We start from the raw sequence: 144,179 nt of genomic DNA on the forward strand, positions 1-144,179 counted from the left end.
TCCTACGTGATCAATAAAACCAAAACTATATTTGTGCATTCCCAGTAGGTACCTGTCACAATCAGCCAAGACTTTTCAGGAAGCAAGACTTTTCAAAAAAATTGTTGTGCAGTGGAATCAATCAGGCGGTCAGAGTCTCGTGAAAAGTCAATTAAAATAAAGGGAAATAGTTAATTAGCAGTAAAAACTGGTCACTAATTAAGAAAAGAGTTAGATTGAAAACCTGCAGCCACAGTAGCTCTCCAGGACTGGAGTTGGAGACCCCTGGTTTAACTGCTGGGATTGCGTAGCACACACCAATCTTCAAGTCTTGGCATCCACACATCGGGAATCTCAACCATGGTGTCACTCCTCACTTTTGGTTCGCAAGTTGCCACCAGTGGGTCATGGGTTGACATTGCTGGTTATGAGTGGGTTGTATTGGGTCACCTAAGCCAGTGCTTCTTAACCATAGTGAGCGACAGGTTGCCATTATTGGTCCGCAAGTGGGTTACCAAAGCCTGTGTTTCTTAACCACAGCGTGTGTCGTGGTTTGCTTTCATTGGTTTACGAGTGAGATGCAGTGGATCACCCAAGCAATTGACTGTGCTGCACGGTGTTTCTATGTGTCTGCTCATATCACTAAGGCAAGATGTAATACAGAAACTGGAGTTCCCAGTATTTATATACACACTAGGACAAATACAGCATTGAAAAACCTTTAAGTGAGACATCTTAGCCTGGAGAGGTCTATTCATTTTTACATCTAAGATTCATTTAGCAAGAGAGGAGAACAATGTATAGTCAAGATCTTCTGATAACTGTCCAACAATGTCTTTTGAAGTTTCTGATGAGTTTTTCAGCACAATGTGGATCTGTAGTCGGGTTGCCTGTGTCAGTCCGAGAGATGCAAACAATCCTCATACCTGGCCATTAAACTCTTGTCTGTATTGTTTCTGTTGTCTCTATTGTCTCATGTTGTAATGAGTTACATTTTAACATGAGTTTAACTTCCCATTATTTTCTCTCTTGCTGTGTTCTAAAGTTGCCCATAAGCCCTGTGACTTTAAAGTCCCTCTCACAGTGTCCATGGCTGTTAAAGGAACATGGGTTATCAATGAACTTAACAAAGCAAACTGGGTTATGGGACCAAAGGTTGAGAAACACTGGTGCAACGAAAAGAAAAGCAGGCTGAATGCTTAAGAATTAGCCAGGTGGAGTAGAGCCGATCGATACAAATCTTAAAGGACCTTCCAAGAGTCAGAAAACATACAAGACCCTGTGAAATAATAATAAAAGATTTATTACTGTGGCTGGTTTTGGCAATTTCTACAACATTATTGTTTTCTTATGGCCCTCGGTTGTAAATATGAATGGCGTCAACTCAGTTAGCAGTAAATTAGCGCATGACTGAACTGTCTAAGTCTCTTTTTCTCATTTGTGCAACACAGGACATAACAAATAAAACTATAAATGTACCTCATTGCTACTGTGCTTTAAATTGTAGGAACTCATAAATTTTATATCAATAATAATTTATGGTTTGTGAGTACAAGCAGCTGAAATAAGGTTCCTGCACAGGGTTGCTGGACTGAGTAGTTCTAAAATGAAGTGCTGCGTCTGTGGACTGAGAGTTGGCAGTCATGGTGCTCTGAGCCTACTCCCTGGGTGACTCCATTATGGAGTAGATGCTGTAAGAGAGAAGAGGCAGGACATGCTTTCTTTCTGTTAGCGAAATTTGGGAGGACTTTAGAAGTCTCCAGGATGAGTTGCAAGCTGTGGCCGTTAGCCCTGTCTGCTCCATTCAGCCAGCAGCCATTGTGACTTTCATTGGGATAAGCTGATGATGAGTTAGGTGTCTTAGTAGAATAAAGATAAGCAATAAATGGTATAATTTTTCAACCAGATAACATTTGACCTTATCATCAATCAATTAGATGACAGTTTAAAGTGTATCTCATGAACATCCCCTACTGCTTACAGATGCATTTCTTCATGTTAGCAGACTTTTGTTAACCCAGAAGTAAAGAGGAAATGATGACGATGACTTATGTAAGGGGACTGTTGAAAAAGTAAGCGCAGAAGTGTGGTGCTGGTCAGTGCAGGATTTACGTATAAGCTACACAAGCTATAGCTTAGGGCCCCCGCCTTCTTGGGGGCCCCCAAAGCAAATTGTCCGAGTGAGCAATTGTCATATATACTTAAATATACTACAGCATTATTTGTCCCAATCAGGCCCGGCCTTAGGCATAGGCGAAGTAGGCAACCGCCTAGGGCCCCAGCGTCCGGGGGGCCCCGGATCGACTCCTTGGTCTAATTTTCACGCATTTCACAGAGCTTCCAGGGGGGCTCCGCCCCCCCTCAGGGGGCCCCTGGACCCCCCTTTCGCCTAGGGTCCCATAATACCTAAGACCGGGCCTGGTGCTTGGGCATCATCGCTTCCAGGATCCTGATTCAGATCTGCCCTGGTGACTACCTGTGTGGTGTTCACACATTCTCCCTGCGTTCAGATGCTCTTAGCATACACAAGAACAGGACGTGCTTCAGGAAAAGAGAAAGACTTGCGTGCTCCTACCACACTGGGAGCACATGCTGTATATAAATGGACACACATACGGGAGGAAGTCTGTTTTTTTTTTTTCAAAATCCATCCATCCATCCATTTTCCAACCTGCTGAATCCGAACACAGGGTCACGGGGGTCTGCTGGATCCAATCCTAGCCAGCACAGGCCGCAAGGCAGAAGACAAACCTTGGGCAGGGCACCAGCCCACCGCAGGGCGCACACACACACACACCCACTAGGGACATTTTAGAATCGTCAATGCATCTAACCTGTATGTCTTTGGACTATGGGAAGAAACTGGAGTACCCAGAGGAAACCCATGCAGACACGAGGAGAACATACAAACTCCACACAGAGAGGACCTGGGAAGCGAACCCGGGTCTCCTAACTGCGAGGCAGCAGCGCTACCACTGCGCCGCCCTCCTGACAAACCTCTACGTATAAAACTCATCGAAGTCACTGCACATTTTTTTTTTTCCTTCGCCTGCTAGTACATTGTTCCAGGTGCCCACGATTGCTCCACCAGCATTGGCAGCTGCTCATGTGAGCAAGCAACAATAAATCCTTTATTTCTGTTGTGGGTACTTTACATGGCAACTGAATTCTTCATGGGAATATTATACCTGTGACGAAAGTTTTGCCACTCCTATGGTGACATGTAGAGGAAGAATTATCAGATTTGCATATAACAGCCTTTGTTAACTCTTCGTGATTACCGAAACAATCCTAAGTAATAAGAACAGGCAGCTCTGGGACAATGTGAAGGCCATTCTGGTTCTGTGCTGCCCCAGCTGCTTTTCAGAGGCATATGTGACCCAGATCAGGCAGGGTCTGACGTCAGTCCCTTATAGTATTCCTCATCAGCAGGGCCGCAGCTCCGCAGAGAGCCTGTTCAACAACACTAGTCTTGCATTTTCAGTTTGAGTGCAGGCTGCATTACCACCAGGAGAGCAACAGCCTACGTGAACAAGCAAACTGATGTTCTGACATTTTACTGTGAGCATATTTGGACCTTTGATCACTCTGAAAAATCTAAGAGAGTTTTAATTAGAGCTCACCCTCTTTTGTCTTCTCTTATCAGGGTATGAGGCAAGAATAAAATAAAAAATATGTATCTAAATGTACTCTTGTGTATTTTTTGGTGTTTAATGTTGATGTTGTCAGGTGTCAGAATGAAGCAGACATGTCATCTTTGTGAAAATGTGTATAATGAACTTTAACTCTTTAGGATTCACAGTGGCACAGTTTTAGTTGTGCTATTTCACATCTTCAGAGAGTTGGGTTCAAATCTCAAGTCGATTTTGTGTTCTCCTTGTGCCTGCTTGGGTTTTTCACTCATCAGTCTACAAACTTTGAGCTGTACTTTCAGTGACATTTTTTTATTATAGTCATAATTCAGCATCAAACTTCAAAGATACTGAAAATAAAATATACAGCTTCATAGCATACAGTATACTTTCAAAAATGAAATTGTGTACCTTTTATTAATTATGCAGGTAATTTTTCAGTGGATAGCAATGTCTAAACCATCTTTATTAAAGTACATCTGGGCCCTTTTATGGCATCACATGTCAATTAATGTGACTCCTGTGTCTTCAGAGGTGGTTGGTAGGGTGGGATGGGAGGACCAGAAACCCCATGAAGACAAGGAGAGAACGTAGACGCTCTCCACAGATGGGACCTGAGCTGTTCCTTTTCCTTAGATGTGCTAACCACTGCACTGGGGCCCAATAAAGGCCAAATGGTGAACTAAGCAGAGCCCAACAGTGAAGCCCCCTTAGCCCTTCCATTGCTCAACTGACACGACATTGAGACTCAATAAAAGCTGAGGGTGAAATAAAAGATTATAATTAAGAGACCATTCCGCAGGCCAGATGCCTCAACAACTACTGTGTATTAAGTATTACGTTTTTTTTTTAAATTTTATTCTATTTATTTAACATTAAACAGAAGTTAGACAAATTAGCACATTGTTTACTATGGCAACAGATAAAATGATAATTTTCAAGATGTTTATATACTTTTTTTATAAACCTGTCATATGGGAAAAAATGCAGGTACAACAATTTACTGAAACGTTTTAATTACACTCCTAAAGGTTATAATATCTGATAATATTAGATTAGATTAGATAAACTTTATTAATCTCAAGGGAAATATAAATGCATACATCCGCAGAAACAGAAAAAAACAAAGATACAGACTCATAGGACAGATAAGACAATCAATGAATAATGTATTTTGTGCAAAAATATCAAAATGAACTTAAAGAGTATCGGCATTTAGTTTGGGGCATTGGGAGGAAGCATTGAATTTCCTGATAGCAGTGGGCAGGAACTGACCCCCAGAAACACTTCTGAGCACACCGTGGTGGAATGAGCCTGTGGCTGAATGTGCGCCGAGAGAGCGCCACCTGGAGGGGATGGAGGGTATTTTTCCCGATGGCATTCAATTTTACCACCATCCTTTTTTCCACAACAGCTTCCCATGTGTCCAGGGTTCACACTGTGTTGGAGCAGGCTGTCCTGATAAGTTTGTTCAAGTATTGTGCTTCATTTGTGCACAGGTTGCTTCCCTAGAAGACCACAGTGTGGGACACCACACTGACTACTATGGACTGGTAGAACATTTCCAGCAGCTTGCTTCATCCATCAACAGACCTGAGACTCCTTAGGAAGTTCAGTCTGATCTGATCCTTCTTGTCCAGCGCCACTGTGTTGTCAGACCAGTCCAGTTTGTTCTTTATTTGAACCCCCAGGTACTTGTAGCTTTGTACCACTTCCATGTCGTCCCCCTGAATGGTAACTGCTCTCAGAGGCTTCTTGGAATGTCTGAAGTCCACCAGCAGTTCTTTGGTCTTGCTGATGTTGAGTTGCAGGTTGTTGTCCCTACACCACAAAACAAAGTCCTTCACAACCTTCCTGTTCTCTGACTCATATCCGTTATCAACACAGCCTATGATGGACGAGTCATCTGTAAGTGGCAAGTGCTGCTATGTGCAAGACGTCTGTCATGTAGAGAGGGTGAACAGGAAATCTCTAATGAAATTATCTGATCTTTAGAGCATGCCTTTCAATTTTGAAAAAAATATGTGTATACTCATAATGGAGAAACATTGTATGACACAAGACATCTTTTATTTCATATCTTGTAACCTAGTATTTCAACATCCAGGAATCCAAAGATACAAAATGATGCTTATTGTTGCCTACTTATAACTTTATTTATACTTTAAAAAGTTTTCTCCTACTTGTTTTTAATCCTTTGGTCAAGCCTTCAAACTAATCTTCATATATCACATAATTGTTCTGTGGAGATTTTTATTATTCTTGAGCAGAGAAAATTAATGCTCATTTGTGCAATTTGTGACCATTAATGTTAAAAGCAAATGCAAAATATTTGACTAAATCAACAAACTGTGTGTGGCAGTAAAAGAGTATTTTTTTCCCCCTAGATTAAAAACAAATGATTAAGAAAATGTGTGAAATTTGAACTGTTTGCTTCTTTTAACAACTCTGAGCATGAAACACAGAACAATCTTATGGAGGACACTCCGGATTTTTGAATCTCTTCCACCAAATGTAAAGTAAAATTTACAATGAGGTTTTGAAATAATACCCAAGTGAAGCTGGATTACACAGCTACTAAATATTTAAGACTGGAAAGAGTAAATGTCAACCACAGGAGTATCATTGGCTGTAACCTTTTTTCATTAGCCGTCCTGTATTACAGCTGTTTAATGAAGTAAGCAGGTGGGCCATCGTCCAGCTTATCATCTTTTCCACCTTCCGCTTTTCACAGGTCAGTTCAGTTTATCTTCATGGAGTGCATCAAACCCATATCAGAAATCTACAGCTGTAAGATACTGAAAGTAAATAACATAACATTTAAAAGTACAACATTTAACCCCTTCTTGATTTCCTTTATTTTTTCAAATGATTGACAGTTTTTTTTGGCCTTTAACACAAGCATAATATTAGATAAAGAGCATCCAAGTGAACAAACAACATATGTCCTTTGAACACATAAACTGTTCAAAGACAGAGGTTATTTTAATAGCTACTCCTTCATCTATACAAGAAGTCAGGAGTGGTCTCCCCTAGACTTTCTCGTATACTCATATATGGGGATGGATATTTGAGAAGTAAACCGCAAGACAATGATTATATTTTTATATTATCTACATTAAAGAACCATCAACAACAAATCAGATCAAATTAATAATATATTGAACAATTATTGTAAAAGTAAGGTTGAATAAATCAGACTGCAGCTGCAGGAATAAAAAAAAGAAAAAATAATCGTATATGTGTTCAGGTACAGTACCACTTCTGGTTAGCAGAAATAGCCCAAAAGTTGATAGAAATCCACGTTTTGTACCTGATACTTGTATGCAAAATTTGTTTGAAGTGAAGTGAAAACGTGCACACTCACACACACAGACACAGGGAGAACTAAATCGTCGAGATTCATCAAAATCTTGAAACAGAAGTTTTAGAGGATTCCAATATTTTCCCTATACAGTGGGACCTTGGTTCACGGCCATAATTCGTTCCAAAACTCTGGTCGTAAACCGATTTGGTCATGAACCGAAGCAATTTCCCCCATAGGATCGTATGTAAATACAATTAATCCGTTCCAGACCATATGAACTGTATGTAAATATATATATATTTTTTACATTTTTAAGCACAAATATAGTTAATTAAACCATAGAAGCATAGCCATAGCACAGCGTAATAGTAAACTAAATGAAAAAACCTTGAACAACAGAGAAAACTAACACTGCAATAGTTCGCGTTATAGCTCTACCAACCGCTGGCTAAAAACACTTTTTTTAATGAGTTTTAAGCACAGGGAAAAAAATTAACATTTGAAAAAATCCATAATTTAATAAACCACCAAGAAAAGTAACACTGCAACAATGCACGCTACGAACCGATCGCTGTAAACAGAAGTGAAAACAAAAACAAGCCCAGTGCATTCTTTAACTGCCTTCCTACCTTATGCGTCCAGCTCTCTCTCTTGCGCTGCCTGTGCGTCTGCTTCTCTCTCTCTCGCGCTGCCTGTGTGTGTGCGTGTCACGTGCTCTCCCTCTGTCTCTCTCACTCGCGCTGCCTGTGTGTGTGCGTGTGTGTGTCGCGCTCTCTCGCTCTCTCTCTCTCTTGCTCGCTGCACAGGAAATGCACAGGGAGAGACTGAACATGTACAAACCGAAAGAGAAATGGCTTGTTCGTATACCGAGTGTGTGGTCGTGAACCGAGGCAAAAGTTTGGTGAACTTTTTGGTCGTAAACCAATTTGTACTTGTACAGAGACGTTTGTGAACCGAGGCTCCACTGTACTTCGTATACGAGAAAGTCAGGGAGGTCTAAAACGTCAAGATTCATCAAAATCTCAATATCAAATTTTTGGACGATTATAATATTTTTCTTGTACTTCATATACTAGAAAGTAAAAATGAATCATTTTAGTCTGTCTGTTGATAGTATTCAGACATCACCTACCACTAATGCCCATGGTCTTGGAGTTTTTTTTGACAGTCAGCTCACATTTCAGACACAGAAAAAAAAAAATACCAAAATTTCCTTCTTTCACCTTTGTAATATTGTAAGACTCTGATCATGTCTGTCACAAGCTGCTGCTGAAAGGCTTGTTCATACCTTTAGTAGCTCTCGTTTAAATTATTGTAATGCACTTCTTTTCGGTCTACCAGCAAATTCCCTTCTGAAGCTCCAGTATGTGCAAAACTGTGCTACTTGGATTCTTAACTCTCACACCATCGACCATCACATCATCCCTGTAATCTCATATTTACACTGTTCATGAGTCAATTCAAAACACTTATTCTTACATACAAAGCAGCCTCTCATTTCATTTGTGACCTTATCAAATCCTACATTCCCTTGCACTCTCTCCATTCTGCTGGCTCTTTCATCCTGCAGCAGTCACACTGTCAACTGAAATCCGCAGAAGGGGGAGCTTTACCGGTAGTGCTCCCTGCTTATGGGATGCCCTGCCAGTAGGAATAAGAAATGTTCCAACTCAAGGTCCTGATGGCTTACCCAGTTGTGTTTTAGAAAAAGACATTTTAACCCAGTTGGCTCCTTTATTTATGACCACATTTATAGAAGTTAATTTACCCCAAACATTCTGCCAAGTGTAACTGTTTTTCCAAAGAAAAATGTGCTTCATATAGACTACAATGTGCTTCATATAGACCAGTTTCATTCCTTAATAACGATGTTAAGATTCTAGCAAAAGTCCTGTCTAGGAGGACTAAGAAAGTGCTTCCCTCAGTAATATCACAAGACCCAGCCAGATTTATTAAAGGCAGACATTTTGCCTCAAACCTAACACAATATTAGCTTATTGAAGTGAAAATACCTGTGTTATTATTATTCCAGCAGCAGTAGGTGTAAGGCAAGTAGCATGCATACCAGGGTCCTTGCAGGGCTCACTTGCATTGCTAAGTTAGACAGGAGTTTGCAATTCAGTAACAGAAACCTATACATAAAAACATTTATAAAACACAATAAAATGATCACAGCCATTGTGCTTATTTTCAAATTCACGGTGGCCAATGATGATGTCTTATTTTGCTCAGTTTAGGGATATTGGAGAGTTTTGACAAAGGAGAACTCCAGAAAATTTCTTGCATGTGTAAACACGGATTATTAAGAAACAAGTTTCTGTCTTAATCTAGTTATTCACCTTAATCCAATTATGTATGTGCATGTGAACGCACCGAGTGTTACAAAAATACTTAATAAACAAAAATGTGGTAACTCACTCTTGGATGAAGTGACTAAAAAAAAAAACATGAAATAACTCATATCAGTTAACTTGGTGGCTAAATGTACCCAAATCTTACACCATGCATACTTTTTCTAACTTGTGCATTTTGTCATTTACTATTTATTTTAAAAAAATGCATTCTATTGTTTTGTTATACCTTATAGTGCTTTGGGTTAAGTGTATTATAAAAAATGTATAATTATTATTAGTTATTATAATGCCATTCATTGAATGAACAAACATATCCGACTGTACATTGAAGATTGACTGAACACTCTTCTTCTGCCACTCATTTGTCAGACTCCTTATGTAGTGTACTTACTCTGAACTACATACTGTGTGTTTGTGTTAAGAAGGCCAATTTTCCTTAATAGCTGGTCAAAGCACACAAGCAAACACATAATGGGGGACTGGAGTTGAGAACAGACCACCACAGAAATGAAGCAGAGACTGTGATGGCTTTTAAAAGTTACCTAGATGATCTATTCGGCCAACTGAGGTATTAGATAACAAACAAGTCTGAAGGACTGAAGGGTTGCCTCTTGACCCAGCATGTGTATGCCCAATTTTAGAGGTGTGTGTCCCCTGCTACTCAAGGCCATTATTCTTATTCATCCAGACCACAACATTGCTGGATGCTTTCCCTGTGAGATCGCATGTGACTGACTTCACTTCTTGTCATTTATCACCCTGGGTAGAGAACCACAATGTCTAGAAATTTTGACACATTGGAAACTTTGTCTTATGGTCTTCAGGGTGCATATAATGCATTTTAGGTCCTTACAGCTTCAAAGGGCAAGGCAGGGCAAACAAGTGGTGCTGAGCTTGGCACAGTTACTCTAAGGTGGGCATGGAAGTTGGGAAACAGGATGAATGTTTGAAGACATTGATGTTTATGCAATAATAGTTTCTGGATGACAAATTAATGAGTGCTGCTAATGACACAGTTATGCTTTGTGCATGTACACCTTCAGCACGAATGCTGCAATACCTGTTTGCCTGAGGGTGCGGCATTTTACAGTGTTACCATTTATCAGCAGTCAGTTCTTGCACAAGCTAAGTAATCGAAATTGTAACTCCTCCCCTGCCAGTCACACACTCCTGGCAGCAATGCCATCTGATTGCCATCTCGAATATCATGTAACTGAACTGGCCTTTGTAAACATGCCCTTCTTTTCCTTGGAATTGTGCTTATCTGGTGCAACGTTGTGCAGGTAACCATAAGAGCGCATATGAAAAATGGTTTTGTGCCAGTTGACCTTATTATGAGGTTGTCTATTTGGCACCAGGAACAGGTGACTGCCAACAGCCAGCCTCTGTCTTATCAAATGTTTTTAGTATCAGTTTATTGAGCTGACCAATTCAAGTGGCCCAGTTGATGACTCAATATATTTTTATGACTACCCCGTGATTTTCTGGACTATAGTACCATTAAATCAAATACAGAGACTGTCACTGGCACATATGTTCATTTCACCGTAATTGCGTCCTGCCTGATCCTGACAGTGCTGGCAGTGTTGAGAAGCTATACACCATCCAGGGTTTAGCCGCCTGGAAAGACCACTGGTACTTGTTCACTTCTAAGCAGTTGTAACTGCTGCCATGGGTGATCATTTTGGGAGACTTATCAAAGATTTAAATTTGCGTAATCAGACCCACTGATGAATGCTAATAATGCCACCATTTTCAAATTTCTGCAACCTGAGTGCAGATGGATTCTGTGATGTACACCGGATTATGTGTTGAGGCAGTGGTGGGGATTGAACAGGCAGCTTCACGCTTTAGCCCTAAACCACTGGGCCTCTTCTGTACACCTTCACGTCAGTACTCTCTTGTCCTCATGCCTCACATTTGTGCAGCCATTCCCCAAAGACGTAAATATGAACATTAATAGAAGGTTGGAGGAACCATAATGGGCACAGGAATGGGAAGTGAAGGGGCAAGGGTTCTACCGCACCACCATAGGCATGAAGGGCTAACCCAGATCATATCGCACTTCATACTGGCCAAGCAGAATTTCTGAGTTTGTGGGAGTCCAGAGGAAGCAGGAAGTTGTTGGCCTTTAGACCTTTTATATGGAAAACATCAGCTCTACTGACATCTCATCCAGGATTGGGCCTAATGTTCCCAGGAAGGGAACCAGGCACTGCATCCCTGAAAGAGATGAAGCAAGTTCACAGATGGGTGCAAAATTACAGTTTCAGTTTTTTATGGCCCTTTGACCACCAACTTGGAACCCATCTAGGGTTGTTTCTGCCGTACCTTTAATGCTGTTGGGAAGTCTTCAGCCCACAGGTTGTCATAAATCGTGGAATTTAAAATTTGTTAAATTTGTTTTTTAACCCCCTCCTTAATTTTGAAGTCTCAATATTTTTTGTGAGTAACAGATTCATAATATTGTATTTATTTAAAATTTGGACTTTTGTGTTCGGCTATTAAGAATTAATTTGTATTGTTTCATTGCCATATTATGGTGGGGTGCCAACATTTTGTGCTGCTGTCATTGAGACAAAGCAACAGTTGTGACAGTCGTCCCGGAGTTTAACACTATAAAGATCATCATGATAGATGTGTCAACATCTGAGTTTTGAGGATAACTAAACAACCATTTGTGCGTTAGGAGTTTATCTTGATTCACCATCTTCCAAGCAATGTGCACAAGTGATTATAAAGGCAAATAAAATGTTAGTTGTCAAAACTGTTCAATGTAAATTAAGGGATGTTATGTTTAGACAATGTAAACTACTGGTGAGAAGTCATCTGGAGTGTTCTGCGTAGTTCTGGTCACCACGTTCCAAGAAAAACATAGCAGCACTTGAAGCTGTGCAGAAATGAACATCCAGGTGCATAAGGACATGTTGTACTGTGACAGACTCGGAGAATTAAACCTGTTTAAACTCGAGCGGAAGACACTGTGTGGGGACCTCATCCATGACTTTAAAATTCTCAAAGGCATCAAAAAGGTAGATCAGGCAGAATTCTATCATCTTAAGGATGAATCCCATACTTGAGGACACCAGTAGAAATGAAGGGGAAGTGAATTTAGGACTGAAGCCAGGAGGCATTTCTTTATGCAAAGAATTATGGGAATCTGAAACAAACTACTGAGACATGGAATACAAGCAGATACCTCGACAATGTTTAAAACATTTCTGATTAAGATATTGAGACAACTTAGCTATTAGCTTAACAAGTGAGATTTACGGACTGAATAGTCTCCTCTCCTTTGTAACATTTCTTATGTGTTTTTGTGTGTATAGCAGTGCTATTTTAATTTCCCAGCTTCTGACTTTTGTTTCTTATTTTGATCTTTGGCTTTCAGTTTTTAATTAGATTAAATATAGGCTGGGCGGCACGGTGGCGCAGTGGGTAGCGCTGCTGCCTCACAGTTGGGGGACCAGGGTTCGCTTCCCGGGTCCTCCCTGCGTGGAGTTTGCATGTTCTCCCCGTGTCTGTGTGGGTTTCCTCCGGGCGCTCCGGTTTCCTCCCACAGTCCAAAGACATGCAGGTTAGGTGGATTGGCGATTCTAAATTGGCCCTAGAGTGTGCTTGGTGTGTGGGTGTGTTTGTGTGTGTCCTGCGGTGGGTTGGCACCCTGCCCAGGATTGGTTCCTGCCTTGTGCCCTGTGTTGGCTGGGATTGGCTCCAGCAGACCCCCGTGACCCTGTGTTCGGATTTCAGCGGGTTGGAAAATGGATGGAAAAAATGGATAAATATTGGCTTGATTCTTTGCTCCAACTCATGGCTTGTTTAACATTTTCTCTCCTGGCTACTTCCATTCATTCCATTTGTCTTTATTAGAGCAAAGCACATTTCTGAACTAGATTGTGGTTTAACTTTACATCATTTACGTATGACATATTGAAGAATGACCCCTAGTTCATCACTCCCTGCAATGAAATCTGCAGTACAACTATGAGAGTAACCCAGAGAGCCACAATTGCTGAGAGGAAATGGGGTACTGATGGTGTGTCTCTGTTTGTCTGTATATGAATAGTCAGTCACCAACCAGCCTGTTTTGAGCACAGATCAGTACGAGAGCAGCTTGAGGCAGCTGTAAACTGCGTAGCATGATGGGGCACTGTCTTCTAGCACCACTATATCCATGTGTCCTTTGTCCTGTAAGTACGATCTGATCTGATCATATCTGATCTGATTGTGAATTTCCCCTTGGAATTAATAAAGTATCCTATCTATCTATCTATCTATCTATCTATCTATCTATCTATCTATCTATCTATCTATCTATCTGATCTTCCTCAGATGTGTATAGTTGTTAGCTAACCAGACATGCTTGATGGACTTAATGAATTTGTCTCATTTCTCTTATGTTTAATTTACAATGCCTCATTAGAGGTCACAGCTTGCGTCTGTATCTAATCACTTTCTTCATTTTTCCTGTTAGCTAACAAACGCCTGCAATTTCATTTTCCTACATTACTGTGTGACTGACTCAGCCCCAGTATTTGTTTGCGTAAGAAGAAGAAAGCATGAAGACAATGGCATCCTGAAATTTCACACTTTAGCTATCTGGCAGGTGTCCCAAAGCCCAGCCCTTCTTCCACTTGACTTACTATGCCTACAGTTTCTTGAGAAAAGTGTCATCAACCTGAGCTCAACACAAATGAGTAATGCATGGAAAATGTACCCACTTGTGGGAGGTAAGAGGACAGACGCAGCATCACCTGGATTCCACACTTAGTGTATCTCTATATTGGAAGTTAATTTTCATTCTGTCATTTACCAACTCTGCCAAATTCAATGCAAGTTTCAGGATGCCAGAAAATGTCAGACACAAGGCAGTAATCAATTACCCTCAACAGGTCATCGGTCAGCACAAGGGCCTACTCACTTGCACATGATGAGCCAATTTAGTGCGTATATTCAATTAATACAAGAAATGGTAATAGTAATATTATAAATAACCTAATGAGAACACAAGCAGTCTGGAGGACTGTATCCAAGTGAACTTCCACCAGCAGGAATTCAACAAAATGTGGTGGAAATTGGACATGCAAATGGGGCATTATTACATAATGATTTTGATTGGCTAATGGATTATGCTGCTGTTGTGGTAAAAACCATTCATCCATTTTCAGACAATTTGTTTGTTGACAATGTGTAGAAACCGTTCTTATTTTACACTATGCTTATCATTAAGGGGTGGTATGGTGGTTCACATATGCAATAGTCTCTCTGAAGCCAGACATATAACATATACATATACATACAGTGGTGTGAAAAACTATTTGCCCCCTTCCTGATTTCTTATTCTTTTGCATGTTTGTCACACAAAATGTTTCTGATCATCAAACACATTTAACCATTAGTCAAATATAACACAAGTAAACACAAAATGCAGTTTGTAAATAGTGGTTTTTATTATTTAGGGAGAAAAAAAAATCCAAACCTACATGGCCCTGTGTGAAAAAGTAATTGCCCCCTGAACCTAATAACTGGTTGGGCCACCCTTAGCAGCAATAACTGCAATCAAGCGTTTGCGATAACTTGCAATGAGTCTTTTACAGCGCTCTGGAGGAATTTTGGCCCACTCATCTTTGCAAAATTGTTGTAATTCAGCTTTATTTGAGGGTTTTCTAGCATGAACCGCCTTTTTAAGGTCATGCCATAGCATCTCAATTGGATTCAGGTCAGGACTTTGACTAGGCCACTCCAAAGTCTTCATTTTGTTTTTCTTCAGCCATTCAGAGGTGGATTTGCTGGTGTGTTTTGGGTCATTGTCCTGTTGCAGCACCCAAGATCGCTTCAGCTTGAGTTGACGAACAGATGGCCGGACATTCTTTTTCAGGATTTTTTGGTAGACAGTAGAATTCATGGTTCCATCTATCACAGCAAGCCTTCCAGGTCCTGAAGCAGCAAAACAACCCCAGACCATCACACTACCACCACCATATTTTACTGTTGGTATGATGTTCTTTTTCTGAAATGCTGTGTTCCTTTTACGCCAGATGTAACGGGACATTTGCCTTCCAAAAAGTTCAACTTTTGACTCATCAGTCCACAAGGTATTTTCCCAAAAGTCTTGGCAATCATTGAGATGTTTCTTAGCAAAATTGAGACAAGCCCTAATGTTCTTTTTGCTTAACAGTGGTTTGCGTCTTGGAAATCTGCCATGCAGGCCGTTTTTTCCCAGTCTCTTTCTTATGGTGGAGTCGTGAACACTGACCTTAATTGAGGCAAGTGAGGCCTGCAGTTCTTTAGACGTTGTCCTGGGGTCTTTTGTGACCTCTCGGATGAGTCATCTCTGCGCTCTTGGGGTAAATTTGGTCGGCCGGCCACTCCTGGGAAGGTTCACCACTGTTCCATGTTTTTGCCATTTGTGGATAATGGCTCTCACTGTGGTTCGCTGGAGTCCCAAAGCTTTAGAAATGGCTTTATAACCTTTACCAGACTGATAGATCTCAATTACTTCTGTTCTCATTTGTTCCTGAATTTCTTTGGATCTTGGCATGATGTCTAGCTTTTGAGGTGCTTTTGGTCTACTTCTCTGTGTCAGGCAGCTCCTATTTAAGTGATTTCTTGATTGAAACAGGTGTGGCAGTAATCAGGCCTGGGGGTGGCTACGGAAATTGAACTCAGGTGTGATACACCACAGTTAGGTTATTTTTTAACAAGGGGGCAATTACTTTTTCACACAGGGCCATGTAGGTTTGGATTTTTTTTTCTCCCTAAATAATAAAAACCACCATTTAAAAACTGCATTTTGTGTTTACTTGTGTTATATTTGACTAATGGTTAAATGTGTTTGATGATCAGAAACATTTTGTGTGACAAACATGCAAAAGAATAAGAAATCAGGAAGGGGGCAAATAGTTTTTCACACCACTGTATACATGGTGAGGAAGGCAGGCTCTATTGTTGGCATAGAGCTGGACGGTCTGACATCCGTAGCAGAGCAACGGGCACTCAGCAGGCTCCTATCAATTATGGAGAATCCACTACATCCATTAAACAGTGTCATCTCCAGACAGAGGAGCAGTTTCAGTGACAGACTGCTGTCACTGTCCTGCTCCACTGACAGACTGAGAAGATCATTCCTCCCCCAAACTATGCGACTCTTCAATTCCACCAGAGGGGGTAAACGTTGAACATTATTCAAGTTATTGTCTGTTTTTTTTTTTTTATCTGCATTTTTTATTACTCTTTAATTTAATATTTTTGCTGCTGGAATATGTGAATTTCCCCCTGGGATTAATAAAGTATCTATCTATCTATCTATCTATCTATCTATCTATCTATCTATCTATCTATCTATCTATCTATCTATCTATCTATCTATCTATACATCTGGAGACAACCATGGGTCTTCTTCTTTCGGCTTCTCCCGTTAGGGGTTGCCACAGCGGATAATCTTCTTCCATATCTTTCTGTCCTCTGTATCTTCTTCTGTTACACCCATCACCTTCATGTCCTCTCTCACCACATCCATAAACCTTCTGTTAGGCCTTCCTCTTTTCCTCTTGCCTGGCAGCTCTATCCTTAGCATCCTTCTCCCAATAAACGCATCATCTCTCCTCTCCACATGTCCAAACCAACGCCATCTCGCCTCTCTGACTTTGTCTCCCAACCGTCCAACTTGAGCTGACCCTTTAATGTACTCATTTCTAATCCTGTCCATCCTCGTCACACCCAATGCAAATCTTAGCATCTTTAACTCTGACACCTCCAGTTTTGTCTCCTGCTTTCTGGTCAGTGCCACCATCTCCAACCCATATAATATAGCTGGTCTCACTACCGTCCTGTAGACCTTCACTTTCATTCTTGATGATATCCGTCTGTCACTAATCACTCCTGACACTCTTCTCCACTCATTCCACGCTGCCTGTACTCTCTTTTCCACCTCTCTTCCACACTCCCTATTACTCTGTACTGTTGATCTCAAGTATTTAAACTCATCCCCCTTCGCCAACTCTACTCCCTCATCCTCACCATTCCACTGACCTCCCTCTCATTTACACACATGTATTCTGTCTTGTTCCTACTGACCTTCATTCCTCTCCTCTCTAATGCATATTTCCACCTCTACAGGGTCTCCTCAACCTGCTCCCTACTATAGCTACAGATCACAATGTCATCAGCAAACATCATAGTCCACGGGGACTCCTGTCTAATCTCGTCTGTCAACCTGTCCTTCACCATTGCAAATAAGAAAGGGCTCAGAGCCGATCCCTGATGTAATCCCATCTCTACCTTGAATGCATCCGTCACTCCTACTGCAGACCTCACCACTGTCACACTTCCCTCGTACACATCCTGTACAACTCTTACGTACTTCTCTACCACTCCCGACTTCCTCATACAATACCACAACTCCTCTTGAGGCACCCTGCCATATGCTTTCTCCAGCTCCTCAAAGACACAATGCAACTCCTTCTGGCCTTCTCTAAACTTCTCCATCAACACACTCAGAGAAACTATTAGACGACTCACTGAGTGTCACATTTCTAAACCAATCAAACACCTCCTGAAGGCAGTATTCAAAGTAGGGGCGAGGATTTTAAACTGCAAAGATCAGAGATGCTCGCATTAACCTGGTCGACAGACAGCAAGCTTCTTATTATGAGGAACCGTCAACAGTTGGAAAGTCTCCTAAAAAAACCCTATTAGACATCTAAATATGTGTCACATGTGCAGGGAGCAAACTACACATTTGAAAGGGGAAACCTTTCTGTAGCTTCAGATTATACATTGGCTTTCCATGGCGTCAATGTGCGAATGTTAAACATGAACAATATAGTGTCACAGGCGCTGTGTGAGCTCTTTGTTGTTCAGCATTACAGCGATAGTGTGGAGTCAATGTAGACTTGAAAGAATTGACAGCTATACTTGTGAAAAATGAACAGGAAAACATTAATTAGAAATACACAGTGTTTCACACTTCATCAAAAGGACATCCGTTAAGAGAGCTGATAATGAAGAGCCACAGGAGAAGTAGATTTCAGTACTTAAAACACGTGAATCAACACATCTGCCTAACGACACCAATAAAATCAGAGAGAAGGCTGCACAGCATCTTCCTTCTCACTGCACATTTAAACAAATCACTAAAGAAATTTAACATTACTGTGTAACTAGAAATACAAACATGACATGACAAAATATCTGGAGCGTTTTAAAATGTTGTATATCCACAGACCACAATGCTTATCTAAACTCTGTTTGCTGTTTTTATGTGATATAGTGATGCAATAGTGAAAATGACAGAAAGACACCAAAGCAGACATAAGCACTTCTCAAACATGTGGAGCCCAGTAGTTTCTATGGTCAGTATATGTGTGCGTGTGTCTGTTTGTCTCCGCTGTTGCAGCGCTCATTACAACATACAAATTATTCATTAAGCTTCATTGAGCTCCTGAATGGATAACAGCAATTTTCATTTTTTATGTTCTAGTAGCTTCAAGTCTTTAGCTCAGTATGTTGGTTTTCGTTCTGAAACCCTGGTGGTGGTTTAAAATGCACAGACTGGAGAAATTGGGGGCAGGTGTTTTAGGAAGAAACCCTGTAGGAATAGCCTTTGCAGCACAGGATGTGTATTCTTGTTTGAGGATCACGTCTGACCCTCATGAGACTACATATGCAGTATCCTGTGCCTAAACCTTTTGCCCAGTTGCTGCTGGCACAGCAATTGCACATTATTCTTGGGACTGGCTGGGTTTATTCTCATGTGTCCCAATGACATGTTTGCGTTAGGTTTGGCCCTATGCAGTGTGTGAGCCCTATGATGGACTGGTGTCTTGTCCTGGTTTGGTTTTTGCCTTATGACCAATGCTGCTGGAGTAGGCACTGGCTGCATTGATAATGAATTTTATTGAGCTTGTTTTAGAGCGTTATGTTTCACAGTGTTGCTTGCCAGAGAGAGCAGCTTCACAAGTAGCAGTACTGAGTACGACGGATAACTCATATGGACATGCTGACAGTTTGAACAGAGTGTGGCAACAAAGGGAACTATGAAACAATAGCCTGAGTGTACACAACTGGTGGGCAAGATCAGAGGCCAGGATCAGTGCAATAGCAGCAAAAGAGAGACTTTTGAATACAGGAATAGCAGACCTAAAATACAGGAAAGAATTCAGGTGAGGTTTAAACATGTCTGATGGAGCCTTATTAATGAGTTTCCCTTTGAATGTTACATAGCAGGTCCCAGGCAGTGAGTAGGATGAAACAACAGAAAAAGAGGACTGCTCTGACTTCAGAGCACATTTAGCTTTCACAGCCTAAAAACCTCATTAACATTAACAAGATAGATAGATAGATAGATAGATAGATAGATAGATAGATAGATAGATAGATAGATAGATAGATAGATAGACACACATATACACACACAATATGGTCTGAACATACATCAGAATGACTAAAAAAACAGAATATTTGAAAAAGAAAACTTCAGACTTGGCAGTGCCAGTGAGATGTCATGCAGACGTATTGCTCTTGGTATAAAGGAGCCTTTGTATTGTTTCTTGACACACTTCTGCTGAATAATTCAGTGTTAGTGTGTTAGAGAGAGCATGTGCAGTATTGTTCATAATGGCACTCAGTATTGTTTTAATTCTAATTCTACTATCTCCAGGCGGCCCAGAGTCTGTTCTATAATTGAGCTTGGCCTTTCAATTAGGTTAGTGATTCAGTGGGCCTCTTTTGAAGTGATGTTACCAGCCCAGCACACCACAGTGTAGAAAATCACACATCACAGAGTTATTGAAGATGTGTCACTGCCCACATTAAAGGTGCAGAGTCTCCAAAGTAATAAGAGTCTGCTCTGTCCTTTCCTATATAGTTCCTCTGTGTTACAAGACCAGTCCAGTGTCTCACCGATGTGGGCCTCTGAGTACTTGTAGTAGTGCGCTACCTCAATATCTATTCCCTGAAGAGTGACTGGACATAAAGGCTTTTTGGTGCAGCAAAAGTCAATAACCAGTTGCTTGGTTTTGCTGATGTTAAGATGCAGACTATTTTTTCTGTACCAAGAAATAAAGTTTTCCACCTGACTTCTCTACTCTGTCTCATCCCCTTTATCAATACACCCCATAAGTACAGAATCATCCGGGAGAGTAAGATAGTAATCGCAGAATTAGTTGTAGTATTGTCACATTTCAAAGTATAATGAAATTCTAACGTGCATATCCAGCCAACATGCAACAAATCACCACTGCCATGTGGCATGATAAACACGTCAGTCAGTCAGTCATTGTCCAACCTGCTATATCCTAACACAGGGTCACGGGGGTCCACTGGAGCCAATCCCAGCCAGCATAGGGCGCAAGGCACACACACACACACACACACACACCAAGCACACACTAGGGACAATTTAGGATCACCAGTGCACCTCACCTGCATGTCTTTGGACTGTGGGAGGAAACCGGAGTGCCTGGAGGAAACCCACACAGACACAGGGAGAACATGCAAACTCCACGCAGGGAGGACCTGGGAAGCGAACCCGAATGCATTAAAATGTGTCATTTTGTTATTTTTTTTTAATTTTATTTGTTAATTTTATTGTAATCATTCCATACAAATAGATCAATTTGTACAAAAAAGAATTGAAGACAAATCAAACCCCACCCTTGAGAAGGAGAGCATGCCCAAAGGAGAATTGCTAAAGGCTTTTTAATAGGGCAAAAATAAACAAAAGAAAGGAAAATATATATATATATATAAATATATATATATAATGGAGAAGGGAAAGAAATGCGGAAATAATTATTTCTTCTTATTCTAAAATATTATTGATTAGATCCTGCCAGGTTTTGAAAAAATTCTGTACAGATCCTCTAACTGAGAATTTGATTTTTTCCAATTTCAAATAATATAAAACATTGGTTTCCCACTGACTTATCAGAGGAGAGTTAGGATTTTTCCAATTGAACAAAATAAGTCTGCGTGCCAAAATTTTAGTGAATGCAATCACAGTTTGCTTGTCCTTCTCCACTTCAAGTCCATCTGGAAGAACACCAAACACAGCTGTTAATGGGTTAGGAGGGATTGTGATATCAAGGCTGTCTGAAAGGCACTTAAAAATTTTGGTCCAAAATGATGTTAATTTGGTGCATGCCCAAAACATGTGACCCAGTGAGGCAGGAACTTGATTGCAGCGTTCGCAGGTTGGATCTTGCCCTGGAAACATTTTGGACAGTTTTAAGCGAGACAGATGAGCTCGATATATAATTTTTAGTTGAATAATTCTATGCTTTGCGCACATGGAGCTCGAGTGAATTGTCTGCAATGCTACCTTCCACTCCTTTTCTGATATATTAATTAAGAGATCTTTTTCCCAATGTCCTCTTGGATCTTTGAAAGGAAGGGACTGTAGTAAAATTTTATATAATGCGGAAATGGTGTCTAATTCCTCGAAATTGAGTAGTATTTTTTCCAGCATGGTGGAGGGCACAAGATGAGGAAAATCAGGCAGTTTCTGTTTAACAAAGTTTCTAATTTGAAGATAGTGAAAGAAATGTGTAGCTGGAAGGTTGAATTTGGAATGTAATTGTTCAAAGGATGCAAAGATATTGTCTATATAAAGATCTCTGAGCAATTTAATCCCAAATCTTTTCCAGGTATTAAAAACTGCATATGTTTGCGAGGGTTGAAAGAGGTGGTTCTCTTTCAATTAAATTGCTTTCTAAATTGGTTCCATGTTCTGAGTGAGTAAAGCACAATTAGGTTATTAGTATATTTGCGATAACTTGCATTTATTGGTGCACAGAGCAGGGAGTATAAAGAAGTACTACAGGATTTTACTTCTATTGCGGACCAGGCTTGTGTATGTTCATTTATTTGTGTCCAGGTTTTTATGGCTTGTATGTTTGTTGCCCAATAATAAAACTGAAAATTAGGTAAAGCCATGCCACCTTCTGCCTGACTTCTGCCTGAGGTCTTTGTAGGGTCACTCTTCGGATACGTTGAGTGTTTTGAGTTCCAAATAAATGAGGTTATAGTTGAATCTAATTGCTTAAAAAATGATTTATTGATATATATTGGAATGTTTTGAAATAAAAAAAGAAGTTTAGGAAGGATATTCATCTTAACGTACTAGGGTGTTGTACCATGTTAGCCATTATGAATGAAGAGAAAAGCCAAGCAAAATGACACCTTTTATTGGCTAACTAAAAAGATTACAATATGCAAGCTTTCGAGGCAACTCAGGCCCCTTCATCTATGCAAGTCTTGCATAATTTTTTCCATACAGACGGCAAAATTTTGTTGATAAAGAGCTTTATGTTTACTTGTGATATTTACCCCTAGGTATTTAAACTGATCTGCTATGGTAAAAGGTAGGGTGTCCAATCTAATATTATATGCTTGTGAATTCACTGGAAAGAGTATACTTTTATTCAGATTAATTCTGAGATCAGATATCTTTTGAAATTCTGTAAGTGCTGTTAAAACTGCAGGCACAGTGTTTTCTGGGTCTGATATATATAAAACCATATCATCTGCATATAGAGAAATTTTCTGTTCCAGTCCTTCTCTGATAATCCCCTTTATCTGATAAGAATTTCGACAGTGAACCGCCAGTGGTTCAATGACGATTGCAAACAGCAGTGGTGACAAGGGGCATCCTTGTCTGGTGCCACGTTCTAGTTTAAAGTAGTCTGAACAAATGTTGTTAAAACAAACTGAAGCTTCTGGATTTGTATACAGTAGTTTGATCCATGCACAAATATTCAGGCCAAACCCAAATTTCTCCAATGCAGTGAAAAGTTAGTTCCATTCAATCTTATCAAATGCCTTTTCTGTGTCTAATGATAATAATATCTCTGGGGTGTTTGACTTTGCTAGTGAATATATTACATTAAACAGGCGTCGGAGATTGGAAGATAAGTGTCGGCCTTTAATAAATCCAGTTTGATCCTGTGATATTACCGAGGGCAGCACTTTCTCCATCCTTCTTGCTATATTTTTTGAGAGTATCTTAACATCATTATTCAGGAGTGAAATTGGTCTGTATGATGCACATTGTAAGAATTCTTTATTTTGTTTAGGGAAGATGGTGATTAATGCTTGACGAAAAGTTTGAGGTAGAATTTGATTGTCTCTAGCTTTTGTAAATGTTGCCAATAAGAGGGGAGCTAGCTGAGTGGAGAATCCTCTTTAATAAAATCCCTGTGTGCGTCCAGGTGTCATTGTGTGTGTGTCTTCTGGTGAAGTGCGCATGCGCGGGGCACGGTGGGATGCGTGATAGTACTGTCAGAGAAAGTTACAGGCGTTTTACGGAAATACAAACCAGTATTACTATAAGTGGAAATTAAAGGTACACAATACAGTGACGCATATTACAGCTACATACAAGCCAGTATTACTGTCAGAGAAAATTAAAGGCATATTACCGACGCGCACGCCTGTATTACCGCCAGAGAAAATTAAAGGTATATTACGGACGTTCAAGCCAGTGTTACTGTCACAGAAAATTAAAGACACACAAAACACGGCGGCAGCCCACGAAGAACGGTCAGCTCAGCAAGTAAACATCAACAAAAGAAAAGCTGAAAGACAAAGAAAAATACGACCAACAAAAAGAATGAGGTCAAAGTCCCATGCCATTTAATATAGACTGTTCATACTAATGTTTATGCGCTACTGTTCTAGCACCCATTATTGTAACGGGCTTAATGACTAGTTTCTTATAAAATTCTACGGGGTAACCATCAGGGCCTGCTGATTTCCCGCTTTGAAGTGACTTTATAGCATCTAGTAATTCTGATAGGGTCAGAGGTTTATCCAGTTCCTCAGCACTTAAAGCATCTATTTGTGGTGTCTGTAATGTACCCGGAAATGCATTAGATTGTGTGTTGTCTTCTTTGAACTCGGTAGAATATAAGGATTTATAATAATCTCTAAATGTGTGCATTATATTTTTATGGTCAATGCTTTCTTCACCTTTCGTGTTGGTGATTACTGGGATTGCATTGCGAACTTCTTGTTTGTTAATGTGTTGAGCTAAAAGCTTAGTAGCTTTCTATCCTTGTTCATAGTAATGATGTCTTGACTTATAAATAAGTTGTTCAGTTTCTTTAGTTGTCAAGATGTTGAGTTCTGTATGCAGAGCCTGCCTCTTCCTGTGAAGAGCTTCACTTGGACGCCTGGCTTGTTCTTCATCTATTCTAGTAATTTCGCTTCTTAGCTCTGATGCCTTCTTGGTTTCTAATTTATTTCTGTGGGAAAGATATGAAATAATCTGTCCTCTTAAGAAGGCCTTTAGAGTTTCCCAGAGTGTTCCTGCAGAAACCTCTGAGGGTGTGTTTGTCTCTAGGAAGAAGCTGATTTGTTTGGATATAAATTCTGTACAGTTCTCGTCTGCTAATAGAATAGGGTTAAGATGCCATCTGCGAGGTGAGTGTGAGGGGTTTAATGATTTTAGCTCCAAGACTAGAGGGGCATGGTCGGAGATAACAATTGTGTCATATTTGCACGATTTAATCGTAGGCAAGAAATTATTATCTATAAAAAAATAATCAATTCTTGAGTAGCTATGATGCACTGGTGAGTAGAATGAATATGTTCTTGAGTTTGGGTTTAGAATCCTCCAGGGGTCTGATAAGTTGTGGTCAGTTACAAACTGTGTAATTGTCTTTGCAGTGTTAGATGTCGTCCCCCGTGTCACAGGAGTCCTATCTAAGAGTGGATTTAAAACACAATTAAAGTCCCCAGCCATTATAATTTTATGAGTGTTCACATTGGGAATGGATGCAAATAGATTTTGCATGAAATCCTTTTCATCGACATTGGGTGCATAAACATTTATCAAAATCATTTAACTGTTATATAAGTTGCCCATGACCATCACATATCTCCCTTCAGGGTCCGATACTACAAATGGGACTGTTCTGTGTATGAGAATTCCCACACCTCTAGTTTTCTTTGTAAAAATAGAATGGAACATTTGGCCAATCCAGTCTTTTTGTAGTCTGGACTGATCCTTGCTTAGTAAGTAGGTCTCCTGTAGAAATACTATTTTAGCGTTTAAGCCTGTTAGGTGAGAGCATACTTTCTTTCTCTTTAATTCGTGATTCAGGCCTTTAACATTCCAGCTCACAAAGTTATCTGTCCCATCATGGAGACATTGATTCTGAGTTTTAAATGTCATTTTATAGTCTTAACTGGTAGTGAGGCAGTTTTAATCTTAATTTCAAATTTCCCCACGAGTTATTGCCATATAGCCTATTGTTACATTGATATTTATAGTTATAAGGATTAGAAGAATAAATTAGATATAGCCTGCTCTCCTTCTCTCCCCCCTTTATTCTCCCACCCCTCCATTTTGCCTCCCCGCATGAGGATAGATCCCACTTCACAATGTCCCAGTCCTCTGACATACCGAGAGACAGAGCACGTCCAAAACAAAACAAGCCACCCCTCCCCCCGCAGCGCCAAACAAAGTAGAGATATCTATTGCAGCTGAAGTGTACATACTATCTGCCAAAAATATAATCACTAACAGTCTTTAAGGTTAAAATATAATCTTCAGCAATTTTAAGATATTAAAATAATAAAATAATGAACCCTGGGAATGATTTTAAAAATGTGTTTTAGAATAAACATAGTAGAAATAGCAATAAACCAAGGGTATGATGTTAAACAGTCTACTTTAGGGTAGTAAAAAAAAAAAAATCCTACTTTAATTACTTCCACACTTCCACACATTCACGTCAATAACTGTAATTAAAACATAAACATATAGTGTCCAAGTAAAGAAAAGGATGTATAATTATAATATCAGTCTCTTTAAAAGTGGATCCGACAGCAGATGATAAGTCCTTCCCATGCCCTTATTGACTTTCAAAAGAGTGTCGGGAACAGCTTCTTTAATTCCTTTTCAGCTTCCTCCTTGCTTGAAAATACATAATGTTCGTCTTGAACTTCCACTTTCAGTTTGGCGGAATACAAGAGGCTGTATTTGATATCGGCTTTCCGTAGCAGCTTTTTAATGTTAAAGTAGGCTGCGCGTTTTGCAGCTGTTAAAGGTGAGAAGTCGGGGACAATACGAATAGGATTATTTTCAAATATAATCTCTTGCTTGTGTCTGAGAAGTGCCATCACATCAAGCTTACATTGTAATCGCTCGAAGCGAACAATAAAAGACCTGGGTTTAAAGGTGTTTGATCTGAGCATGCGATAAGCTGCTGCTATCTCAGTATCTAATTTAAAGTCATCTCCAATTATTGTAGAGAGTAATTCTACTGCAAATTTCACTGGGTTTGAGCTTTCTCGTTTTTCAGGTATACCTTCAATTCTTAAATTATTCCTTCTGCACCCATCTTCCAGGGCCGCGAGTCTGTCTCCGAGTTTTTTTGCATTCGGAATTCGCAGCTGTAGCTTTTTCATCGGCGTTAGATGCCATTTGTACCGCTGTGTCAACTCGAGCCGTGAATGCCTGCTTAACGTCCTCCAGCTGATCTGTAACGTCATTCATCTGATCGGCAAGTTTTTTCAGTTTGGATCTATTTTCTTCAGTGTGTTCCTCTAATTTCTCCACGATGCCTTTAAAGGTTGCGTCAAAACGTTTAAATAGATGCATTTCCCGGTCTTTGTTATCCTTCTTAAGCTCCCTCTTAAGCTCACTTATAGCCGTAGCCGTGGCAGTGGCCAATGTAGTGATCATCTCTTTCATCATCTCTTTCAGTTCACACAGTTCGCTTCGGCTGTCATGCTCCGCGAGTGGGATTGCAGCTCCTGTTACAGCAGATGCTGCGGGCTCACGATGAGTAGACGAGTGCACGTACTGCAGGGCCTTTTCTAATCTTGAATGATCCTCAGAAATCGGCGATCCATCGTGACCTGTATCACTTGCACCTTCGCTCCCATTTTCACTCTCGACTGGAAATAATACAGTGGAGCGGGGTCGTAGGAAGTCTGCGCATTCGTCTGTGCATTCGTCTGCCTGTTCCAGGTCAGTCTCCGAGAGGCCGTACCTCGCACTTGGGCCGGATGTCTGTCCAGACTTTGATACAGCTTTAAGTTTCTTTTCCGGTTCTTTCTGACTTCTCTTCTTTTTACTCATGTTTATATATTGTAGTGGAAGTTCCTTGGGTCAGGAAAATACAGGATACCTTGAAATAATAAGAAATACGTGGGAAAATAAAGCCGCTGCTAGCGGAGCTCTGCTTCAGACGTCCATCTCATGTAACGGACAAGACCAAAAAATCGTCATTTTGTTATTTAATAGAAAACACAAATCTGCTTACCCAATCTCTACCTACGTTTCCATTTAGAGGTAGATTGATAGATAGATGTGTTAGGCACCATATGATAGATACACTATAAAAAAAAATAATGTTAAATTTACGGTAAAGTACTGGCAACTGGGATTCCAGAATTTTACCATAAAAAAAGGTGACAGTATTTTTAGGTCTATAAAAATGTTATTTTTACGATAAAAAATTGGTAGCAGGGATGCCAGAATTTTACCATAATAACAAGGTGACAACATTTTAAGGTCTACGGTGTAACTTTTTAGTAAATAACTGTTTTTTCTTTACAACACATTCTAACAGAAGGAAATGTTTAACTATAACCAGAAATCCATGCACTGTAACAAATATGCTAATAAATAAACCATTAGAAAGTATTGTCAGGGTCAAACCCCAGTACACAGTATGCATGAGTAAAGTAACAACAACCAATTGCGAACATGTACCATTTTATTATACACATTGAAAACAGTTCAGTGTTTAAGGAAGTTACAGCACATTGTCTGGTGGGGAAGTAAAGTTTGCTTTTGTGGTGTATGGTGTCCTACAGGTCTGCCAGCTTATTGAATATAAACCATGATAAATCAGCTTCCTTAACCTCAAAACACCTTCAGCATGCAGGGTAAATAAGTCTGCTAACTTTGTTTAAGTTGTTTCCCTTCAGTTCAAAGGTATGCGGTTCACTAGGAACAATATGATAAAAGGGGGTGTGTCCTAATTCAAATATCATAACTTCGGTGTTACTGAAACAGCACGTTATCATTTTACATTTTACAGTTGTTTACCTTTGCTATTTAACAGTTTTACACTGTAAAATTAACAGATTTTTTTCAGTGTAACTGTAATGCATCAGTAAATGATATGTAGCATATTTTTGGAGGTAGAAAATACCTATTATACAGAACTTGGCTGTAAAAAATAATGAAATGTATTGTTTAAGATATTCAGGTAATTTTCAGTAGAACATAAGGTAACTTATGGTATTTTACTTTTACCATTTACAGTATTTTTACCGTTAAATTTACTGACATTTTTTACAATGTAGATTCTGGCAAGAGTTCCTTCAGTGAATAGGACTGGCAAGCTTTGATGGCCTGCTCTCATATTTTTGCTAATGAATTTATTATGAACTTTCACTCTTCAGGTGTCACAGAGTATTGAGGTGGGTATCACTCATAGCACATGCAGATGTCTGGATGGATGAACTTTTGACTTTGTGGCCTACTGTATGAGACACAGCAGGGTGTCAACGTATATTAATCCCATTGCTGGATCTGCTTGATCATTTTATGTGTCACCACTACAGGATTGGATTCTTATTTTGAAAGCCTTCTCTGTGCATTGTTAGTCTTTCCTGTGGCAAGTTAAGTGGCCAGGACATTTTTAATACAAGATGGCTGGGCTCACAAGAGTTTGTTTTGCGACAAGATTTATAACTTGATTTTTTTCCATTTAATTTAAGTTTCTTATCTTCAACTATATACTTGCAAATATTATGCTTTAATTGTTTGAGTTAGTCATGGAGTGGCTGAGAATATTCTGGCAGAACTGGGTGCTAGGCAGCAGCCATCCCAAAATGGGACACCAGTCCATTACAGAATGCACTCACCCACACTCATTCACATACAGCCATTTAAACTTAATATATATGTGTTTGGCTTGTTGGTGAAAAACCCACATCAGTTCAGTTAATTAAATTTATAAGCTTTTACATAGACAGTGTGGAACCACTTCACTACCCACCAATGTCCAGCATCCACCAGGATGATGAGACGGCAACTATTCTTGTGGCAGTATGCTTACCACACATTAGCTACTAGTTGGTGAAAGGGTGAGAGAGATAGTTAGCCAGTAAGGGACCGGGGATAACTAGGGGGCAAGAATGACTAGGCATGGTGGGCAATTTAACCAGAACAATGGGAAACACTCTGCTCTTCTGGAAAGATACCCAGAGATCTTTTATGACCACAGAGAGTCAGAACATTGGTTTTATGGCTCATCCAAAGGACAACACCAATTTTTACAGCACAGACACTGCACAGGCATTGGTATTCACACACTGAGACCACAGGTTAAGTGCCCCCCACTGCTTGGCCTTACCAACATCTCTTGCAGCAGCAATACAGGCTTTCCCCAGTTGGTCTCTCCTCCAGGTATTGGCTGGACCCAAACATGCTTAGCTTCAGGTGATTAACTGTTCTGAAGTGCAGGTGGTATGGCTACTGGCTGCATGTCTTGAATTTTTAAGTTAGTCATGGGGGGCCTGAGAATATTCCGGCAGAGCTGGGTGCAAAGCAGGAGCTAACCCTAGATGAGGCACTAGTCCATTACAGAATGCACTCACTCACAGTCACTCACATTCAGTCAATTAAATGCATGTGTTTGGTATGTGGGAGGAGAACAATAATCCCTGTGCCTAAGGAACAAAATACTTACAATCTAAATGATTACAAGCCTGTGGCGCTGACCTCTGTAATAATGAAGTCATTTGAATGTCTGATTCTTCAACATGTGAAACTTGTCACACTCCTCCATCCACTACAGTTTGCTTATCATGCCAGAAGGTCAGTCGAGGTTTGCTCTCCACTACATCTTGCAGCTACTTGTGTTAGGATCGTGTTTGAGGATTACAGTTCTGCGTTTAATACAATCTTACAAGAGCTCCTGCATTGCAAGCTTCTCAGCATGAATGTGTCTGTTTTTTAATAAAACCCACAAACAGGTAAGGAGAACATGCAAACTCCACACACACAGTGGCAGGTCAGAAAAGTTACCATCTAATGCCTGATTTGAATCACTAAACCTGGCCTGCACATGACACTCTCCTCCTCCCACCTTCATCCCATCATTCCCAAGTTTTAACAGTCCTCAGTTATTGCTTCCATTCTCATTCCTAGTACAGAATCTATTAGCTTTAGTAGATGTCCATTGTGTTTTGCTTCTTTTCTATTTCACTTTCCTTTTATACAAAATTAATTGAAAATGGAACAAACTAGTTATTAAAATATAAATTATATTTTTTTCTCAAAGTAATGGTCAATTCTTAGCCCTGTCTTATTTCTTTCTCTCACTCCTGGGGTCTTTTTAATGGCACATGAGAACTGCAGTGAAGTGTTTTTTTCCAGTAATAGTTCAGAGGCCCTGATGTTTTGCTGGAATTGGTGAGCAGGTCAGACCACTGGCATATCTGCCAACAGTCACCGAGAAGGATTAATGACAGTCTTGTCCTCCCGTGTGATTTACTGGATCTTAAGGATTGTGTCTATAATTAGCTTAAGACTATTGCTCATGACTCAGCCGCCCCTACTCAAGTATTCAGCTGCACCCTTTGTCCCCATATTTTGCTAATGAAAGGCCATTCACTTTGAGCAAAGTAGAGAGACAATGGAGAAGCAGAAGTAGAGAGGAGATAACCATTCATGCTTGCCTGTATTATCTCAATTGCAGTCATAAATATCCAGATAAAAAGGCAGAGTTTCAGTCCAGAAGATTTCTGGGTCAATAAATGCACCGCTCAGCTCTTTATGGCTGTGACCAGCCGGTGCAGTCTGACCAGCTTGACGTTTTTTTGTGTAAAACAGTATGGAGAATTGGGCAGCAGTTTTCTTTGCTAGTAACGTGTCTATAATCAATACAGCTAGGAGGAGGAGGAGGTTAGGAGCAGACGCTGATACAGCGCATTGCCGCACCCACCACACGACAAACCAACTCAGGATCCCAGATTAGGACCTGAGTGCAGCCATGCAACGGGTGACACCTCAGCACCATACTAGTTCAGGGTAAAACTTTACTTTAGGCATCAATTAAGAGCAGCTATTAACAGCACTTATGTTATGAAAAGTATTAGAAGCCTTTTAACCATGATATGAAACAATGAAAAATGACATAACAGATTTCAAAAGTCTAATAATTCTTATAATAAATTGTTGTTATTAGTGTAGTTAAGAATATTTTTATACACTCTTAATGATGATCAAATTAATAAGAATAATGACATAACATTCTCAAACGTGCTTAATCCAATTCAGGGTTGGTTTGCAGCTGGAGTCTATCTTGGGACAATGCCAGGACAGACCCCTCTGATGCTCCGTCATGCATACAACTATAGTCAAACTTAAATTTATAATCACTGTTTAAATGAGATGTGGGTGGAAATAACATAGAAAGCAATAAAAAAAGATAGACAGGGCCCATTAAGTCCCATGCAGTTATGAGAGACACTCGGTGATAAATTTGGCAAAGACTTTATTGGGCTACTTTGATTTTTAAGACTTGCTTTTGAAATGTCAGCACCAGTAACTAAATTGGCTGCACAGCCCTCTCACTGTCACCCACAAATGGGGGGGGGGGGGGGTCTGAGAATGTGCTGACCACAGACAATCCTGCTGACTTGGAGAGCAGGAGTTCAGGCGCAGGCTCTAAACAAACTCCTGATTTTGAGAACAGAGTGGTTGTGCTGCTTTTCCACTAACACTGCAGACTATTCAATATATTGATGTTATATATACAGTATATATATGTTGAATATTCAATAGAGTATTCAGACTATCCTGCAATTGAGATAATACAGGCAAGCATGAATGGTTATTTCCTCTGTACTCCTGCAGACCCCTTGGGATTAATAAAGTATCTATCTATCTATCTATCTATCTATCTATCTATCTATCTATCTATCTATCTATCTATCTATCTATCTATCTATCTATCTATCTATCTATCTATCTATCTATCTATCTATCTATCTATCTATCTATCTATCTATCTATCTGGGTCCACAGGTAGGCTGGTGCTCTCGTTACACTGCTTAGCTTCTATACTGATGTTGTTATCTTATGGGGGCAGCTATTGGTTTACGTATTATCTGGGTTACAAAACAGACATGCACAGCCTGTGATATCATAGAGGCAACGCAATGAAAGGTCACTAATTAGGATAAGTCCCTGTCTGAGACAATGGATAACTTCCAAACTCTTTGCAGTTCAAAAGAAAATGACTTTTGTTTGTATATTATTAACAACTGTTTTTGCTCTTGTTTTTGAGTTTGAGTCTTGTAGGTGGAGAGGTGGCATTGAAGCTAGGAACGTTTCTAAATCCCGTAAATGCCAGTAGTGATTCCACTCTGTTGGGCCCTTGAGCAGGGCCTTTAACCTGCAATTGCTCCATCCCGGGTATGACGTTAACCTGCATGCAGGTCCTCTAACTTGCAGGGAGAATTTGGGGTTTGGTGGCAGGATTGGCTCTCCAGCCACTGTAAAAAACGTCTCACTCTTCCATTCAAACTAGTGTGGTGCTGAGGGGTCACCTGCTGCTCTCGGGTTCTAATTTGGGATGCTGAGGTGGTTCGTCGTGTGGTGGATGTGGCAATGTGCCGTATCAGTGCATGCTCCGAACCGCCCTGTCTTGTCTCATGGTTTTGGTGGTTGATCTGTTGAAGTTCCCAGTTACATCCTTTGCTTGCCAATTATGTCTCATTTACTGTACTTATCTATTCACATTGTGTGCTATTTTTTACACCTTAGCACAACATTAGCAATGCTGTCTCACAGCTGTACAGTGTTTTTTTTCCAGTCACAAGCATGGATATTGACTATGTGGAATTTCTTTTTTTCCATATAGATATTCTGGTTTTCCCCTCACATGTTAATTTACAAGTCTAAATTGTACTCATGGGAATAAGCATGGGTGATGATGGGTAATTTGTGTAACTGTGCCCTGTGATGGACTGGTTCTGCATTCAGGGTTCTTTCACGTTTTGGGTCAGTTGCTGTTAGGATGTACCCTTAACAAGATGAGTAGGTTGTGGACATTGCCATTGACAACTTTATTTATGTATTTTTTGCTCTCTTTGCTGGAACCCAGTTAAGTAGAAAAATTAATCAAAACCAAGAAATGGATGTTATGTGAAACAGTTTATCAGTTTCACAATCAAATAGTAGAGACAGATGATACATAGGAATCAGCCAGTAGTCCATCCATTTTCTATTCTCTTTACTAGGGATATGGAGAACAAAAGTATGTCATAGGCAATATCAGGTATAAAGAAAGTACAAGATCTGGATGGAATACCAGTCCATTTCAGGGCACACACATACTGAAACCAGGGCAATCTGGAGTATTCATTTAACTCAACCTGCATGGATTTAGAGGTGAAAGGAAAGCACAGTAACTGGGGGAAATCAGGAAAAACACATACACGACTGACTGACTCCACACAGATTGCCAGCCAGTGTCCGTAGTTATCAAGCGTCTCAGAATTACTCCTAGAAAATGAATTAAAAAGTCTGACTACGATAAGAATTTGCTCCACCCCAGTGTAGAAAAAGAGAAGCAGTTATGAATCATCCTACTCCCACTCCCAGCAAGGTGTAGGAGGCCATGTTTGAGAATGAATGACAATAATGATACCGGTAATAATAATACTATTCAAAGTAGCAGGAAGAGGAAAAGCAGAAGCTAAGCTGCACATAATTGTTGCCACTTTCCATCAAGAATAATATTGTACAAAACACTGACATGGAAAGACGGAGACACATACACCAAATGAAAGTTGAACCCAATGACATGCATGTTTATTTAACAATGAATGATCCACAGCCGTACTTCCAGAAGAATCACCTTTCCACTGTTATAGCCACAGAAAACGCCTCATAAACTAACAGTTACTAAAACTAGCCATGGCTATTCTTGTGCTGTTTCTGAAGTTGTGTTCACCCTTTCACTGTTCCCGAGAACCTTCCAGAGTCACATGCCATCCATGCCTGTCTCCGTGTATTTTGGTGAGGGTTCCTTTGCTGGCTGGGGTTCAAATCCTTGTTTCATGTCCCTTTTGAGCTATTTATTTATGTTAATATTACTTTTGTTAATTATTTGCTTTATTCATGTGTTATATTAGTTGTGTTTTGTGAGTGATTCCCCAACTGGCAGGGCCACTTGTCCATCACTACAAGGGGATGTCTTCAGCCCTGTAAAGATGGGGGCAACGCACAGTTCCTTGCAGGTCATTCCAAATGCAGTCATGGTATGGAGAGTTCTCTTGTGTTTATTCTTGAGCTTTTGAGATATTTCTGGATTTTTGAACTTCACATCTTGGATTCCGTAGTGGGACTTTGCTTGCTATTGGATTGCCTCATTGCTTAGGAAAATTTCTTTGCCTGTTGAGTTCCATGGAGCTTCTTTAATCCCAACAACCTTTTTGGAAAAATAAATCCTTTCTTATATATTAACATCTACACATGGAAGTGTGTGTGTCTGTCCGGCCTGGAAGTGAGAGATGGAGTCGGGGTAAAGGCTCTACCTCTGAGGATACGCAGGCGAGGCCAGTACGTCGGCAAAGCGAAACCTCCGAAGAAAGAGTCACTCACTTAGCGGCTAATACGGGAGTGAGGCGAGCACATCGGGCAAAATGAAACCTCTGAAGAAACTTTCAATTATTTGACATCTCGACATTTCATTTTTGTTTTCTGACGATTTCAATAGTTTATAGGACCCAGTGCTTTTTACAGCACAGGCTTACACAGCTAGTATTTTATAAAGATCCTGGGCTTGCCCTTGTTACTAGCTGGGTTTGATTGCTTATCCCTCTAGTGGGCATTTTGGCTGTTTTAGCGACTTTGTGTTTGGGAACTCTCGAGACACATATCTTCTGCAAGAATCTATTTATTGAATGTGCTGAGAGTCTCTGCCTGCCTTCATGAACGCTGCTGGGCTTGTAAAGTGTAATATGAATGTTCCACTGGTTTATGGAATGCAGAGCTCAGCATAGCTATATGACATTCTGCTATCAATCAGCCATCCTTCCCCACTTATCTTCAGGGTAGTATGCAGACTACTACAGTATGGTTTGCACCCATGGCCGCTTGTGTGTTGATACTGTGATATATCAGTTGCAATTAACATAAGCATACTTATCCATACTTGGGGCAGTGATTTTTACGTGTGCACTGATTTGCTTCAATGCAGCTTATTTACATTACCTCATATGGAGTTGTGGGGAAGTGAATGAATGAATCTGTGTATTATCTCATGCATTGCAAGGGCATTCAAAGTTTGAGAGTTCAAAGAAATGGTAGGTTGTGAATACCCAAATCATCGCTATTACAAAGCTGCATTTTCCCTGTGGCTAAAAGGTAATGTTACCAACACTTTAATTTCAGCTAACAGCTCATATAAATAGGGCATAGATGGAGTGATGATGTGGCATACAAGATTTGTTACGGATATTAATTCATCTCCGTCAAATTGATATGTTTCTACACGTTCATTGTTGTCCAAAATTTGCAAACCATTCAGCCTTTTCCAGGAAGTGCATGCTGATCTCTGCCTGAACGCCATCTTCTGGCAGCTCCTGGTGTGTTAGGACAGCTCATAAACTCTCCTAAATCCTAAATCCTGGTTAAGTTAGGAGTAGCTTCCTCAATTAAGAAAACTGTAGTGCCAAATTTGCGCTTCTCTTAGATTTTTGAGCAAATAAAGATCATTATACAGTACTTCTCTGAGACGCTAGATAAATACGCTTATTGGTCCATGGAGCTGTGAGTGCTAACCACTGTGCCCTAATTTGGAATTTTAAATGTCTATTATAATATTATAGGATTACATTTCCACTTCAGAATGACACATTGGTTAGCATTGATTCTTCAGAAGACAGGCCTCAGATTCTAGGCCAGGTCACTATCTCTGTGGGTTTTCATCCTAAAACAATGCAGGGTAAGTGAGTTGGGTGTGTCCTGTGATTGACTGGTATATCAATTATGGGTGCTTCTTGCCTTTTACATTATCCTGTATGGACAAAGTGAGTTTCTATTTGTTACATTATGCTATTTTATGCCTTGGGCCGGCGCCACCATCTAGGAGAATTAGGCATTCACCTAGGGTGCAGATCATAAGGGGGAAAAAAACAGCCACATGGGTTAGCTACCAAACAGTCGGTTGGCACACTAATAAGCTTGGCCTAGGGAGCAAACTAACCTAGCATCGGCACCGGTTAAGGAAATTGTATGACTTGCTAAAGTAACCAGTGTTACTAGAGTATTTTTGTATAATGAGTTAATGTTATAAAACAAATATTTATGTGTTTTTGAAACGTTGACCCTTTTGTCTGTGCTGGCAGAAATGCTAGTGTTCCTTCCATCATCTCCACTACTTCTCCGTGAATATCTCTGTTTGCATGAATTGTAGAATTAATTCCTTTTGTATGTAACTGGATTTCTTAATTACAGTAATTCCTTGCTGGGTTGGAACTATGAACACTATGACTTTGTATTTCTTTGTTTGGTGTGGTTTCACGAACAGATGTTCAATTTCACATTAATAAACTGGATGGCTTGTTGAATAATTTATACTCGTTCACTGATAAAGGCACAAAAGCTTAGCAAAACCACCAGTTCTTGTGTTGTTCCCTCTAATGAACACATATTCATGATGATGCTTTTTAAACTCTTTAGACTCTTTATGTCAACTGTAATGTATACTCAGAGTTTCAGGAAGATCCACTCGGCTGTTGTGGAGTAATGCTCGTTTTTTGTGGTGTCAGCCCTACCAATGTAATTCTTGGAACTTCATGAAGCCTCTATTTGAGTTTGTATGAACAATAATGTAAATACAACATTTTGCTTTTGAGTGATGTGTGACCTTTTTGTCAGTTCCCCATCCAACAACCCCTTACACACTGTCATTTCTGTTGAATCACTTACATGGAATGTTACCTTCACTGGACGTATGGTCAAACTTAAACTAAGAAGAAACCCATGATTGTCATTGTAAAAAAATACAACGAAATTATGACTGCCACTCCAGCTAGTGACAAAAAAAGTACACAATGCCACTTTTGTGAGAGAAACAAACTACAACACATAATACACACAAGAAGAAGAACATAATAAATATTAAAAAAAGTTATTGCACTGAAGGATATTGCACATTTAGCTCCGTTTATATATAACAATATACGTATATGTAAAATACTGTATATACTTAAAAAAACATGAGATAAAAAATTAAACCAGTAGTAATACAATAAATAATAAATAATACCATTTCACTGGGGAGTAACTGCCCGAGGACAGCAGCAATATGTATGAGTCTATTTCCCAACACTGTTTTAACCAGCCTTAATTTGCTTATTTTTGTTCAATGTATTTATGGCCATTGGAAAGAAACGGTTTCTGAATTGGCTGATCCATGCTTTCAAAGATCTATAATGCCAACCAGAGGGTAACAGTTCAAAGAGGTCGTGACCAGGGTGTAAACAACAACAGCAACATTTATTTCTAGAGCACATTTTTATACAAATGATGTAGCTCAAAGTGTTTTACGTGATGAAGAAAGACAAAATAAATAAATTTAGGGAACACTAATTAACATAGAATAAAAGTAAGGTCCAATGGCCAGGGAAGACAGAAAAAAAAAAAAACTCTGGACAGCTAGAGAAAAAAAAATAAAATCTGCAGGGGTTCTGAGGCCACGAGACCACCCAGCCCCCTCTAGGCATTCTACCTAACATCAGTGATCTCAGTCAGCCCTCATGGTATTCAGGGTTCACATGGAAAAACTTAACAATGATGTAAGGACATCACAGTGCTTTGATTAGGTGGTGGGGGCGCAGATCGACACCACAGAAAACAAGAAAAAAGAGACAGTAGGGATTAGTACGGATTTCAGAGCCATCAGGAATGATAATTAATTGAATATACAGAGCATCAGGGTTACACTAAAATGAAGCTATTTGAAAGCCATGTTAAAGTACTGTGTTTTTAGCAGTTTTCTAAAGTGCTCCACTGTATTAGCCTGGCGAATTCCTAGTGGTAAGCTATTCCAGATTTTAGGTGCATAACAGCAGAAGGCCGCCTCACCACTTCTTTTAAATGATCCTTAATGATATTTGCGGCTCTGGTGATATAGTAAGAGCAGGCAATGTTTTCCAGGGATGGCAGACAGCAGCCTGTGGTGTTTTTTTTTTTTTGGAGAGCCTTCTTTTGTCTTTTGTCGTGCATCTGGCTTACCATACTGAGATACAGTATGCCAGGATGCCCTTGATGGTTGAATGATAAAAAGCCACCAATAATTTTTACTCCGAGTTGTTTTTCCTGATCACTCTCAGAGAGTGCAGTCTCTGTTGCACTTTTTTGACTATTGCTGTGGTGTTCTCAGAGCAGGAAAGGTTCTCCGAGATATGGGTTCTCAGGAATTTGAAAGTGTACACCCTTTCCACATGGTCTCTGTTGATGTACAGTAGAGATGAACCGTTTCTGTACTGTGCTTTCTGAAGTCCAGAGTGAGCTCCTTGGTTTTTGTAGTTGTTCAGTGTTAAGCTATTCACTGAGCACCATTCTGTCAGTCTCTGGACCTCATCTCTGTATGCCGACTTTTCTTCTGAAATGAGCCCCATTACAGTGGTGACATCTTCAAACTTAATGATAGTATTTGTGGAATGGGCAGGGATGCAGTCACATGTGTACAAAGAATAAGATAGTGGGCTCAACACACAACCTTGTGGAGATCCTGTGCTGAGCAGAAGGGAAGAGGAGAGAGGAGGGCCGAGTTTAACCCTGTGTGGGCGGTTTGTCAGAAAGTGCTTTATCCTGTTGTGGGTGGAGAGGCCTAAGTCTTTCAGCTTGCTTACCAATATATCAGGGATTATTGTAAAATGCTGAACTGTAGTCTATGAAGAGCAGCCTTACATAGCTCCCTCTTTGATTTACATGGCTCAGTGCAGTATGTAGAGCAGTACCAATGGCATCTTCTGTGGACCTGTTTGATCGTTAAGCAAAATGATGCTGGTTGAAAATGGGTGGTAGGTAGGATTTAATGTGCTGTAAGGCCAATCTCTCAAATTACTTCATTACTATTGATGTGAAAGCAATCAGTATTTAATCATTTAAGCTATCGGTGGCTATTTTTTTAGGGATAGGGCAGATGAGTGACTATTTTAGGGAGGATGCAATAGTGGCTGATGCCACACAAAGATTAAAAATCTTCGTCAAGACCCTGGTAAGCATGCTTTGAACATCTTCCAAGATACTCCATCAGTCCCAGTTGCCTTACTTGGATTCACCGTCCTGAGCGCTAGTTTCACCTTATGTTCTTGTAGAGTGAGTGCGTGGGTACTGGCGGCAGGTGTTGTCAGTGTGGTCATGTTGGACCTCCTCACTTCAAACCTGGCAAAGAAATAGTACAATTCCTCTGCCTGTGAAGCATTTAAGCCAACAGACCTGTGGCTGCTGTCCTTGTAGTTTGTAATCTGTTGAATATACTAAATTCATTACAGTTGGCTGATGAACCATTGTGTGGTTATATTGTGGGTTTGGTTTTCCACACCCCCATTAAAATCCATTTTCTCAATAGAACTTTTCAAAGCCCCTAAAGAGTAGATTTTAAGTTACAGTATATGAACAGATACATGAGTGCAAAGTTTAATGAACTTTGACTTGGAGCGATGCATATTTTGCCCCCACCTTTCCTTTCCCTTCCAAATGAACTTTTTCAGGCAGCATGTTCCTTACATTTTAAGTTGGATTAGCTTTATTAAAAATGCTAATTTTTATTTAGATCAACTGAGCCATTTTGGAAGAATGTATCCCATTTTTGTTCTTTATTTCGCCTTATACAATTTCTTGTATTAGGAATTTGTTAGTTTTCGCATACCCCTTGGGGTCAGAGCGCAGGGTCAGCCATTGTACAGCGCCCCTGGAGCAATTACAGGTTAAGGGTCTTGCTCAAGGGCCCAGCAGAGTAGGATCTCTTTTGGCAGTGACAGGGATTCGAACCGGCAACCTTTGGTATACCAGCGCAGATCCTTAGCCTCAGAGCCACTACATCCCCCTTCCCATTTCATTTTTTTTAAAATAGCATATAGCCAATATTCTAAGTTGAAATAACATAAAACAAAGCTAAAATTTTCAAAAAAGCTTATTAGAGTTGTATTTTAATTATATAAATGGATAGATGGATGAATGGTTTGATGGATAAAACCTTTCTATTCATATTACACTGTATTGCAATTAAGGAGTAATTAAATTAAAGAATAATAATAATAATACTTCTTTACATGTATATAGCGCCTTTCTCACTATTCAAAGCACTTCAGTAAGTATGGAGCCACTACAACCACCACTAATGTGTAGCATCCACCTGCATGATGTGACGGCAGCCATTTTTGCACCAGTACGCTCACTACACATTAGCTGTTAGGTAATGAAGTGGTAAGAGATATAACCAATTAGAGTCAGGACAAGATTAGGGGGATGCAATGACTAGGACATGGTGGGCAATTTAGCCAGGACATCAGGATACATCCTGCTCTTTACAAAGGGTTCCCCAGGATCTTTAATGACTACAGAGAGTCAGGACCTTGGTTTTACGTCTCATCTGAAGGACAGCACCATTTTTACAGCACAGTGTCCCCTTCGCTGCACCGGGGCATTGAGATTCACATTCAGACCACAGGGTATGCGCCCCCTGATGGCCTCATCAGCACCTCTTCCAGCAACAACCCAAGCTTTTTTCTAAATGGTCTCCTATCAAAGTACTAGCTGGGCCCAAACATGCTAAGCTTCAGGTGGACGGCCTGCTCTGAAGTGTGTGAGGTTTGAATGAATCAAGGACTGAATGCAAGTCACTTTCTGCTGTAAATACCAATCCAAGGCATTTTGGTGGGTGAAGTTTGTTTGCTTATCCTTACACTTGAGGCCCTGAAAGGTAAGGTGACTTTGTAAGGGTCACATTGTGGTGACTGAAGCAGAAACTGCTTGACAGATTGTGAGTAGATAGAAGAAAACAAGAAGATTATTAAGAGAGGAGTTAAGCTAATGATTGAGCTAGTGGGTTACAAGAAGGTTTCAACCACAGCCTCCCAGATGACCAATAATAAGTATGAGAGACAACGCTGGTAAATAATTTATCACAAAGTGCTCATTATTTTGAGTTTGTTGGTGCAAATGTCAAAGTACTGGTTTATCAGTGCTCAGTTTGGTGTCATGTTAAAAATGAAAGTCCACTTCTGCTGTTTAAAACATCATTGACATACAGTATAACTACTAAAAGTATAAGGTTATTATAATAAATGTACATTAACGCTAATTTAAACAAAATGAAATTGGCATAAAGTGCTGAAAGTGGTTACTGCTGCTTTAAAGCTCCAAAGTCTCAGGTTCAAATCCTGACCTGGGTGAATATCTGTTCTCTTTGTATCTGGTTTTCTCTGGGTAGTCCAGTTTCAATTCCCTCCATGTACATTGGAGGAACAGATATGAACATCACAGTTAGGATCAGCAAGGCAACAGCAGTATTCATCCAGCTAATGAATTTCTGGAGCTCCAAACACATTGGCAGCTCTACCAAGGTACTTCTGTTTTAATTCAAATATTAAGTCAATACGTCTGTAGAGACGTGGGGCAGAGACGTGGAGAACCACCAAGACCATCATGAGAATCATCCAAATGTTTGTGAACCAGTGCATGTGAAGGATTCTTTACATTCAAAAGAATGGCAAAAAGCACAGCAATGTCCCATGGAAGAGGAAATCCTGAGGAGAAGATGGGGTTGGCTAGGCCACACTTTGCAAAAACCAGCTTCAGAAGTCACAAGAGGCAAGAGGAAACGAGGTATACCAAGAAACACTTGGGGAAGGGACCTTGATGTCTATATCATGCTGACAAGATTTGGATGGGGATAATCTGAAGAACTGTTGTTGATGGCCTATGCTCTAAGCTGAGCAATTTGCTTAAGTAAGCAAGTAACTACTCCACACTCTTAAAAATAAAGGTGCCAGTGTGGTTGTTTAGAGTGATGGCATAGGGGAACTATTTTTGGTTCCCAAAAGACCCATCCACATTAAGGTTCCAGAAAGAACTTTTATTTATTTAGATTGGTAATACAGTAATTAAACATGAATATATGGTAAGAGGTTTTTTGATTCTATTACTGCCCTGCTAGTTAGCCTACCATACAGTAAAAATATAATTTTTTTCCCCTACATATTAGGATATTTTTAAGACCTCAAAAAACCTACTTCTTAAGCAGAGAACCTTCCCAGAATGCAATGGTGCTTGGTCAAACAATAAGGAACCACCCAACCCAATAAAGAACTATAAAATGACATTAAAGAACTATTATTTTTAAGTGTGGAGTTTCAATCCCTCATCTCAATGATGAGCATGCTTGATTAGTAGCTGAAACTAAATTGATTCAATGGGGTGCACTTATGAAGGTGCGCTGTGACAGACTTGCACCCCACCCTGTCCAGAGTTGGTTCCATCCTTGTAACAATGCACCAGTGTCCCTGTACTCCATCAGAAAATGAATGGGCGGCATTCATACAATTCATTAGTATCAAAAGTATAAAATGTAAGGTGATGTTGCTGATTCATGAGCACCTGTGTCAGTATAACGCATTGGTCAATAAATGCAGTATTAAGCTTTTTGTGTTTGCTGCATTTTGCACACAGCCCCTTGATGCCAAGTGACTTACGTATATTTTTTTCCAAAGCCCTACAGGTATAGTGTGTCCATACTGCTGGAACAATATATGTGGTGTAATCAGAAAGTTTTGAGCATAAACCCCAAAAGGGTATTCTGTTGTGCTGATTTTATAAGAGCCTAGAGATTAGCCAGTATGTGAATTACAAGTTTCTAGCATTTGTAGCTTACACTGTACTGTATGTTTGTTGTTTCAGAACCAACTTAACAAGGATGCCCATAAGCTGGAACCAAGTGTTGTGCCAACATTGAATATGTCTTCAGGTATTCATACTCACCTCGTCAACATATATCAGGACAAGTTCCTTTCATTTCTGACAGTCAAAAGACGGGCTGCAGAATTCCATCATAACAGGACATCCCTGGCCAGCTTTTGATATCAACAACAACTAAAACAATCGAAATGTCAAGATTTCTCAATGCAAGTTTCTAATCAGCACCAGTAAGATCATGTGCACTAATTTTTAAGATGTTAAGGATGTCTTCCTTATTGATAACATGCCTCAAAAGCTACACATACCCATTCAATATTACAAAGATTTAATCTGTGTTTGTGGGAGTCAAACAAAGATTAAGCCATGAGCAAAGTTAACCTTAAGCTTATCTGCTTGGTAGCAATGCCCCCCAGACCCCATAACCCCCCACCGTTCACACTGCATGGGCTGCAATGGCTACACTTTGAAACTGTGGGTTCAAAAACCTGGAGCCTGATTTATAAGGCTTGCAAACACACAAAAAGAGGTTTGAAATGTTGGTATGCAACTTTCCACACAAAACGTTGGGATTTATGAAAAAGGAGTTTATGGGGCAATGTGTGTATATTTACGGCAACTCTGACCAATGCCTCTGCAACATTTTGGAGAAACTTGGAAAAGACAACATAGACTACCTGTTGTTACTTCTTAGGGAACTGGCTGACAGTCAGGAATATCTCTGCCAAGCTTCACTCCATCACTCCCTCTGTGCTAAAAGCCATTAGCTGACTGAAGACACACTACATCCAGTTTTTGTATGGTGTAGCTGTAAATACTTAAAACATAACAAGGTTTTCATGACATTAAAAGGTCATCTGCAGCAGTGTCCATAATCGTAACACTTGACTGCACTCATATTGTAATAAGGGCATCTAGGGAGTTAACACACAAGTCATATGTGATGCCAAGATGAGGATGACAAATATGTCTCCATGGCCTGTGTCAACCAGAGATTAATTTAACTACCTTTGGTAGACCTCCATTTTTCATATGTTCTATACTGTTTGTTGTATCAACAATCATATTATTACATGTGCCAGGTGATAGTGGCTACCCATTCAGACACTGGCATTGTACGCCTTTCCCGGACCCCCAGAACACAGAGGAGAGGTGTTATAATGCCATGCATGATCTTGTGCGCTCATTTGTGGTGTCAATCCAGATACTCTTGAATGCAGCTGGCAGGGTATCAACATGTCAGGAGAAAGGCTGCTCTACCAGCCAATGAGCATCTGCAGCATCACGATTGCATATGTATGAGTTTGATTATCATCGAGATGCATTAATGAACTCACATAAGTCCATAAGTAATTTAATAAATGAGGAGACCATTCAGTCCATCAAGCCTGTTTGTTCAGTTAATAGCTAAGCAGTGTCAATATCTCATCCAGATTTTTCTTAAAGGTTGTCAAGGTTTCTGCTTCAATTCCATGTCTTGGTATAGATTGTTCCAGAGTCTTACAACTCTTTACATAAAGAAGTACTTCCTCCCTTCAGTTTTAAACAGATTTCCCCTTAATTTCCACTGAAATCCTCAAGTATGCGATTCACCTTCAAGCTGAAAAAATGTTGTCTGCTCTAATATATTAACACCTTTGAGGATTTTCAGTAGCTGGATGAGGTCCCCATGCAGTCTCCTATGCTCAAGACTAAGCAGGTTTAATTGTCTGAGTCCACCAGAGTGAGACATGTCCTTAAGTACTTAAGTCTCAAGTCATATTTTCAAGGTTATTGTGATTTGTAAAAGGTAAGTTGCATTCAAATGTGCGTATGGCAGGTTTGACAAATCTGACTTTTGTGGCATACACATATTTTCACTACCAAATCCACACAAAATTTTATAAGGGGCCCCTGGCATCTTGTGAGTATCTTCTGTCCCAAATCTAAAGGGGCAGTTCTGTGGGTCACGCTATGCCAGTCCTGAAGATGTCGTGTGGCTACAGAAGAGTGGTTGCACAAATAGGACATTTAATTGAAGTGACACAGACAAGCTTTCTTCACATTAAAACAAAAGCATTAGTGTTCATAGGGATGATGTTAAAAAGTAAAACTTGTTTGGTTTTACTTTCTCCTCACTTAATATGTCAGGCTCAGAACTTTTTAATCCTCCTTGTGTATTTAAGATGTGGATAGTTTCCAGGGCTGCAGGATTTCATTTTGGCACTGTCGCCTGCCCCACTTGTTTCTTTAGGGCTGAACACTGTTATTCTAACCGATATGAAGATCAGTAGATGAATCCCTTTCTCATGTTGGTTCCTTTTCATTTAATCTTTACATAAATATTTGTATAGCTTTGTCAACATATTCTTCTCAGTTTTTCAACTCTTCATTTTAGTTTGGACATCTCCTTTCTCAACGGTTCCTATCAATCATTGAATAACTAATGTTGGGGCATAGGTTTGATAAACGACATATTAATTAGTGGGCATCATTCTGAGCTGTGTTTGCTCATTGGCAGTAGAAACTGAGAAGAGTAAATGCCATCCTGTCATCTCAATACAAACCCGTAATGATATTTTGGAGAAAGACAAAAGACAGAATTTAGCCTGCCCAGTTGTTTGAATGCAGGAATAGATAAACAAGGAGTAGAAGTAAAGGACAGGAATGCGGCAATTGTTCAAAGTGACTGCTATGAAAACTGATGTCCACTGGGCCAAGTCTGTTCACCCCTATCCTGATTGCTTGGTGCATAAATAAAGGCCAACAGATTTTATCCCCTTCACTGTCTGACCGGAGTAAAACTGCAGCATGTGAACAGATCTAACACTGTATATGGCACTTTGAGAGGCACTATATATAGTTTTTTTGCACTAGTTTGTAGTTTCTGTGTAATTTATATAGTAGGACTGTAGGAAGAAGTTTTCTCCGATGCTTATTTCATGATTACTCATAATGAGCTGGTGCCTTCAATATGCATGGGCAATGAACAATCCTTAGCTTCTGATATTAAAAATGGACACAGCAAAGATAGCAAAATAATCGTTTTCTTTCTCCTGTCCTTAAATACATGATTATCTAACCAACCAACCAACCAACCTAAAAGAAACTGCAGAGAAAAAAACACAACTGAAAATTCAAAATATTTGAAACAAAGGTTAAGACTAACAGTAAAATTGCCATTTACCCCAAACTTACTAGATTACGTGGTGGCTTTTCAACTCCTTAAACAATTTTTCATAGCTTTAAAAGGAAATGGTGAATAGTTCCAGTCTTAATGATTAAAATGAAGGTCAGTAATGATCTCCTTATGTCTACTGATGTTGATGTTCCTACTAATTTCTGATTTTTGTGCCTTTCTACAGCAACTGGCACTGTAAATCATTAAATTGTGGTTAATTCCCTGGCATGCTTTACAAGTCAATCTGGAAACTATAATATACGGATTTACTGCAGGCATCTTACTCATACCAGAAAACAATTTTACCTCCTTAGGTGACGGCAGACTAATTTCTTTTTGCTGTTAGTTCCTCACCTGCTTCCATGTTTAACTGGTATACTACAACTTGTTTCTGCTGCTCAGAAAATATTGTGACTTTTTCTTCTCAAACTTGTTTATTTCCAATTCCTGGTATCAGTGGGCTGGAGCCCATCTTAGTAGCATCAGTTATAAAGCAGGAACCAACCCTGGATATCGCGTGATTAGTTTGCAGAACAGCCACACTACTCAGACAGGCCCAACTTAGAGTCACCAACTGACTTTGGGAAGTGGGAAGAAAACCAGAGACAGAGGGGGTAGACCATGCAAGCTGCCCCCACAGACAATAACATAGCATGAGATTAAAACTCAGTATGCTGGATGTGTGACGTTCGAGTGCCAACCGCCCACTTCACCCTTTCAGAGCTCAATGATTTTCTGAATGAGCAGCAAAACCCTGATACTGCAGATGGCCTTTTGTAGCTCCTGGCAAAGTCCTGAAGTAGGGAAACTCAAACCACTTAGTATAGAGTGAAAACTTCTTTACCATTGTTAAAAAATAAAATTCTGTGATTAGTATGTAAATATTGGGAATGTTGTGTTATGTTCCTGTGATGGAGTATCTGCATAAACATGGTCATTCGGTGCCTTACCCCTGAATTGGATTAAGCTGGTTTGAAAATATTTTGTTATGTAATTTTATGTTACTTTATATTAACACTAGCAAAATATCCATGTTTCGCAGCAGAGAAGAAGTGTGTTAAAAGAAGGTATGAAAAAGAAAAGTAAACATTTTAAAAATAACATAAAATGATTGTCAATGTAATTGTCGTAGGCTTATATTAGTATTGAGAGTGAATTTGATAATTGTAAAGAGTTTATTTTATGATTGTAAATGTTGTGTATGAGAAATGCACATTTTTTAGGCAGGGACCAAACCATGTGGTAGGTGCGTGGACAGCAGCCATGCAGAAAGGAAGGGGGACCAGGGGCAGCTCTGCCGTGAAATAAATCGCCAGTTAACAGAAATAAGGAATGAAACCGCCAAAAGGGGAGGTCAGTTCCGAAAGTTCCTTACAGCATAATGGTGAGAACCATCAAAAAGAAGACGATATTTTCGAAAGTTCATTACGGGGCACAGTGTGAAATGAAACATACTTAATGTTTGTAAGTGTAAAGGGTGAACATGGGAAATCTGGGCTTCCTACGTATATTGGAAGTCGCAGAAATTGTGAGGAAGGGTTCCCCTATCTATATATACAGTTTACGGGGTACACCCGTTTCCCCCCCCCCCCCCCCCTTGGGTGCTGCAATAGGACAAGAAACATACCTAACTTTTGTAACTACACTGCAAGGAAGGAGCACGCGAAATTTCATCTTCCCACCTATATGGAAAGTGGGGGAATTAGTGATGAGTCTGTGAGGGCTTTGCCTTTTATAGATAAAGCCCAATAAGAGAAGGGTACATTCTACTGTAGTGAGTTAATGTCATAACCAAATGGGTCCAGAAATAAAATGAAAATGAAGATGAAAGTCTTAAGCCATAGTTAAATAAAGAATAAGTAAATAAATGCAATGATAACCCTACCAATATAACACCATACCAGTTTTTAAGCCCGCTTACCCTGAGCAGTGTCACCCGGGGCTGGAGCCTGTCCTAACAAATGTAGGGTGCAAGGCACAAACAAACATGGACAGGGCACCAGCCCACTGGTGGGTTTATTATTATTTGGCTTTTATCCAAGGCGTCTTACACATTTGAGATACAATTGGTTACATTTCTTTCGTTTTTCCAAAAGGAGCACAAATAGGTGAAGTGACTTGCTCAAAGTCACACAGCGTCAGTAGTGGGATCTGAACCCACAACCTCAGGGATTTGAAGTCCAAAGCCTTACTCACTCGTAAATGGAATGAGCAAGGAGAGATAATGCAGGATGATTAGGCGTTCTACAGGACCAACAAAATTTTTGTCTGTTCATTTTCGTGTGCCTATTACTGTAGAACCACATCAAGAAGCATACTGCATTTGGAGCTTAGTGTATCATGTATCATTAAATCGGTGGGGTGGGGTGTGTGGCTTCTTCATGGTCATTCAGGTAGTGCAAGAACTCCATGCAGCTGGACTCTATTGCGGTATTTACGTCTCCACCTCTACAAATACATTCACGGACCATGTCTTTTGGGGCAAAGTGCCAATGGTCGAGACTATGCGAGAGGTTTAACAGTTTGTAAGTGCAGCCTAACCTCCATCCCAACCCCCCCCCCCCCCGCCCCCATCCCAGTAACACCTACTGTACCATGACATACCCAGTTCCATGCCTACTGTGGAAACCTTTCAATTTAATTAAATCACTTTTCTTATCAAACACAGCGTGCGTTTTCCATCACATCACCATATGTAAGTTTCAGCCAGCCCACGGCTGCATATAAAGATCAGCTGTTTTAAGCGTTATTAACCAAATATTCTACTCATCCTATATGTAATCAGTAGTGTAGTGTATTGATATATGGGGCAATACAAAGCTCCATTTGTTAGGGCATGCATGATTTACTATGTAATAACTCCAACTGTGCTCATGCCCACAATTTTCCCCTTAGTTTAACAAGACGTTGTCCGTATTTTCTTACCTAGCATTCCATACTGTAAGTGAGAATTTACTTTGTCCATTCCATCCATCCATTATCCAACCCGCTATATCCTAACTACAGGGTCTGCTGGAGCCAATCCCAGCCAACACAGGGCGAAAGGAAGGAAACAAACCCTGGGCCGGTCGCCAGCCCACCACAGGGCGCACACACACACACCAAGCACACACTAGGGACAATTTAGAATCGCCAATGCACCTAACCTGCATGTCTTTGGACTGTGGGAGGATACCAGAGCACCCGGAGGAAACCAACGCAGACACGGGGAGAACATGCAAATTCCACGCAGGGAGGACCTAGGAAGTGAACCCGGGTCTCCTAACTGCGAGGCAGCAACGCTACCACTGCGCCACCGTGCCGCTAAAACTTTGTTTTGTACAATATTATAAATGTTACATAGGAAAAAACAAATATATAAAACTGAAAGTCTAAAATGTTCTTGGTGAATAAAAATCACAAGACTTCACAAAAGCTTTTAAAACTGTGATTACATATCAGCAATGCCTTACTGAAAATCAAATGGTCATGACTAATACTAATGTGAGGCATAATTAGAAATGTCAGTCAGTCATTTTCTAACTCGCTTAGCCCTGAACTGGGTCTTGTGGGGGTGCTGCTGGACCCTATCCCAGCTAGCAGAGCGCACAAGACGGGAACAAACCCTGGACGGGGCGCCAGTCCATCGCAGGGCACACACATACACCAACAGTGATGTGCAGTGAGGTTCATGGCTGGAGAGGCACGGACTCCTTCAGAGTCAGATTTACAAATATATGAACCCGAAAGAGTAGCTTATTCACTATTCAACTGGTAGCATGTACATTGGCTACTGGTTATGTTTCATATCTCATCAGCATTCTTTACACACATATACTGTAGGTAAGGTACATATTTGGCTGAGAAAGAACATTACATTTATAAAGGCGAGAGAGAGAGCGCATTTGCTCTGCACACTCCATGTGTTCTAAATTTACTCTTGCAATTTCACAATTCATACTCATACAATACAAATGAGAGTATAGAGTGGTGTACAAAAGAAAACAGATTTCAATTTTGACCTTTATTGAAATATTTAGTTATTTTTAAAAGCTTTTAATTCTGATGCTTTAATCGATTTTAATACAGACTTCAACAGAAGTACAGCAAGACAAAAGACAAGTCATCTCCTTTCTGTATGTCGTTTCATTGCCATTAGTAATTGTTCAAATATTGATGGTGTCATTTGAGAATGATTTTTACTGAAAGGTCAGTTGGCCTACAATCATTGATGTGCAAGGAATAGAACCGGGGATTTGAGGAGCATGTGTGCTAATATAGAGATGGTCTGAGAGGTGGGATCCCATAGTGATGCTTGCTGGGATAGGCTCCAGCTTCCCCATGATGACCCTACCCAGGATAAGTGGGTTTGAAAATGGATGGATGGACTTAACTTTTGTTTATAAGCCTTTTGCACTGTGTTTTATCTCATTGCAGACAAATACTATATAATTCTTACTTGTAATTAGTGATTGTAATTGAATCAAAACCCTGCCCCTGGATCTGGGACACATATTAAAATCACAACTTGGTACCTTCTTTGAAGCTCTCTCAATTGTGTTATCATCCTTGTGATCTTCTGAATTATTAAAATTCTACAGCTTTCTTGTAGTCTCAAAAAAATGAGCATGACAGACCATGAATGTATTACTCCACTCATAAAACAATATGACCACAATTTGAGTTTTTGGCTTTAACCTCACTGATATTTGAGGAAACTAATCAGATCACCCGATTCCAAATGTTTTACAGTTCAAAAGACTTTCTGAACTACTCTACAATGAGTTATCTTTGTAGCTCCATTATTTAGTAGATTAATTTTCAAGATATTAATATTAGCTCTAAAATGTACTTGGAAACACCTATTTTGTGTTTAATGTATGATATTAGATTTATTTTCTGTATTTTAATTCCTTTCCTTCTGAATATTTGCGACGCAGTTTGACAATGGGAGGGGCTCTAAGCTCTATATAGATAAAATTCATCATTTTTAAGTCAAACGTACATGGCGAGAATGCTTCATTGCTGTAAATCGCGTTTTGTATTATTAACCGTTCAAACTCAGCAGGTTTCTTCGCAAGAGGCACACCGTCGAAACAAATATTTTGGCGCATTTATGTATTTACATTGCCACTAGCTACACGGGTATCAACCATAGCGATTCAGGTGACGCCGATGGGCGTGTCATGAATTATGTTGTGGGCGTTACGCAAGAGACGTCATAAGAATTGCTGCGTGTAGTTGGACAAAAAAAAAAAAAAAAAAAATCTGCGGTAGAGAAACAGGTGCAATTTAGCTGCTTTACGCGTCGCGTATCGGGATTACAGGAATAGAGCCGCGACTCAAGGGCAGGAATGGCAGCACGCGGCGTTTGCAGCAGCATTTTGTTGGCCAGTTTACTGGTATTGGGGCTTGCAGTTACTTCGTTGTCTGCACGTAAGTTTTACAAGATCGGAAGCAGATGAATGATTTGTGTGGCGGATAGAAATTCTGTATTTGCGGATCCCGTCGCTAGTGTCCTCTACTCTTGCTATGTACAATTAAGTAGTCGTGCATTAACTGGAGAGGGCAACCGGATGAGAAGACGGGTTTTGAGGTGCGGTTTGAGACGAGAGAATGGAAGGCTGTCGGGGACGGTTTTTATTTTTCCTAAACTTAACTGCGGTTTTCTCGAAGCTTTTAGCAGCATCCCAGTTAGACCGTCGGGGCAAGGAGGCCTTTAACCGCTCGCTAAACAGGGAATCGAATAGAGGAGACACCGCCACGAACCGTGGAACTGAAAAGCGGCCGAACGCCTCTTGGAGCAAGACTCTCAAATTGCTTCAGTACTGGTATAGACCATATAGACACTGAGTTTCTTAGAAACGAAAACAGCAGAAGAGTTAGCTTTATCGCAGAAGACCGTACTAGTAATATTTTATTTATATAGCAACTTTTCCATACTTCAGGTGCTTCACAGAATCTCGGAAAGAACAGCAGAGTATATGCAACATTGGATACAAGTATTTTATGCATATAACAGTAAAACAGACAAATACAGGATATATACAAAGCACCAAGTAGAATAAAATAGACGGGAGTACAATACTATAAGAAAAGCCTGAACAAATAACATAATTTGTGATATCACACACACAGAAATTATCCTGAGTGTAACAGGATAGAGGTAAACCGAAAGAAGGGGCAGAATGTTAGGTTAAGTTAAAGCAATGTTCAAAATGCTTACGTCCCTTGTGCTTTATAAGGATGTTTGAGAATATAAAACGGTTTCCACAAAGCTAGTATAAAGTTTACTTTAGGTAAAATTCCGTATTTTCATTAATGTTCTCCAGTCAGATTACTAAAATCAGGATCATGGGGAGCTGGAGCCAACCTGGTAGATATGGGAGTTAAGAATAAGCCAGTTTATTATTCAGGTCAGTTAAGACTAGCCAGTTAAAATAACACGCGTGGCACAGACCGTGTTTCCTTCATGAGAATAGGGCAGGGGTGTCCATCTCCGATCCTGGAGGGCTGTTGTGGCTGCAGGTTTTCATTCTAACCATTTCCATAATTTAATGACCACTTTTTGCAGCTAATTAACTTTTTGCCTTAATTATAATTGACTTACTAATTAGGGCTTAAAACCTTGAATTGTTTTTTCCCTTAATTAACAGCCAAACAATACAGAGGTACAAAAAGAGAGAACAAATGACCAGCCAACCTGGGTTCATAATACAGTATTTGAAAATAAAGGAATTTAAAGGTCTCTGTATTATTGATCTGCCCAGGTCCCCAAAACTTTTTGACAGTGCTCCTAGAAAACACAATCAATAGTTTCTGAAGTTACTGCTGTGGCATACTGTGATCACTAACATGCCATTTAAATTACTGTAAATTAATGGATTTAATTAACAAGAGAGAATGGATGTCTAATTAAGAGACTAGATGGAGTGAAGTTACTTGTGGTTTGAGGCCTGCACTCAGCTGGTCATCTGTTGGCTTACTTCATATTTAATTTTTGCTTCACTGTCATTTAAGGAAAAAAGAGCTATTTGGGGGGCTGAGTCTTGGAAATTAAAGTGAAGAGAAAAGAAGTCAGTAATTTGACACGGATTTAAAAAAAAAAAAAAAATGCAGGGAGGAAAACCTGCAGCCACTGCGACGCTTTTAGGGATGGAGTTGGTATAAATTTCCCAACGATACGTTTCTGTAGTATGCAGTGTATACTTTGCACATCTAGTTGTTTTAATTTGTCAGAAATCAAAATGTAATTATATTTTGAGCAGTATGATGGTACTGCGGCTTCAAGGCTATAGAGTCCAGGGTCTGCATTTAGCTCCTGCTCTCCCTGTTTTTATGGGTTTTTCTCAGATTAGTTGGGTTCTTCGTTTATTTAAAGATCTACAAAACAATTTAAAGGTGTGTGGTTCAGGTTACTTGGCAGTATATGACTGGTTGTTTTAAGTGGTGTGCTTTTCATGACTGATTCAAATAAACATTGATGGATGAAATTGCGTTTTTTACTAATCAAAATTTGAATTGTTGAAATTTGTAATTCAATTTTTAATTGTCAAAACTGAAAAGCCTATTACACAGATCTTTTTTTATAAACCTTTCAACTCTGATGTCTTCTGCTAAATCTGGTTTTAATTTTTTGAAGTTACATTTTGAGCAAGTAAAATAGATTCTGTAGTTTTGTTTTGACTAGTCAAAATATGCTTTACATGTCTTCAGCTTTATTTTGGGTGATGTTGTAACACTGTTTAATGCTGCTTCATCTTGGTGCTGGTGTCCAGAGTTTGGATCTCCACTCTGTATGTATAAAGTTTGCATTTTTTGCCCATGGCAGGGTGAAGGTTTTTCTTCCACATCCTATACATGGCATGTTAGATCAATTGGTGACTCTAAATTTTCCCCACAAAGAGTGTGACCACCCAGTGATAGACCGGTAGCCAATCCACGGTTACCTAAAGCACTGCCAGGATAGGTACTTGCTCTTCTTGAACCTATACTAGATAAGTGGGCCAGTAAATAGAAGGGGATAATTTCATTTTGACCAGTCTTGCCTAATTACATGTTATGCAGTAAACATGTCTACATTTGAATTTTGAATAAATTAAAATTATAGGTCTTTTAATGTTTGAAATAAAGATATCTAAAATGTAATTTTAATTAAATACAATTGTAGACCTCAGTGACTGAAAGCCAATGTAAAAAGCCCATCTGGTTTGATCATTAAAATGTAATTACAAATATTTACAATTTTTATTTTGATTGGAACAATTTGATACCTCACATGCAAATTCAGATGAGTCAAAAAGTTTAGATATCTTTAATTTTGAGTTGTCAAAAATAAAAGTTTCTAGTCAAAGTAAGGATGTTAAAATTACTTAATAAGAAAATGTAAATTTAGGATTTTTTTTGAAATTTTACTTACTATGCCACATTTCATCATTTGACTATACAGATTTGGTATTGAAAATTAATAGATGGCCACATAGTTAATGCAATTTGTGAGAATACCATAGATTCAGATTTTTTTTTTTTGTCTCCAAAATTTGAACAGTCCAAAGTGTAGACCAAGGTGAATTGAGTAACTGTTGTGTAGGACGTAGCAGCGCTCCTCTGGTACAGGCTTGTATTTTTTTTTCTTTTTCTTTTTATCTAATGTATCTAAAGTGGAAGTGCAGTGGGTGATGTATTTATTTTAATCTTGTGTTAATCAAGCCTAAGAGGATTTCAATACAAAGTTGAGCAATATTTATTTTATAGAGTTCCATTTCTTAGTAAGCTTGGTCTAGAATCCCTTTTTTGTTCAGCAGTATACTCTTTCCTGAATTAAACCCAATGTTGGGTTACACGTTCATTTTTTTCTGTTGAGTCAGTATTGTGAATGGAAGTTGCAGCCTTGTTTACTGCATGATATCACAGCCTGTAGTCGATATTTCAGCAGGTTTATACATTTGTGTTGCCTTTTGCCTCTGGTAGTGCATTAGTCTAAATATTACACAGACAACAGGATTTTTGTGTTTATTTAGAATTGTTAAACACAATATTAAAGAAGAAAGGAAAAAGGGGAAGACAAACTTGCTTTAAATACAGGATTTATCTATTGCAGCATACATTACAACACAAAGTGCAGCAAAAAACAAAGTACAGTATATAAAGTTGCATTTTACTGTGTGTGATTTGTAAAATTAGGTCATCCTACAATAGGAAAACTGTACTGTAAATGAGAATTTCTTCAGGTAGTCTTCTTTAAAACTTCATTAAGAACCTAGGAATCTGTTGCTTTGCTCCCTGTTTTTCTTTCTCAGCAAAGTCTTTCTTAAAATGAATCCATAAATGCCCACAGTCAGCAGTTTGGATCAACATTAAAATGTCAAGCATTTCAATCAACACGGGTACATTTTGGCTAAAAAAGAAGTCTAACTGCATTCTTGTACCATTGCTCGCGTACTTAAGTGTCAGCAGGCATTTTTCGTGGCATTACATGTGTAATTTGTGAGCATGCCCTTGTCGATCAAACAGAGGAAGCTCTGCAGTCTACTTGTGACTTTACGCTGTAGGAAGATAATAAATCAAGGTAAATAACATTCGATCTGGCTTTTATATAAGTAACTTATAAATGTTTCTTATGTAAAGACCAGCACAGAACATAATCACAAACAGGAGTTTGCACGATATGTTGGCGAGCTCTGTAAGCAGTGCTGTTTCTTTGAAGGACAGGTGTGGGGCAGACTGACGCCACACCTCGTCCTGCATCGAAACGGTGCCATCTTTCGCCTTCACGCCTGGTGCAGCTGCATTGTGCTTATATGTGAGTGGACGTTTCTTATGGGGAGAGCTTCTGTTTTTCTCTTTCTCCGATCTGAGTTCACCTCTGTTATAGCTCGTCTTTATTTGAAAACAGCAGTGTCCGATCAGGGCGAGCGTGAACGTGACTGAGAGAATAAAACTGAATAAAAAAATGTACCAAACATTTACACCGGCTGTAACGGACTCAAATGAAATGAATGTTTTTGAAATGAATGTTTTTATTGTATAATAGTAACAATAAGAGCAGCTCACTACTCAGAACGTTTATTTTGGGACACGTGAAGACCCTAACCCGTGTCCTTTTGAATAAGAGTCGGCAGTTCTTACTGCTATACTACCAAAGAAGTCACGACAACAAGCCACACTAACCCTTATTTCTTTTTCTTCAGTTATAGTCTTGAATAAAAGCGCATTTGTTCTGTCACACTTGTACATTTTGTGAAAGTGCTTATTTGATATTTGGACTTCAGTCTTCACACATTATACACTTGATGTCAAAATTTTGTCGTTAGTACTAAAACAGGAAAAAAGTTTGTCTTTTAGGTATGTGTTCAACATTTCTTGCATTTCCTGTCATCCTATACTTAAACAGATCTTTGTAGACACGGAACACACACAAAATGCATGTGTTCTAAATAACGATATATTTTTTAGCCTATACAGCTCTAGGTACAAAACTCCCTGATAAACAAGGCTTGAGTTGGGAGAGGTTTTTGCTGTTTCTGCAGCGGTGGGAGGATGGGATAGCAGGGTGCTTGCTGCTTGGGCTTATCGACACATTTGCAAGACAAAAGACGCTGAATGGAGAGGTGTGAGCTGATTTAAGTTTTTTTGTAAGCTTTGGTAATTCTAGTCTTAATTAGCTAACACATTTTCTACACCAGAGAGTACCTGTTTTGATGGAAATTACCTAAACACGCATATCTACCACCTGATTTCTCAGCAAATCTCATTACTATTATTACTACAGTAACTTGCTATAGTAGTCACGTAACCCAGAAAGAATGAAAAAGGGGGGAAAAGAGGTGGTATTTGAGAGAGACTGAAAAAGTGGAGTTCCACTCCCCTTACTGTTACAATGGGAATGTTCCTTCTCTCTGAAATAAAGTGGATGAACTTCATTAAGTGTGAAGGCTTTCAGACCGATTTTAGAGACACATACAGGTGCTGGTCATAAAAATAGAATATCATGACAAAGTTGATTTATTTCAGTAATTCCATTCAAAAAGTGAAACTTGTATATTAGATTCATTCATTACACACAGACTGATGTATTTCAAATGTTTATTTCTTTTAATGTTGATGATTATAACTGACAACTAATGAAAGTCCCAAATTCAGTATCTTGGAAAATTGTGAAAAGGTTCAATATTGAAGACACCTGGTGCCACACTCTAATCAGCTAATTAATTCAAAACACCTGCAAAAGCCTTTAAATGGTCTCTCAGTCTAGTTCTGTAGGCTACACAATCATGGGGAAGACTGCTGACTTGACAGTTGTCCAAAAGACGACCATTGACACCTTGCACAAGGAGGGCAAGACACAAAAGGTCATTGCTAAAGAGGCTGGCTGTTCACAGAGCTCTGTGTCCAAGCACATTAATAGAGAGGAGAAGGGAAGGACAAGATGTGGTAGAAAAAAGTGTACAAGCAATAGGGATAACCGCACCCTGGAGAGGATTGTGAAACAAAACCCATTCAAAAATTTGGGGGAGATTCACAAAGTGTGGACTGCAGCTGGAGTCAGTGCTTCAAGAACCACCATGCACAGACATATTCAAGACATGGGTTTCAGCTGTCGCATTCCTTGTGTCAAGCCACTCTTGAACAAGAGACAGCGTCAGAAGCGTCTCGCCTGGGCTAAAGACAAAAAGGACTGGACTGCTGCTTTCTGATGAAAGTAAATTTTGCATTTCCTTTGGAAATCAAGGTCCCAGAGTCAGGAGGAAGAGAGGAGAGGCACAGAATCCACGTTGCGTGAGGTCCAGTGTGAAGTTTCCACAGTCAGTGATGGTTTGGGGTACCATGTCATCTGCTGGTGTTGGTCCATTGTGTTTTCTGAGGTCCAAGGTCAACGCAGCCGTCTACCAGGAAGTTTTAGAGCACTTCATGCTTCCTGCTGCTGACGAACTTTATGGAGATGCAAATTTCATTTTCCAAAAGGACCTGGCACCTGCACACAGTGCCAAAGCTACCAGTACCTGGTTTAAGGACCATGGTATCCCTGTTCTTGATTGGCCAGCAAACTCGCCTGACCTTAACCCCATTGAAAATCTATGGGGTATTGTGAAGAGGAAGATGCAATACGCCAGACCCAACGATTCAGAAGAGCTGAAGGCCACTATCAGAGCAACATGGGCTCTCATAACACCTGAGCAGTGCCACAGACTGATCGACTCCATGCCACGCCGCATTGCTGTAGTAATCCAGGCCAAAGGAGCCCCAACTAAATATTGAGTGCTGTACATGCTCATACTTTTCATATTCATACCTTTCAGTTGGCCAACATTTCTAAAAATCCTTTTTTTGCATTGGTCTTAATTGATATTTTAATTTTCCGAGATACTGAATTTGGGACTTTCATTAGTTGTCAGTTATAATCATCAACATTAAAAGAAATAAACATTTGAAATACATTAGTCTGTGTGTAATGAATGAATCTAATATACAAGTTTCACTTTTTGAATGGAATTACTGAAATAAATCAACTGTCATGATATTCTAATTTTATGACCAGCACCAGTACTTAATGGCATTTACAGATAACCATGTGATGATAAATGGATTTGATGCACCAATTTGTCTGGACGGAGATTCAGCCATCATCAGGAAGTCCTTTGGCTGCAGTGTTTGCTCTAATGTAAATAAACAACGGTATTAAACCTTGATGATTAGAGAAAAAGGGTGTACGAAAGATGTGGAACTTCCATCTTGCTGTGCCATGTTTACCTGCCCAGAGAATTTCCAGATTTTCATTACAATCCTGTTTACTTACCCAAGGGCAGTGGTGAGCAAGGCTATTAACACCATTTCCAGAGTGATACAGAACCTTGAATAGATGTCTCCTGACTGTACAAATTTTATTTTGGGAGACTTTTACCGGTGTTCACTGAACAAAACACTTCACAATTTTTACCAATATGGCACTTAACCAACTTGTCACAACCGAGTGCTTGGTCAGTGCTACAGGAATATCAAAGGCTTATGAATTGAGAGTAAAACCGCTGCCGGGTTCATCAGATAATTACTGTGTCCAGCTTATTCTAATCATTAAAACCATTTTTAAGAGAAAAAAGCCAGAAAGAAAACCAATCAAAGTCTGGGATGAGGACTGTGAGTGCCTGCGCAGCTGTTTTGAAGTGCACAGACTGGTTAGTGTTTGAAGAATGCTGGGCTGACTTTAATGAACTGACAGACTTTGTAAGCCGTTATGTACAAGTATGTGAGGATGCCATAATACCCACAAAATCAGCCAAAATATACCCGAACGAAAAGCCGTGGATTACCAGAGATCCAAAGCAATTGATAAAGTATAAGGACAGGATATACAGAATTAACTGTGGATTGATAACCTGGGCTCATTATGGAATGGCATGAAGATGATGGATGGCATTCTTACAAAAATCAATAATCAAGTTGACCTGGCAGGGGCGAAAACTGACCATCAGTTAACACAAAACTTGAATGAGTTCTGTTCAAGATTAGAAACGCAGGATTTTGTTCTGAAATAAGTTGGCAAAAGAACAGACTATGGACCAGAGCCAGGAGTCTACTATTCTTAAAGCAGAATGATGTCAGAAAGGCCCTTAAACAAACAAATACCAAAAAAAAAAGCTCAGGTCCAGGTGGAATAACTGGCCTTCTGCTTCACTACTGTGCAGAAGAGCTCTCTCTAGTTTTCCGCTCCACATTTGAAATGTCCTTGGATTTATAAGTGCCCAGCCTATGGAAACGGGTATCTGTTATTCCTGTGGCGAAAACTGTACACCCCAAAGCATTAAGTGACTTTAGACCAGTGGTATTAACTTCTCATATCATGGAATCCTTTGAGAAGTTAATTAAGTGACTGCTACTTAACCAAAGCTAATGCTCTTCTGGACCCTTCTCAATTTACATATAGAGAATAGAGAGGTGTGGAGGATACCACAGCAACACTTTTAAATTTATTGTATGAGCACTTGGAAGGATCAAAAAAAAACGTGCAAGATTGCTGTTTCACTTTTCGTCAGCTTTCAACATGAGCCAGCCCCATATTTTAGCTGACAAACTAATGGATTAGTTCTGTTTGGACCCTAACTTATTGGGGTGGATTCTGGACTCTTTAACAAACGGAACACAAAGTGAGTGTTAATGGCTATTTCTCTAATAGCCTAAGTACATCTGTTGGTACTCTGCAAGGGTGCTGCCCATCTTCTGCTCTTCTGTTTATCTTTGATACAAATGACTGCAGGAGTTTTCAGGATGTCTATCCTTAGGTAATTTGCACATGACTCTGTCATTGTGAATCTTATACAAGATAAGAAAGAAAGCCATAGACCAGTTGTTGATGAGTTTGTACAATGGTGTGATCGCTCCTATTTGCAATTGAGTATTTCTAAGACAAGATATAAGATGCATGTATTGTCACTGTATAATACAATATCGTTTGGAGCAAGCCTGTAGATGCCTTAGATAAAGGTATATAAGAGTAGACATTAAACTACAAGCAGCACAAATTTAAAAGTAAACATAACTATGCGAAGCACAGTTACCACTAACAGTTCCAAATATACACGGAACAAAAAATAGGGGTGTAGATTTCGGCTGCTTCTCACCGTCCACTGTTTTAACTTGAATTAAAAAGGAGACAGTAGAGATGGTAGAGCATTACAAATATCTGGGAACAAGTCCTTATTGAATCCATTGTTACATTTGCTTTTATCTGTTGGTTTGGCAACCTCAGCAATTCAAATATATACCATCTTAGCAACATTATAAAAATCTGCAGTAAATGAATTGGTTCACAGCAGACTTTTATCACTGAAGCGTATTGCAAACAGGTTGGGGAAAAAAAGGCAACTCAATTCTGTCAGACAGTAGCCATCCTGTTTGGTCTAAATTCCAGCTGTTGCCATCAGGCTGCAGATTTTAGGTTTCCAAAGTTAAAAGTCAACATGTTTAAGAACTCTTTAATTCCTAGAGCAATATGCATTTTAAATTCTGTTACTTGTAAGGATGCTGCTAAATGTTAAATTCTGTATTATTGTTTCGTGCACTGCTGAGTAATTCTTTTTTTCTACTCATCTTGAGTGTGTGTTTATGCAATAACATTGGTTGTGTCTTTATTTATCAATTGAATGAATAGATGATTAGATTTGCAGGGAAAGTAAAATGCATATTAAATACTTGATTGCTTAATTGATGTCCGTTACATGGAGTTTGATTTCATGGAAAGCTCATTCATACAAATAACTTTATTAGAAACACAGAACACGGAAGTCATTCACGAACAGCCACCCGACCACTCATTTAGCACAAATTATATTTAGTCAGGGCAGCTTCTGGTTAGCTTTCTTGACTGTACCAGGAGTGTTGACCTCACATTTTACAGCACTGAAAATGGTGCTCAGGAACTTGAAATTCTGAATTATCTGCAGACCAGCAGTTGATGACATATAATGGTGAGAATGAGTATATTCAGTTGCCAGCAGTAATTGGCTGCTAATGTAAGATAGGTGGCTGGAACAAAAATCTACAAACCTCCAGGATCTGAGATTTAACACTCCTGAACTACAACATTGAGAGGTGTGGAATATAGGAACTGAAGTGAACTGAACTGCAAATTAATTATATTGAATCCTACAATGGTTTAGTGACTGCCATGCGCAATAGTTTCCCTTTTTTTTTTTTTTTGTATTTTAGTGTACCAGCATCCTAAATTACACTTACAATAAGCTAACTGGGAATCGAGTGTAAACTATTCACAGTATTGTGTAAAAAAATTATGTAAATATCTACATAAGGCAGAAATCTTCAAAAATTGGAATTGGAGAATATGCATGTGTCCGAGTGATGTCCTTAGGACTGGTGTGTTTTGGGATTGCAGTCTGTTTTTTATATATAAACTATTCAGTCTTTATTCCAACATATCAAATCATTTTGACAATTCATCACTTATCAAAAATATTGGACACCATGTGTGTTGGATTCTAAAGAAATGATTATTGTAGCTGGTTCTTTTTTGCAAATTAAAGTTTGTATACTTCTGGTACTTTCTATCGGTTAACTACTTTAAACCAGTTAATTTCTTAAATCATCAACTTATCAGCTTCATAAGAGAGCCTCCTTTAAGCCCGATTAAATCTGCTAATAAATATGTCCATAACATATGAAGTAAACTTATTAAAGCCTCTGTTATAATTGGAGCAATATTCAAAGGGTAGATGTGATTGAACCATTAGGTGGAAGTGACCATAACCAGTTATAAAACATTTCATAGTGTTTTGTAAGAGTCCATATTCAAAAATTAACACCGGGAAATTCAGTTTTAGGCAAATTTTGAGTGGATGTGGCACAGCCGAAGTAAAATAAATTAAGATAACCATTTAATTATGGAGACAATTGAGGGAATGTGGGGCAGGCTTAAAATTATTCAACAGCTTATACAGAGCACAAGTTTATCCCAGAATTTACTAAAAAAATGAGTGAACATTGTAGTTGGTGAATAAGGAGATGAAAGGACAACACAAAAAAAAAAAAAACGAAGTACAAGGCATTAAAGACTAATAGTCCATCGCTAATCATATGGCATATGAGTGTTGAGAGCAATGATTAAAAATGAAATTGCGAAGGCAAAAGACAGTTGGAGAGATTTTACAGGAAAAGCATAAGGTGAGCTAAAGAGAGTCTTAATATTTTAAAAGATTGATTGTAGAGTAGATGAAGAATATAATGAATGTCTAACTACTACATATAGTTAGCTAAACAGCAAATGCTTTGAACTTATTCTTTATTGAAGATTACATGTGTGAAGAAGTTGAACTCTCAAAAGCAACAGGAACTAATAAGGAGGTACTTAGTGACTTGGATATGTGGAGGAAGAAGTACTGCTTGGATTAGATAGGCTGAAATCTAACAGATCACAGGGCCGGATAACCTTTATCCTTAAGTGCTTAAGGAGGTTAATGAGTACATATATGTACACTTGGACAATTCCTAAAGGCTGGATGGTAGCAAAATCGCATTGTATAAAAAGAATGGTGGGGCTGATCCGAGTCACAATAGGCCAGTAAGCTTCACAGGTAAATTTAATGGAAGTAATTATTAAGCGATAGATCATGCAGCACATGACAAGAATGGATGTATTAACAAATAGCATGGGTTCAGAGAGGGAAGGTTGTGTTACTAATATATTGGCCTATTATGAGGAAGCAACAAAAGAATACAGAAAAAAGCAGAAGGCTTTTGATAACCTACTACATGAAAGATTAGTGATCAAAGTGAAAGTAGTGTGAATTCCAAGTGCAGTGTGTAGGTGGTTGCAAAGTTGACTTAAACACAGGAAGCAAAGGGTTTTGATGAGGTGGTCTTTTTCAGAACTCGGTGTCCCTCAGGGGGTCAATAGTGGACCTGCTGTGTTTTAATATACATAAACAATCTGTACAAAAAGGTAAACTGGTTAGGTTTGAAGATGATACCAAACTTGACAGAAAGGTAGGTGATGTAGAATCAACTGACCTATTACAGAGAGGCTTGAAAAGATTTGTAGCAGATGAAATTTGATGCAAGTAAGTGAAATATTACACATTTACTTATTTTTACACCTTATTTATTATTACACCTTATGAGAAGGACCTGAAAGTTACAGTGGATTAGATCAAGACAAGGCATATAAAATATCAATAAGGCTAAAAGAATGTACCACACTCCCCTTACTATATAACCTAACAAGTCCAGGGAGGTTATGCTTAAGATACAGTATATTTTGCAGTAGAGTGAGGTCTTGTCTGCAGTTTTGGTCTCTATTACAAAATGGGAGGTGGGACGGAAAGTCACAAGATGCAAGCATGTATGCAGGATCTGTAAGCAAGTCGGTACAAAACAATTTTGAGAGGTATCTCGTATGTCTCAATTGCAAAAACATTAATTAGTATAGACCAGTTTGTATTTGTATTACGTGTGATTTTTAAAATTGTTTCATCAGACTTATGTGATGTTATAAGGCACTATAACTTTTCAGTGCTCCGTTGCATAAACAGTGCAACTACCTGTACCTTCATACTTCCAGCTATACTTCAGAGCATGTGTTTAATAGGTTGGGGCTCATTTGCACACCTCAGACTTAGCATGTTAACCTGCTATTCCATTTCTTGCAAAAAATTTGGAAGTTAGAAAGATCATAGGGTGCTGGGCTGTAAATGCAGCAACAAAGCCTTGCTGGATACGTCTATTTTTTTTTTAAGCAAAGAAGCCAAGAGTGTTCCTGAGTGTTGATCCGTCTCCTAAGATTGCACAGATATTGCACAATAGTGTATTTGTGTAATTTTTAGAAAGGAAAAAACAAAGAATTTTGATGAAATGTATACCTTTTAAAATGAGACGCGCAGGTTTAACATAAATGTTAAAGTTTTTCTTTATGCAAAGAACCACAGACATATGGAATAAATTACCAAGTGGTGTGTTGTAGAGTAGGAATTCAGGGACATTCAAATCTTAAGTTATTTTGGACCGTTCAGGTGAAGAGTGGGACGAGCTTTTTGGGCTGAATGCCCCGTTCTAGTCATAATTGTTGTAATGGTCTAATATGTGTGCAGTGTTTATAGTGTGAGCCTATATAGTAGGATTTTTTTAAAATTTTTTTTATGTAAAACCAATTTTTAAAAAATGAACTTGAAAGGTTTTAAGTGTTCAAACTACAGGGCAAGTAAAATGTACACACAGATTTCTAATGGTACTGGATAAACCAATTCAGCAATTAGTATTAGACCAATGGCTGCTACCTATGAGACATGTGTGAACACCAACTCTGCTATCTTGGAGTTTAATTCACGATGGCCAAATTCATCTTAAATGAAAAGCATGGTCATGTGTGGTGTATAAAATTTCAAAAGAAATTCAACGGTGAAGTCCTTATTATTTTTGATAACTTTTTGATTATGAGGTTCATTCAGTCTTGGTGAAGACACACTGTAGCCATGTTGAGGGTGATGCAGAAATAAAATGAGAACATTTCAAAGAATGTGTCCAATGTGGTGTTCATTTTGAGCAAGGCACAGCTGCAGACACTGTTGTGAGTCAGTTTGAATACATTGAACTTTTAAGTTGGATGCTTGTTCAAGCTTCATTGATGCCTGTCTTCATATGGTCCACATGCTGCCTTCCATATTTAGTGAAGGTGAGTATCACATAGTTCTCCCAAAAAGATGATGTATGATCTCCCTTGGGTGTAGCTCTTTATGCCTGGCTGGATATGCAGTTTCCAGTGCACTGCACAAGATTGGATGGGACAGAATGGTTAGTTAAGTGGCTCCTCCTTTTCTGTAACTTCTGGATACATTTTAAAAGCATGGTTTATGCAGTGAAGATCTAAAATGTGGATCATGTTAAGTTATTTTGAATTAAAGATGTTAGAGAGGTGTTTACACATGCCTCACAGAAGCACCCATTAATCTAATGCAAAATGTTACTGGTTAGATTGATCCAGTAATAGGCAACTTAAATATATTTGGATCATTTCAGGCTTGAGTCATGCAGTATAGTAATACACTTGTCTGACAATAATCTTCTTCTATATTTTAAAAGAAGCGGCAACATGTGGGATGCCACCGAATTCTAATAATGCAGTTCCAAGTGATGAGTTTGCAACAATAGATACATTTAATGACGGAGCTAATGTAACGTACAAATGCATCCCAGGATACTCTCAAAAAGGTGGATCTCGCACCATTACTTGCAGGAGTGGAATGTGGACAACATTGACCCTGATTTGTGAAAGTAAGTAAAAGGGCTGTGTGGGCTGTTTTCCTTTTGTATAATAGGATTCTCCCATCTCCAGAAAGTATTTTCTAGTATTTAGTGTGGTGTGTGTTTACTTAAACCACAATTGATAGTTGATATTTACGACAGTGGTAATTTCAGTCTAGTTCCCCATTTTAGAGACTAGCACGTATCTCGTCAGTCTGCCAGCCTCAAGATATATAAAACTGCAGTGTTGTATTATTTTTTCAGACATTGCTATGCCAGTTGGATATTTCACATTTTAAGCAAGGGTTGACGGGTCTAAATCTTGAAGGCAGTGGATAATGCAGGTTAATTTTAAAATTTCAGTGAAGACTTTAAAAATGATTTTAAATTTATGGTTTATCTGTGTGTGTATATAGACTGTTAAATTTAGAAGTTTAACTTTTTTTCTTCTTCTTTTTTTTTTTTTTTTTTTTATTTTAAATGAACAATTTATTCTTAAGGAAAATCGTGTGGTGGTTTACCAGAACTGTTAAATGGCCAGTATGAGGCTTCTAGTAATCTCTTTGGTGACACAGCTTATGCTTCCTGTAACGAAGGGTAAGTATGGCACACTGCTTTCGTTTCTGCAGTTTTTTTTTTTTTTTTTTTTTTGTTGAACTGTATAGTAAATTTGAGGGGGGTACAGTGAAGTTATTTTCATCTTCATAAATGTATTTTATTAAAATCCTTAATTCTATGCTCGGACTGTATTAATTCAACTTAATTTCAGAGATTGTTTCCTTTAATGTTAGTGCTTCATTCACATTTTACATATTGCATATTTTTAGTAACTGTAGTTAGTGGTTCAACTGTACTGTATAAAATGCAGTCTCGAAGCACATTTTTGTGTAAAAATGGATGGAATTTGTTTTAAATCCGCAGCTAATACTGTTAAGGATACAATTTAAAAAAAATGTATACACTTAGTAATTAAAATATACATCTAGTCAACTGGATTCTTTGCACCTTGTATCATCTAGTCCTGTCTTCAGACCACCTTTTTAAGCAGCTGCGTGTAAATCCTGATTAACAGAGATTACCTTAAATTTCACAGTACTGGAATTTTTATCAAGAGAGTAAGATTTCATTTCTAAATTGTTTACAAATCAGTGTGTGCCTATGATTTTCCACCATTAGAAATCTATCCATATACATTAACGTTTTTGAACAGAATGCAAGGCAGGAATCAAGCCTGGATTTGTACTTTCCACCTGTTGGCACATTCTTATATAACACTCACACATACTGGCATGATTTCAAGTCACCAATGATCCCGACTTCAGTTTTTTTGGTGTGTTTTTGTAATGGGCTAAAAATCAATGTGGTGTGTTTGGTGTTTTTTTAAGGTCATTTCTGTTTTTAAGGTCATTTCTGTGTGTTTCTCCTTAGAACAAAAAAAGAGGGGAAAAAAAAACTGTAGATAGCAAATGTGAAAGCCAATAGATGAAGTGACAATAGGCACCCTTAGTTTGAGACTAAGGTTATAAGTGAAAAGGCAAATTTCCTGACTAATTCTGTTGCTTGTTATTGTTGATAGCTGTTTACAGAAAATAGATATTTACCTGTCTTTCACAGGCTTGTACCTGGCCCAGGTTCCCCTAGACCTGAGGCTGGAAACATTTGCATATCGTGTGAATAGCGCCTACTATAATAGCCATGTGCATCTGATTTTTCTGTCTGTCTGCATGAAACTGCCTGGCTCCCAGTGGACCGATTTATTTATTTATTTTTTGTTCAAATTTGGAACACATATTTCTCAAGGAAAGTTGTCGGGGTGGTTCAGTCTTCATTGTTATAACTTGACCACAGTTCTCTGTACACTATTTTGAAATGTCAAAATCTACATGGACAAGTTAGCAAATTTGCCAATGCTTTTCTATCTTAAAACAGAGAAACATTCTGTTTGACTACAACTAAAAATGCTTTATCTTGGGAGCAGGCGGTATATTGTGTGTATGTGTATATGTAATATTTAAATTATTTTTATTTATTTTTTTAAAACTTGTTTGACAGCCGCTCTTGACGGCAAAGCAGTTATCAGCTGCTGTCGTACACACTGAACAAAATGAACCTTGAACAAGTCATGGGATGGGGCAGATCAAATATAGACTGGGTTGGATGATAGAGTATTACCACGTAAGAAGGTGTGATATTTTGTGTCTTGATTCAGTTTGCTAATAATGACATTCCTTATTCAATGTGGTAGTAATGATATTGTTTGTTTATTCATCACCTTTATAAGGCAAGTTCTGTTTCCTATTGTATGAATGCAGCTGCAGGTTTTGTTCAGTGCTAACAGTTACTGCATATGCCCCATCCCATGCTCACTTGTTGCTGCATTCATTGTCTTGCACAAGCCTCAGTCTCAGCAGCTTGCTTATTCTGCTTCTTGAAATCGAAGCGGGTAAATGACATTATGTTCATATGCATAAATGTTAAAAATAAAAGCATCTTGACTTGTATAGAAATTAATGAAAGGTTGTTAAATGACACTTCATGCTATAATGACTGAAAATGTACTCTATATTTCTGTTATACCAGAATCAACCTCATGGGTGGATTATCTAAAGGTTTGTAATGATTCAGTATTTGTCTGACATTTTAATTAATTGGCAAAGCACCACAATTATCTGCTTTCTGTCATGTTTAAATTAGGTCAACAATTTAAGCTAAAGACTTAAGCACCAGTTTTAAATCTTCTTTGGATACTTTGAAAAATGTATTACTTTAAGGAATTTGAACTCTAATTAGCCACAGACCTTAAATATCCAACTATAACAAACACATGAAACTTCATCACTTGAGTGGGAATCTGCTGTCTATGAAAGCAATTTCAGCCACATATTGTTAAATGCTATTAAAAACTTTTTATGTACAGTTTTAATACATGTAATTACATTATTTTTGAATATGACTCGATTATAAGCATATGTAATAGACAGTTTTTATAGTAATTAGAAAACTTGAAAATTCTCCAACTTTCAAACCAGCTAACACGATGTGCACCTACTTTTACTTGTTTACAGTGCGAGAGAGAGAGAGAACACCAAACTTTTGGCAGGAAACACATTAGTTTTGCTCCGAATGTATTTAATTTTGTTGTACATGTCTACTAGGAGACTATCAAGCTTTTATTTTAATAGTACACCCTTCACAGAGTGCATGCCGTATCTGAACATTTGTGCATTTAAAGATCTTTCTTGCAAATGCAGCGGTTTTTAAATTCATTGATTTTAAAAATGTATACAGAATAAGTGCAGTACAGTGATGCATAATAGGGCCTATATCTTAAAAAGACAGTCATCGGGCACGTGAGGCCACTTAAGAGTGCTTCATAAAACCATTTAAATGATTACTCAAGTTGCAAGTTGTAGCTGTGTTGCATTGAATAAATCAAGACGTAATAGACTTAATTGATTTTTTCAATTTACATTTTGCCCAGAATGTCCTTTCAAAAATGACTTGGGTTTGGATTTTTGTATTCTGTATTGGGTAATTTTATTGTGCTTGTCAGTGAAGACTGTTAAAGTGTTTATATATATATATATATATATATATATATATATATATTAAATAAATAAAAGTATGAGGGCAATTCCAAAAGTAAGGTCTCCAAAGTGGTGGGGACGTAGAGAAACTGGTCGTACGGCTGTTGACCACACTGTTGTGATTGGTGCTTCCTCCACTCCCAAACAAGCATGCGCGGCTTCGCTGGGATGCTCAATCTTGGCTTGGCAGCCCTTAAAAATGGAGCTCCCATTGAACGCTACCGCCAAGTGCGAAGTTCGCGCAGTTGTTCGATTTTTGAACGCAAAAGGCGTTAAACTGGTTGAAATTCATCGCCAATTGACGGAAGTGTATGGACAGTCGTGCATGGATGTCAAAAACGTTCGCAAGTGGTGTAGAGAGTTTACAGCCGGTCGTACTGAAATTCACGAAGAACAAAGGAGCGGGAGGCCGTCAATTTCCGATGTGACAGTCGTGAAGGTAGAGGAAAACCTGTGTAAAGATCGGCGGATCACTCTGGATGCTCTCTGCACCCAGTGACTACCACCTGTTCCCCAAGTTGAAAGAACATTTGTCCGGAAGGCGATTCTGCTCCGACGACGAGGTGAAAGATGAGGTTCAACGCTTCCTGAAGGACATGGCGGTGAGCTGGTATGACATGGGCATTCTAAAACTACCACAGCGTCTACAAAAATGCATCGACCGAAATGGCGATTATGTAGAAAAATAAATAATTCTTTAACCTTTAAAATTACGTAAATATTATAGAAAATAAACGGTTGTTTGTATTTCTAAAAAAATAGGAGACCTTACTTATGGGATTGCCTATATATATATATATATATATATATATATATATATATATATATATATATATATATATATATATATATATATATATAAAAAATTGTGGCTGGCGGGCAGACCCAGCTGTGATGCCTGGAAGGACCGGGAGGCGGTATACACGTCCCCCGGGCCACGAGGGGGCAACCGCCCTGGATAAGGAGGGGACCATGGGAATGGAGCCAGGGGGTGCCCCGAGCGTCGTGGAGCCTGGGAAACCCGCACGTCCGCCACACCTGGGCAGGTGGAGGAAGAACCTTCCAGGGACACCCGGACTGCTTACGGGTGCTAGTGCGGCACTTCTGCCACACCAGGAAGTGCCACAGGAAGGTCATCAGCAAGCACCTGGAGCACATCCGGGTGATTATAAAAGGGGCCACCTTCCTAGAGTCGGGAGCTGGAGCAAGACGAAGCTCCAGTGACAGGAGGAAGAAAGGTGGCCCACGGGCATTGGGAGAGGCTCATGTTGGGAGTGATATGTGTGCAGTGTAAGGAACTTTTGTAATAAACATGTGTTTTGTAAAGTGGTGGTGTTTGACTGATGGCGTTCGGACCAGCTCGCACAAAATAAATAAATATATAAATTGCTGATATGTATTTTTTTTTCTTTTAGATTTAATCTTGTTGGCAAAAGCTATGTAGTATGTTTGTCCAGTGGCCAGTGGGATACAAATAGTGCAGTATGTGAAGGTAAGTCATTCTTAGACTCTGCAGGAATGCTTAATACTATATGTGATGTCTGCATACCAGATGTCTAAATAATAATGGATAGTACTAGGTATTTAGCCTCATGATGAATCTGGACAGTTAATTCTTCCATTTTTACATTTTTAATTTTTAAAAAGTTGCAAGACTGATCATGCAAGATATAACTGCATTTTAACAAGTTTTTAAATACAAGGAACATTTTAAAAATTATAGTCTAGTAACATCAACTACTGATTTTTTTATTTTTTATTTTTTTTTTCGCTGATCTGTTCCTAATATTTCATCAGGCTATACTTGAATACTAGTGTTTATGCAACTCGTTGTTTTTGTTTTAAATTTTAATGAACCATTGCTTTAATAATGTATTTCTTGATTTCAGTTTCAAATAAAATCTTTATTTTTGCTTTCGTTAGTGTCACTAAGTAGGTTGCAGTTATTGGCAGAGCATGCATTTTATAGCAATTCCAAAGATACAAATAAGCAATAAATAGCCAAAGTTTTTATTTATTCAAGTGAATTTCAGTAGTTTTCATCGAGTGACTTCCATTTTTTACTTCTAAATGAAGCAAACAAATTTTACTGTGGATGAATATGTAACAGCCCTTGCTGATGGTGAGGAACAGTACTGCAGACTTCAGGCTTTGAAAATGCTGATATTTTGTGCTTATGTGCACACCTAGCCCTGAATTTAACTGAAAGTACATGCAGTAAACCCTGTCACAAGTAAGCAGCTCAATCAGCAGCTGTCAGTTTAGCTTAGAAGAGGTAGAGCACACTTCTTTCTGTTAATTGTCAGTTATTGGTAGGTTTTTAGCCATTTATTATTTCTTTTCTAACTCTAAGGTATAGTGTCATTATCAAAAAAATCTAAGATATTTAAGTATAAGATCATTATACTGTACTTTCTCTAGGTTTATTTTGGTTTAATTTAATTGGTTTAGGATTTAAACTACAGTAGTATTGCTTCACTCACATCTTAAGTTTAGAAATGTTTTTTTTTCTTCTGCAAATTAAGTAATTAAATGTTATGCATTTTTGCCGATATTTCAATACACATTTTAACAAAGAAAATCAGGCTATAAATGTCATAACCCAAGGGCCACCTGTACTCCAGCACTTGACCCTTTACATCTAGCTAAAAAGCATTGGCTCCCAATAATTTGTCTTCCGTTAGTGTTTAAATTTGGAGGCAATAATGTATTATTTGAGAATGTTTATCCTCTAAGCTAAAGATTCAAGGGCATGCACTGCTTTCTATAAATGTGATGCCCTGCTTATTTGAGGAAGACAAAAAAAGATGAAGAAGGGTGAGAGAATTGAAAATTTTGAAAAAGAGGCACAATGATTTTTTGGATCAAAGTCACATTCTGAACATTACTGGTCTCCCCAGGTTCCTCACTTAGAAAATGATTATTACTGTAGTAGAAATTAGCTCATTTACCTATAATGTTGAAATTCTTATTTAAAAGCAGTAAATCTTTAAAGAATACACTTTTAAGTTTAGTTTTGTATTTCAAACCAGGTCTCCAAGAATAGCATCATCCTAATATATAATGTTAGAAAATGCCAGCATGAGGTAGACAATGCTTCAGTGTCAACTCTCTTTTTTACTATGATCTTTTTTTTGTTTATCCTGTACAATATGTACATTAGTATTTTTGACTTAATATTTATAACCTGTTCACTGTTTCACATAACGTTTAATAGTTATATCTATAAGTAAAATTCTACAAAAAATAGTATTAATGTTTGTTTTCACTGCTTCTGTATTTCAATTTACAAGAGTTTCATTTTACAATTTTTACATTCATGTAGATATTAAATTCACCAGCATTAAAGGAATTATTTAAACAAAAATTCATTCCTTAGCATTGAGTGGCATTCCATTCAGTCTGGGGAATGAACTGCAACAAGAGAATCTTTTTGTCTCATCTCTTACTCATGGTGTTCATGAACAGGATCTGCAGGTACTGTAAGAATTTAGACAGTAGCCTTTTTGAAAACTTAGCAGTTACATTTTGGATATTTATACATGTATCCTTTTGGCCTTATCAAACTGATCTCTAGTATGGCCTTGAATATTTTACAGCCACTTAATTTAAATTAAAAATTAACACCTTAAACAAGATCAAGAAGAAATAGAACTAAAAGCATTGTATTTAAGTATGAATTGTGGTACAGGTTCGTGTATGAGTGTAACATTTGATCAAAATTTAACAACTGACAAAGGTATGGTGGAAAGGATATGGATATAGATTTCAAAATTTTTTTTCCCCCTTTTTCTCTCTATCCTACCTCATAGATGTTAAGTGTCCAGATCCCCCGGAGATTGTTAATGGGACTATTGTTAATCCACCAATTGGAACAGTGACCTATAGCTCGGTTATAACATATAAGTGCACAGTAGGGGATCTGATTGGAGAAAGTTCAATTACCTGCACTCTGCATGGAAACTACAGTAGTGCTCCTCCACAGTGTAAAGGTACAAACAATAGTGCTTTTTTGGTATTCAGTTTTTTTTTCCTCAACCGTTATTAAATATTAACAATTTGTCTGCTTTTAGTAATTAACTGCGCTGATGTGACAGTGAAGAATGGAAAAAAGGAAAGTGGTTTTACTCCCCCTTATAAACTGGGCTACGCCATTACATTTTCATGTAATGCTGGATTTATAATGAATGGCAGTAACACAATTAAATGTAGAGAAGACAATCAATGGTCTCCTTCACCTCCAATGTGTTTGGGTAAGTTGCATATATAGAATTGTATTGGGGTGGTCATTCGCTGGTAGTGGTGAGAAACTTTCTGCATTTGTTGTTTCATTTATTATGTTTGGTGCCACAGATTTAATTGATTTGTAGTTTACAATTTGCAGTTACGGCCTTACATTTGAAAATCAAATCATGTATGTGAATACAAAAATGTACTTTAAACTGCAACATACTTTTATAGGTCTCTCTTACTGAAGTGATTTGCACTTTTTAAATAATTTTCCAATCACGAAATTGGCCGGTTTGCACCAAGATCAGCAGATGTCGCTGCTCTTCTTTGTGTCTTACTGCCATATCACCTTCAATGCAGTTTGCAATAAGTAAAATGCAAATTCTAATAACTTCGTGGAGGTTGCTTTTAGCCACATGTTTTTGTATCACCAGCACATAATGCGTCACAAGCTTTTGTTTAAAACTTAAATCAAGGTTCTAGCCCCAGTGGCTCGAGAGTAATTGCATGACAGATGGACACAACCCTGAGCATTCTGTGTGTATGTGTATGTGTATATATAATATATATACATTATATATTCAGTTGTGAGAAGCAGATCCCCGTGGCGGATGTTTGCCAAATGGCAGACCAACCACATGTGTTACCTGGTAGGTAACAACCCATACAATCAGGTCGAGACACAGACTATGAATGCAGTGAATGTAATTACTCCGATCTACAGGCTGTCAAATAAACTTAACTACACACCATGGCGCAGCATAAAGGGACTTCGTCTCTGATGCTGATGTCCGAGGTTCAATCCCTGCAAGGGGAGCAGTAGAGTGTGTACGCCTGATGAGCCCAAATAAGGGCGAAACACGTGTCACGTACTCTTTGCATGATTTGACAGTAAACTAAATATCTGTCACAGATGGCTATAGTTGAGGTTATCTTCAAATGCAGCTACTACCCTTGTGCCTCTCGTCACAATGTTGGTTGGCCATTTTTCTGTAAAGCTGCTTATCCCATTTAAAATTGAGAGGGGGCACCCCTAGGAAAGAATTCACTTTGTCAGGCTTAACTGTCTTCTAGGTTAAAGGCTGCAGTACTACCTGCTTATAAGTTAGGGATGTGTTGTTTTACTATTTGCTGATAAGTAAAATAAAGGCGGACACTGGCTTTGCTTATTCGTCACTAGCCCCTCAGCCTTTATTCTTTTATGAAAACAGTAGGGTTTTAAAAGTAAGTAAAATAACTTCTGTATTATTATAGTTTTATGTTGGATTATGTTGTTCACTGTCATTACTTTTAAACTTTAGATAGGATACCTTATTCATTCCCCCCCCCCCCAATGTTGAATCATTTTAGGTCAGCATTTTTTTGTGTATTTTTTCCCCCCCCCCCCCCTACTGTTGTCTGTCAGACTGTTGACTGACCGAGTTGTTATAAGGCTTTGTATTTGTTTAGTACACAGCCTTTAAAACAAAGCAATATGGTCTTTACAACAAATGACAAATTGCCTTGCTAAGCTGTAATTGTTAATAAAGCTTGCATTTTTTTATTGCAGCTGTGACCATGAAGACTACTACAATTTCAACTAAAACGGGTAAAACTCATACTACCCCCCCCCCCCCTCCCCACTGTTGTCTGTCAGACTGTTGACTGACCGAGTTGTTATAAGGCTTTGTGTTTGTTTAGTACACAGCCTTTAAAACAAAGCAATATGGTCTTTGTCATTTGTTGTAAATTGCCTTGCTAAGCTGTAATTGTTAATAAAGCTTGCATTTTTTTATTGCAGCTGTGACCATGAAGACTACTACAATTTCACCTAATACGGGTAAAACTCACTTTTTTTTTTTTTTTTTTTTTTTTTAATATAAATACTTCTTGGGTTCTGAGTATCAAAGAGAGGGAGTGAAGTTATTTACACAGTTTGTTTTGTTTTTTTTTATATTTTCAGATATCTTTTAAAACAATTTAAAATTATTCACTAAAAGCTGATTTTACTTGTACCCTAGGTTCTTGTCTATAAGCCGGACTCGTGTATAAGCCAGAGACCAAAAATCATACGAATTTTTAAAATAAAATCTTATCATAGATAAGCCGGACTCATGGATAAGTCGAACGTACTATAACCTATAACTAATAGAAGGGAGGGAGGTCAGTGGTCTCACTCGCACCCATTTAATTTCTTTAAGGGGGGAGAGAGTGTGAGATATTGGCGTCTTTCACTCCCCACATGGCGCGGTTGGAGCGGCCGGAGCGCGTTCTTTCTGCTGTGGGCGTCGCCGAGTCAACACGCGTGCATAGCGGTCATTTAAATTGTGATTTTATATGTAAGCATATTTAAATATATATCGCGGATTTTTTGCTGGTTCGCGGATTTCTGTGGACAATGGGTCTTTTAATTTCTGGTACATGCTTCCTCAGTTGGTTTGCCCAGTTGATTTCATACAAGGGACGCTATTGGCAGATGGCTGAGAAGCTAGATTGCTTACTTTTCTCTCTCTCTTGCGCTGACTATCTGTGATCCTGACGTATGGGGATTGAGCAGGGGGGCTGTTCGCACACCTAGACGATACGGACGCTCGTCTAAAAATGCTGAAAGATTATCTTCATGTTGCTATCTTTTGTAAAGCTGATTCCTGAAAAGACATGCTGCACAGTGCTTCGCATACTTAAAAGCTCAAAGGGCACGTATTGATTTTTTTATCTGTGCGTCTCTCTCTCTCTCTCTCTCTCTCTCTGCTCCTGACGGAGGGGGTGTGAGCTGCCGCCTTCAACAGCTTTGTGCCGCGGTGCTTCGCATACTTAAAAGCCAAACAGCCCTATTGATTTGTTTGCTCCTTTGAAGAGGAAGAGATGTTTGCATTCTTTTAATTGTGAGACAGAAGTGTCATCTCTGTCTTGTCATGGAGCACAGTTTAAACTTTTGAAAAAGAGACAAATGTTTGTTTGCAGTGTTTGAATAACGTTCCTGTCTCTCTACAACCTCCTGTGTTTCTGCGCAAATCTGTGACCCAAGCATGACAATATAAAAATAACCATATAAACATATGGTTTCTACTTCGCGGATTTTCTTATTTCGCGGGTGGCTCTGGAACGCAACCCCCGCGATGGAGGAGGGATTACTGTAGTAGTAGATGTGCGAGTGTTTGACTTTGGTACTTTCTGCCAAAACCCTCTGTAGCTTCTTTTAGCATATTATTTTCAAACCTGTTAATATTGCACAAAATGTAATAGTATTGTTTGCTTGATGGCTATGGGGCAAATGGTTTGTTACTAGAGTATGGAATCCATGAAGATGGGAAGCACTTTCTTCAGGCATCTATCATAAATGTCCTTTATTTAAATGAAACAAAACTTAAGAGAATATAGTACTTGTCAACTAGATACTGTAATTACCAGAAAAGTAGATTTCAGATCGTTTCAATAGCCTGCCTGCTTTGTGTTGTTGGGAGAGTAGATTCTCTTAGACCAACCATGTAAATAGGAACAAGAAGTTCATCTTTGTTTTTGCATCTTTGATGGGTTCCTTTATTGTTTCCTGCCAGGAAGTTACACAGAAAAGTAATGCATATGGACGATTATTATAGTTAAGACATAGGAGATCATGGGTTCACGTCCCAGGTAACCCTTGCATGTGGAGCGCTTTGAGTAGTGAGTAAAGTGCTATATAAATGTAATGAATTATTATTATTAGTTTTAACTGAAGCACATGTATTTGATCAAAATAAATTCATCCAGTTGTCAGAACAGGGTAGGTTACTACTTCTATAATTTACAGACTCAAGAAGCTACATCTTTCTCCTAATTCAACAGAAATTTTCCAAATCCATTCATAAGAAAAAATGTTTTGTGGCTCAGTTTTTAAATATTATTAGAATATTAGAAAATATTAATTCTCTGTACAATTGGAAGATAATTTTAGAAAAATAAATAAAACAAACCTACTGTTTGTACTGTGACTAATACTCTTGTCCAGGTTTTTTTGTGTGTGTATTTGCTAGTGGTAAGTATGTATTGAAATTTTTATATTCAATCTATCCATGCCATTTGCCACTTTTGGTCAGCACTTTAACTACTCTGATTAAATGCATGTGATTTCTACCAAAAAGTGTTTGCTTGATCTAAAAAGTCAAGCTTTTTCTTCCATAGTATATGATTCTTATTAGCACCTCTGTTTTAAAACATAGGCACCTTGACAACACAAGGACCTTCTACTGCAAGCCCATCAAAACCTCAAACTGGTAATTGTTTACAAAAAGTTTTGTTTACTTTATTTTTGGTGAATATTTACTACAAAATGTGTATTATGGTAAAATTTTGGAAGTCCTCGGAACAACAAAATCTAATGGCCATGTCACATTACGCCACTTTTACAGCAATTTTCAGTTTCTGCATTATTTCACATAATCTTGGTGAGTTGGAGTCAATAGGTGACACACTACTTTGAATCCAGTCATTTTGTCTTTCGTCGACAGGGTGAGTCAGAGCTGACAACCGATGAATGCTTATCCTGAAGTGCAATGCATTTAATGCAGTTACAAGGAATAAGGAGCATCACAAACAGAAGTTCATTTGACTGTCTAATCTTTTATGTACTACAACAGAATGGAAAATAGAAAAAAGGGCAGAAATTGCAGCTGTTACCTTTCCATTTCCCCATGGGCACAAATAAAATATAATCTAACTAGGGGGCGTACCCCTGCTTGCTTCGCTCGCCAACACCTCTTGCCTGCACTACGTGCCAGCCACTTTGCGTCTCTGCTGCTTGTGTTGTAAAAAAGGGTGGGCTGAACACATCCCAAGGAGTCGCGTTCACTCCTCCGAAACCCCCTTTTAAATGGTGATACAATGGGAAACCAATACTTGTTGTTTTTTAAAACCTCTTTGCTCGATCAGCTGCTGCTGCGTGATCTGCATCTCACGCAGTGCTTTGAACATTTAAAACCCTGTTCAGCGGCTGTGTTTGTCATCTACTCTTTGTCTATTATTTCCGGTCCTGGGCGTGGTTAAATCTGTTGGCACAAAGTCTTGTCTCGCGGGAAGTGAGTTCTTGATATTTTTTAGTTTAGAATTTAAAAACGGATTGTAAAGGGGGGTGCAGTGAGTGTGTACGCCTGATGAGCCCAGAATTAGGCCGAAACACGTGTCACGTACTGTTTGCATTATTTAGAACATTAGAACACTCTAGACGAGAACAGGCCATTCAGCCCAACAAAGCTCGCCAGTACTATCCACTGTTTTCTTCCAAGAAAACATCAAGTCGAGTTTTGACAGTAAAACTATTTCAACCATATGTATATATGTGTGTATGTGTATATACTGTGTGTGTGTGTGTATATATATACATACATACATACATACACACATATATATATATATATATATATAATATAATAAAAATTTATATAATATTCATATTTGTTGTAACAGAATTTTACCCGTTGCAGGTCAGTCAAAATGGAAGGTGTCTAATGAGATGCTCACAGTGTCTCAGACACTTTGATTTAAGTATTTTAACAAAAAAAAAAAAAAGTATCTTTTCTGCACTTAATTTAAAAAAATGATTACAATTAGTATATGTGTGCTGCATAACAAATACAGCAGGAAGTTAAATAAACCATGTCTTTATGTATGATGGTGATGGTGGGCTGGGAGAATACACAAGCAATAAAACATTTGTTTTAATTGATGGTGCGGGTAAAGTATTTATGATCAAGAAATGGTCCTGCACATTTATACAGTTGGTATCATTAGGCTAACATTACAATCAGTTCTCTTTTTTTCTCTGTCGTCTTATTTATTTTTTATCCTCCTTTCTTTTTAAGTATAACACCCCCTCATTACCAATATGTATTTTAAAATGCAGGCACTTCATCTACAACCAAAGGACCCAACAATGCAGGCACTTCCTCAACAACATTGAATGGTAATTGCAGATAGCTTTAAATTTATCTCCTCTATAGCTAATTATGTTAAAAATTATTTGCATCATAATTTGCCTCAAAGTTCTTAAGGTCTAACTTGTCCCAAATCATCAATTTTAATGTTTTAAGTAAAAATATACATATTAAACCCCTCAAAAGAGTTGTATCTTGATTTATTTAAATAAATGGCTTAGTATTTCTTGAATATATATCATCCTACAGTCATGTGAAAAGTCAGTACATTACATGAAATGTTGTGTTTTTATTTTTATATATATATATAATATATAATATGTGTGTGTGTGTGTGTGTGGACATACCACGATTTGATCCTCATTTAAAATGTAAAGATGACCAATTTTGACTTTGGAGTAATTTACTCGAAGAAAATTTTTAACACACATGCCATTTCTCCCAATGGAAAAAGTCCAACTTTGGATCTACTAGCTGATATTGCCTCCTCAAGTAGTCGTTTTCTACAACTGTCTGAGTCTCTTGACTTCAATTGTTTAAACGTTTTTCTCCATGCGGAATTCTTTCAGCTGTGCAATGTTTGAGGGGATGTTTTGCATCCAGAAACCATTTCAACAGGTTCTTCTGGTCAAATGCTGTCTTTAGTTTTTGCCAAACATGCATTCTAGTACATTGGCCAAATAACAGTCTTTGCCTTGTATGTCCCAGAGCACATTGTTCTAGAAGTCCCAAATTTGAATAGGTGTTTATGAGCGCACACTTCAGTCTTACCGTGATGTTCTTTCTGCTTTCTCTTGCCACACCTCCCATGTAGATCTACAGTTAGGTCCATAAATATTTGGACAGAGACAACTTTTTTCTAATTTTGGTTCTGTACATTACCACAATGAATTTTAAATGAAACAACTCCGATGCAGTTGAAGTGCAGACTTTCAGCTTTAATTCAGTGGGGTGAACAAAACGATTGCATAAAAATGTGAGGCAATGAAAGCATTTTTTTAACACAATCCCTTCATTTCAGGGGCTCAAAAGTAATTGGACAAATGAAATAACTGGAAATAAAATGTTCATTTCTAATACTTGGTTGAAAACCCTTTGCTGGCAATGACAGCCTGAAGTCTTGAACTCATGGACATAACCAGATTCTGGGTTTCCTCCTTTTTAATGCTCTGCCAGGCCTTTACTGCAGCGGCTTTCCGTTGCTGTTTGTTTGTGGGCTTTTCTGTCTGAAGTTTAGTCTTCAACAAGTGAAATGCCTGCTCAATTGGGTTAAGATCAGGTAACTGACTTGACCTTTCTAGAATTTTCCACTTCTCTGCTTTAAAACTCCTGGGTTGCTTTGGCTGTATGTTTTGGGTCATTGTCCATCTGTATCATGAAACGTCGCCCAATCAATTTGACTGCATTTAGCTGGATTTGAGCAGACAGTATGTCTCTGAACACCTCAGAATTCATTCGGCTGCTTCTGTCCTGTGTCACATCATCAATAAACACTAGTGTCCCAGTGCCACTGGCAGCCATGCGCGCCCAAGCCATCACACTGCCTCCACCGTGTTTTACAGATGATGTGCTATGCTTTGGATGACGAGCTGTTCCACGCCTTCTCCATACTTTTTCTTGCCATCATTCTGGTAGAGGTTGATCTTGGTTTCATCTGTCCAAAGAATGTTTTTCCGGAACTGTGCTGGCATTTTTAGATGTTCTTTAGCAAAGTCCAATCTAGCCTTTCTATTCTTGAGGCTTATGAGTGGCATGCACCTTGCAGTGCACCCTCTGTATTTACTTTCATGCAGTCTTCTCTTTATGGTAGACTTGAATATCGATACGCCTACCCCCTGGAGAGTGTTGTTCACTTGGTTGGCTGTTGTGAGGGGGTTTCTCTTCACCATGGAAATGATTCTGTGATCATCCACCACTGTTGTCTTCCGTGGACATCCAGGTCTTTTTGCGTTGCTGAGTTCACCAGTGCTTGCTTTCTTTCTCAGGATGTACCAAACTGTAGATTTTGCCACTAGTAATATTGTAGCAATTTCTCGGATGTTTTTTTTCTGTTTTTGCAGCTTAAGGATGGCTTCTTTCACCTGCATGGAGAGCTCCTTTGACCGCATGTTGTCTGTTCACAGCAAAATCTTCCACATGCAAGCACCACACCTCAAATCAACTCCAGGCCATTTATCTGCTTAATTGATAATGACGTAACTTCGGACTTGCCCACACCTGCCCATGAAATAGCCTTTGAGTCAATTGTCCAATTACTTTTGAGCCCCTGAAATGAAGGGATTGTGTTCAAAAAATGCTTTAGTTGCCTCACATTTTTATACAATCATTTTGTTCACCCCACTGAATTAAAGCTGAAAGTCTGCACTTCAACTGCATCTGAGTTGTTTCATTTAAAATTCATTGTGGTAATGTACAGAACCAAAATTAGAAAAAAGTTGTCTCTGTCCAAATATTTATGGACCTAACTGTAGTTTGTGTATCCCCTTTCTAATGGTTGACTCATGCAGTTTGACCATCGGCACTAGCAAGAGGTCCCTGTATTTCTGTGATGAATTTCTGAACTTCTTCTTTCAGCATTTTCTGTGGTGTTCTTGGGTTGAACTTGCTAGGGTGGCCTGGCAGTTGGCAGTTGTTTAAAATCTTCTCCACTTGTAGATTTTTTTTTTTTTCCAATTTTTGGTGATCCTTTTAAACCCCTTCCCAGACTGAAAGACCTCTGCAACCTTCTTTCTAAAGGCCTGGGAGAGCTCTTTTGATCTGGGCATAGTGATAATGCACATTTAAACAACAAAGAGCAAACCAAGCTAAATGTCATTTAGTTTAAATGAGACCTCTTCTGACAAAATCCACTCTAATCAATGTCAAGGTCTTTTTTTCACATGTACAATATAATTCTTACTTGTTCTTAGCAGACAAAATAATCAACGTAACTTAAATCCATTAATCACAGTAAGCAATACTAAGCATAACAATTCATACACAAGAATCACAGAAGATGTTGATGTTCATTTTCACCTGATCTGGTGCACCTGATTCAAATTTGAGGTATTTGTGATAGTGACACATGTAAGGTGGACTTAGTTTTCCCACTTACTTACTTCCCACTTCCCATTTATGTTTGTTTAAATTAAACTACAAAATGTACATGTGGTATGATATTTAGATAGATAAATACTTTGTGAATTTCCCCTTGGGATTAATATTCTCCAGCAGCAGCATACTGATACAAAAAACAATATTAAATTAAAGATTGATAATAATGCAGGTAAAAACAGACAATAACTTTGTATAATGTTAACGTTTACCCCCCCGGGTGGAACTGAAGAGTCGCATAGTTTGGGGGAGGAACGATCTTCTCAGTCTCAGTGGAGCAGGATAGTGACAGCAGTCTGTCGCTGAAGTTGCTCTTCTGTCTGGAGATGATCCTGTTCAGTGGATGCAGTGGATTCTTCATAATTGATAGGAGCCTGCTTAGCGCCCGTCGCTCTGCCACAGATGTTAAACTGTCCAGCTCCATGCCAACAATAGAGCCTGCCTTCCTCACCATTTTGTCCAGACGTGAGGCATCTTTCTTCTTAATGCTGCCTCCCCAGCACACCACCACGTAGAATAGGGCACTCGCCACAACCGTCTGATAGAACATCTGCAGCATCTTATTGCAGATGTTGAAGGACGCCAGCCTTCTAAGGAAGTACAACCGGCTCTGTCCTTTCTTACACAGAGCATCAATATTGGCAGTCCAGTCTAATTTATCATCCAGCTGCACTCCCAGGTATTTATAGGTCTGCACCATCTGTACACAGTCACCTCTGATGATCACGGGGTCCATGAGGGGTCTGGGCCTCCTAAAATCCACCACCAGCTCCTTGGTTTTGCTGGTGTTCAGGTGAAGATGGTTTGAGTCGCACCATTTAACAAAGTCATTGATTAGGTCCCTATACTCCTTCTCCTGCCCACTCCTAATGCAGCCCACGATAGCAGGGTCATCAGCGAACTTTTGCACGTGGCAGGACTCCGAGTTGTATTGGAAGTCCGATGTATATAGGCTGAATAGGACCGGAGAAAGTACAGTCCCCTGTGGCGCTCCTGTGTTGCTGACCACAATGTCAGACGTGCAGTTCCCAAGACGCACATACTGAGGTCTGTCTTTAAGATAGTCCACGATCCATGTCACCAGGTATGAATCTACTCCCATCTGTCAGCTTGTCCCTAAGGAGCAGAGGTTGGATTGTGTTGAAGGCGCTAAAGAAGTCTAGAAACATAATTCTTACAGCACCACTGCCTCTGTCCCAAGTGGGAGAGGGATCGGTGTAGCATATAGATGATGGCATCCTCCACTCCCACCTTCTCCTGATATGCAAACTGCAGAGGGTCGAGGGCGTGTTGAACCTGTGGCCTCAGGTGGTGAAGCAGCAGCCTCTCCATGGTCTTCATCACATGTGATGTCAGAGCAACAGGCCGGAAGTCATTCAGCTCACTGGGACGTGATACTTTTGGGACTGGGGTGATGCAAAATGTTTTCCAGAGCCTCGGGACTCTCCCCTGTTCCAGGCTCATGTTGAAGATGTGCTGTAGAGGACCCCCCAGCTTCGATGCATAGACCTTCAGCAGTCGTGGCGATACTCCATCTGGACCCGCTGCTTTGCTGGCACGAAGTCTCCTCAGCTCTCTGCTCACCTGCACTGTTGTAATTATGGGTGGGGATGTCTCTCCTATGCTGTTATCAGCAGAAGGATGTGTGAAGGGTGCAGTACTCCGAGGTGAGAGTGAGAGAGATTTATTATCTTTACCCAACGGTACTGTTGATATGAAGATCAAATCTTGTTAATGTCTACATATGTTAAAAAAAAAAAAAAAAAAAAAAAAAAAATCCATAAGGTCTAATTTTTCACATGATAATGGTTATTTAAAAAAATAAATAAATAAATAAAACACACCTGAAGTACCTGAACAGTGAGGGGAAAAAGTCTTCCACAGACTTCTTAATGATTTGATGATTTATCTTTTTTTTTTTTTCTTTTTTTTTTTTTTTTTTTAAATGATATATCAAGATATCCACAGAAATCTTTCTTTTTTTTTTTCACACCTGTGATTTAGATAGTCCATAAACAAATAGTCCTATTCATTCCTGACTACCTACTTTGGATCATGTGTCATTGAGGCCATTTATTAGAAGCATGATCACCAGTTCAGGAAATTTTTACAAAGGAAATCCCCTTCACTGTAATTACTGTACTACTCAATATTTAACCTGTTATATTTGCACTGTTGAGACCTCCTTCACCTGAAATCTGAGGGTAAAAGGCCTGACCTGATTTGTCTTGATTTTAACCTTTAATGAAATGTAGTATTTGCAATGAGGCTACTTAGAATTTTTCATATCCACTGTTATAAACCTTTTTAAACACAGGAGTTTTAAATCTGGGTTAGTGGTTAACTAAAATTAATGATACAGGACTTGTATGCATGAGAGCTGACAACTAATGAATGCTCACCTGTAAGTACAGTACATATAATTCAGTGATGGATTAAGGAACGTGAGTGTTTTGGACCTCAAAGAGAAAAGGAGCTTGTCTGTACAGTGTCATGTTTTATATACCATGCGACTGAAGTCTTTTCAGCTGTTAACACTTGGTATAGTACCCACTCCATCAGGCACAAAAGGGGTGAGATCAACCACTGCAGCCTGCAAGTCTGACATATCCAATGACTAGAAGTCACATAATGTGACAGTGGCTAAATTGATCTCATTTTTTTGGACTGGGAAAGAAGCAGTAATGGGAGATTTACCTTCATAAGAAATTTTTAAAATGTTAATATTTTTGCCTTATTTGCAAGCGCTCTTCTCATTTTCATACTACCTATTGTATACAGGTGCTGGTCATAAAATTAGAATATCATGACAGTTGATTTATTTCAGTAATTCCATTCAAAAAGTGAAACTTGTATATTAGATTCATTCATTACACACAGACTGATGTATTTCAAATGTTTATTTCTTTTAATGTTGATGATTATAACTAACAACTAATGAAAGTCCCAAATTCAGTATCTCGGAAAATTAGAATATCAATTAAGACCAATGCAAAAAAAGGATTTTTAGAAATGTTGGCCAACTGAAAGGTATGAACATGAAAAGTATGAGCATGTACAGCACTCAATATTTAGTTGGGGCTCCTTTGGCTTGGATTACTGCAGCAATGCGGCGTGGCACTGCTCAGGTGTTATGAGAGCCCATGTTACTCTGATAGTGGCCTTCAGCTCTTCTGAATTGTTGGGTCTGGCGTATTGCATCTTCCTCTTCACAGTACCCCATAGATTTTCAATGGGTTTAAGGTCGGGCGAGTTTGCTGGCCAATCAAGAACAGGGATACCATGGTCCTTAAACCAGGTACTGGTAGCTTTGGCACTGTGTGCAGGTGCCAGGTCCTGTTGGAAAATGAAATCTGCATCAAGGTTATTATAGTTTTGCCTTTTTATATTAGTTTTTATTTCTATATTTTTTCTGACCTTACTTGGAAATTCAGTTTAGTTTTAGTTTTTCTTCATCGTGTATTTTTAGTTTTAGTTTAGTTTTTATTTCACAAAGACATTTCTATTTTATTTTTATATATATTAGTTTCAGTTTTAGTAATTCTGACATGGAGCGCCTACGGAGTTAGTTTTGTGTCACAATCAAACAGAACTGTACACTTAACAAATTTGGATACAAGTTTAATATTAGTGGAAGCTTACTATACTGCCTGGTTTACTATCTGGTTTTGTTTTTGTCTGATAAAAACAAGCATAATCAAAATGAGACACTGAATATGAACAATTTTATAATTTTAAAAATAATTTCTAATTAAAATCACAGGGGCTTAGGAAGAACAGGGCTCTTAGATTTGAATCAGTGTGCCGAACCCACCTAGCTGTATTAAGGGAAACAAAGAACAAGCAGCATGTAGTGTCAAGGTTAGGGGTGGTGAGACTTGAATAGCCCACCATAAGATCAGTAAACCCATAATGACCAGTGCAAGAGCAGGTAATAAGAGTATGGACAGGCACAAAACAACAGAGACAGCATCTGAGATTAAGAACAACAAATACATTATCTAAACCTGTTTATCCAGAGCAGGATCACAGGAAACCTGGATCCTACCGCAGCAGGTTTGGATGCAAGGCAGGAAAAATCCCTGGTATGCAATATGTATGATAAGGCTGATGTTAAGAACAAAAAGAATATGATATTTCAACTATCTGTTTTGAGAGAGAGAGAGAGAAAAACATTTAAAAAAGGAGACAAATATTTTTAAATATAATTCTGCTAGTGGATTACTTTCACAATATCAGGTATTTTGAGTTGTGAATATGAACTAAAGATAAATTAATAAATATGGAATAAATACAAAAACCCATTAGAAGTTTTTCATCACTTGTCAGACTCTCTACCTTTGTTTGTATCGCTTTGTTGTTCAACGATGTTTTTAAAGCAAAAGTGATTGGTCAGCAACAATATGCCGATCTTGTATGATGGTCTAGTCAGTCTCTCGATCAGTGGCGTTTTATTTTCAAAAACCGGGAGTGGCCTCCCCTTGACTTTCTTGTATACTCAGATATGGGGATGGATATTTGAGGAGTAAACCGCAAGACAATGATTATATTTTTATATTATGTACATTAAGGAACCATCAACAACAAATGAAATGAATAATATATTGAACAATTATTATAAAATTAAAGTTGAATAAATAGGACTCTGCAGCTGTATAAATAAAAAAATTTTTTTTAAAAATCGAGCATGTGTTCAGTTAAAGTGCCACTTCCGGATGATGGATTTGGTCCAAAAGTTAATACAGATCTGTAATTGTGGTGTAACAACCACATGCCAAATTCCATCCGTCTTGTTGCATTTTTGAGTTATCGTGTTTATACACAGACACACACACACACACTTCCAAAAAACAGTATTGTTAGACACTGGTTAGTCTATAACGTCAAGATTCATCAAAATATCGAGGTCGAATTTCTTCATGATTACTATACTTTCTGTATACTTTGTATACTTTGAGTGCAAAGTGGCAGGTGAATTACTGTCAACAAAAAGCAGGCACCTGAGAAATAAACTGAAACATTACTCACTTGTGATTTTTCTGTCCGTATGGTAAACGTTTTTTTGACCAACACATTCTGATTTCAGCCATTTGAATTACATCTTGACATACAACAAGCACAAAGAAAGGTGGTGCGTAAATCGCTTTCTATTTCTCACGCTTTACGCACCCGCACTCCGCTTGCTCTGTCACCGCAAATGCTGTGTGAACACCCACCCTCAGTCACCAGCTGCCGTTCACTGGATGAATATATGTGGACAGCTTGTGGTGGATGACTTTCTGTTTTAGAATTAAAACTTACAAGGGTTAAAGACTAACGGCAAGAATATTCATTCAAAAACGAAAACTAAAAATATTTTAGTAAATTATTTTATTTCATTTCAGTCTTTCCAGCTACTTTAATAGTTTAGTTTTAGTTTTTCATTTTGGTTTTGTAAATTTTATTTCAGTTTACGAAAATGTTTTTTTAATAAGTTTCAGTTTTGATTTTAGTTTTCATTAACTATAATAACCTTGATCTGCATCTCCATAAAGTTCAGCAGCAGCAGGAAGCATGAAGTGCTCTAAAACTTTCTGGTAGACGGCTGCGTTGACCTTGGACCTCAGAAAACACAATGAACCAACACCAGCAGATGACATGGCACCCCAAACCATCACTGACTGTGGAAACTTTACACTGGACCTCACGCAACGTGGATTCTGTGCCTCTCCTCTCTTCCTCCAGACTCTGGGACCTTGATTTCCAAAGGAAATGCAAAATTTACTTTCATCAGAAAGCAGCAGTCCAGTCCTTTTTGTCTTTAGCCCAGGCGAGACGCTTCTGACGCTGTCTCTTGTTCAAGAGTGGCTTGACACAAGCAATGTGACCGCTGAAACCCATGTCTTGCATACGTCTTTGCGTGGTGGTTCTTGAAGCACTGACTCCAGCTGCAGTCCACACTTTGTGAATCTCCCCCACATTTTTGAATGGGTTTTGTTTCACAATCCTCTCCAGGGTGCGGTTATCCCTATTGCTTGTACACTTTTTTCTACCACATCTTGTCCTTCCCTTCGCCTCTCTATTAATGTGCTTGGACACAGAGCTCTGTGAACAGCCAGCCTCTTTAGCAATGACCTTTTGTGTCTTGCCCTCCTTGTGCAAGGTGTCAATGGTCGTCTTTTGGACAACTGTCAAGTCAGCAGTCTTCCCCATGATTGTGTAGCCTACAGAACTAGACTGAGAGACCATTTAAAGGCTTTTGCAGGTGTTTTGAGTTAATTAGCTGATTAGAGTGTGGCACCAGGTGTCTTCAATATTGAACCTTTTCACAATATTCTAATTTTCCGAGATACTGAATTTGGGACTTTCATTAGTTGTCAGTTATAATCATCAACATTAAAAGAAATAAACATTTGAAATACATCAGTCTGTGTGTAATGAATGAATCTAATATACAAGTTTCACTTTTTGAATGGAATTACTGAAATAAATCAACTTTGTCTTGATATTCTAACTTAATGACCAGCACCTGTATTTTTACTTGGGGGAAGTTTGGGAGGAACATTCATGTTTAAGCTTTAAAAATGTTCACATTATAATGTTCAGTATATATACTAAGTTTTATTGTACTATAATATGTAGTGTTTCGTGACTCTTATTTTTTGCTATGAACTTTTTCTTCAAAATTATCTGTTTTCTTTGTGTCCAAGAGAGATTTTTACTATACTTATGGGAAGCTTTTTTTATAGTCATCCTTTATGTATATACCATACTGTGTATTTTTTTTTTTTTACTTTAAATTTTAACATTTTATTGATTTTATAATTCAGTGTTTAATTTATGTATTATTTGTGTGGAACTGTTCCTGCTGGATTATTTTATTATTTTTTTTATAAACTGCAGTGTCTGAATTTTGCATTAGACACTTTTTGACTATTTTACCTTAAAGCGTGATGCATGTTCAGCAAAACCATCACTAAATGGACATGCATATCAAAGTGTAACTTGCTTATTCAGCCTGCTTTTTTTTCCTTTGCAGGCAGTGACAAGGATGAAGGTAAGTCTTATATTTTTAAATTTCTGAAAGCTTAAAAGCGTAGATTTTTGAAATACATTTCCAAATTGCGTTGAATAATCAACTTTTAGCATTTGTTTCAATATTAAAGGACACAATTATTTGTGAGCCACTACTCTGTTGGCCAGTGGTTACTGTGTTTGCAGAGAGTGGCCTGCTTCATGTGTATTTATTTTTTGGGTACATTCTTTTATTAATCTGATTGACTTATAGATTTATAGAGGTGAATGAAAATGAAATAGGATGAGGTTAGGGATGAAAAAATATAATAGTTTATATGATAAGTTAATGTAAACATTGTGAGGCAGGTATGCCTGACCCTTTTAAAAATAAGATTTGCTTTTACATTAACCAGTCATGCTAGGGGTAGTGCCAGAAGGTTTTGACAGTGACAGCTATGGATGGGGAGAGGGATGCCTGAGAGGCGGGGGGGGGGAGGGGGCAAGGGATGCACTCCAGGAAAAACCTTTTAAGTTGAAGTAATATTCTATATTTAGAGAAAACAAGTTAACTTCCAAATGTGTATAAAAATGTGTGTTTAGTTGTGTAGCCTGATAACAGTGCAGCAACTTCAGGATTGTCCTGACAGGAAGAAGTGCACTGTGTTCTGTAAGCACAGGAAGATTCACAAATGCAGGTGGTGACTTTCAGGAGCAGAATAAATAGGTGACTTCCCTCTCCCCGGCCACTTCTTCTAGCTCTTCCGGGAGAATCCCAAGGCGTTCCCAGGCCAGCCGAGAGACATAGTCCCTCCAGTGTGTCCTGGGTCTTCCCCGGGGCCTCCTCCCGGTTAGACGTGCCCGGAACACCTCACCAGGGAGGCGTCCAGGAGGCATTCTGATCAGATGCCCGAGCCACCTCATCTGACTCCTCTCGATGCGAAGGAGCAGCGGCTCTACTCTGAGCCCCTCCCGGATGACTGAGCTTATCACCCTATCTTTAAGGGAGAGCCCAGACACCCTGCGGAGGAAACTCATTTCAGCCGCTTGTATTCGCGATCTCGTTCTTTCGGTCACTACCCATAGCTCATGACCATAGGTGAGTGTAGGAACATAGATCGACTGGTAAATTGAGAGCTTCGCCTTGCGGCTCAGCTCCTTTTTCACCACGACAGACCGATGCAGAGCCCGCATCACTGCGGATGCCGCACCGATCCGCCTGTCGATCTCACGCTCCATTCTTCCCTCACTCGTGAACAAGACCCCGAGATACTTGAACTCCTCCACTTAGGGCAGGATCTCGCTACCAACCCTGAGGGGGCACTCCACCCTTTTCCGGCTGAGGACCATGGTCTCGGATTTGGAGGTGCTGATTCCCATCCCAGCCGCTTCACACTCGGCTGCGAACCGATGCAGAGAGAGCTGAAGATCACGGCCTGATGAAGCAAACAGGACAACATCATCTGCAAAAAGCAGTGACCCAATCCTGAGTCGTCCAAACCGGACCCCCTCAACACCCTGGCTGCGCCTAGAAATTCTGTCCGTAAAAGTTATGAACAGAATCGCTGACAAAGGGCAGCCCTGGTGGAGTCCAACTCTCACTGGAAACGGGTTCGACTTACTGCCAGCAATGCGGACCAGGCTCTGACACCGATCGTACAGGGACCGAACAGCCCTTATCAAGGGGGCCGGTACCCCATACTCTCGGAGTACCCCCCACAGGATTCCCCGAGGGACACGGTCGAATGCCTTTTCCAAGTCCACAAAACACATGTAGACTGGTTGGGCAAACTCCCATGCACCCTCCAGGACCATGCTAAGGGTGTAGAGCTGGTCCACTGTTCCTCCTGAATCCGAGGCTCGACTATCCGACGGACCCTCCTCTCCAGGACCCCCGAATAGACTTTTCCAGGGAGGCTGAGGAGTGTGATCCCTCTATAATTGGAACACACCCTCCGGTCCCCTTTCTTAAAGAGGGGGACCACCACCCCGGTCTGCCAATCCAGAGGCACTGTCCCTGATGTCCATGCGATGTTGCAGAGGCGTGTCAACCAAGACAGCCCTACAACATCCAGAGCCTTTAGGAACTCCGGGCGTATCTCATCCACCCCTGGGGCCCTGCCACCAAGGAGTTTTTTGACCACCTCGGTGACCTCAGTCCCAGAGATGGGGGAGCCCACCTCTGAGTCCCCAGGCTCTGCTTCCACATTGGAAGGCATGTTAGTGGGATTGAGGAGGTCTTTGAAGTACTCCCCCTACCGACCAACAATGTCCCGAGTCGAGGTCAGCAGCGCACCATCACCACCATATACAGTGTTGACACTGCACTGCTTCTCCCTCCTGAGACGCCGGACGGTGGACCAGAATCTCCTCGAAGCCGTCCGAAAGTTGTTCTCCATGGCCTCCCCAAATTCCTCCCACGCCCGAGTTTTTTGCCTCAGCAACCACCAAAGCCGCATTCCGCTTGGCCTGCTGGTACCTATCAGCTGCCTCCAGAGTCCCACAGGACAAAAGGGTCCTGTAGGACTCCTTCTTCAGCTTGATGGCATCCCTCACCGCCGGTGTCCACCAACGGGTTCAGGGATTGCCACCACGACAGGCACCGACCACCTTACGGCAACAGCTCCAGTCAGCTGCCTCAACAATAGAGGCACGGAACATGGCCCATTCGGACTCAATGTCCCCCACCTCCCTCGGGATGTGGTCGAAGTTCTGCCGGAGGTGGGAGTTGAAGCTACTTCTGACAGGGGGCTCTGCCAGACGTTCCCAGCAGACCCTCACAACACGTTTGGGCCTACCAGGCCTGACAGGCATCCTCCCCCACCATCGAAGCCAACTCACCACCAGGTGGTGATCAGTTGACAGCTCCGCCCCTCTCTTCACCCGAGTGTCCAAAACATGTGGCCGCAAGTCCGACGACACGACCACAAAGTCGATCATCGAACTGAGGCCTAGGGTGTCCTGGTGCCAAGTGCACTTATCAACACCCCTATGCTTGAACATGGTGTTCGTTATGGATAATCCGTGACGAGCACAGAAGTCCAATAACAAAACACCGCTCGGGTTCAGATCGGGGGGGCCATTCCTCCCAATCACGCCCTTCCAGGTCTCACTGTCATTGCCCACGTGAGCATTGAAGTCTCCCAGCAGAAGAAGGGAGTCCCCAGAAGGTATGCCCTCTAGCACCCCCTCCAGGTACTCCAAAAAGGGTGGGTACGCACAAACAACAGTTAGGACCCGTCCCCCCACCCGAAGGCGGAGGGAGGCTACCATCTCGTCTACCGGGGTAAACCCCAATGGACAGGCTCCAAGTCAGGGGGGCAATAAGTATACCCACACCCGCTGGGCGCCTCTCACCGGGGGCAACTCCAGAGTGGTAGAGAGTCCAGCCCCTCTCAAGGAGATTGGTTCCAGAGTCCAAGCTGTGCGTCGAGGTGAGCCCGACTATATCTAGCCGGAACCTCTCGACCTCGCGCACTAGCTCAGGCTCCTTCCCCTTCAGAGAGGTGACATTCCATGTCCCAAGAGCCAGCTTCTGTAGCCGAGGATCGGACCGCCAAGGTCCCCGCCTTCGGCCACCACCCAACTCACACTGCACCCGACCTCCTTGGCCCCTCCCATAGGTGGTGAGCCCATGGGAAGGGGGACCCACGTTGCCTCTTTGGGCTGTGCCTGGTCGAGCCCCATGGGTGCAGGCCCGGCCACCAGGCGCTCGCCATCGAGCCCCACATCCAGGCCTGGCTCCAGAGGGGGGCCCCGGTGACCCGCGTCCAGGCAAGGGAAAACGGCGTCCAAAGTTTTCATTCATCATAGGAGGTTTGAACTGCTCTTTGTCTCATCCCTTACCTAGGACCAGTTTGCCTTGGGTGACCCTACCAGAGGCATAAAGCCCCGGACAACAGAGCTCCTAGGATCATTGGGACACGCAAACCCCTCCACCACGATAAGGTGGTGGTTAAAGGAGGGGATGCAGAAGATAGTGCCTGGTAATTAGTGAATCACAGAGAGAGAGAGAGCACTGCAGTGGGAAGATAACTGGAGACACTTGACTGTTGCATGATAGGAGAGCAGCGCAAGAGTGGCCTTGTTTAGTTTCCAGTTTGTTTATATTATGTGGCATTGTTCCAGGTCCCAGTAACTGTGGGAGAATAGGACTAAAAGATTTCTGTGTCAGTATTTGTTAGAATATTATATCTTGGGTCTGTTTTTTGGTAAAGGGCTATGGGTTTCCTCTCACAGCCTGAAGACCTGTAGGGTAGGTGGATTGGCATTGTTAACTTGGCCCATGTATGTGTGTATTCACCCTGCTGTGGACTGTTACTCTGTCCAGGGATTGTTCCTGCCATGTGCCTGTGATTGCTGGGTTAAGCTCCATCTTCCCAATGATCCTGCTCAGGGTAAAGTGAGTTTAGAAAGTGAATGGATGAAAGGATGGCCCCAGGAAAAATGAGGCAAAAACATTCAAGAAAAAATGTTATTACATGTAACAAACCTGTAAATACTAAAGCATCAGTATACAGTAGAAAAGGTATGTCAAGTCTCCCCTGCTGTTCGGATGCAGATTTAGTAGACCTCATTTGTGTGATATGTTTTAAGACAATCACCAATGCACAGCCCATCTTGGTAATCTGGAATGTAAATGTGTTTCTTTGTGCTTTTTTCTCTTTTTTCTTTTTTCCGTTGCTTGCACATGAAGAGAGAATGTCAGTGCCTGATCCACATGATTGACGCACCCCTTGTGCTATTGTAGGCTGCCACAGTGCAAGGCTTAGTGACTTCACCATTTCCCCTGACACTAACATTGACAGTTGCCGCATTGTGAACAGTGCTTAGGGAGCTAATGTCTTGCCTATTTTTGCACTTGCTCACAATAATCTTTCCATTTTATCATACAGTTACTGTTGCATCACAGTGAAGATTCATGCGATCAAATCCACCAGGCATGTTACGGCAGTTAGGTTGTACAGTACTATATCACGCATCAGTTTCACTTGCATGTCAGTGTCTGATGACCAATTCACATTGTCATCACTATCACTCAGATTTGATCATAGGTTCAATTCATCCTAAAACTGCTTTTATGGTTTTTTGTTTGCCATTGTGTGTTTTGTTGGAGGCACTGCCCCACTCATGAATATTCATGAGTTACCTTAGAATATTTATAAGCATTCTGACACTTTAAATTTGTTTTTTATATTTTAAACAGCATGATATTTCACCCCTTAGATGGCAGCAGTATACTGTTCCAAGAGTTATTTAGGCTTAGCACTATCAAGCTTATCATTACATGTCACCCCAAGCCTGACTTGGTCTTAACTGTCGTTACATAGAATTACCAGCCTGAGTCAAGCTCGGGTATGCCAAGGAGGTTCTAACAAGCATATTGCTGCAGTGCTGCATCTACTAGCGCTATCATATTCTTGTTTTATTGTTTTTGGCCTCTTATTTTGTACCATTTTTGTGCTTCAGTACTGTACTTGTTTATGCATATTACCATTTCTGATTTTACTTTTTTGCAAAAATACAGACTTTTAAATCAAATACAGACTGTTTTAATCTGCTCCACTTCAATATGAACCGTGATAAGTATATCAGCAAACACAAAAATGCAGTATTGAAAGGTAATCTCTGGGAGTTTGGGATTAAATTTGACATATTGTAAACGGCAGGTATTGAAAACAGCCATACAATTAGAGTGTACGTACTGAACACAACTATAAGTCAGAGTGCAAAGGAATTAACCTGAATACATTTATGCTTAAAGTTTCAAGGCTCACAGACAAAGTTAGTGTATTATATAGTGTAGCAGTGACCATATTCTCTTGTGTGAGCAGAGACTGTTGAAACAGGTTAGCCTACAAAATGGAGTGAGCTTAGAGACTGATGTAACCCCTAAATTTGTGAAATTAGAGAGTAAAAGTCTTGAAGCTCGATAAGCTTTTGCTAAATATTACGTAATGGGATAGGAAGGCCAACATTGAAAGATCTTGCGTGTCAGCCGGGTATATTTGTTGTAAGCAGTGTTCTTATTTTTTTATTTCTGACTTGTCTTCAATCTTGAGTGGTTATAAGATTTTTTTTTTTTGGCAGATCACAGGTAGAATTTAATTACTTGCTGAGGGTCATACAGTGAGGCAGAAACAGCTTTGGTGTTTAAAGTTTGGTGATCCAGGAACTTGAAGTACAAGGGCAGGAGAAAACTGCTTTATAAATCAGGGTTCTGAAGGCCACTTGATATGATAGGAGACCAGTGGAGAGATTCTATGATCAAGTCATGTTCTTTGGCTCAGGAATCTGGCAGCAGTGTTCTGAATGTAAACCTTACCAGTCCTGAACCCTGAAATTTATTTTCAAATAAGGTTAGAACTAAAAAAAAGGGCTCTGAGTAGGAAAAAAATTTATAAAGCCTGCATTTTCAAATTTTGCCAGATTTTTTTTTAGATCGGGTGTAATCTCTTGTATTACCCTAAGTTCTTGTCTATAAGCCGCGGCTTATCTAAGGAAAAAAGTTGTGAAAATGAAAAAATAGAATATCGGCTTATACATAAGTCCGGCTTATACAGTAATCCCTCCTCCATCGCGGGGGTTGCGTTCCAGAGCCACCCGCGAAATAAGAAAATCCGCGAAGTAGAAACCATATGTTTATATGGTTATTTCTATATTGTCATGCTTGGGTCACAGATTTGCGCAGAAACACAGGAGGTTGTAGAGAGACAGGAACGTTATTCAAACACTGCAAACAAACATTTGTCTCTTTTTCAAAAGTTTAAACTGTGCTCCATGACAAGACAGAGATGACAGTTCTATCTCACAATTAAAAGAATGCAAACATATCTTCCTCTTCAAAGGAGTGTGTGTCAGGAGCACAGAATGTCACATAGATAGAGAAAACAATCTCTAGCAAACAAATCAATAGGGCTGTTTGGCTTTTAGGTATGCGAAGCACCGCGGCACATAAGCTGTTGAAGGCGGCAGCTCACACCCCCTCCATCAGGAGCAGGGGGAGAGAGAGAGACAGAGTTTGTTTTTCAGTCAAAAATCAATACGTGCCCTTCGAGCTTTTAAGTATGCGAAGCACCGTGCAGCATGTCGTTTCAGGAGTCAGCTTTACAAAAGATAGCAACGTGAAGATAATCTTTCAGCATTTTTAGACGAGCGTCCGTATCGTCTAGGTGTGCGAACAGCCCCCCTGCTCAATCCCCCTACGTCAGGATCAGAGAAAGTCAGCGCAAGACAGAGAGAACAGTAAGCTGGGTAGCTTCTCAGCCATCTGCCAATAGCGTCCCTTGTATGAAATCAACTGGGCAAACCAACTGAGGAAGCATGTACCAGAAATTAAAAGACCCATTGTCCGCAGAAATCCGCGAACCAGCAAAAAATCCGCGATATATATTTAAACTAGGGGGCTCCGCCCCCTGCTCGCTTCGCTCGCCAACCCCTGGTGTTGGGAATGAGAGCGTGATGTATGAATGAGATATAGAATAGTGTGAAGGTGTAGATGATGCAAATAGAAAGCAAACAATAAAGTGTGTGGCACAGTGTAAAGGTTTATTGGAAAATTTCTTTGTATACCCCGTTTAAGTGTAAAAGGTAATTCCAGGTCAGAACTTGTAAGGTCATTTAAGATGGTTATTGTCGTGATCAGAGTCAAGTTTGTCAGAGCTTAGAAAGAGTTGTGTCTCTCCAGGAAGTAATGCAATGACTTGGGTATTTATGTTTTCCACATTAATATTTTTTGGACATAATATAGCGCGTTGTGTTAAAAGGGGCATTTGGTCTAATGAGATTGCTGTTCCAAATCTGTCTGTAACTAAGTCGGCGCAGATAAGGGCTTGAGGAATTGTAATAATATCTGGGTGAGGTCTATCTGTATTGGTGAGTGTACCATCTCCCAGATGTAATAACCAATTGTTATGATCTGGATCTGGACATCGCATGTTTTGTACTAAGTGTATCTTTTAAAAGCAATGTTAATTGTCTACGTATTTTAAGGTGCACTGAACAATAGGTGAGCGCATGGCATGTGGAACAATAGTTAAGCACTGTCTAAAATCTCCTCCTAATAAAAGTACCTTTCCTCCAAAGGGAATATTATTATTCATCAATGTTTGTAGAAGTTTATGAATGGTGTTGAGTAAGTGACTGGATGCCATTGCACATTTATCAATAATTAACAGTTTTGCAAGACGGATGTCGTGCAGTGCCACTGTTCATGTTCATAGTGGATACCGATTTGTAGGATCTAATGCAGTTCATAAAGTTTTCACTTTCAGGTACATCGTTAGTTAGAAGGTTCTGTAGATATTCAGGATATGAATGTAAAGGAGGCAGTCTAATTTGACCCTTTTGACAACAACGTGTAAATCCTTTACTTGTATTGTCAGTTGTTTCTTCAGGGAAGTTAAGTGAATGACAAAGATTGCAAATGACATTCATTAATCCCAATGAATTTTCCTGAATAGTGGACTCATTATTGAACGCGTTGTTAGCTAACTGGCGCAAGTGTTTAGCAGGTGTCTTTCGTTGATGTCCGTGACGTGTATCTTTTGCTTGTGCCGTTTGAGAGGCGCGTTGTTGTATGTGCAGTAGTTGGGACGTGTTGTTTTGGAGCTGTAATCGATTTGCCTGTGCTGTGTGAGAAGCCCGTTGTAGTCTACTGCGTGCATTGTTTGTATTGAGCCTTGCTCGTTTTTGTATGTTGGTCAGTTGAGCTTTCTCTTTTTGGAGCCTTGCCTGCTTGTTTTTTGGCATTCCAGATGCGCGTTGTAGACGGCATGCGTTTATTTATTTTGTCCCTTCGCTGCCGTTTACGTATGTCTGAGATGGGAGGTGTTTCGTTTTGAATCCATGCCTGTTTCGATGCAGCGCTTTGAGACGCGTGCTATATGCGTGTACGTTCATTGTGTCTGTCCATATGCGCTGGTTTCTGTTAATGTGTTAGTTGAGCTTTGCGTTTTTGGAGCCGAGACATTTTTTCTTCCGGAGGTTCAGAAGCGCGTTGTATGTGCCGCCGTGTATTTTGTTTTTTCATTCGGGTTCATGTGTTTGGTCCCGTTATCCGAGCTGTATCGTTTTGTACCCGTGATCGTGTATTCATGACTTGTTTGTTCTTGAGCGTGATAAATATGGATAAGTAATAAGGAGGATCGCACTCACTGTTAATATGGAGCCTTTTCTGCGGTTGAACGGTTAATAGTGCCTTATTGTAATGAGATCCACCTATGCTGCATAGTATGAAGGTGTTGAGATAACGTATGTTTAATACGGAGGGTTCATTTAGAAATGGGGCTTTGTGTGTAGATTTGTGCATATTTGCGTTGTTGATTTGTTTCAGGGTGTACTGTTCCAATGCGATGCAATATTTGTCCACATATGCGAAAGCAGTATGGGCCATTGCCTTTTGGTGGCCTGATATTTACTCCGGTAGATGCAAAAGCAAAAGAACTATTGTAGGATCTAATGCAGTTCATAAAGCTTTTACTTTCAGGTACATCGTTAGTTAGAAGCTTCTGTAGATATTCAGGATATGAATGTAAAGGAGTCAGTCTAATCTGACCCTTTTGACAACAACGTGTAAATTCATTACTTGTATTGCCAGTTGTTTCTTCAGGGAAGTTAAGTGAATGACAATGATTGCAAATGACATTCATTAATCCCAATGAATTTTCCTCAATACTGGACTCATTATTGAACGCGTTGTCAGCTAAGTGGCGCAATCGTTTAGCAGGTGTCTGCGGACGGTTCCTTTAGAAATGGGGCTTTGGGTGTCACTTCTTATTGATGTTAGTGTGTTTGTGGGTCTGAATCGTCGTTGTTGTGAATGTTTCGTGTGCCATGTCCGTAGTCTGTCCCGTTTTTCGTCTCTAATGGGCTTGGTGTGGCGGTCACGGCTTCTTTTGTTTGGTGTGGTAGGAGCTTGTTGAATCCTCCTCTTTGTGTGCGTCCCGTTTCGTGTGCAATGGGATTCGTGTGGCGCTGTGTGCTTTGCCGGCGTCTGGGGGGGATGTTGCTTGGAGGGGGTGGTGGGATTGGTGGGGCGCGAGCGTCTTCTTTCTTTTTGTGTGCCAGGGGCTTGTTGAATCCTTCTCTTTGTGTGTGTCCCGTCCGTTGCTTGTGGGGGGGGGTGGGGTGCTTGGAGGTGGGTGTGGGATTTGTGGGGCGCGAGCGGGTTCTTTTTTTTTTTTGTGTGCTAGTTTCGTGTGCAATGGCTTTCGTGCTGTGCTGTGTGCATCGCCTGCGTTTGACTCCTTTTTTCTGTGCTCACTCCTTTTTTCTGTGGTCGCGGCTTTTCTGTGGTCGCGGCCGCCTCTCGCGGCGCCTCATTTCTTGGGGCGCCTGCGCAGTACGTCTTTTTGCGGCTACGGCCCATGGCCGGATGTCCCTGCGTCCATCCGGTTTAGCATTCTCGGTTAGTAATGTGGATATGCTTACATATAAAATCACAATTTAAATGACCGCTACGCGCTCGTGTTGACTCGGCGACGCCCAGAGCAGAAAGAACGCGCTCAGGCCGCTCCAACCGCGCCATGCGGGGAGTGAGAGAGACGCCAATATCTCACACTCTCTCCCCCCTTAAAGAAATTAAATGGGTGCGAGTGAGACCACTGACCTCCCTCCCTTGTATTAGTTATAGGTTATAGTACGTTCGGCTTATCCATGAGTCCGGCTTATCTATGATAAGATTTTATTTTAAAAATTTCGAATGATTTTTGGTCTCTGGCTTATACACAAGAACCTAGGGTAATTAAAAAGAATTGTTCTTTGTGAGCTATTATTGAAGTTTTTTTTTTTTTTTTGAGCTGCATTAGTGCATTTTCATGGTAAAAGTAAAAACAGAGAAGCATTCTCATGTCTCATTTGTGTGTGCTTATGGTTTTTATATGATCAATATATTTATAGAAAATGTGTTTGTGTGCTTAACGGTCATGAAGTGCAATAATGTGACGATGATGTGAAGTTGAAATTCTTGTAAATGTCACTGGGTTCTTTTAAGATAACCTGTTTTTCATTGTCTTTCACCAGGTAATGATGCAGCTTTGATTGTTGGTAAGTATTATATCTTTTTAATCAATTATTGTTGTAAAAAAAATGAAAATGCTCGCTAGGTTGCTTAAATTGTGAACTCATGTTTTATTAACTTTTGTAAGTATAAATGGCTTGACTTTTTAAGTTGACTGTTCATTCGGGGTGGTGTTGGTGCAGCATAGAATAGCGTTAGAAATGTTGGCACTTCCCAGTTTGATTGCCCACATTGGTGTAGTTTTAAAAAGTTGACTTATCTCTCCAGCTTTATAGCACCAAAGCTGAAGCACAGTGTTTTGCATTTAATGTTTTTTCACGTTGGATTACATTTGCCAAACAAGCAATTTTTTCATTCCCTTAGTGGTTATTAGAGTACTGCTTTCTGTAGTGAGATTTCTTTCTGGATAACACATTGGAGACAATGACAGTGCAAATGAATGCAAAGTTTCTTTTTATATGGTATTAATAAACATATTAATAGCTGTTGTTGAAGCCTAACGCCTTTGGCTCATATTTTATAGCCATTGAGTTATAGGATTCATTTTGCTGATGTAATATTTGTCTCTGTTTTCCTCACTGTCCTGTTAACAGAATTTTTGAATTATCTGCCAACAAGTTAGCTTGACCTACCTAGCTTTCATCTTTTCTTTTCTTTTTTTTTTGTAGAATTGGATGGCTTTAGACATTTTAAATGGGTGACACAGTTGTGAGGCAATCCAGAGTCCTGTGTTTAGTCCTTGTCAGGACACTGCCTTTGTGAAGCTTTCGTATACTCTCACTGTCTCTCTGCATTTTTTTCAGGCCATGTATGCCCATTTCCTCTCTCACACCCCAAAGAGCTAAACATTAGGTTAAGTGGAAAGTCTAAACTGGCCCAGGATTTTTGTGTTTGCACAAGTGTGCCCAGTGCTGGACTGGTGCCCTGTTTAGCTCTGTCTGGCGCTAATATAGCTAAGGCAGGTTAAACGAACGGTTGGGGTAAAGTGTTTTGTTTTTTTTAAAAAAAAAAAAAAAAAAAATTCAATGAAGTCTCGGTTGAATAATTCACGTTCTGTAACTGTGGCTGTGTGGTGTTTTTTTTGACATTAGTATTAATACAATAAAGCCAATGTTACATTACATAACTTTTAAGTCGTTGGGTATGTCAGACTTGCTGACTGCAGTTGATGATCTCGTAACACCAGATTGTTGGTTTAAACGACTCAAAATCAGTGGGCATGTCAGATTTAGCGACTGCTTGCCAACCTTCCACCATAGTTGTGCTCGCCCCTTTTTGTGACTGCCAATAACTTGCTGCCTAATGCAGCTGGTGCTGTACGAAGGGTTAACAGGGTCAGGAACTTCAGCTGCAATCTCGGTCCTCCTTTTCTTTGTTTTTCCATTCTATCGTGGCATGTTAAACCCAACACATCAGATGGACAAACTTCTCTTCTATTTGTTAGGTCCAAAACACCTGTATTCCTTATTCCATGTCGCTGCATTATATGCATTGTACTTCCAAATGAGCATTCATTATAATATTCTGCTCTCATGCACACAGGGCCCACCCCTACTATTAAAGGTAAAATAAAACCTGTTGGCGGCTGTTTGGGTGAGTGGTGACCTAGTTGGAGTGACTTGCTAGGTATGGCACAGGAGTGCATCACCAACTGCCTCCAGCTTACTAAAATGATGTAAATGAAGGCTACAACAGAAAGAAAGTTGCTGGCAAAGTCCTCTAATGTGACACGGCCTTAAGAGGTGTTTGCTTGTTCTTGCATTCATAACTTTCTAATCATATGTTAGAAAAAAATGCTAACCATCCGAGGTCTGTATTCTTGTTACCTGATCAGTTCAGTTACATTTATACTTAACACGAGTAAAATTTATGGAATGTTGGCAGCCCGCAATCTGTCAGTCAGATTGGAGATCACTTCTACCCATCAATGTTCAAATACCACCTTTGCCAATATTTGGTTACCAGAAGCCTAAGGCTATCCCAGCATCATTGGACACAAGGTGTGAACAAACTGGGAATGGGACTCCAGTCTTGTACACACAGCCAACAATGGCCAGTTTAGGGACATCATTTAACCTAACAGGTATGTTTTTGGGTGAAAACTAGAGAGAACCTGGAAAAATATTTTCAAATGAGAATGAGGAGAAAGTGTGAACCGATGTGACTGGGATTTAGTCGAACGTCCCTGCAACGGTGAGATCCCACTGTCAACCAGTGTAGTCTAAATTCTCCCAGATAGTTGTTTTTAATCCTTTACACCAGGGGTAGGCAACGTCGGTCCTGGTGAGCCGCAGTATGTGCAGGTTTTTGTTCCAACCCAGGTCCTTAACGAGAACTCAATTATTGCTGATGAAGCACATATTGCTTAAGTGACATTTTAATGCTTCATTTTAGTGGTCTTGCTTGTTAAGGTTCTCCAATCTTAATTGCTTATTTCAATCTTAAACTGCTGCATTCAGTGTTTTAATTGCTCCTTATTACAATAAGATGTAAAAGACAAAGCAGCCAGTAGTTCTCTAGCTAGCTTTTTTCCAATTACATCTGTGTGTGTTCATCATGCACTGTTTGATTTAATAAAACACTTAATAGAAAAATGTGACAGACTGAAAATGATCTGTTTTAGGCTTCATATCATTTGGATGTAGAGAAAAGCCAAGCAAAATGACACCTTTTATTGGCTAACTAGAAAGATTACAATATGCAAGCTTTCGAGGCAACTCAGGCCCCTTCTTCAGGCAAGATGTAGGCCTGAAGAAGGGGCCTGAGTTGCCTCGAAAGCTTGCATATTGTAATCTTTCTAGTTAGCCAATAAAAGGTGTCATTTTGCTTGGCTTTTCTCTACATTCATAATGGCTAACACGGTACAACACCCTAGTACTATCATTTGGATGATATCCTTGGCAAGGAAAAAAATCTACGATATAAAAGCCTTACATTGCACAGACTAACAAGCCATACAATTAAATAAGGTCTGAGATTGGCAATGATTGGTTTCTAATTAAGCAATTGGGTTGAATGAAAACCTGTAGCCACTGCGGCTCACCAGGACCAACATTGCCTACCCCTGTTTTACATCTTATTGCTAATAAGGAGCAATTAAAACACTGAATGCAGCAGTTTAAGATTGAAATAAGCAATTAAGGTTGGAGAACCTTAACAAGCGAGACCACTAAAATGAAGCATTAAAATGTCACTTAAGCAATATGTGCTTCATCAGCAATAATTGAGTTCTCGTTAAGGAACTGGGTTGGAACAAAAACCTGCACATACTGTGGCACTCCAGGACCGACGTTGCCTACCCCTGCTTTACACTTTCTGTAATTATTATTGGATGTCTATAATTCAACACTCATTTCCTAAAGATTCGTTCATCCCCATTGTGACTTGAGTGTGTATGTTTTTGCTTTTAAACTAACACTTTAGAAACTTGAATGCTTGAGTACTAAACCTACTTTGTCAGCCCAGGTCTGTGTGTTGTACCATATGAATATCCATACACTAAACCTTCTGTTCTGTGGAAGTGGTGCTTTTCACTCTCAAAACCCCCTAATGCAATTTGTTTTTCAGGAAACCCTCTTCTTCTTCTTGGACTGGCAGCATTTAACTTGATTCTGATGGTTGGACAGAGTCCTGCTTTATAGGTGGACTTAACATTAACCTCTGAAGTTATAAGTCGGCACTGATGAAGAGGAGCTGTTGTGGTATTTAGGTGGGTCACTTTCAAGGAGCAGAGACATTTCTCAATCTTAGATTCAAGCCAGTTTAGTAATACGAGGAGAAGTTGGTTTTGTTTTATTTTTTTCCAAATAAACCTATTATAGGGAATAGAATTGCTTTTTTGCACATAATGATTCATGTTCAGTGTTTTGTATCATGAACAATTGTACCCAGGATTAAATGTAAATGCATTTTGTTTGTAAATTTGTTGTATACTATTCCTTAATTGTTGTTATAAAGCTGCTTTATTTGAGGTGTTTTTTTTTTTTTTTTTTTTTAATTTTTTTGGCAAAACCTAAAACAAGAACTTCTACCTAGCATAATTCCAGTTAAGTTTTTATTCATTATAATCACCATTATTCAAACTATAAAATAACATGATCAAATAATCCTACATGTAAACAGTTTGTCTATGAGCTTCTTATAAAGTCTTCTTAGGGCATTGGCTGTGTTAATGTGAAAGTCGAAGTATAATAATGTTCCCAATCTGCAGCAAGCTGTTAGCGAGGCGTATAAAGTAAGAGGAAATTCCTGTGTTGCAGCTTGGCTTGCATCTCCACGCGTCACAAACCCCGGGTAGGGCTGACCACCATGTAGCATTTTGTGTTTGAGTCCTTCAGACACTGAAGATGTGAATTTATTTAATTACTGTAAATGCACTTTTGGGTTAGTATGATAGAAGAATTAATTGCTTTTTATGGAGCTGCTTACTGCATTTTGGGGTACTTTGTACATCATCAGGCCCAAGTATTTTTTAATATATTGTACATAATGTTTTATAATTTAATATATTATTGTAAAGGACTCCAATGTTCTTTATTTTTCTATTACAATAAAGACAAAAGACAAAATGTGTTTCCCAAAGAAGATAATAAATTTTGATTACTTTATAGTTCTAAAATGGCAGCTTTGTCTTGTGTCTGTTTTTATATTTTTTAACCAATGTCTCCATTTTTAAGGGGTCCTTTTATCAAAATAACGTAACCCTCATTGTGATTTTTATTTCTGACACTTAGGCACAGGCAGAGAAGGTGAATTGCTCTGAAGAAAGCAGGAGTCTATGAACAATATCAGTCCTGTAAACCTGACCATTTTTATACTTTTTAGTTTTACTGCTCTGCATCTGCACTGTGGTCCAGCTAGCAGCTTTGAGCGCTCGCATATCACCTTGCAGCCTAGAGAAAAAATATTCAGGGACCCTTTTGAGAAGGGAACAGCATTTACATTCTCCAATACTAAACATGTAATAAACTGAACATATTTAATTACCCAAACTGACTGCTGTACATTCAGGGATTACAGCATTTTGAAATGAAAAACGCAAGACATCCAGAAGTGGCTCGGAGTAGAGCTGCTGACCCTAATAAGGTGGTTTGGACATCTTGTATGCCCAACTCCTGGACACTTCCCTGTGTAGGTTTTAAGAGCGGGACCAGCTGGGTGGAGACTCTGGGGGTGACCAAAGGCCCACTGGGAGGATTATATCTCTCAAATGGCCTGTGAACACTTTTTGGAATCCCGCAGAATGAGTTGGCAGGTGTGGCTGGGGATAGGGATGTATGGGCCTCGCTGCTAAGACTTTTGCCCCTGAGATTGTCAGGTCCGTTGTGGTAAATGAATATTTTAAATCATGTGTGTATTTTCAAGACCAATCACAGTTTACTGTCTTAATTCAATGACTGCTGTTGCAGTTGTTTGACTTGCAGGGTTAATGGGTGAGAAGGCACTGACACGTATGTCATTTTCAAGTTGTTGACTACATTTGCATTTAGTGTTAAGGGCTGGCATAATAGGAAAATTGTGACTGTCCGCGAGTATGCGGATAGAATTAACACCTTCATGATGGCATATCAGGGCATCCACAAGGTCTGTACCTGTTACGATAGTCACACTAGGAGTATTTTCTAACCGTGACCATGATAAAAGACGCAATCAAAAGCTGAAAAAATAGTTTAAAAAGGGAAGTTAGTTAATAGTGCAACTAAAGTGAGAGAAAAGAATCTAAGACAAAACTAGGCTGAAGTTATGGCTAGAAAAAGTAAGAGTCAAAAAGGACATTTGTAAAAGGGATATTTCACCTGCATATTGTGATAGTAAAGGTTCATTTCCACGATCCTTTAGACCTGTCACAGTGTCTGTCGAGGGTCACACCCTTTGAGGACACAACCCTGACAACAAGGACAGCTGTCCTAATGTTTGTGGAGACAGAATGGCAGCACCTAAAATGGCAGTGGAAACAGCCCAAGAATTAAAAATAATAATAAATATAATTATAAAACAAAAAAAAAAAAAAAGATTGCAGAATCAACTCATTAGGAGGCAAGGGAAATGTCTAAAACGAGTACAAGAACACCCAAATTGTGTCAGAAATATAGAGACTGCCAACAGTACCATACTGAGAAAAATGTTGGCAGATCACCTGTTGGGTGGTGGTCTGTGAGCTCCAGGCCTGGGCATATATTGGGTTTGGAACACAAGCTGATTGATCATAGATGGTCTATTGATGTTTGACACTAAAATGGACCTACTGTATTATTCATTCTTTTTCATATATAAAACGCTAATTTAAAGAGTGAAACACAACTCGCTTGAAAAAGCAAATGCAGGAGGATGTTAAAGAGAGACTCCACAGAACTCCACACTCGACCCGACCCAACTTCTAAAGCTGTGTACCAACTGACCCCCCCCATCCAAAACAGTTCTTTATCTTTACAGTTACAGTAATGAATTTTACCAAATTCTAATAAAGTTTTAAACCAACCCTTGTAAAGCCAATTTTGTTTTATTTTCCCAATTTGAGATCATTCCAAACATCATTTTCCACCAGAGTTATGGAAGGTGGATTGGGTTTCTTCCATTTGAGCAGCAGTCGCCATCCCATACCACACTACTTACATATCACCACAGTTTCAGCATCATCTGCTGGTATTCCAGACGATGTTGTTAAAAAGGTGATTTTTTTTTTTTTAATATAAGACGTTGTTTGCTCAAAATCTTTTAAACAGAACATCCTCAAAAGCTGTGCCAAAGAGATGCTGGCATCTGATACCCTCACTTACAGGCTGGGTGCTCTTTAGATGAGTAACGGTATATTCTGTACACTTGGTGCATGTTGGTCTAGAATGTATTATGAATTTTCTTGCTTGTTCTTTTTCTGAATTTATAATTGAAAGATCCCTTTTTCCATTGTTACCTCTGATGGGGATTAAAAGCATAAAGTAGTATAAGAGATCAGCCTCTGCACAGACTCCTGATGTACAAAAACATGCACCGTTTATTATACACCACACCCAACATCGTGCATAAACCACAAACCCAGGCCTTTTCTCTACTCCACTCCTCGCTGCTCCGTCCTCTGCCACCCGACTCCGGCTCCTTGAGTGGGGGCTGCAGGCGGTAATTAGCTCAATTCAACTCTCAGCCACTGGACTTGATTACTGTTGTAAAGCACCAGTGTTCTCAACTTGCAATGCAACCATGTTTGAAATAATTACATGAGAGAGGGTCAACTTCTGTAAAGGATATGCAAATGGCATAAATTTTAAAATGCAATTGGTGGTGATATGCGGCAGAAGATTAGGCACACAACGAGCACCGCTCTCTGGAATACAGTTTTGTGTGATCCATGAAGAGACTGTGCCTCAAATATGGTGGCAAGATACAGTTAACGCATGCTAAAAGACTCCCTTAGTGGTATAAAGTACAGCAAGAGCCGTTTTTGCTTCTGTGCATTTAGATGAGAAAAACTAAAGAACTCCTGGTTGTGCAGGAATAGTTGCCATTCACCTCAGAGTGTCAAAACACTTGGGAAATAGGTTTCCGATTCAAACTTTAATATGAAGATAGATGTACATGTAAGGGGGTGTGTGGTCTACAATAAAAACTTAAAAGTAGACTATTTATTAGTTCCCAAGTTACAAACAATGGAGAAATAATAACATGTTTTAAACTCAAACCAATATTATTAATCACAAAGTTGCAATACTGAAATACACCACTAGATGTCACCATTGTTACTAAAGGCACTATTGAGAAGCGTTTTGAAATTACAGCCTTAGGAATTATAAACGTTATTAATAAATTAAACATTCTTAGTTAATAGTGTCTTATAAGAACTGTAGAGATAGTTGAAGTTCTCAATTACTTTCCCATTCTTTACTTACTTAACTTTAACAAGGTCAGTGGCTCTAAGATCAACATATATAAGCAAACAAGAACAAGTGAATGGCCCTTGCGTTTCTTTGTTTGATGCACACAACTCCTAAGGACCCCTCTAACCGTTTAAACTGCACACTAATATGTGAAACAGACGCTGAGAACAAGCACGCTGTTTTCTTTCCTGCTACCCACAATGCTTTACTCCTCCTGACAACCCCGCCTCTCAGACGGTGTGTCTTCAGACTGAAACAAATCTTTGAGATGATTGTCACTTTGGATGTTTCTGTTATACAAAAAATCAGTTCCTCTCTAGGTTCTTACATATTTATAAAATTTTAATGAATTATTTGGTTTTAACTAATATTAACAGCTATTAGGGGAACCTCTCTCAGTTGCTTTTCCCCTTTTATTGGGTAATAGTCATGATGACTGCGGTGGGTTGGCACCCTGCCCGGGATTGGTTCCTGCCTTGTGCCCTGTGTTGGCTGGGATTGGCTCCAGCAGACCCCCGTGACCCTGTGTTCGGATTCAGCGGGTTGGATGGATGGATAATGGATGGATAGTCGTGATGATTTTAAAACCTAGCCCCACCACCACTAACACACAGCAATGGATGCCATTTTTACATCACTTGACTTGGACTGACTCTGCCGTTGACCTACCACAGCCTACTTGTGCTACGTTTCTCACAACATGACATTGTAAAGTGCTGTTAAAAAAGCAAGTATTTAATGTGCTCTACTAACATATGAAAGCGGCATTGTGTTGTCACTGTTATTTTTGAACAGGACTCATTAAAAATACTTTAAAAAACTAAAATGTGATAACTGACTCTTGGGTGAAGCAACTAAAAAAATTGAACTGCTTTAACTTTGATGGCGGTCGATTCACTTAAACTCCAAGCGCACAGAGTATTACATGGCACATGCATTTTCTAACTTGTTGCTTTGTGCGGTCCCCACCATAACCGATCGTCGATTGTGGAGGAGCGAAAGCTTTAGATTCGTTGAAAATTTCGATTTCTCATTTTCGATGGATCTTGGTGTTTTAGGGCCTCCTGATACCGAAAACATCGATATCTCAATGATGAGTGTGTCAGTTTCTTGGGGACGGTCTCGAGCTAAAACGGCTGGATGGAAAAATACCAAACTCGAAACTTCAGCCCGTTATGGGATGTCGATGTGTTGATTAGTTTATGAGCCAAAGTGTGCAAGAGAAGGAGGCACTCAAATACCGTCAAGTCAGTCATCATCCAACACAGGGTCAAGGGGGTCAGCTGGAGCCAATCCCAGCCAGCACAGGGCGCAAGGCAGGAACAAACCCTGGCCAGGGTGCCAGCCCACCACCGGGCACACACACCAAGCACACACTAGGGACAATTTAGGATCACCAATGCACCTAACCTGCATGTCTTTGGACTGTGGGAGGAAACCCACGCAGACACAGGGAGAACATGCAAACTCCACGCAAGGAGGACTTGGGAAGCAAACCCGGGTCTCCTTACAGTGAGGCAGCAGCGCTACCACTGCGCCACCGTGCTGCCCCTTAAATACCGTAATTCTGCAATTAATTAAAAATTCTTCTGATCAATTGCTATCGTAATTAGTTATTTTATGATCAGAAAGACCAGCATCAGAGCTGTAACGAATTACTCAAATGTTACAGAATAGTTCAGGTAAGGGCGGCACGGTGGCGCAGTGAGTAGCGCTGCTGCCTCGCAGTTGGGAGATCTGTTGGACCTGGGTTCACTTCCCGGGTCCTCCCTGCGTGGAGTTTGCATGTTCTCCCCATGTCTGCGTGGGTTTCCTCCCACATTCCAAAGACATGCAGGTTAGGTGGATTGGCGATTCTAAATTGGCCCTAGTGTGTGCTTGGTGTGTGGGTGTGTTTGTGTGTGTCCTGCGGTGGGTTGGCACCCTGCCCGGGATTGGTTCCAGCCTTGTGCCCTGTGTTGACTGGGATTGGCTCCAGCAGACCCCCGTGACCCTGTGTTCGGATTCAGCGGGTTGGAAAATGGATGGATGGATGGATAGTTCAGGTAACTTTGCTCACATCCCAATTTTTTGATTTCGTTTTGGCTGTAGATTTTATTATTTTTCTCACTCGGTTGGTTTATTTTTTGTGGTTACTCCCTGGCTTTGACCCCATGCTGTCCTTAGAATATTCTCCCGCTTTAGTCCTTTCTTTGTGTCTTCATTTCCCAGGCCATAACATTTGTCATCGTGGAAGTGCAGTTCCATCACGCTTGCAGCTCGTTGAATTTTGCACATCAAACTTGTTGTTAAATGACATTGAGGCCATTTTTCTTTTTGTCTTATCTTTGTTCCATAGGTGTTTTTGTATCTTTTGGAATATTTGTCTAAGACACTGAAGGGTTCACATTCTTCCATGCAGTGTTAACACAGTAAGGTATTCACAAATCTGACTGGGCGTCCACCAAATGTGTCACAGCCCCTGACTTGACGGGTCCTGCATGGCCCACATTCCTTTTCCATCAACGGTGAGATGATTAAATCGTATAAAGACACTGACAGGAACTGCAAATGCCACATTCCGTTGAATAAATTACGCCCTAAGCCTGACAGGCTCCGTGGGGACGTTTCTCTGCGTTTCACACTTTCTATATTTCGTGTTATTTATTGCTTTGTTCTTGTCAGCCCTGTTCAAACTTTTTTGTACAAAAACAAACCCGCTTGTCAGCATGATGGCCTGGAGCTTTGTGGTGCTGATCGAGGACCCTGAGTCCACTTCCTCGTCTCGGTGGACTTCTGCACGTTCTCCCTGCGCCTTTCTGGGTTTCTCAGTATAGCACAGACGTGACGTGGCCCTCCTGAAGTGTGTGTGCCCTGTGATGGCCGGCAGCGTTGGCTCCTATTGTGCACCCTACGCTGCCAGGCTCCCTGCAACACTTGAATTGCTTTGTGGTAAATCACACTTGGGGTCCATGGCAGCGCTAGAGTGTCTCAATGCATGTGATAATATGGACGAGCGGTTCAGGGTGCCGATGAGGGAATTGGCCGAGCCCTCATTCACGTGTAGACATGCGTGGCTTGACCAGTGTCCTCCTGAGTGCTCTGGGGTGCGTATTCTGGCAATTGTGCCCACTGCAGTGTAAAGGAAGCCTGAGGAGGTCAGATGCTGCATTCCATTTACCTCTGAAGTTGGATGTCTGAGCTGGGAATGACGTCACACCCGTTGTGACCGCGTTTCAGTGAAACATTCGGAAAATCAATATGGACGCCTTCTGGAAAACCTTTGTTGTGCTTCCTCCATTGGAATAAACAGCAGTTGATAACAACGCATTAAGTTGTATTTTGCATATTCAAACACAGATGGACGTTGGACAGTAGTGTGTGTCCGACTGATGTAGTGAGACAAATCGACAGAAGCGCTGATAATCAGTATAATACTGCAGCTCTCGCTAAAGGTGGGGATGTACGACGATGCCATGTTGGATTGACATCTTGATCTGAAGTCGGACCAACTTGGACTTGACAGACCAGCCACAAGTTTCCCAGTTGGAAATCTGACTTAAGGGAATGTTCGAGTCGACAAATTCCAAATAGGAACTCGGAAAGTTCTACCTCCCACTTCAAATGGAACGCAGCAGGAGAGGAGAAAGACCTCAGGTTAAAATGACAAGCAGCATCCAAGGAGCGGGAGCGACCAACCACCCCAAGAGGGCTCCGGCCTTCGGTGACAAAGAGAACGGAGCAGGGCTCACGGGGTCTGGAAAGGGTAAGCAGAGGAGACATCAGCACAGCAGCTCATGACGGTTTAAATGAGTGAATCCACACTTGAAGCACAGATCTGAACCTGTAAGGTTTATTGATTTGTAATGTAGAGAAAAGCCAAGCAAAATGACCCCTTTTGTTGGCTAACTAAAAAGATTACAATAAGTAAGCTTTCGAGGCAACTCAGGCCCCTTCTTCAGGCAAAGATGTAATACAGAAAGTGGAGTTCCCTGTGTTTATATTCACACTCTAGGACAAGAAATTTTGAATGTAAAAGATTAATAGATTCATTCAGGCTAGGGTTAATTTAACAAGAAAGAAAAGAACAATGTATGGTCAAGATCTCTGGATAAGATAACTGTCCAACAAAGTCTGTTGAAGTTTGTAATGAGTTTTTTCCAAACGATGTAGATCTGTGGACAGGTTTGTCTGTCATTCTGAGAGATGTAAACAGTCCTCATATCTGGCCATAAAACTCTTGTCTTTATTCAATCCATGTTGTAAAGTATTACATTTTAGCATGAGTTTAACTTCCCATTCTTTTCTCTCATGCTGTGTTTTGAAGTTGCCCATAAGCACTGTGACTTTAAAGTCCCTCTCACAGTGTCCATGGCTGTTGAAGTGGGCCGCCACAGGAACATCTGCATGGCCTTGTTTAATGTAATGTAACCTCCACAGTTGCACTGGTATTATCAAGGATTATTTATTTGATTATTACAAGAAGAGTGTACCGCACAACACTGGACTGTTCAAATAAAAAGCGCCAAGCTCTTGACGCAGCACCCCTTGCTTCTTCATGTGTCCTCATTGCCCAGTCCATCCTCTCAGTTTCATGACTATCAGTGTCCCAGCTTCGAGGATCGCATGCATTAAAGCAGGTCATTAAGCACAGGAGTTGCGTGATGAAGTGAACCTACTGTACCATCCAAGGTTCAATCTTGTTTTATGGCCATTGCTACCTGGTTAGGTCCTGCGTGGTCTCCACATAACCCGATGTTAGAATAGGCAGGTCTGGAAAAATGAATGGACGACTCAATAACTGTTGGCTCGTGTGGTGGTAATACAGCAGAGAGAGCCTGTGGCCCTCATATCAATTAGTACGGTAGCTGGCTGGTGGACGGGTGTGTGCATGAAGGTGCCCTGCACATGACGGCCATTGCTATCCAAGTTTGTTCCCGTTTTGCTGCTGCTAAAGATGCCGGCGTACCCAAGCCTGTGTTATGAGTTCAGATCTTTGTCTTATGTCTATTTTTGATTCTTTTCCGTACATTAATATTGCTCGTGTTTATTACTTTTACTCTTTGTTTTTCACTTTTTCTATGTATCAGTGCCTCAGTTAGGTCCCATGTGTTTTATAGGTGAACAAACCCCCCCACACCTCCCCCCAAGAGGCAAGGCCAACTGCCAATCACTGCCAGGAACTGCTGTCTGTCCTATAAACCCGGAGGGTCTCCCACAGTTCCTGGTGGTTCATTTCGAATGTGACTTCTTGTGCTGCTTTGTCATTTCTTTCTACCTCGTTTCTCCGGATTTTTCTCGATATTCTGCTCTGTGTTTTGACGTTGTCTTGAGACTTGGTTTGATTTGGACTGGCTTGCGATTCACGCAGTTTCATTTTGACTTTGTGTTCCATGGAGCTTCATAGTGATAGGAATCCTGATTGTGCGGAATTAATCTTTTATAAAGATTCAGTGCTTGCCAGGGTTTTAAGGTGATATATCCCCCTCTTTTTGGAAGTGAGTTTGGGATTCCTAGACCACAACACCCTGGGCTAGAATCAGCATGTTCTGAATGAGAGTGTTGAGGAGTGGATGATCTTGCTTTGTTTCCAGGGTTGAGTTCCTGGCTTGCAATGGAATAAATGAGCCTGGAAAAAGGATGAAGATTCCACTAATAACCTTCTTCTTCCCCCTAAAGCGCAATGTAGCTCATCTAGTCTGTACCTGCCTGGTACAAATAAATGTCACCTTTCCTTTGTCACTAGCACAAGGCCACATGGAGACACTCCTTTGTGGCCACTAGGGGGCACTCCAGGTCCCCAAACACCAGACACAAAGGCTCAGACACAAATGTAAAATGAATGAAAGAGTTTTATTGTGGGAAACTCTTCAGGTAAGTGTTCCCCACCATAGCCACAAGTGCAATAAACACAGCAAGCACACAGCAATGCGTTCCTTTTCTCTCTCTCACTTTGCCCTGCCTTCACTCCTCCGCTCAAGCGTTGTCCTCCTTCCTCCCGAGTTGTGGCACGGAGCTCCGAAGCACTTCTGGGTGAGGTTGGAGCCCAGTGGACTCCCAAATCCCGCAGCTCTCCTTGAAAGACCCAACAGGGCTGTCCCCCACGGACTACAATACCTGGCAGGCCTTGCGGGAATCCTAGTGTGGCTTGGCTGCCATCTAGTGTCCTGGGGGAGAAGACAAAGCCCTATGCAAGCTGTCTCCCCCTGTTCCTCCAGGTTGAGGGTGTGCCATCTGGGCCAGGCTCCCGGCGGTCCCTCACACCTTTGTCCGACTTGCTCTGCTTGTTAACCCCGAGATCTGCATGAGCAGCTCCACATTATCTTGTACCAGTCAGACTGTAAAGAGCTGCTTAAGGAGGCAAATGGAGGTTCGGTGGGGGACAGAAGTCAAACTTCACTTGTCTCCAGGCGCCAGACGGTGCCATGTAAAATTAAACACCACGCTGTAGATAAAATATTTACCAGCCAGGTAAACTGTCATACCTGTAAACTCAGGCGGCTTTGTGGCGCCGCTTATCTTCAACTGTCAACAAGCAGCCACCTTGCTGCGTGACTTTTGTGTCTGCAATGCTTTTACTTTCAGTCACTTCCACTGTTTTCTCGCTAACAATGGAGGCCACGGCCAGACAAATGTTTGTGCTACTATACAATATGTACATAGAGGCAGATGACCTTAAAGAACTTACAGAGCACCTCTTGCAGTCAAAACGCAGGACATGCAGAGCCATTGACCTCAGAAGGACAGAGAGCTGCCACCTCACACAACTTAACTGAATTTACAGCTCGCCTCAGTGAAATTCAAGCCTGAATGGAGTACAACTCTTTAACATTAAACTGCACCAAAACCAAAGTCCTGCTAAATGGTACTAAAGCTCCGATTAAGAAAATAATGAGCTCCATTACCATCACTCTTGTAGGCGATCTCATGAGAGCTGCTTCTTCTGCTAGGCATTTGGGTGTCGTTGGGTGATTCCATTTTTTCTTATTCTTGACAAATTGATTGTGAACCTGGGATTTATCTGTGTAATTGAGTATGGAGGTGTGGGGGGGTTGAGTTGTAGCTTAATGGCACCCCCTAGAGGCCACTCTGTGTTTATTTTTAGTGCTTTATGTAGACATTATTTACTAGTATTTAGGAATCTTCAGAGACATGATCCCAAACCAAGCACCCGTCCTCTTATTGGGTAATAAAAATTAGGAAATAAAGAAATCACCTATTAGAAAATAAGGAAATTAAGTATATATTTCTTTATATTGAATTTCAAAAGTTACAAAACTTCAGGATAAAAAAGGAATAGGTAAGTAAATTACAACTTTTTGAAAAGTTTGTCGTTGTGACCTGTTAGCAAATGCAACTCTTATAGGAAATTGTCATCATTTAAGTTGAGCTTGGGAAAGACACTTTATAAATAAAATGTATTATTATTATTATTATTAAAAGGAATATCTGGACTTTGATCATCCAAAAGAATCTGTGGTATAAAAATTGTTTGTCCTTCAGCAAGTGCAGTAAGAACTTCTCCAAATATGAGATTAGATAGATAGATAGATAGATAGGTAGATAGATAGATAGATACTTTATTAATCCCAATGGGAAAGGTTTTATTCGTGTCACAGTAACTCTTGTTCAAGTTCATAATCCTTCTTTTTGATATTGACGCCCCACAGTAGAATAATAATGGCTCCTTCCTGTAATTGTAGTCGATGTATGGGCATTGCAGTTGGAGTGAGAGAATCGACAGAAAGCTCATTTGTTCCTGCTCAGTTCCGTCTTTTATTGAGTCGATTGACAAACGCTCCACATATTGTTCTTTAAGAACATAACTAAATGCGAATATTATTTACCTTAAATGTTGCCAAGTTTAATACATTCATCTATATAAATTTTTAAAGCATGTAAATAATTTTAGTTTTTATGAGATTTATATATATATATATATATATATATTCAACCATTCTATGATCTGCTCCTCACAAACTGAGGGCACCATGGTGGATGTTAGCAGATTGCTGGCCAACCACAAGCGTTACCTGGTAGGTACCCACCCATACAATCAGATTGTGACACAGACTACGAATGCCGTGAATATATATATATATATAAACCTTTTATTCTGCTGGCACCTCCAGGCAGGTGGCACAAGTTCATGGAGATGGGTGGAGACCACACTGAGAAATGACCTGATCAGTTTTGTTACGGTTCGCTCCATTTTCCAATAAATCCCATTTTCTAACTTCAGCTTGACTCCCCCTCGTACAATTAGTTGAAGCCGGACATTACGAAGTTATCCACTGTGAAAACCGTTTGTGTCATTTTTTGGCGATTCAATAAAAAATGTATTTATAAAAAAGACCTGTCAGTGTCACTAGATGATGTTATTTAAGCTTCCCAAAATGTCATAAGCGCAATAGACTGCACTCGTGTGCGAATAGCGGAACCGCCATTAGAGACCGAATATGTAAAATGCAAATCATTCATGACGTCAGTGACCGGTCAGTCCTTTTAAGCGACACTGGCGTGACATTCTGATGGGGCCCCGCCACTGCAGCCGTCTTTGATTGCTAAATGCGCAATATGTGTTTGCATATACAGTAAAAGTATAAGAATTCTGAGATATGTTCTTGTATATAATGTTCAATTGTTGCCAAGTGTGCTGCATATTGCTACTGTGTTCAAGTATGACGTTCACACACTATATTAAAAGTGAATAATTTCATTAATATTTAATTATGCGATGCATAAATTCATAACCGTAACGAACTTCGGCACTGGTCTACTAAAGGTTGCCTCACGTAGCCTCACTGGCTTTCTTAATAGCAGACGCACTTTCTTTTTGCTATTATTTCTTGATCAACTGCTGAAAAGACCGTCGCTTTCTCTATCACACGTCCTTCTATTTTATGACAATTAAATAAAGCTAACTTTCCAAAGCAGTCCCTTAATACACCATACATCTCAATCGTTTCACGCTTAACGTCACGGCCACTCCATCTGGCGACACTGCACCCTACCTCGCTTGTGCTTTTTGAGCCCCGATTGATGTTATCGACGATCGGTTCTCGGGGCTGCTTAAATCTTACGAGAGCGCGCAGAATCTTGGATTACCGAACCCCGCCTTCTGTTAACGAGTACTGTAAACCTATTCGTGGAATAGACTGAGCCTCGATAATAAAACGAGCTGGGTGCCCTCACCTAAATATTCATAAACGCGCTTCGTGGAACATCTCCCCAGCCTCATATATAGATATGGAAATTAACAGCCTGAAAAAAAAAATACAGAAATTGAGGAAGCCTCGACGAACAAAACCGTGAGAGGAATATGCCACCTACTGGCTAGTCCTGTGTACTGCACTTGCATACAACAAACGAATCCTTCCTTTTGTGACTCTGGGTTAGGATGTGGTCACGGAGAAGAGATTGGCGTGCTGCAATTTTTATTAACTTTTTTTTTTTAGCTCGCTCTTTAAAGTGCTGCAATTTATAAATGATCCTTATTTACATTCAAAATATATTTAGAGTACTAAGACTGTTCTTTAGAAACGAATCGTCTCAGCACTCTGGAGTCCAAATCCTGACTGCGTCACAGTCTCTGTAGTCTCCACGTTCTCCTGGTGTCTTTGTGCATTTCTCTCCAGGTGCTCTTGGCTTTCCTGTCATATCCCCAACACATATATATTTATAAACTGTATGTTTATGCCCCTGCGGTGGGTTGGCACCCTGCCCGGGATTGGTTCCTGCCTTGTGCCCTGTGTTGGCTCGGATTGGCTCCAGCAGACCCCCGTGACCCTGTGTTCGGATTCAGCGGGTTGGAAAATGGATGGATGGATGTTTATGCCTACCTAACAATAGATTGGCACCCTATTTGAGTTTGGTTCTTGTCTTGAGCGGGGCAAAGATGCCCACACCTATGGACTACGATAAGCTGCGTCAGTAAAAGGAAAGACGGGATTCCTTTTTTCAGCGCGAAGTTCACACTTTTATAGTGTTAAACCATAAACATGTATAAGTGGTGGATCCAGAAAGTGTTCGGACCCCTCCGCTTTCTAAACATTGTGTTGTAGATCTAATTTGAAATTAATTCATTTGAAATTTTTGCCCATCAGTCTAAACTCAATAACCCATAAAAAGAAAGTGAAAAAGTTTTCAGAAAGGTTTGCAGAGCACATTTGTTGTCAGGTGTGTCCTGTTTGCTTTAATTCTCCTTGAGATGCCCTTAGAACTTAATAAGGCGTCCATCTGCGGCAAAATGAATTGACTGGACATTGTTTAGAAAGACACACTCCTGTGTATACAGTAGGAGGTCCCACAACTCACACTGCATTCCAGGAGTCAAACCAAGCCATCATGTCCAAGGAACTCTCTGTAGACCTCTGTGATCAAACTGTGGTGAGGCATAGATCAGCGCAAGGGGATAAACTAAGGGGATAAACCCAGGAGCACAGTGGCCTCCATAAGAAGTTTAGACTTACCAGGACTCTCCCTAGAGACGGCCATCCAGCCAAACTGAGTAACTGGGTAAGAAGGGCCTTGGTCATTGGAAGCATAAGTTTGATAGGTCACTGTGCTCTGTGCAAATCTGTCTTATCAAATCTGCTGACACACAGCCTGATTAAGCACAGGGGCTCACATAGAACTGCCAGACCAGCAGATGGGTTAGGACAGATGGACAGTCAGACTGTGAGATGCTGTAACTGTGGGCTGTTTCTATGTGTTAAGTCAGCATGGAACTGTATCCTTGTTTAAGCACCGTTGCCTTGTTTGGAGTTGCATATTCGTCTAAGGTGGGGCCTGCATGTGGAGAAAACATTATAAAGCCTTGGAACATTGCCATGTATACCTTTGAAGCCAACGAACAGATGGGAGATACCGTCATCTGTTCCTGAAAATGCCTTCCACTGCACCGCCAACACCGACAGACTCTACGCTTTGGGCCCCCTCTTCCAGTCCTGGTTTTGTCATTAGATCCATTCGTCTGATATGCAGTGTAAGCCAACATTAAACAAAACTAAGTTATTTTTCCTGTTTGATTTGTTAGTGCCGTATAACTAGGGAGGGGTATCTTTTCTGTTACATCTATATAGATTCGGATTAAGTAACATGCTGCAATCACAAATAGAATTCATTCCCAGGGAGTGAGCGCCCCCTGCTGGACACAGTCCGGGAGGTGACTAAGAACCCAATGGCCACTCTAACAGAGCTTCAGAAGTCCTCTGTTGAGATAGGAGAACCTGCTGGAAGGATAACCATCTCAGAAGCCACACTTGAGTAAAAAAAAAAATAAATAAAAGCTTGGTTGATGAGCTAAAGGGCGGCACGGTGGCACAGTGGATACTGCTGCTGCCTCGCAGTTAGGAGACCCGGGTTTGCTTCCCAGGTCCTCCCTGCGTGGAGTTTGCATGTTCTCCCCATGTATACATGGGTTTCCTCCGGGCGCTCCGGTTTCCTCCCACAGTCCAAAGACATGCAGGTTAGGAGCATTGGCGATCCTAAATTGTCCCTGGTGTGTGTGTGCCCTGCTGTGGGCCGGCGCCCTGCCTGGGGTTGGTTTCCTGCCTTGCGCCCTGTGCTGGCTGGGATTGGCTCCAGCAGACCCCCGTGACCCTGTAGTTAGGATATAGCGGGTTGGATGATGGATGGTTGGTGAGCTAAATGAATATTACAGCCAGCCATAGTGCAGCAGCTACTTTTTTGCATATATAGATATTTAATGTAAATATACTCACAAATGGAACATTTATATTTATATATATTATATATATTTATTATATAGGACGGCACGGTGGCGCAGTGGGTAGCGCTGCTGCCTCGCAGTTGGGAGACCTGGGGACCTGGGTTCGCTTCCCGGGTCCTCCCTGCGTGGAGTTTGCATGTTCTCCCCGTGTCTGCGTGGGTTTCCTCCCACAGTCCAAAGACATGCAAGTTAGGTGGATTGGCGATTCTAAATTGGCCCTAGTGTGTGCTTGGTGTGTTTGTGTGTGTTCTGCCCGGGACTGGTTCCTGCCTTGTGCCCTGTGTTGGCTGGGATTGGCTCCAGCAGACCCCTGTGACCCTGTGTTCGGATCCAGCGGGTTGGAAAATGGATGGATGGATGGATATTTATTATATATATATATATATATATATATATATATATATATATATATATATATATATATAATATGGTTGAAATAGTTTTACTGTCAAATAATGCAAAGAGTTCGCAACACGTGTTTTGCCCTAATTCTGGGCTCATCAGGCGTACACACTCACTACTCTCACCTCTCGGGGGAACCGGACGTCAGCGCTAGAGGCGAAGCCTCTCACGTTGTGCCACGGCGTGTGGTTCGTTCATTTGACAGCATGTAGATCGTGGTAATTACATTCACGGCATTCATAGTCTGAATCACAATCTGATTGTATGGGTGGTTACCTACCAGGTAACGCTTGTGGTTGGTCAGCAAGTCGGCTAACATCCGCCACGGTGCCCTCTTTCAGTTGCAAGAAGCAGATCATAGAATGGTCGAAATAGTTTTACTGTCAAATAAACCACAAGTGGTAACCACCCATACAATCAGATTGTGATTCAGACTACGAATGCCACGAATAAATATATCACCTCTCCCCAAGGGCACCCTTTGGCTGTTGTTAGTCCGTCACCAGACTGCTCTACTGTTTCTTTCACCTTTTCTCATTTTATTTTTAACTTCAATGTAAGACAAACCATTCATATTAAAATGTAACTTAACCTCCTTGGCATTAACCTGAAATTCTCAGAATTTTATGCAATTCCGGTTAACCAGGAGTCAAACTCGGGGTTTTACATGTTTAGGCCTGAATAACTCTTGGGACCGTATTCTGCTGCCATCAAGTAGATGAAATAACACCATACTGCAAAAAAATCATGAATATTTCTATGCATTTTGCCCTTCTAAGGTAACTCATCAATATTTATGATGAAACCGAAAAGCCATAAAGGCAGTTTTAGAATGAAGTTAAACTAAATGACATCTCAAATCGAGCGATAGTGGTGATGGTGCGAGTTGGTCATGCACGATACAGCACTGTACAACTAAACCACATGATATGCCACTTGAATTTTCTCACATGAAGCTTCACTGTGGTGTGACAGTAGCTGCATGACAAAAAGGCAAAATAATGACGATCGAATGCAAGGACAAGCAAGATGTCAGTCCCCAAGTAGTGCTCACAATTTGGTTCATGTCAGGGGAAATGTGGAAGTCACTAAGCCTTGCGATGTGGTAGCCTACAATAACACAAGGGGCACATCAATCACGCCGATCAGGCACTGACGTTCTACCCTCTTGTGAGCAAAAAACGAAAAAAAAATGATAAGAAATGTTTATAAAGAAACACACATCTAGTGTGCAAAGTGAGCCATCGGCCTGTGAGTTGGCGACTGTCTCAAAACACAACACACGAAAGACATGTACTCAACGTGCATCAGTACAGCAGGAGACACTCGCCATACCCATCCTAATGTATTTATGTTGACTTTTATATAGTTACGTGTTTCTGATATACAAAATAACATTTCTTTGTTGAAATAAATTCAATGTGTTTGGCTCATTTTTGATGGGGTAAACATAATATTAAGGCGGCAACAACAATTCTTAAAATCAATGTACATATTAGCTGTATAATAAATGTGCATGTTTGTTTTTCTATAACATTAATTCACTAAGTTATGAAAAGAGGCTTAAAAGTGAAACTGTACCATATAAATTGACAAAATCTTTTTTTATTTTTACCCAAAATGGTTGCAGATATCCGTTTAATTTAAGTTTTTAGTTATCTGAGGTTGCTTCAGTCCACACTACCTCGGGTAGTCAAGTCCCCAGTGTATGTGCATTTGTGTATATACCTGTATGTATATTTTATATAAATATATATATATATATATATATATATATATATATATATATATATATATATATATAATTAGTGAGATATGGCCGGCCATTCATCCCGGCCAATACCCCCAGGCCGCTAGATGGAGCCCTCCTTGCAACGTGGAGATGTCCTGAATTCCAGCAGGGCATCGTGGACTGTGGAGTTTTAATACACAGCCCTGCAGGATAATGTCGGGGCCGCCAGGGGACGCTGCAGGGAGACACAGAGACGTTTATTTTCCATACAGCCCGGAAGTAAATCCCAGTCACATGGTTGGAAGAAATAAAGTGCTTCCGGGCTGATGAAGAAAAGGAGTTTTCGTTTGACCCGGAGGTGCTCGGTAATCACATGGACTGTGGGCTTAGAAGCACTTCCGGGTCAAGGACTATAAAGGACTCTGGGAAATCCCAGACAAACGAGCTGAGTTGGGAGGCAGGGTGGCTAAGCGTCTGGGAGTGGAGGATTGTGATTATTATTGAGTATTGTGGAGTGGAGGGTGCTTTGTGCACATTTATTATTATTATAATAAATTCATATGTGGACTTTTTATCTGGTGTCTGACGTATTGTCTGAGGGTTCAAGGGAGCGAAAGCGCCCCCAATCTGTCACAGTTGGCAGGATACTCTGGCCGTCGGTTTGGCAAAGGACCTGAATTTAAAAAAATTCTGTGGACAGAGAACCACAAGAAGACAGCGTCAGGACACATACATACATATATACACACACATGCATACAGTGCATAAACATTAGTAAGAACAGTCTATATTAAATGGCAAGGGACTTTGACCTCATTCTTTTTGTTGGTCGTATTTTTCTTTCTTTCAGCCTTTCTTTTGTTGATGTTTACTTGCTGAGCTGACCGTTCTTCATGGGCTGCCGCTGTGTATTCTGTGTCTTTAATTTTCTGTGACAGTAATACTGTCTTGTATGTCCGCTGGCTTGTACGTCCGTAATATACCTTTAATTTCCTCTCGCAGTAATACTGGTTTGTATTTCCATAAAACACCTGTAATTTTCTCTGACAGTAATATTGCGCATCGCACCGTGTCCCGTGCATGCGCACTACACCAGAAGACACACACACACACACAGGGATTTTATTAAAGAGGATATATTATATATATATATATATATATATATAAGCGTTACCTGGTAGGTAACCACCCATACAATCAGATTGTGACACAGACTACGAATGCCGTGAATGTAATTACCCCGATCTACATGCTGTCAAATGAATGAACCACACGCCGTGGCGCAATGTTAGAGGCTTCGCCTCTAGTGCTGACGTCCGAGGTTCAATTACCCGAGAGGGGGGTGCAGTGAGTGTGTACGCCTGATGAGCCCAGAATTAGGGCGAAACACGTGTCGTGTACTCTTTGCATTATTTGACAGTAAACTATTTCAACCATTCTATGATCTGCTTCTCGCAACTGAAATGAGGGCACCGTGGCGGATGTTAGCTGACTTGTTGACCAACCACAAGCGTTACCTGGTAGGTAACCACCCATACAATCAGATTGTGACACAGACTACGAATGCAATGAATATATATATATATATATATATATATATATATATATATATATATATATATATATATATATATACAGAACTTTATTTTGTTGTGGGGAACACCTCCAATAGTTTCCCACCAATGCACAGTAAAATGAAGCACCATAGCCCAATAATAAAGTACTCAACACTTTCTCTTCAGTCTTCCATCTTTCTTTCTCTCTACTCCTCCTTCAGCAAGCTTTGACATCTTCCTCTTGACTTTGGCTCTCTGAATGAAGTGAGGCGGTACCTTTTATGCTGTACTACAGATAGGCCATTAGCATGATCCGGAATTACTACTGGCTGTGGCGGTAACCTGATGAAACAGGGCTCACCAAATCCTGCAGCACGCCCTGGTGGCACCTCTGGAATCCAACAGGGCTGCGCTCACAAACTCCAAGTCTTAGCGTGCCCTGTGGGAATATGGGGTACTGTAGCAAACCGGGGGGCTACAATCTAGCTCTCTGGAGGAGGTAGTGCCGTGTGCAAGTTTTCTCCTACAGTCCTTCCACTATGGAGGTTCACAACTGGGTAAGGGCTGTCTGCCACGACACCAATAAATATATAGATAAATGAATACACCAAAATATCTAAATAAATTAAAAAAACAGTACTCTCCTGCAAATTTAAAAAGGCAAGGCAAATAGATTTTCAGATTCAATCTAAAAATTACCAAAATTAGTGCAGACCTACTGTAAAAATGTTGTAGACGCGTGCGCATAGACAGACAGTAAGGGTTTTGGTGACAGTAATTCTCTGCTGAACCAGGAGTTGACGCTGTGTAATAATGGCTTCTCTGCTACTCCCTCTGCAGAAAGGGAGACTGACAGCTCATCCATCCATCCATCCATCCATCCATCCTCTTCCGCTTATCCGAGGTCGGGTCGCGGGGGCAGCAGCTCCCCTCCTAAAAAGTCACTTCTGGAGTCTGCCCACCTGGATCCGCCTCTTCCTGTCTGTACACCTCATAACTTGAGGAGCCGCCATTGTAGTCAGCCACCTGAGAGGACTCGGATCTAAGGAAGACTCAACTTCCATTTAACAAGTGGTTTGTTTTTTATTTTCTTTATTCCTTTAAAATGTTTTTATAAATTGTGGAGATGCTATCTGTGTCTTCAAGACTGATCAATATTTCTTCTGGAATAGAAATAGGTGGAAGGTGAGGAAAACTGGGCAGGTTCCATTTAGCAAAGTTTCTAGCTTGAAAGTAGTGGAAAAAAAATTGTATTGATGAGAAGTTAAATTTGAAGCTTAATTGCTCGTAGTATGCAAAGACATTATCGATGTGCAAGTCTCTGAATGTTTTAATCCCGGACGTTTTCTAAGCATTAAATCCTGTGTATGTCTGAGAGGGTATAAAAGAGTGGTTGTCATGAATGGGTGTGACAGATAAGAGCTTCACTGTCTTAGAGTGATTAATACATTGGTTCATATTCTGAGTGAATGAAGGGCAATTAGATTATTGTTGTATTGATGGTAATTTGTACACTGGGGCACAGAGCAGGGAATATAAAGAAGTACTGCAAGATTTTAATTCTATTGAAGACCTGGCTTGTATACAGTTATCAATCTGTGTTGATGTCCAGGTGTTTCTGGCCTGTATATTTGATGGCCAGTAATAAAATTGAAAGTTGGGTAGTGCCATGCCTCCTTCTGCTTTAGGTTGTTGTAGAATTGCCCTTTGGATGCTGTGAATTCCAGATAAATGAGGTTGTGATTGGATCTAATTTCTTAAAGAAAAAGATTTGGTAATGTATATGGGAATGGTTTGAAATAGAAAAAGAAACCTGGGAAGGTTGTTCATCTTAACAGTGTTGATTCTCCCTGCAAATGTGAGATGGAGGGTGAACCATCTATTCACATCTTGTTTAAATCTTTCGAAGCAGGCAACAACATTTTGTTAAAAAAGAGCTTTATATTTACTTTTGATATTTACTCCAAGATATTTAAACCGATCTGCTAAGATAAAAGCAAAAGTGTCCAGTCCGATACTGTGTGCTTGAGAGTTCAATGGAAAAAGCACACTTTTATTTAGATTAATTTAGAGTCCAGGTATCTTTTGAAAATCTGCTAGTGCTTTTAGGACTGCTGGCATGGAATTTTGTAGGGCAGATGTATACAGTACCATATCATCTGCATATGGTGATGTTTTCTGTTCCAGTCCTCCTCTGAAAATCCCCAGCATTTAGAAAATAAACAGCTAGTGGCTAAATGGTGATTGCAAAGAGCAATGGTGATAGGGGCCATCCTTGTTGAGTACCACATTCTAGCTTGAAGTAATCCGAAATATTGTATTTAATACGAACTGAGGCTTTTAGACTAGTATAGAGTACTTTTATCCATGTACATATGTTTGGGCTGAATCCAAATTTGTGCAATATGGTGAACAGGTAGTCCCATTTAACCATGTCAAATGCTTTTTCTGTATCCAAAGATAGGAAGATCTCTGGGGTGTTAGATTTAATGGGTGAATTTATTACATTATACAAGTGTTGCAGATTAGAAGGTAAGTGTTTGCCTTTAATAAATCCAATTTGGTCTTGTGATATTACTGAAAGGAAGTACTTTCTCTATCCTTCTGGCTAGAACTTTGGAGAATATCTTAACATCAATATTCAGGAGTGAGATTGGTCTTTATGAATGATGCACATTGAAGTAAGTCCTTACTTTCCTTAGGAGAGACGGTAATTAATGCTTGGTGAAAAGTTTGAGATAGAATTTTGTTGACTTTAGTTTCTGTAAATGTTGCTAATAATACTGAAGCTAATTTATTTTATTTTTTTTAATACAAAATTCCACTGGGTAGCCATCAGGGCTGGCTGCTTTCCCACTTTGAAGTGAGTTTATAGCATCTAGTAATTCTGAGTGTATCAGAGGTTTATTCAGTTCTATGGCACTAAGAGTATGTAGCTGTGATATCTGTAATGAGTCAATGAACTCATTAGATTGTGTCTTATCTTCTTTATACTGCATAGAATATAAGAACATACAGTACTTTCTAAATGTATGGGATATATTTTTATACAGAATTCATATCCAAGCAAATTGTCTATTTTCTGGAGACAAACGCATCCCCAGAGGTCTCTGCAGGAATACTCTAGGAAACTCTGAAGGCATTTTGAGAGGACAGATTATTTCATGTTTTTTTTTCAAAAATAAATTGGAAACCAAGAAGATACCGGAGTTAATCATCAAAATTACCAGAATAGATCTGGAATACACCAGGCCTCCAAATGAGGCACTTTATAGGAAAAGACAGGTTTTGCAATCAGAATTTAACCTCTTGACTACTAAAGAAATGGAACAACTCATCTTTAAATCGCGACATCTTTATTATGAACACGGAGAGAAGGCTAATAAGATTTTAGCTCAACAAATCCACAAGCAGGAAGTCTGCAATGCAATAACAACAATTACGAACACAGACTGAGATAAAATCATAGATCATTTTCTTTATTCCAGTTATACAGGGTTTGTCGCAAGGTGCTGCAACACATTGAATGTTGTCTTGTTGTTACAAAGGATAGACTATTTCAAAGCTTAGCGGCAGCTACTGAAAAGGCACAGTCCCCTCCAAACTTAAGTCAGTTCTTGGCATGATCAGTATCTTCTGATCTGAGGACCTTCGTGACCACAAGAGGGCGTAAGGGTCTAAGAGGTCAGTAAGATAAGAAAGAGGGGGCTAAACCAGTCACAGACTTAAAAACAAACAATATAGTTTTAAACTCAATCCCGTAGCGAACAGAAAGCCAGTGAAGGAAGCTAAAATTGGTGTGACATGATTCTGTTTTTAAATTCCTGTTTGAAGCCTGGCAGCAGCATTCTAGACTAGTTGAAGTCTAGCAATGGATGACCGGTTATCTCCAGTGGATAGTAAGTTGCAACCAGAGGTGGGTAGAGTAGCCAAAAATTGTACTCAAGTAAGAGTAGCGTTACTTCAAAATAATATTACTCAAGTAGAAGTAAAAAGTAGTCATCCAAAAAATTACTCAAGTAAGAGTAAAAAAGTATTTGGTGAAAAGACTACTCAAGTACTGAGTAACTGTTTGATCATAATAAATTATTTATTTTTTAGAAATGTTGAAATAAGACAGACAAAAATATAATATAATGTGTAAAGTCTGCTATTTCCAAATAATAAAATAAAAAATGAGTAAAAATAAATAACATCGTTACAAAATAAAGATGCACAAATAACACAAAGTTCCAAATCTCTGTTTTTTACAACTAAGCTTTTGAAGCCAAAACCTACAGTAGGTAACATGTATGTTTGAACAGTGCAAACTACTTACAGTGACAAGATCTACTGTACACTGACAGTATGATACTGTATATTCACTTGCCCTCCAAATAGCACAGCTGATAGAAAATAACATTAGAATAAGGCATCTTGTGCAGGTATAACAAGTCTCACTTTACTATGACTGGCCAGTCGCGGGCACGGAGTCTTGTGATCATTGTTGCTACGTCTGATTGGTGAAACAGTCATGCAGTAGATCCACTGGCAGCTTCTCTCTGGCAACAATATAGCATATATAATGGAAAAAAAGTAACGATTCGAGTGTTGCTCAAAGTGCCGGAGTAAGAGTAGCGTTTCTTCTTCACAAATGTACTCAAGTAAAAAGTAAGGTGCAGTAAAACTACTCTTAGAAGTACATTTTTTTTTTTTTAAAAGTTACTCAAGTAAATGTAACTCATTACTACCCACCTCTGGTTGCAACAGTGAAGCCAAGAACAGATAAATCCATCCATCCATTATCCAACCCGCTGAATCCGAACACAGGGTCACGGGGGTCTGCTGGAGCCAATCCCAGCCAACACAGGGCACAAGGCAGGAACCAATCCCGGGCAGGGTGCCAACCCACCGCAGGACACACACAAACACACACTAGGGCCAATTTAGAATCGCCAATCCACCTAACCTGCAAGTCTGTGGACTATGGGAGGAAACCCACGCAGACACGGGGAGAACATGCAAACTCCAGGCAGGGAGGACCCGGGAAGCGAACCCAGGTTCCCAGGTCTCCCAACTGCGAGGCAGCAGCGCTACCCACTGCGCCACTGTGCCGCCACAGATAAATGTATGAATTCATTTGTGAAAATTGTTTGCAGAAAGAAGAGGCTTGACTTTAGCTAATCCCCTGAGCTGACAGAAACAGGCCTTAACAGTCGAGATCATTTGTTTGTCGAATTTGCGGGCATTATCAAAAGTGTAATGTAAATTAGTGAGCCTGTAAAACTGTATTGGGTAAATGAAGAGAAAAAGTTTTACAAACAAGATGTGAAAGCCAGACAAAGATCATTGTATTATATTTTTTTACATTTTCATGCCAACTGCCAGCTGGATATTGAGCACAATGCCACATTGACCACTTATTTCCATTAGCTGAGCTACATATATGTGCCTGCCATATTGGAGCAGTTAAGATTCGCTTGTAAACTCATTTGCACGAGTTCTTATGTTAAAAAACAAATGTAAGTTTATTTCTCAACAAAATTTAGTTTCTTATAATTGTTAGACACGTCAGCATTTGTATAGCCAATTTTTGTAGTGTATTAAATAGTTAGGATCAGTGGTAGCCCAAAATGGAAAACTAGATGCAAAGATAAGCCATGGAGCACAGGGTGGATGGAGTTAAGTGGAAGAAGGTATCAGGAGTATTGTGTGGTCAAAGAATTAAGGCGAAGGTTAAAGGTGAGGTTTTTAAGACCAGCAATGATGTATGGAGCTGAGACATAGTCGGTAGAGGGAACACAGGAGAAGATGTTAGGTGAGGTGGAAATGAGAATGTTCAAATGTATGTGTGGAGCTACAAAAAAAGGACAGAATAAGAAATTAGACAATCAGAGGTACAACAAAAGTGGAAGAGATATCTGAGAAAGAAAAGGAAACAAGGTTGAAGTGGTATGGACATGTAATGAGGAGAGATCATGAACATGTCGCCAAAAGAGTGATGGGAATGGAAGTACAGGGGAAGAGAAAATGAGGGAGTCCAAAGCAGAGATGAATGATTAAAGTAATAGAAGATCTGAAGGAAAATGGTCTGACTAGGGAGGGGGTGCAGGAGAACACTGACCTCACAAAGAAGTGGGAAAAGACGAAGAGGAAGAAAAAGAAGAAATATTTGTAAGAGTTTTGCTATAGCTGCAAGTAATGACAGAAAGAGCAACATTAAATACAGTGACATGCTAATGTTTGGGCACCTCGGTCAAAAGTTCTGTTACTGTGAATAGCTAAGCAAGTAAAAGTTAGACAAAAGATTAAAGATGACACATTTCTTTAAAATTTTAAGGAAGATTACTTTTTGTTTATATCATTTACAATTTCAAAATAACAAAAAAGAAAAAGTGCCTGAAGCAAACGTTTGGGCACCTGGCATAGTTTGTACTTAGTAACACTCCCGTTGGCAAGGAGCACAGCTTTGAAAACGCCTTTTGGAGCCAGCGTGGAGTCTTTCATTTCTTACTTGGAGGACTTTTCCCCATTCAGCCTTGCAAAAGGCTTCTAGTTCTGTGAGATTTCTTTTGCATGCACTGCTATTTTACGGACTATCCACAGATGTTCAGTTGCATTTAGGTCTGTGAAGACCATGCAAAAATCTTTATTTTGCACCTCTTGAGGTAGTCAATTGTGGATTTTGAGATGTGTTTCAGATCATTATCTTGTTGTAGAAGCCATCCTCTCTTCATTTTCAGCTTTTTTTTTTACAGATGGTGTGATGTTAGCTTCCAGAATTTGTTGATATTTAATTGAACCCATTCTTCTCTCTTACCAGTGAAATGTTCAATGTGCCACTGGCTGCAACACACGCCCAAAGCAACATCAACCCTCCCCAATGCGTAACAGTTGGAGAGGAGTTCTTTTCATGGAATTCTGTGACCTTCTTTCTCCAAACATACTTTTGTACATTGTGGCCAAAGATTTCTTTTTGACTTCATCATTCCACAGGACTTATTTTCAAAATACATCAGGCTTGTTTACATGTTCATTTGCAAACTTCTAACACTGAAATTTATGGTGGGGATGCAAGAAAAGTTTTCTTCTGAAGACTCTTCATTGAAGGTCACCTGTGCAGGGGCTGCTGCACAGTAGAACAGTACACCACCACACCAGAGTCTGCTAAATCTTCTGGAAGGTTGTTTGCAGTCAAATGGGGGCTTTAGTTTTCCCTTCTAGTAATCCTACACTCTTAACAATAAAGGTGCCAGAGTGGTCTTTCAGTGCAATGCCATAGGGGAACCATTTTTGGTTCCCAAAAGACCCATCCACATGAACGTTCTAGAAAGAACCTTTTATTTATTTAGATCTGTAACAGGCTTCATATATAACCATAAATAGATGGTGTCACACACGCGCGATTAGGGGACAACTAAAGAGCCTGAATAGATGTAATTCCACGCCAGACCAGGGGGTGGCGAAGTGCACTGATTCTCTCTCTCAATTCTTTGCAGACCATTCTCGGGAAGCCCCGCCTGATTCTGAGGCAACCAATGATGTCACTTCCGGTTCCGGTCCTGATGACATCACATCCTCTACATGCATTTAAAGGCCGCCATCTTAAGACAACAGTCAGTTCTGTTTTGGACTCAGTCATGTGAACATGTCTGTTCTATTTAATCAATTTTGCAGCCGGGAAATATTATATGGATGGCCGTCCCAAACCTTCCCAGTGTCTCTTGGTCGTTCTTGTTACAATGGTAATGGATTTGTGAAATACCAATGTGTTTCTGGTTTTAAATGGACTTTCGCTCAATACAATAAACACAGGCTAAGACAAGGTTTCTTAATCTTTTAGTGTTCTGTTATTTATCCTGTCATACATTAAAAAATTCATTTTTATTTCTACATATTAGGAAGTTTTTCAAAGCACAAAGAACCAACTTCATATACAAAGAACCCTAGCCCAGAATAAAATGGTTCTTTGTCAAGCAATAGTTCTTCAAGGAACCACACAAACCAGTAAAGAACCATAAAATGCCATTAAAAAAACAGCATTTTTAAGAGTGTACAAGCAGTTCTCTCTAAAGATTTTATTGGTCATCCAGACCTCAGCGTAACCTCCATCATTCCTGTTAACTGTTATATCTTAAATCGTATTACAAACCAAGGAACTGACTACCTGAAAACACTTTTGCTATCTTCCTGTAGCCTTCTCCTGCTTTCTGGGCATCAATTATTTTATTTTTCCAGGTTGCTGGGCAGCTGCTTAGAGTAGCCTATGACTGCTGATTGTTAGGACAAGGTTTGAAGAGTCAGCTTTGAACTTTTTATCATCTTGGCCTTTTCTAATGATGACTGTGAACAAGCCATTGTCCTAAGAAGCTAATTAAGGTCAGAGACCTCACAGATCTTGGAAATCAGTTCATCTTCTGCTCACTAACTATTTGCATTAATAGAAATTTGGACCAGGGGCACCCAGCCTTTTGCATGGCATTGTAAATAGCTAATGTTCATTATTATTATTATTATTATTATTAGTACTAGTAGCACTAGTAGTAGTAGTATTCATGTTCAATTTTCTCAAAAGAAATTAATAGATAATAATATGTCAGTTCTTCATCATACAGAACAGGTGATACGATGCATAGTACACACAACAATAATAACATGAATAATAATAATAATAATAATAATACAAAGCTATAGCGGCAGGTCACAAAATGCATAAATATAGAAATTAATCAAAAAAAATGTTGCTTGAAATAATATTAGGATTATTTTCTACATGGGGGAGTCAGAATTCAACCACAACAACATCCATCCATTATCCAACCCGCTATATCCTAACTACAGGGTCAAGGGGGTCTGCTGGAGCCAATCCCAGCCAACACGGGGTGCAAGGCAGAAAACAAACCCCAGGTAGGGCACCAGCCCACCACAGGGGGAGCACACACACACATACACACCAAGCACACACGAGGGACAATTTAGGATCACCAATGCACCTAACCTGCATGTCTCTGGACTGTGGGAGGAAACCCACACAGACATGGGGAGAACATGCAAACTCCACGCAGGGAGGACCCGGGAAGCACACCCAGGCACAACAACATACAGTACAGTATATTGAAAATTCTCTGATTTGTAGATGTCCAGTGCTGTTGCAAGCATCTTTTATTTATTTATTTAGTGACCTACACTAGTTTTGTATTGTTAGTTTCTTTGAGGTTTGCCTGATATTTGAAGGAATTTCATGCTGTGTGTTGATGTATTCTAGTTTATTATAAACTGCTGGTTTATTCATTAGGATGGCTGACTAAACCTAAAGTTGAACTCCATGGAACCGGGTCTGGTAACTATAGAATTAAACAACTAAAAATGTGGTATTTACCTAAGCATTAAAATATAACAATATTACAAAAGACCTGCTCACAAATTCAGAATTTAATTTTCTCGAGTAATCCATCCATCCATCCATTTTCCAACCCGCTGAATCCGAATACAGGGTCACAGGGGTCTGCTGGAGCCAATCCCAGCCAACACAGGGCAGGAACCAAACCTGGGCAGGGTGCCAACCCACCGCAGGACACACACAAACACACCCACACACCAAGCACACACTAGGGCCAATTTAGAATCGCCAATCCACCTAACCTGCATGTCTTTGGACTGTGGGAGGAAACCCACACAGACATGGGGAGAACATGCAAACTCCATGCACGGAGGACCCAGGAAGCGAACCCAGGTCCCCAGGTCTCCCAACTGCGAGGCAGCAGCGCTACCCACTGCACCACCGTGCCGCCCTTCTCGACTATCAGCTAGGGTATTTGTACTCTTATAACAGCACACAGCTTTTTTTAAGGTTATAAATACTGTACCATAGCAGGGTACAGATGTCATACCCTCTAAGGGTACGCCCAGTGGAAGGTGAAAGGAGAACAGACTGGTCAAAGGTCTATCCAAGGGATACAGGCAAGTAGTATGGGAGGGGTGGGGACATTTACTGTTTAACCTGAATAAAAAGAGGACCTGCAGCCCACCATCAAATACCTTTGGAGGAACACAAATACAGCTGGCTGGCTGAAAGAGCACTGACTGTGATATTATAATACAGTTAATATCTAGAATGCCTTTTTACCAAAGCAGTGATCAAAATCTCATCAACAAACTAAAAATACCTGAAACATGAAATATCTTAAGCACTTTTTGGTATCTTATCTGTACAGCATTATTTATATGCACATTATTACTGCTATTATTGAAAGACATAACAATCTAGGCCATCAATTGTAGACTTTGGGCAGGTAGTTTAAATAAAAAATCATTCAACTTTTTAAGTATTAATATTCCTGAAACAACATCATTTTGCACATTTTAATAATAACAAGTAAATATAAGACTCCTGAAAACCCTAAAATGAAACACACAATTGGATGAGGACTTGAAAATAAAATATTATTACTTATGTCCCCACAACAAAGAATCTTTAATACATATTTTGGTCTGAATATACTATCAATATATTGCTGTGTTTGTGTGTATTTTAAGTGTGACTGACTTAACTATAATACTGGTAAATGAAAATGAAAGCTAGTAATAAAATTAAAACGCACATTTAGGTGCTCCCAGTTGTGAAAATCGATCCTTTCCAGTCTGGTCTGCAGGTTTCTCATCTCCTTGCATTTACAGGCGTGTCAATTTTGTGACCTTCAGTCCATGTCCCAGGTAAAGTGATGAACCCTTTACGCCTTTAAAATGAGACGACTACTCCAAGCTGGCGGCTCTGCTGACGGACCTGGGAAGCGAATATTACATCTAAGTGTGTATATCTACGAAGGTCTGCGACGAAGCCATCCTTCCCTTAGTGTCAGGCTATTTGCGAACGACTCATTTCAGTGAATCAGACGAATCGATTCAGTGAAGCTCGACGGGATAAACCGTGAGATCAGGCATCTGGCATCTCGCACGCGTATTGAGCCAAGTACGCGCATGCGCCGGTCGTGTGACACGCGGGCTGAGCACTGATGTTTCACGCGGTTGGTTTTATTGAAATTACATAATTCATTATAATTGTAATTATAAGTACATAATTACACAAATTAAAAGAGAAGACAGAAATAATGAAAAGATTTAGTGGCAGTTATCGTGCAAACATATGCAAATAAAACCACTAATCAAAAGTGTGCAGCTTGAAGTAATTTCGTTTAACCTTAGAATCTGTTGTGTTTATATCAGCTGCTACAAACAACTGAACGTGTGACAGAAATTAAAGCCGTGATAGTTCAATAAACGTAAGCACAGTAGAAATGTAGTATTAAGAAGTGATGAACATGTAAACACTGTTTATAAAGTATTTTTCTTATCAATTTAGCTACCTGATATGTGTTATTTATTTTTTAAGTATTATTTTTCATGTCTTTTGAATATATTTTAAGAGACAGACATACGACTGTTAACATTTTGTAATTTATCCATCCATCCATTTTCCAACCCGCTGAATCCGAACACAGGGTCACGTGGGTCTGCTGGAGCCAATCCCAGCCAACACAGGGCACAAGGCAGGAACCAATCCCGGGCAGGGTGCCAACCCACCGCAGTTTTGTAATTTATATATTTTATAAACAAATCTATAAATGTGCATTTTGCAACACACTCATAGTTAATTAAATGTTTTAATTTTCAGTTTCGAAGACAAAGGGCACTGATTTACCAAATGTGAGACGAACGCTGTGATTTAATGTCCGCACTAAAATGTTCTGATTTGCCTAGCATGGTACGAAGTTCAGATTTATTCAGTTTTTTTATTGCATATTTTAATATTATGGGTACGCGAATAGTTTGGAATATATAAACAGTTGCTGAATACTTAGTTCTCTCGGTGTGGTTGCATACGCTTAGCGAACATCTCTTTTTATAAGTGAATATTCGATTCCCTGCGGTGGGTTGGCACCCTGCCCGGGATTGGTTCCTGGCTTGTGCCCTGTGTTGTTTGTGATTGGCTCCAGCAGACCCCCGTGACCCTGTGTTCGGATTCAGCGGGTTGGAAAATGGATGGATGGATGGATATTCGATTTAGAGCAGCTCACGAGCAGTGCTGTAGCGCATGCGTAATGTCGTCTGCGTCTTTCAGTTCGCACGTAGAGATTCACATCTGCATGTCTGTTATCTGGTTGTATGCACAAAACGTGCAAGTGTATGTGTTACTTTCTAGCACTAGTGCTGTGTTTCATTCGGATTCAGAATTTGCTGAGTGAAATTAAAGTCCATCCGGTGTGGGCACTTGACTCTCCCAAGGGTGCATATTGTCTCCTCGCCTGTTCGTTATTTTCTTAGACACAGTATCAAAGTGCAACCAAGGTTTAAAGAGCATCCAGCATGGGAATTTAAGGGTTGAATGTCAGTTATTTGCAAATAACACTTTTCTCCAGGACCCATGAGATTATGATTTCTAGCTCAAACTAAAGCAGTTCACAGCTAAGTGCGATGCAGCTATGATAAAAGCACCTCCAGTTTTTGAGTTAATGGTCTTATTTTGGAAATAAGGTGGGTTGAGGTTAAGTGATTGGCCCAAATGGAGGAGTTCAAGGACTTTATGATCTTAATGGTGAATAGCAGTAGAGGAGAATGTGAGATTGGTCAACAAGTTGGTGCCACAGCAGCAATTTTGTGCATGTTGTATCGGATTATGGTTTTGAAGTAGGAATGAAATCCTTGGAAGAGACTTTTGATTTAAACGCATTTACCACATAGCACATACCTAAAAGAAAATCTTACAAAACCAAAAAAACGAGCAACCCCCTTTTTAAATATGTTCTGTAGAGTCAGCTCTTCAGTAAAATGAATATTTAACCAGCCTTCCTCCGCCCTCCAAAAACTCGGGATTAAATTTGGCTTTGCTTGGCTAGTCTATTCCCTACCAGTACATCAACATACATCTCTGGTACCGACGTCCTCCCGGTCTTAATTGATCTCCCCATTTCTGGTGAAAAGACCGGCTTTTTATCTCGGCTCCGCCATCACTTGACCCGGGACTAACACCCTTCGCTCTCCCTAGTCATGTGCCCAGCGCCTAAACTGTACCGACTACGCCGCGTGCGCGCCTATCGTAGGTTGGTACGCCCGCGACCGGCGTCTGCCACGCGCCTGTTCCTCTACAGCGCCGCAACTTCCAAACACCACGGTCGGACCAGAACAACGCCGGGACAAAGCACGCACCTCCACCCGAGGGCCCTTCGAATGGAAACACTCGTCACTCCAAGCCCTGCAACTCATGGCCGCTCCACGTGTGCACCCGGGGAACACATCGGTAACAAATGTTTTTTTTTGTTATAATGACGAAGTATGCAAAATAAATAAATTAAAAAACAGAGCAAAGTGTTTTTAAATTTCTACATTGAGACGCGTTTCCCCACACGCCCTCTCCTAACTTACAGGCCGTACGGACGGGATAAAAAATCAGCGACTTTATTTTCCTTTCCCGATGCGTAGCGGACCTGGACCCGGTAAGGCGCATTGCTGTCCTTCATTTTCTTTAACTACTGTAGAGCGCGGCGGTCGCATTGTACAATAAACGTATTTTCGCAGAAAGTAATATTTTAAGGCCAAACGCTCTTTCATCACCGTGGCGTATTTAATCTCCCGTGGGAATAATTTTTTGTCCCAAGTAAATCACCGGGCGACAATTCTCACCCTCTCTCTGTAAATGCACGGCTCACAAACCTTTCCCTAAGCAGGGGTCGGCAACCTTTCAGCGGTGTCGTGCCGAACCTACAGTATGTTACAATGTTATTCCGCGTGCCGACATAATTCTACCAATTTTGTTATATATTGTATCAAAATTGGTCCGTTATAATGGGCATCAAAAGTATATACCCGATCTTATATTATTTGGTTATTCAATATTTTAAAATACATAGAAGATCATATGTGAAAAGAATGTTTTTCGTCAATTTTTAATTTTAAACTCATTTATTAAAAATTGTATTACAAATTATAAATTACAAGTTTTTTCAATACAAAATACATAAAATTATCAAGAATTCTAATATGATTAATTATTCTTTATTATTAAACAGAGCTATTAATCGATTAATGCAAAGCAATTGTATAACTACATTCTGTAGCTTTATTTTTGGTTCCAATTATTTGATTAAAATAATTTAGTTTGTTTCTTAAAGCCAGAAACAGCCCTTTTTATAGCTTCACTTTTCTCATGAGTTTTTAAACGTGGACTGATGTTTAGTTTGATAATGTCTTTGTACACTCGACAAATGACACACGACACGTTCACTGCATAACGCACACACCGCACGAACCTTTTGTTGTACTAATCCATATTCATTCGTCGAAGAGTCTTGAAAAGAGCGAACATCAAGTTTTTGTCTTCTATAAGTCATTTTAGGGCAGTATATTACTTAATAATAACAAGAGGTTTGTTTTAACGTACCATGGCCTGCCATGAACACGTGGTCTCCCTTTACATTGAGTCGCATATGCAAGACGTAGGTGTGGGCAGGAACACGTGCGCTGTAATTAATACATTATATACACACATTTTTACTATATTTAAATTCAATCAGAGTGCCATTGAAAATCTTTCTGCGTGCCACAGGTTGCCAGCCCCTGCCCTAAAGCAGCCATCTGCAAAAAAAAAGGCAAATTAATGCAGGAAGGAATAAAAAGTTTTTATCAGGTAAGAAAAAAATGTAAATCCTTGCTAACAATTTGTTTTCTTCAGTCCACTGCAGATTATTGGGAGCATTCTTCTTAAGCATTTCTATTAGATGTACAGCTTTTTGTGCAAAATTTGGTATGAAAATGTCTGTACCATCTGACCAAACCCAGAAATGATCTTAGCTCCTTCTTAGTTGAGGGACAAGGATGGGCTTTAATAGCAGCAATATTTTCAACATGGGGCTTGATGATTCCTTCTCCCATGGTATAACCCAAGTAGTGCACCTCTCTTTGTGCAAGCACACTCTTTTCTGGATTGACCACCAGCCTTGCCGCTTTTACACTTTTCAAAATGTCACATAAGTGATCAAGGTGCTCCTCCTGCGGCTTATTAAAAGTCACTACGTCATTAATACAAGTCCCAGCATATAACTCTGCTCCTTGTAACATCTCATCCATTAAACACTGAAAATTTGCAGGAGCACTATGCAGTCCAAACGGCATTACGGTTAAATGGTACAATCCACCTGGTCTCTTAAATGCAGTTAGAGGTTTTGATGCCTCAGAGAGTGGCATCTGCCAATATCCCTTGCCCAAATGTAATGTTGTCAAATATTATCCTAACCTCTCTATCAACTCATCTACCCAGGGAGTTAGATCTGTATCAAAAGCTGATATTTCATTAATTTTGGAAAAGTCAATGCAAAGCCTCAATGACCCATTTTTCTTGGGACCAATAACAATAGGACTACACCATTTGCTGTTCGAAGGTTCAACAATGGCCATTTTTAACATCTGCCTCAGCTCATCCCAAAGGTGTCTGGGAGCCTAGGTGGTATTCTGCAGCCAGTTGTTCTTATGGGTCCTGGAGAGAGAGTTCAGATTTCATGTTCATTTAATTTAGTCCTACCAGGTATGTGGCCAAAAATTTAATCTGGAATAAACTTCTGTTTGCCCTTCCTTTCTTTCTCAGACAAGTGTTTTAACACAGGCAAGGCAGAAGTCTTCTCCTCACACAACACCAGGTACTGGGCCTCGTCTTCCTCCTAGGTATCCAAGACTCTATGGATTAAAAACTGCAGAGAAGGATCAGTTCTTTCATGCCATTCCTTCAACATATGAAAAACTTGCCTCCGTTTCCTATGCCTGTCTGGCATGTAGATCTTCATAAGTGACAGGACCTTTATGAGCCACTACCTCATATGGCTCTTGCCACTTGGCCAGTAAGCTGTTTTCATTAGTGGGCAATAACAAAAGTACCTTCTGTCCTACCTGCAGGATTCGTTTTATTGCAGCCTTATCATACCAGGTCTTCTTCTACTGTTGGGCATTCTTCATTGACCTGTAGTTTTTCAGCCAGTTCAGACAATGTGTCCCAAATCCTCAAAACAAAGATCAGAACAGTAACAGAATCAGACTCCTTCCTTCCCATTTCAAGAGTCTCCTTTAGCAACACCAATGGTCCTCTTACGTGGTGTCGATACAACAATTCAAACGGCGAAAACCCAGCAGTTGAAGCCTGTGGCACTTCCCGATATGCAAAGAGTAAAAATGGAAGCCAAAGGTCCCAATCTTTTTCAGACACTGTTACAAATTTATGAAGCATTTGCTTGAATGTTCCATTAAAATGTACCACTTGACCATCTGTTTGCGGGTGGTAGGGTGTGATTCTCAGCTCCATTATGCCTAACACCTCATAGACCAGTTTAAACAATTTTGATGTAAAGTGAATTCCCTGATCGGTGAATATTTCTTTAGGTGTGTCTACCCTAGAAAATAATTGAATCAAGGCCCTTGCTGTGTGGGTAGCATGTGCCTTTCTAAGGGGAAATGCTTCCAGGTACCTAGTGGCATGGTCACACACAGCTAAGATACACTTATAACCTGCTGTACTCCTCACTAAGGAACCAGCAATATCCAAAACAATATGGGCAATGGTATCGGCGGTGCTCTGTCGCCCTTCTTCACCTGTCCTACCTTCTGACATTCAGGACATGCTTTGCAAAATCTAGTCATATCCCTAGACCAGACTGGCCAGTAAAACTATTTGGACACCCTGGTCGTTGTCTTTGCCGTCATGAAAATTCATATGTCTGCATAACCATTAAAAGTGTAAATTGACGTGACTTACTAATTGTTGACAATATTTGCTGAACAATTACTGTACATACTTGCATTCAAGTCAGGTCTTGAAACCCGAAAAATCAATCATAAAATCTGACCCCGACTTGTACGCCCGTTCAAAAATACGACACTTAATTATTATTTTTTACGTCTTCTTGCCTCCTGCAATCTCACATCAGTTTCTCAGACACATTGAATTTTGTTGCAGCAGCGCACTTACCAATTTCTTTCGCCACTTCAATGACGTTTAATTTAAAACCAGCTTCATATTTTCTTCTGATCGAACGCTCCATTGTAGATAAGGGATGCTCTTATAATAAAGATGTATGAGGGTGTGAGATACAAAAAACATAAAACAGTGCAAACATCGCTTCGGAATAGTTCAGGTATTACCGTGTGGTCACGTAGGCACAATACATAGAAAAAAAAGTCTGTGTGTTCCGTGGTGACTCTCTCAGGTACAGAATCGTATTAGGGCCATGGAGAAGAAAAAAAAGTATATGTCGAGAATAAAGTCGAAGAGAGGAAGTCAGTTTAAGAAGCATTTACTGAGTAACATGGGTCAGGGAACACTTAACACGAAGCATTTAATGTGCTACATTACTTATGACAGGGTTTGAGAAAATCTAGTAAATTAAACATTGATTTTAAAATGACGTTTACAACATTCTACTTTAATGACAAAATAAACTACGAGAATAAAGTCAACATGTTGACTTTATTCTCGACATGCTTTTTTTTTTTTCCTTCACTGTGTCGTATTTTTTTTTTTCTTCTCCGTGACCCTAATACACTTCCGTACTCAGGTAGGTATTAGCATATCATAATCTCTTGGACCAATAGCGTGAGTTTTCTGCATTCAACTTATACGACTGACATTATAAAATACCGTATATTATACGGTAAAATCAAGCCCCGACTTATCCACGGGAGAACTTAAATGCGAGTATATACGGTAATTAAAATTAATTCTATATATAAGGACTCTCCTGTTCTGTTATATACAGTAGCTATTTTATGTACATGTATGTTGATTTTGTTTGTATGAAATTTATTCAGAATTATTTAAATAATATTGTTTTTCTTTTTCTGTAACTATTTCTTAGACATCTTGTAGTACCAGGGTGTTGTACTGTGTTAGCCATTATGAATGTAGTGAAAAGTCAAGCAAAGTGACCCCTTTTATTGACTGGCCAATAGTTAGCCAATAAAAGGTGTCATTTTGCTTGACTTTTGACATCTTGTAAAGCACTTTCACTTATATCCTGTGCAAGAAAGCTACTACCTGTTCCTTAGACACACATAACTACATTTATGAAAGGTTCAATTACTCTTCTGGTAGCACCCATAACATTATTAAAAGACCTCTGTGGACTAGAACAGTTTGTATACACTGAAAGTGTCGACTGTTCAACTACTACTGTATTAAAAAAATGAGATGCTTCGTTGTGGACCCATTTCAAATTTACTGTTTGCTTTTCTATAGTACTTGAAAATGTAGTAGCCTCAAGGATTCTGTCTTATTTTATTCATAGCAACTTACTTGAAAAACTCCAGTCTGTCTTTCCCTATGGCTGCAGCACTTGGAACATTAATTGTTCTTGTCAGTGACATTCCGATACCTTCGGATGAAGGAAAAAATACAGTTGTTCTATTACCCAAATTTGATAAAGCTACAAATCAATTACAGTATGCATAGAAATGTGAAGACAACTTTTATTCATTATATTTTGAAGTTATGCACAGTGTCATTCAAAGCTCAGTGCTGGAAACTTTATAGTGTTCCGTTTGCATGGAAACCCACGAAAATATAGTTAGGAAAAGTATCTTGTGTGCAGGTGATATTCCGCTATTTCTTCTGTTGTGTCCTTGGTTAACTGTATAATTGTGTTAAAAGATTGAATGTGTGATAACTATGGTACTTTGAATACAGAAAAACGTGTTACTAATTGGTGGGAATGATAGAGATAACAAGAATGTATTATTTACTTCAAGTGAGGAGGCTTAAACATTAGTGTTCCTGAATCTGCACACCAAAATGTACGGAATTTGGTAATTTGGAGGTAGGGCTGTATTAATACAAAATTTCTGTGTTCACAGTTGTTGTTCTCTTAGCGAATGCTATTCTTTGTAGAAGTGTTGTCGTACTTCTCTGTCTCAATGCAGTACAAATCTGGGTGTACATGGTATCCAGCCATAGCATGTCATTAAGGGCTCATAGTTTAGTTATTTACAGGAGACGAAGAGGTGGAATTTTCCCCAGAAAACTAAGAATTAGTGTTAACTGCAGACTTCAGGTCACGATGCCCCAGTTACTGTATTTACTTAAACTGGGGCATCAGCTTTTTGGCACTTATCTATATTATATTATGACAAGGCTCTTTCTGTCCTTAGAGACTGATAATTATTGAAAGGGTGGAACACATCAGTTTCCAAGGGTTTAAGAGATAGCATCATGTTACTGTAAGCATGTTTACCAGTTGGCTCAGGTGACTGAGCTAAACATTAAGTGCCTCACAATCATGTACTTCAGTGGGGATGCGTGACAGAGATAGAAATAAGCCAAATGGGCACAACGCAAGATAAAACAATTTGCAAATTACACTGATAAGGGGAATTAGTATGGAAACACTTTACTTTTGTGAGTTCTGATGCTGGTTTCAAATTGCACAATCATTCTTGATTGCGATATAATTGTATTTAATTTTATTTTCAGTTATGCAATGAAGTTTAATCCATTTATTCGTTCATGTAATATATGCTATAAATGTCTTGCTGTTACTGAACGTGTGTGTGAAATTTATGCTTTTGAGCAATTTCATCCATCCATCCATTTTCCAACCCGCTGAATCCAAACACAGGGTCACGGGGGTCTGCTGGAGCCAATCCCAGCCAACACAGGGCACAAGGCAGGAACCAATCCTGGGCAGGGTGCCAACCCACTGCAGGACACACACAAACACTCCCACACACCAAGCACACACTAGGGCTTATTTAGAATCGCCAATCCACCTAACCTGCATGTTTTTGGACTGTGGGAGGAAACCAGAGTGCCCGGAGGAAACCCACACAGACACGGGGAGAACATGCAAACTCCACGTAGGGAGGACCCGGGAAGCTCCTAACTGCGAGGCAGCAGTGCTACCACTGCGCCGCCCTACTGAGCAATTTCAATAAAAACAATTCAAAGTTGCATTTATGATGAATCAAGT

At 39.9% G+C, this 144,179-nt stretch overlaps 1 protein-coding gene across 4 annotated transcripts; it reads left to right on the top strand.

The window, feature by feature from the left end:
* Positions 1-51,635: 51,635 nt before the first annotated feature.
* On the top strand, positions 51,636-105,521 carry LOC114647907 (complement receptor type 2-like). 4 transcript variants are annotated; one of them, XM_028796603.2, is made up of 12 exons: positions 51,636-51,814; positions 65,960-66,151; positions 66,622-66,718; positions 71,124-71,200; positions 73,521-73,700; positions 73,782-73,961; positions 75,719-75,757; positions 78,117-78,170; positions 79,796-79,855; positions 89,938-89,955; positions 100,935-100,958; positions 104,500-105,521. In XM_028796603.2, exons 1-12 carry the CDS (start codon positions 51,733-51,735, stop codon positions 104,571-104,573), a joined length of 1,077 nt encoding a protein of 358 aa, XP_028652436.1. In that variant the 5' UTR covers positions 51,636-51,732; the 3' UTR covers positions 104,574-105,521. The 4 variants fall into 4 exon arrangements, with proteins under 4 accessions (XP_028652436.1, XP_028652441.1, XP_028652440.1 ...); XM_028796608.2 differs by lacking the exon at positions 79,796-79,855; XM_028796607.2 differs by lacking the exon at positions 78,117-78,170.
* The last annotated feature ends 38,658 nt before the right edge of the window (positions 105,522-144,179 follow it).

This window comes from Erpetoichthys calabaricus, chromosome 3, assembly GCF_900747795.2.
Source record: "Erpetoichthys calabaricus chromosome 3, fErpCal1.3, whole genome shotgun sequence".
In the NCBI taxonomy this organism is placed as follows: Eukaryota; Metazoa; Chordata; class Cladistia; order Polypteriformes; family Polypteridae; genus Erpetoichthys; species Erpetoichthys calabaricus.

Bases quoted from the DNA above. Each gene is read 5' to 3' on its own strand.
- LOC114647907 (XM_028796603.2), top strand. From the start codon at position 51,733: ATGGCAGCACGCGGCGTTTGCAGCAGCATTTTGTTGGCCAGTTTACTG. The intron at 66,152-66,621 runs GTAAGTAAAAGG...TTTATTCTTAAG, and splicing joins ATTGACCCTGATTTGTGAAA to GAAAATCGTGTGGTGGTTTA. The intron at 73,962-75,718 runs GTAAGTTGCATA...TTTTTATTGCAG, and splicing joins TTCACCTCCAATGTGTTTGG to CTGTGACCATGAAGACTACT.